This window comes from Cervus elaphus, chromosome 19, assembly GCF_910594005.1.
Source record: "Cervus elaphus chromosome 19, mCerEla1.1, whole genome shotgun sequence".
NCBI classification, from domain to species: Eukaryota; Metazoa; Chordata; class Mammalia; order Artiodactyla; family Cervidae; genus Cervus; species Cervus elaphus.
The window spans coordinates 9,139,484-9,283,662 of NC_057833.1; the positions used below are offsets into that span (position 1 = coordinate 9,139,484).

The 144,179-nt window shown below is 38.9% G+C and overlaps 1 protein-coding gene across 5 annotated transcripts; it reads left to right on the plus strand.

Annotated features, from left to right (window-relative positions):
* Positions 1-9,136: 9,136 nt before the first annotated feature.
* Positions 9,137-117,420, plus strand: MME (membrane metalloendopeptidase). 5 transcript variants are annotated; one of them, XM_043874934.1, is made up of 24 exons: positions 9,631-10,020; positions 13,468-13,567; positions 13,927-14,096; positions 14,803-14,838; positions 48,074-48,235; positions 49,417-49,497; positions 49,584-49,679; positions 49,799-49,917; positions 52,657-52,722; positions 66,328-66,462; positions 70,687-70,788; positions 72,556-72,692; positions 72,802-72,895; positions 74,045-74,173; positions 74,930-75,028; positions 78,009-78,089; positions 79,356-79,459; positions 93,578-93,636; positions 99,360-99,479; positions 101,085-101,218; positions 101,337-101,402; positions 104,336-104,431; positions 104,776-104,852; positions 116,224-117,420. In XM_043874934.1, exons 3-24 carry the CDS (start codon positions 13,937-13,939, stop codon positions 116,321-116,323), a joined length of 2,253 nt encoding a protein of 750 aa, XP_043730869.1. In that variant the 5' UTR covers positions 9,631-10,020; positions 13,468-13,567; positions 13,927-13,936; the 3' UTR covers positions 116,324-117,420. The 5 variants fall into 5 exon arrangements, with proteins under 5 accessions (XP_043730868.1, XP_043730870.1, XP_043730869.1 ...); XM_043874933.1 differs by lacking the exons at positions 9,631-10,020; positions 13,468-13,567 and adding an exon at positions 9,137-9,291; XM_043874935.1 differs by lacking the exons at positions 9,631-10,020; positions 13,468-13,567 and adding an exon at positions 9,433-9,559.
* Positions 117,421-144,179: the final 26,759 nt, after the last annotated feature.

Here is a 144,179-nt window from a genome sequence, read left to right on the forward strand (position 1 = left end):
ATTTTCCACTTTTATGTGTTGGAGATATCTTTCCCTAGTGCATTACTTGTCTTTTTATTTTTTTTACAGGTTTTTTTTTTTTTCTGGTAAGCAAATAGAATTCAATTTGTAATTATATTTATCAGTCTCTTTAGGTTTTGAACTTTGGGGGCTTTGAAATAATTCCATTTCATAAGATATTCTTTTATATTTATTTCTAACACTTTTAACACTTTGAAAATTTTTGCTTACCACATTTAAATTTCTAATTCACATATAGCTAATTTTTTGTACTGTATAGAAATGCAGTATATTTTCCATCTGAGGTTTTATCACTATTTAAATAATTTTAAATTCTTTCTCTATCTATAAGCCAACTCTATGGATATATCAAGTTTTCTTAAAAAAATGAGTCCACACTTTCTATCCCTATTTCATTTGATACATTTTCTTTGAACCATAAACTATTGCTAATTAGTAAATTACTATTAAAATTAATTTGTAAGTTATCTTCTAGAAGGTTAAATTCCTTCTACCTTGCCCATTTTCAGGATTGTCTCAGTTATAATTTTCTGTTTCTTTTGTGATTATTTTACAATCAGCTTATCATATTTCAAAAAAATATTTTGGGCATTTGATTGACATCTAATTTAATCTATAGATTAAGAATTGATATTCTTATAATATTAAATATTCAACTCTGAGTTCTTGATTTGTCCCTCAATTTACCTGGTTTTCTTCATAACTTTTGGGAAGATTTATAGCTTGTATGTTTTTTATGAGATTTACTTCTAGGAAAAACATCTTTCTATGTCCATAATTATATTATATCATTATCTATCTATACATATATCAACCTAAAAAATAGTCACAACCTAAAAGTTGAGAGTTGTGTTTTATTTGGTGTGGATTTTTAGGACTTCAAGCCCTGGAGACAGCAGCTCAAGTAACCCTGTAGGAACCTTCTCCAAGCAGATGAGGGGAAGAGGCAGGTTATATAGAAGTTTTGCAACAAAGGGCAGATAGTCTGAACATCAAAAGACTATCTTTAACTAAAGAAAGCCAGATAGCCTAAACTCAGGAATTCAGTGCTTTTCTATGCATGGGAAGATGCAAGAGTCTGGGTTCACTGAAATCATTCCTCTCATGTGCATCTCAGCTATCCAGGGTCAGTATCCTGTGCTATTTCACATTCTGAGCTTCCTTGCGGCTCACCATAGGGAGTGACTGCAGTCCTGATGGCTGCTGGTTCACGATATTCTTCTTCCAGAGTTTCCCTTAGGGCTTACCTTAAAGGGCTGCAGTCACCGATGACTGGGACATCCGTGTTTACTGATGTGGCAAGGAATATTTCATTCCTCCCATAAATAAACTATATCTTTGTTACTGTAGACAGGTCTTTTAAAGGTTACACTTTCTAAAATTTTATTTCTGCTGTATAAAGATACAATTAGCTTTTTAATACTGACTTTATATTCAATGATGTTATTACACTTTTACAAATGCTAACAATTTTTTATTGATTGCATTCATTTTCCTATATTGATGATCGTGTAGCAGGGAAGGGCCAATTTTGACTCCATGTTGGATCTGTTGTTTTGATTTTAACCATAGCTTTTGTTATGTAATCTTACATAATGACCTGCTTCAGAGAACCCTGCCCACCTGTGGATGGCTAGTGAAAAGAAGAAATTAATACAGCCTCTCCTATTTTGTGAGGTAAATAGCCTTTTTACCTTACTTCCTCACCTCCTACCCCTCCCTGATTTTAAAAAAGAAACTGACATCTAGACCCTGATGAGATGATTATTTCGTAGCACTAATTGCTATCTTCTCTGGCTGCCGGCTTTCTGAATAAAGTCATTATTCCTTGCCTCAACACTTCGTTTGTAATCTTCTTGGCCTGTTGTCCAGTGAGTGAGCAGAGCAAGCTTGGACTTGGTAACAACCATACTATTTTCAAACAATGACAGTTTGCCATTATCTTCTTCATTCTTTCCTTCTTTTTTCTTTTCTCCTTTTTCCTGCCATCTTTTCCCTGCCTCCTCACTTTCTCTTTCTTTCTTTGTTTAATTTCTAACTGTATTGTTTTAGTTCTCTAAATACAACACTTATTGTACAAACTTGTATTTCTAGTTTTTGGATCATTTTTATATACTGCCTGCATTCAGTTTACTATTATTTTGGTTTTGTTTCAAAACTCATGAATGACTTTGATCTTAATTTTCCCTTCAGATTCTCTTCTATTATTAGTGTCAAGGTTATATTAATCTCATAAAATGAGTTAGGAGATATTGTTCCTTATTTTATTTGCTAGGAAAGTTTGTATGAGAATGGAATTGCCCATTAATAAGGCAGAATTTGCCTTAAAAAATGTCTATGCCTATTTCTTTTTTCTTTATGGGAGGATTCCTAACTGTTAAACTAATTTAATGATTATAAGATTATTTAGGTTCTCTATTTATTCTTGAAACAGTTTTTGTAATTTGTATTGTCCTAGGAATCTGTTCATTTTACCTAATTTCTTAAAAATATTGGATATAACAGCATATAACGTTTTCATTATCTTTTAATTTCTGTTTTATTTTTTGTTTTTTTCTTTTATTCAAGCCATGCAAGGTTCAACCGTAACCTTGACTCATCCATCTTTTTTAATGAAGGAAAGTTACATGGCTCAAAATAGCCTGGAGTTAAAACTCCCCTTCAGGTCCTCCCCACCATTCTGTGCAAAACAAAGAACTCTCTCATCCAGAGTAAAAAATGGACATTAAGGTTAATTACACCCAGTTCCCAGCCGGTCCAGCCTCTGGTCTATCTCCAAAATTCCTTGCCCCAGCCGTTTAAGAGATAACTACTCCGAACAACCTTGGAGAAGAATAGGTCCCCTTAAGACAGTAACTTTCCACATACATGCCTATATATACTTACTCTTTTCTTGGGTAAGTGCAGCAGCTCGCTAATCTGACTGCTGCCCCTTCTCACCTCATTAAAGGTGATCTGTTCCTGGAAAGTGCCAGTCTCCTTCTTTTTCTGAACCTCACCTTCTCTAACTCTCTTACCTTACATTTAGCCTTGCCAGTTTTATTTGTCTTTTCAAAGATCCTACTTTGGATTTGTTGCTCTTGGTGACTCAGATGGTAAAGTGTCTGCCTACAATGTGGGAGACCCGGGGTTCAATCCTTGGGTTAGGAAGATCTCCTGGAGAAGGAAATGGCAACCTACTCCAGTACTCTCGCCTGGAAAATCCCATGGATGGAGAAGCCTGGTAGGCTACAGTCCATGGGGTCGCAAAGAGTCGAACAAGGACTAAGCGACTTCACTTTCACTTTCTATTATATTTCATGAATTTATTATTCTAAGGTAATTATTTCTTTCCTTTCATTTTGTTAGAATGTTTCCTGTTGTTCTTTTCTTAACTTTTTCAGTTGAATGCTCACCTCATGAAGTTTCAACATTTTTCTTTTTAAATTAAAAACATTTAAGACTGTAAGTCTCCCTCTAGATAAGTCAATTGATAGGCAGTATTTTCATTGTCACCCAGTTTTGTTTTTTTTTAACTTTCATGTTTGATTCATGTGTTATTTATTTAAAAACAATTCAACTGAGTAAGATATAAAAACCAACAATTCTTAAAAGCAGAAACATTCACCCTAGCAGGTAGATAAGAGCTCTGAAGATTTATATAGGGTAAGAGATTTTATAGATTTGGAAGGAGGAACACGGAAGTTGTACTAGACAAAAAAAAAGAAGACAGATTAGTTATTGCGAGATTATTTTCCTTTGGCAGGTGTCCACCAGGCAGATTAGCTAACCAGTGCTGATCAGGCAATCCTGATTGACTAGTTTAAAATTCCATTTCTGGAATAACCTAAACTGTAATTAAGTTCAGTTGCAGTTTAAAGTGTTGTGGGGATTAACATATGCTACACTCCATTTGGGGCCTGTATTCTTGTCTTTAACATATGTAAAAGTGTTTGTGTGCATCATTAAACAATTTTTATGTGTACATGTGGTTTTGATTTAGCTTTCTTTAGTTGTGTTACATTCCAAGAATATGTTATTTATAATGAAAAGTCTTTGAAATTCATTGGCACTTGTTTAACGGTTTGATATGTAATCAATGTTTATAAATATTCAGTGGATGCTTTAAAAATGTATTTTCTCCAGTTCTTGGGTAAAATATTCAATATATTTCCATTAGGCATGCTTTTAATATTGTTTTTAGATCTTTTGTATCATTACTGCTATGTATACATGATTGGTCAAATATCATGAACAATGTATTCAAATCACCCATTATCATGGTGAATTATCATTTTCCTCTTTCAATTCTGCTGTTATTTTTTTTTTTATAGTACATGTTTAAACTTTATAGTACTGGATCTAATCAAGTTTAGAATTGTATCACCCAGCTGAACTGATTGCTATCTTTCTTTGGTAAGTTTTAAGTTTATTTTGTCTGTTTACAATATAGCTACACCAGCTCTCTTTTGGTTAACATTTGTTTGAAGTATCTTTTTTTAACATTATTTTGCTTTCAACCATTCTATATTATTAGGTTATATGTGTGTCTCTTGGGCTTCCCGGAGACAGCAAAGAATTTGCCTGCAATGTGGGAGACCCCAGGTTCAATCCCTGCATCGGGAAGACCCCCTGGAGAAGGGAATGGCAACCCACTCCAGTATTCTTGCCTGGAGAACCCCACAGACAGAGGCGCATGCAGGCTACAGTCCATAGGGTCACAAAGAGTCGGACACGACTGAAACGACTCAGCACGCATGTGTCTCTTAAACAGAAGATAGCTGGCTTTTATTTGTTGTATTACAGTCATTGTCCTATAATTGGAAAATTGGATCCAATTATCTTTATTATAATTAATGTATTCTTTTCCATCTGAGCCAACTGGGAAGCCCATAATTAACATATTTGGATTAATTTTTATAATTTTATTTCTAGAATTTCATTTTTTCCTCTTTCCTTATCATTAGATTGCCTTTAATTTAATTCTAGTTATTTTCTTTATGTAAAACTTGACCTTATACACTTTATTTTTTTTTATGGTTAACTAGTACTTTTTACATGTATAATTAATTTAATAAGGTCTAAAATTAGTATCATTATCCTCCTTTCCAACAACCTAAGTAAGCGCTTTAGAGTGTTTGAACTCTATTTAATACTTTCCTGAATTACACATCACCATTGCCTAGTATTTTAGTTGATCTTTTTTATTCCCATACATTTTTCTCATCAGTGTTTCCTTAGATTTACCTATATTGTTACTATTTTCTTTGCTTACTATTTCTTCTTGCATATAAGATCTCATATCTAGTATTATTTTGTTTCATAAATTCATTCTCAACAAGTTTCTTTAGTGAGAGTTAGGTAGTGATAATTCTCTCAATTTTTGTTTGACATAGTCTTAGCTGGGACCACTTTACTATGAATTTTTAACTTGGGAATTTTCAGGCTGCCTAATTAGTATAAATCTCAGCCCTATATCCATCTGCGGTCTGGTCTGATCATGAATTTTCACTGGAAGCTTTTTGGTATAAATTTACTTACCTGAAGTGGAGGCTTAAAAAACAAATATATTTATGTATTTATGTTTAGGGAGTAGGAAAGAGTGAAAGTGGGATTTGAGTTTTTTTCTTTTTTACTAGTTCACCTTTTCACTGCAGATGTTCCTTTTTAGTCACCTCGACTTTATGTAGGAATCTGACCTGGCTCTCACCTTGTTCTGGACTAGGTTTTGTAAGGAGTCACAGATTTTGTTAAAACTGAAGCTCTAGATCACCTAGGCTTGATAAGACCTCCTGAGATAGGTAAATGTCACCAGGGCAGCACCACTTTCATCACCCAAATGCCTTTCTGGATTCTTAGCTTTTGGCTTTTCAGATTTTCCCTTCCATTTCTTGCTAGCTTAGTGGTGCACTTAAAGGGCCTTTAAAAAATACTTTATCAAGAATTTGTAAGTGTTGCATACAAGGACAGCTTTGAAGGATCTACTCTGGATCCTTCTAGAACGTGCGCCCCACTCTTGATTACTTATGCATAGCAGCCGGGAGGACTCCTTTTGTTACCAAATGGGTATCCCTTCCAGGGCCCGAGAGCGGGCTCTTGTCTACCACTCAGAAATGAATTGTCTGAGGAGAAACACATGCTAACAGAGCAAAAGAATTTACTGGGAATAGGCACTAGGTGGAGAGCAGGAGAGTTAGGGGACTCAGGAGAACTGTGCTGTCATGAGGCTTGCAGTCTTAGGTTTTATGGGGATGGGGTTTTCTTTCTGGATTGTCTCTGGCCAATCATTTCCCTGCAAAATGATTCAAGACCCTTCCTGGCAGTGCACACATCTGTTAATTAAAGTGGTTTCCAGCACAGGGGTTTCTGGAAGGTTGGCAGAACATATTATGGGCTGGCATCCCCTGCCTCCTTTTGTCTCCTCCCAAATTCTCCCAGTTAGTCTTACAAGACGTATCAGGGGATGGTATCTCCCACCTCTTTTTGACCCCTCCTAAATTCTCCGTTAGTTTTCAGCAGCAGCACTGTGTTCCTTATCACGACCTCCTGTTGTGTAGCAACTCATGCCTGGCCAACAGTTCCCTAACATTTTCTCCTCCATCTCTGTAACTCACCAAACTACCTAACTTTGAAAAACCTCTACAAACCTCAGTTTTCTGAGTTTCCTTATCTAGTGACTCTTTATTAGATCTGTTATAAAAGAAATCTCCCCAATTTACATAACCACTTTCTAGGAAGAGCTTTGGCATTTTTGATAAAACCCTTAAATTTCTGGGGAACTTTAATGAGATTAAGATTGCTTGTAGGAAACACACACTTGACCAACAGCCAGAAGTCTCATTCTAAAAATAACTTTGCTTTTTTTTTGCTGTTGTTGTTAACTGTATACTCTATATCCTTGGAGAAGGAAATGGCAACCCACTCCAGTACACTTGCCTGGAAAATTCCATGGACAGAGGAGCCTGATAGGCTACAGTCCATAGGGTTGCAAAGAATCGGACACAACTGAGCAACTTCACTCATACTCTATATCCAGTCTTTTTCTCTATGAAACAACCTTATCAAAAGTGAATCTTTGAATTGGATTCCTGCAAAGTTGTTTTTTTAATTGCAATTGAATAGACCTAAATCTATGACATATGCTCTGTTAAGAATAGTTTGAAAATTTTTCATTAACAAATCTTAATTTTTAAGAAAATTTAAATGAATTACCTTTGTTTTTGTGTTTCAACTCTAAGTTTAGAGGCATTCTAAACAAATCAGACCATCTTTGTTTCTACCAGAAATAAGATATTCCTGAACTGCAAGGATAAATATTACATTCCAAAGGAAAATTTTCTTTTTAAAAATTTTGTGCAAATTTGAAAACAGAATCTAGCTTTAAAACATTCAAATAAAAATGTTAGGACCAGGACTGAGTTTTACTTACATTTCCTGTTGATATGCAAACTTAGTGATTATTCTGGCCAAGGTATTCCCCCTCCACCACCAACTTTCATCACATATAAATCAGAAGAAATGTATTAAACTTTTAACGTACATGGCTCCTTATGAAGAAACTGAGGACTGACTACATTAAAAAAAGAAAAAGACTTTTCTAGCTCATTTTAATTTATTGTTAATTATATAAGGTTGAAATAACATTCTAATGATTTAGCTGGAAAGTAATAAAAATTAAGTTTAGAGTGTTAGAAAATCTAGATTTCTCACAGATCGAGTAAATCACCATTCTATGCTTCAATCTTGCCTGTAAAGTGAGGGTAAGAGTAACTCTTATTTGAGTCAAAATGAACTGGGTTCAAATTCCTGAGCTGAGCTCCTTATGCTTATTTGTGGGATAATTACATTCAAATTGTAATATTGTGAGGATTAAGTACTGTCTGCACCATGCATCAAGAAAGAGTAGAGAATAGAGGTTTGAGGAGAGTACTTCTGATTTTGCTATATAATCTAATTTTATAATGATTGTTCTTTTTCTTAATGTCTCTCCATTGTATCCCATTTACCCTTTCATTAGCAAGTATCACTTTTTCTCTTAGCTTTTCAGCTTTCTTTGTTATGAAAAAGATTCAAAATTTGTCAATGCAAAGGGACTTCTCTCAAGCACTGAGTCATTGTGATGTTAAAAACAGTAACGGCAAATTCAGGAAAACTCAGCCTGTATTCCAGTATGAATACCCCAAGATGTGTCCTGTGTGTATATATGTGTATATATGTGTGTATATATGTATATGTATATGTATATATATGTGTATACATGTTGACAAACATAAGGAAAAAGAGATCGATGTTAAAGATAGATGTTAAACCTATATACTTGGCGTTGATTAACTGAACCAAAAATTATTGAAGAAAAAAAAATTAGAAGAGGTTTAGTTCTTCGAAACTTTTTTTGTGCCCTTGAAAAGGTATCGTATGTCTTACATGAAAATGGTATGTTGCGTGACCACATTAATGAGGTCCAACAATGATGAGGGTCCAACAGACACATTATAGCTCATTTTAATAGGTAGAGCAGACACACTTGAGTTTCTTTTTCTCACTCCCCATTCCAGCCCCCCCAGGTATGCACATTCCAAGATTCCCTAGAGTCAGAAGATGGAAGTGAAGAGTTTCAGTACAGAATGTAGCTCTGGCCATCCCCAAGAAAAAGAAAGGAAGGGAAGAAAGAGACTAGAGGGTAAGCAAAGAGGAAGTGGGGGGGAAGGAACAGAAGGAGAGAAGGAATAAAGGGAGCTAGGGGTTGCAAGAAAAGAATAAAAGAAAACACATAAATGAAGGAGAGAAAGAAAATAAAGAAAAAAATGAGAAAGGAAGGAAGCTTCGCTGATGGGAGCGAGAAAAAGGGAAAGAGTGTGAGGAAGAGAATTGTTTTTGTCTCAGGTCCATTAGGAAGAGAAATAGAACCTTTATCAGCACAGCAGAATCTCGAAGAGGCAATGTATTGTTTTCTTGAAAGCCCAGAAGCTAAGCAATTCCAAGAATGTTTGGCAAAGACCTTTAGAGAAGGGTGAGGTGGGGGGCGGGTGGGGAGGACTTTCTCAAACCCCTAGCCCCCAGCCCTGGCCCCCCCACAGGATGTGACAGGATTTGGGAGACCTAGAGGAAACCTTCAGGTCACTCAGGGAACTGCTCCTCTAGCTGGTCCTGCAGTAGCGAGGCGGGGTGGGGGGTGGGGGGCGAGAGCGCCCAGACGCGCGGGGCGCGGAGATGTGCAAGTGGCGAAGCTGGACCCAGCGCAGGCGGGAGCAGCCGCCCAACTCCCGGCGCGGGATCTGCTGAGAGGCCACGGTGAGTCTCTCTGGATGCGGGTCAAGAGATGCTCTGGTTCCCCGTCGCCCCCGGGGCCCCGGCCGAGGCGGGCCCGGAACCTCTCCGGAGTCCGGCCTGGGCTCCGCGCTGCCACCCGCTGCCGGGAGCCCGCGCTGCTCCGGGCGCGCCTGGGCGGACGCACCGACCCACCCGCGCTGCTGGGCTCCCCGCCGCCCGCCAGCCCCGTGCGCTCATTGGTTGGGGATGTGTCTGCTCAGCAGCCGCCAACTTCCCCCGAATCCCACGGGTGAGTCCCGGGAGAGCGAGCTGGCACCTGGGAGCTGAGGGAGATGGGTTCAAAGGGCGTGAGATCTCCCCGGGGGCGGTGGGAGCTGTTGGGACGGGAGCTGGAGGGCAGAGCTGGCCGCGGGGCGCGGCTGCCCAGGAGGTGCGCGGAACCGGGTCGACGACTCAGGTCCGGCGCGTTCAGAGCGCCCGCGACCCCGCGGGCGAGGGAGGCGTGCCCTGGGAAAAGCCGAAACTGAGACTTAAAGAGTGAGGGACCAGGGCAGAGAGGGTAACCTGGAGGAGGGCTCTTCAAGTGATGTGAGGTCGCCTCTTCAGGTTCATTTCCATAGCTTTCCCGCAGCCTCTTCCTCGGAGAGTTAGGTCTGGTTACTGAGGTCAGCGGTACCAGATTGCAGCGGGATTTGGGGACTGGGAATTTGCCATTCCGCTGGACAGACACAGTGTTTTTGTATATTTAAAGTAAGGTTTGTTTTCATTTTGGCTTCTATCAGATTTTCTTCCCTTTTGTAGCTCACTTTTCTATTTTTACTTTCCCTAACCTGAAGATCTTTTTATGATCCCACCTCTTCATCTTGCTTTGAACCTTAGTTTCCTCTTACATAATTTATGCTGATAGAGTGCTTAAATCTCTCGAGGGTTGGTTGGTGGGAGTGGGGTGGGTAGTTCTTTAGCAGATGAAAGTTTCCTTAATCGGTCTCAACCAGTTTGTATTATTCGAACAAAAGGGTAATTGCAACCGAACTGTTCTCTTTAGCCACTTGATCAAGCCTACCCCTCCCCGATATACGATGCAAATAGTAATTTTATTAAACTGAAAAGTGGTACCTTGATTTGCATTGTCAGCATTTGGAAGTTGCTAATCCGCAAACCGGCTATGAAGGCATCTACCTTGCATTATTGCTGGGTTTCAGTCCTTACAGAAATACTGCCCCGCAGTTTCTTGCGCTCCATGCTGTGTCTTTTGTTGTATAGCTGCTACACTGCATATGGGAGTAATGTAGTGGGATTTTGTGTTCAGAACTCCGTGTGTTATTAACAGACCCTGGAAACACCTTCAAGTTAATGTCTGGGGAAACAAGGAGGTGATTTCTCTAGCTTATGCGCCTCCTCATATCTGCAGCTACCGTCTAGTATATGCGCTGCCATCGACATATGGGACCTGTTACCATCTTTTTTGAATATAAGTATAGTTGATTTATAATATGTATCAGTTTCAGGTGTATAGCATAGTGGTTCACTATTTTTGTAGATTATACTCCCCTATAGGTGGAACCTGTTTCTCTTGCTTTCTATGCCTCAGTTTCCATAATACAAACTGTAATTGCATAGACTAACCTCAGGGACTAGTAGAAATGTTAATGTACTGTGAAGATGAACATTGCTTGGATTTATAGACTTCTTTTTAACAACCAGTTATCCTCTGGATTCTTTGATTTGATGATGTGATAAAAGTAATGTGTATGCTCAACTGGTATAAAAAAATGCTGCTTTATATTGCTTGGAAACTCAGTTTCTACCTAGGCAAAATAATCATTTTTTCTTTTGGAGATGTTGTCTGAAGTCTGCAGTTTGTTAGGTTAGATGTTCTATTTCTCTTCTCGTGGAAGTGTCTACTTTTTTTGCTTGAACTTGCCAACACATCTCCAAGTGAGGTGAAATACTTTAAGGATGTAGGTATGTTTTGGCATATCCTGCTTTATAGGGGACTACAAGTATCAGCTGTATAATTTTTATATTCTTTTGTATAATTTCCTCCTTTACCCCTCTCCAAAATGGGTTGGGTGTGGTTGCATTGGGCGTCTAAGTATCTGAGAGATGGTGGTAAGTTTCTTCCTGAAATTCAAGATACTGACACTTATTTTCATATAAGAAAATAGTGAATCCACTGGAATTGACTGGAAATGAATGACAAAGTTAATTAGGCGGTTAAACATGCCTGCCTCATTTTTGCTTTGGTAAATGCTGTTGAAAAATGTGTCTTAGGAGCAAAGATTGCAAATTACCAGGCATTTACAAGAGGGGCAGATGGAGAGTTAGCATGTAGTTAAAAAATGATATTCATCTGATGCAGGTAGAAGGACTAAGCCTCAGTCACTGCCTTCATTTACCCCTGTAATAATTTCTGCTGCCTTAGGTGCAGAACCATTCATTAAGAGCTCAACTCTTCGGTACCCCAGTCTCATGGGTAAGGAGGAGAAACCTGGGAAAAGTACCCTAGAAGGCAGAAAGATACACATGCCTACTAGTTCTCCTGTATACTGGAAGCCTGGTGGCGCCAAAGAGCACCTTTAATTTAACCCCATGGCTGCCCTGGTTCCTGGCCCTAAGTTTTGCTAGAGAAACTGACTGTTGTTTCTAATAAAGAACTAAAAAGAGAAGTGGGTCGTAATATATCAGGAGAATGTTTCTCTAGATTGTCTTCTGAACTATTATTAGAGAAGGGAGAGAAATACTCAGGAAAGGGAAATACTCAAATAGATGTGATTAATATTAAGATGTTTTTGAAGTCAGTCTTGAATTCATCTGGGAGAAGTGAAAAATTATTCTTTTTATTGTTTCCCTTTCTGTACAGCATACAAGCATTCACTTTGTTTCCACATTTTCTTTCCCCACCTACCTCCCCTGTTAAAACTCCAAGGACTACTATCAATGCAATTCCATATCATAACCCAAGAAAGAGGCTGTAAGATGAAGCCAACATGAGTTACATAACTATTAAGACATTTTAACATTCAGGTACATTACATTCCGTTTTTATTGAGTAGACACGGTTTTCATGGTCTAATAAAATATTTTTATTTGATAGTCTGTCCTTGGTTATAGCCTCATGTAATCAAAGGGACAGCATACTTAAAAATATGTATCCAGAAATTTAAAGTTCAGTTGTGGTTCACTTAGTAATAACTCAGTAGGCATATTAAATTCCTAGTTATCTGCTGGCTCACCCAGGCTGTCCTTTAAACATAGAATCCTTATCTACTTTATGCTGTGCCTCAGTTTCCACAAAACACATTCTCAGAAAATTACAAAGATTTCTAACAGTAAGAGCATCTCTGTGCAGTCATTTCATCTGGGAACTAAATTATATGCTTAATTTGCATCAGGCTATAAACAGCTAATCTGTTCGTTTATGATCCTTTTTACTACAGTCAACCAGGAAAATTGAAGTTGTCTGTTCTAAGCTTTGGTGAATGGCTGATAAAGAGTCACTAGGCCTCTAAAAGAAGCATAATGAAATTTAATACTTAGGCTTATATCCCCGTAATTTTACCCCCTAGACTTCTGCAATAAGGTTTAAAGTAGCTATCTTTCTATGATGATTCAATTTTATTTTCAAAATGTATTCTTTGTAATTGTGTTCTTTGAAATGTATTCATTGTAAATGTATTCTTAGTTGTGTAGCTCTGGGCAAGTTACCTGGCTTTTCTTTGCCCCACTTTCCTAAGGTATAGAATTGGAATATTAAAATCCACCTCACAAAGATTCAGAAAATTAGCATATACAAAGCACTAAGAACTATGAATGACACAGGGGAAGTACTCAATACATGTCAGCTATTATTAGTAGAAGTATTAATATTAGTAATTTAAAAACAAGTTAAATAAGTATCTTGTTATCTTGACCTGCAAGGTTGAATTTTTTTTTAATCATATTTTTTCCTTCTTTAGTTGCACAAGGAAGCTGTGATTGTGGTTAATATCTCTCATCCCAGGTTGTAAACCATGACTTTTGGTCCAGTGAATGACCATTTCCAAGACAGTCTAACCAGTTAATAGATACTCATGTTAGCAGCTGTAATTTTGAACTGTAAAAATAAAAGATTTTTTTAAGACTGAAAAAAAAGCTACCACAAATGTTTGTTCATTTTTGTTTTTATCTGTATTCATATTTCAAATTATTATCTAGTCAAAACCACAAAGTATTAGACATTGCTTCCCAAGCTTGTAAAGGAAGACAGTGGAACAGATATAAAATTCAGCTTTGATGTTGTCCAAAGTTCAGAAGGGTGAGTTTAAAAATTTCCTTAATGGTACAGAAGTTACCTGCTTATGAACCGCTAAAGAAATTCTATGTATTTAAGCAAGTTTCCTTGTCTAATTTTGCTTGGATCTTTAGTGATATGTCAAAAAACCCAAAAGATTGTGGCCAGGATCTGTCTAATTTATATGACTATATACCCTTTGCTTTCAGAATCAAAATTTTGACTTTCAGCAAAAAAATTTATATTTCTAATTTATACTGAGTTAGCCTTTCACTTTTATTCAGCTACGTTAGGCATTTAGAAAATTGTGTATAGATCTCTTCGTTTTATCTATCTATTTGTTATGACTAGTTTTTAAAAATTAAAAAATAAGTTTTTTGCAGATTTTAGGTAATGGGCAGATCAGAAAGTCAGATGGATATAACTGATATCAACACACCAAAGCCAAAGAAGAAACAGAGATGGACCCCACTGGAGATCAGCCTTTCTGTCCTCGTCCTGCTGCTCACCATCATTGCAGTGACGATGATAGCGCTCTATGCGACCTACGATGGTGAGTTATTCCCACACTCATGCCCACAAGCATGCAGAGGAGAGCGAAGTCTTTATCCTAGACTTTTCCCATCTATTAAACAATAGGTTAAGGAGAGAGACACTTAAAGACTGTGATATAAAGATTCATTTATAAAATATAATATCAATATGCCAAAACAATTAACTTTGACTAAAGTACAATGTTTTTTTATGCTTGAGCTAAGTTATTAATTGCCAAGTATAGTTAGTGCACTCATACTTATTTTATGAAGATTCTAATGTATAATTTTACTTGATGAAAATGTTCACAATTTTAAAACCAACTTCATTTGGTCAACTTTTGTTGTGTCATTGAAATTCTAAACAGCTTTATGAGAATTTAAGAGGTCTAATTTGACTCTTAAAAGTTTTTCACAAATGGGGAAAAAAAATGGTTATCAGACTAAAACAACTGATATTTCAATTTAATAGTACTAAGGGCTTAGGGGTCAGAGATGATATAGGAAATACATTCTCTTCATTTAAAAATTTTTAAATTTAGGATTTGCTTATTTCATTCCTCTTTATCTTCTTCTAACTTCTGTCAGTGGTATATAATACTCAGAGTTTAGTTCTTGCTCTAAGGAATTAATTATTTAATTGATAGCTTATAAAAGAAGAAAAGGTAGGGAGAAAATAGAAAACATGTATTGCAAATATTTATGCATATATCCTTCTTTTTCTAGACGGTATTTGCAAGTCATCAGAGTGCATAAAATCAGGTAAGGATATGGTTTTTAAATCAAATAGTTTTATAATTAATGTATAAACTTTAAAAATCAAATGCTAAAAAAAAAATAATAAAAAAAAAATAAAAATCAAATGCTAATATATCTCTATATTTGTGTATATTTTTATTTATTATAAATCATTAATTTACAGTCAAAGAAAATAAAAATACATTTAAGTAGTAGATAGTTAATTTATTCATTCTATAAAGGAATTCACTCATTTGAACTCCAGAGTATATGGTAGGGTAGAGATGGAGAACTGTATCTCTAGCTTTATGAAGCTTGCCTTATAATTGGAGAAAGAAAATCAGTACATTGAAATGGCACACACCATATCATTTAGTTTTAAATTTCTCAGTGCAGATCATTAGAGGGCTTAGAATGAAGAAGGAAGTAACATGTAATCCTCTAAAGCAAGGTAGAGAAACTGATATTTGGGAGAGGTCTTAAAGCAGGGCTAGGACGCGGAAGTGGATGCAGAAGAGAAATTTCCAAACTAGGAGAAAGGACAGGACTAAATCATGTGGAGAAGCAGTGAAAGTATAGACTTGATAGATAAAAGTTACAGAGAGCATTGAGAATTCATGTTTAGCCCTAATTTTGTAGTAGGAGTGGAAAGGATATTTTCCTAAACAGATCACTCAATAAGGCAAAAGTTGGAAGGTAATTCTGGGAATGCTAGGGTAGGGGGACCGAGTGAGAAGCTAGGGAGAGCAGGCAGGTAGGGGCTGCTTCTGTAACTCAGGTGTGAGCTGAGGAGGGCTACCTACAGTGGGATGGAAAAGCAATGAAACAATTGGCTGGCTCAATAGCACTGACTTGCTAAATGAAGGATATGAACAATTTGAACATGACACCGAGTGTGAAACCTCAAGGGCCTTGGGAGACCGGCAGCTCACACAGAAACGTCCAAGTTAGGTGAGTTTGTTTTCTGGGGGGATGTGATTAATGTGGATTTAGACCTGTTGGGTCCAAGTCAGGGGTAATATCGAAGTGAAGATTGACAGCAAGAAAGTAAAGATGGAGTGGATCTAGGGTCTGTCAGCCAAGAGGTGATGGTTGACGCCTTGGGAATATTTGAGTTCTTAAAAGGAGAAGTATAAGGTTGAAATTAAGAGGACATCAAGTATTAGAGTAGAAGGAAAAGAAAAATCAGCAAAGGGAACAGAGAAGTAGATGACGCTTTTAGAAGTCATATCAATTAGAGTGTGGTGAAAATAAGAACATTTTGACAAAGAGAAAAAAGATGGTGGCAGATATGTGAACACCTTGGATATGGACATAATATATATGCCCTTTAGCAAGAGGTTCTAAACTTCCTAGTGTCTACATCTCTTCTAAGAAATAACCTGTCACAAATAAGTTTTAAACACTTTCTGTTGGACTGTCTTATGTGGTTTTTTGTTATTTACTGATTTGTGCAGAATAATGATGGGAAAACTGTGGGATTATAGGTTATAGTCTAATGTCCTGAGTGTATATGTGCTCTTCTTGCCTACCCTCCCCCCACCACTGGATCTCAAGGGCACTAGCCATATAGACATTCTGGGACAAGATGTGGGTAGCTTAGGATACCAGCCATTTGCTCCTCAGCATAACAGCATGCACTTTCCCATCCAAGGGCCTTCCCAGAAACCAAGGCGTTTCCTTATTCCTCAGGGGAATGGCTACACAGGTCCCTTGGCTGGGTGGTGTCCAGGGTTTCTGCTAGAGTCGGTAGTGCTCAAGTTGTCTGAATTACTGCTTGCCCTCTCCCTGAGTCCCATCTCTCCTTCCTCTCCACCAGGTGCCCTATTATATGCTCATGCTATTCAGTTTTGAAAAGCCCCCACTTATGTGTTGACTTCTAATTATCTCTGTTTTTCAATACACTTGACAGACCTATTAAGTCTCTTAATCTATAGATTCTCTCAGGCACTCTTTTTTTCTTTCTTAATTTTTTTTTCTTGGATTTTATTTTTGAAGAAACTAGATCCTTTGATTCCGTAGGCGTAACTGTGTAAAATCCTACAGGTGATTGTACTCTAGAGATCTGAGTAGGTTTCTTCAGTGATACCCACCCAAAGAGCAATGTGACATTTGGAATCTGAAATCTTACACGTGACTTAATGTTTAGGGGTAAGGCTTTGACTTTTTTTGATGGTGGTTGCCAGGCTTAACTCATTAAAATGTGTTTAAACTGGATCCTTTAATTGTAGCTTAGAAATCATACCAAATGTAAAAAACACCTCACAGAACCGTATCTTGGCAGAGAAACGTATACAATAGAAATAACTTCAGTGATAAACAAGATTGCTGAATAGCTGTGTGTTTTTCTTCATTCTGCTTTGTTGATTCACAAGCTGTTAAGAATACTTTCATATTCCTAGTTACTATTCCTCCCTGGGGGGAGAATGGTGAAACTTACACTTATGGATAGAGTCTTCATGCTCTCCTTACACACACACACACACACACACACACAGAGTACTCTACTGGTTAGAAAATATTTTCTGTGTCAGAAAATACAACTGTCACTTTTGGAAGTTTCTATAGATTAAGAAAACTCTAGGGGAAATTTTAGAAAGAAAAAAAGTGAGAGAGTGAAAGAGGGAAATGGATGGAAAAGAAAAGAAAAGTGGAGAAAAGGATATTGAAAAAAATATAAAGTCTCCCACCAGCAATTCTATACATTACTTTAAAAGGTTGGGAGGATTCAAATCTGAGCACAGAAATTGTTGAACATTGGAAAGGTTAGGTATGGATACCCACAGTGCTTATTTTAAGTAAAAGTTGGCTTTAGCTTAAATCTTTCTCTCCGTGGAAGGGAAAGTCATGGCAACTGTACTTCTCTCTTTGATCCTATGAAGTCAAGGGATGGAGGTCAAGCCATACTAAGGTAAAAATAAAATATTGTAGAAGGCTGTGGATCATCTTGAAATTTAGTGTTTGTCCTTTAAACCTCTATAAATTTAAGTATTGGTTTGGTCAAAAGGTTAGTTCAGGGTTTCCATAAGCTGTTATGGAAAAATCTGAAAAAAATTTTCAGTTCAGTTCAGTTCAGTCGCTCAGTCGTGTCTGACTCTTTGCGACCCCATGAGTCCCAGCACGCCAGGCCTCCCTGTCCATCACCAATTCCCGGAGTCTACCCAAACCCATGCCCGTCGAGTCGGTGATGCCATCCAGCCATCTCATCCTCTGTCATCCCTTTCCCCTCCTGCCCCCAGCATCAGGGTCTTTTCCAGTGAGTCAACTCTTCGCCTGAGGTGGCCAAAGTATTGGAGTTTCAGCTTCAGCATCAGTCCTTCCAACAAACACCCACGACTGATCTCCTTTAGGATGGACTGGTTGGATCTCCTTGCAGTCCAAGGGACTCTCAAGAGTCTTCTCCAACACCATAGTTCAAAAGCATCAATTTTTCAGCGCTCAGCTTTCTGTATAATCCAACTCTCACATCTGTATATGACCACTGGAAAAACCATTAGCCTTGACCAGACGGACCTTTGTTGGCAAAGTAATGTCTCTGCTTTTTAATATGCTACCTAGGTTTGTCATAACTTTCCTTCCAAGGAGTAAGCGTCTTTTAATTTCATGGCTGCAGTCATAATCTGCAGTGACTTTGGAGCTCCAAAAAAAAAGTCTGACACTGATTCCACTGTTTCCCCATCTATCTGCCATGAAGTGATGGGACCAGATGCCATGATCTTAGTTTTCTGAATGTTGAGCTTTAAGCCAACTTTTTCACATTCCTCTTTCACTTTCATCAAGAGGCTTTTTAGTTCCTCTTCACTTTCTGCCATAAGGGTGGTATCATCTGCATATCTGAGGTTATTGATATTTCACCTGGCAATCTTGATTCCAGCTTGTTGCTTCCTCCAGCCCAGCGTTTCTCATGATGTACTCTGCATATAAGTTAAATAAGCAGGGTGACAATATACAGCCTTGATGTACTCCTTTTCCTATTTGGAACCAGTCTGTTGTTCCATGTCCAGTTCTAACTGTTGCTTCCTGACCTGCATATAGGTTTCTCAAGAGGTGGGTCAGGTGGTATGGTATGCCCATCTCTTTCAGAATTTTCCACAGTTTATTGTGATCCACACAAAGGCTTTGGCGTAGTCCATAAAGCAGAAATAGATGGTTTTCTGGAACTCTCTTGCTTTTTCGATGATCCAGCGGATATTGGCAATTTGATCTCTGGTTCCTCTGCCTTTTCTGAAACCAGCCTGAACATCTGGAAGTTCATGGTTCACGTATTGCTGAAGCCTGGCTTGGAGAATTTTGAGCATTGCTTTGCTGGCATCATGTGAGATGAGTGCAATTGTGCAGTGGTTTGAGCATTCTTTGGCATTGCCTTTCTTTGGGATTGAAGTGAAAACTGACCTTTTCCAGTCCTGTGGCCACTGCTGAGTTTTCCAAATTTGCTAGCATATTGAGTGCAGCACTTTCACAGCATCATCTTTTAGGATTTGAAATATCTCAACTGGAATTCCATCCATCACCTCCACTAGCTTTGTTCATAGTGATGCTTTCTAAGGCCCATTTGACTTCATATTCCAGGATGTCTGGCTCTAGGTGAGTGCTCACACATTGTGATTATCTGGGTCGTGAAGATCTTTTTTGTACAGTTCTTCTGTGTATTCTTGCCACCTCTTTTTAATAGACTTCCCTGGTGGCTCAGACGGTAAAACTTCTGCCTACAATTCTGGAGAGCCGGGTTCAATCGCTGGGTCGGGAAGATCTGCTGGAGAAGGGAACGGCAACTCACTCCAGTGTTCTTGCCCCCTCTCCCCCAAAAAAGGGGCTCAAAGAAAAACTTTTTAGCCAACCCAATATTTATAATATACACAAAATGATGTTTATAATACATACTTTAACTTGCTTGTGTAAGAAATGCATCACTATGAAAGAGTACACCAGACCTAAAATGAAGCACACACTACTTAACAAGTTATGGCCGTGTTCAAAACCCTATTATTAAAGTATGAGTAATATTATTCATCTCTTATTTACCATACAAGATTGTAAAAAAACGTGGAGTTATAGAGCCTGAGTGTGATTTCTCAAATGTCTGTAAATCTATATCCTGAAACTGGCTTCCATGGCACTGAAACCTTATTGAGATGTCGAAGAATCATGAACTTTAAGTCGAGGTTTCCCTGTTCCATCACTGTTGACCTTTTGGGCTGGATCATTCTTTGCTGTGGGGAGGGGACTGTTCTGTGGACGGTAGGACATTTAATAGCATCCCTGGCTTCTGGCACTAGGTGACTAGTAGCACTATTTCCCAATGGTGACAACCAGAAAATGCCTCCAGACATTGCCAGCTGTCTCCCTGGGGCAGCAGCATCGTCTCCAGTTGAGTGCCCCTGGCTTAAATAATCTCAGGAGATCATCTAATGCTATTTCTTTGTACTAGGCAGAATAATGCTTCCCTAGAGATGCCCACTTCCTGTCCTTGGATCCTGTGAATGCGTTACCTTATAAGTCAAGGGATACTTTGCAAATGTGATTATTAAGTTAAGGATAACCCAGGGAGATTATCCTGAGTTATCTGGATGGTTTTATGTGATCACAAGTGTTCTTATTGGGTTGGCTGAAAGGTCCATTCAGGTACCATTTATAGAAAACCCCAAATGAACCTTTTGGCTAACCCAGTATAAGGGGGAGGGAAGAGGAGGGTGAGAATCAGAGAAGAAGATCTAAGAAAGAAGCAGAGAAAGCCAGGATTGGAGTGATGCAGCCATGAGCCAGATGACGTGTGTCGCCTCTAGATGCTGAAAAGGGAAAGGCATGGTTCTTTCTCGAGTATCCAGAAGGAATGTTGACCTCCCTGTTGACCTCCAGAGCCATAAGATAATGCATTTCTGTTAAGTCACTGCTTTTGTGACAGTTTGTTGTAGCAGCAATAGGGAACAAGTAATATACCCTTCTATAGTTCCTTTATTTGAGGCCTGTCTTTGAAGAGTTAAACATGCATACCCAGTGTTTCTTGCTAAACTAGTCTTTTATTACTAAATTGTGTGTAACATATAAGGATAAGGAAGAAATGTTAAATAGATTAATAGAGGGGTATAATAATACAGGAGAATAATAATAGAATATAATAAAGTAAAAATAGGAGATAATAAAATAGAATAACAGTAGCTAACACTTATTGAATGTTTGTGTGTTTGACCCTGTTGCAGGCAGTTTACCTTTGATCCTCATAGTGACCTTGTGAATTAGGTACCATTATACATTCTTTTTACAGATGAACAAAACTTGAGCTAGCATTGCACTCCAGGCAGCCTGGCTCTAGAGCCTGTATTCATGACCACTTCTCCATGTTGCCTTAAAGATAATCAGGCATCTGTCAAACTTTTAATGCTCTATGCTTGTACATGCAGTATTTGAGAGCAAATTTCATCCTCTCGTGATAGAACTTGGAATTAAAGGACATAAATGACTCTCAGAGAACTGAAATAATTAAATCCAAACTGGGAATGAGAAGAATGAGTATCTCTTTGACCAAGAACCAAGCTACTTTACTGAGAACAGTAAGCAACTTTATCAGTGATTTTAGTACATCAAACTCAACTTGGAATTGAGGAGTTTAAAGAAGCAAACATTAGCAGTGTGGTCCTCACCTCTCCAGGGGATAGAGAAACCAAATTCAGATACATGATCAATAGAGTTCCCAAGAGAGCAGGACCACCTGTACAGTTGTGCAGGTTGTACACTGCACAATTGTGGCAGTCCTGAGGGAGAGATTTGTGTAGCACCAGGACCTGGCTGAACCTCTCAGAGCTATCCATTTTCTTTACTTTAATTCTCTACTCACCAAGCAAACTTTTGATGAGTATTTAAATATTAATATGGAAAAGGAGGCATTCTGTTCACTTGATGGATATATTCAGCTTGGTGAGATAATGTATTCCTATTCTGATATATAATCACTTTTGTGTGGCTGGAGCCATAACCTTTGAAGTAAATGAAGCTTCCAAATATCTGATCGTTTCTGCAAGGGCCAGATTCTGGTAATGCCCTCCGTGAAGCATCTTGTTAGCAACTGGCCTTTTCCTGGCAGCAGCAGGGAACATCTGCACTGCTATGGGCCATGGTCCCGCCTTCCTTGTCTGTTGACACCCGAGAAGCCTCCATGAAGAAGAAGGACACAACTGGATGAGTACGCTGAAGACTGCAGACTGGCTCAGGAGGGCTGCCAGCCAGGTAACAGCCTTTCAGAGTGGAAGATGAGGCGATTTCATTATGTAATTAAGCTCGAAAAAAATCCTTCAGGCAATAAGAACGCAGCAGGTATCTTAGTGGGAAGACTGCCGAAGCACAGCTTTGTTCATTTAAATGTGGCATGTGGCAATTTGCTTTGGGCTTCCCTGACACCATTCTCCTGACAATTGCACAGAAATACTTGCTCAAAAATTCTCCAGTCTAAATTAGCATCTGTCAATCAGATCCTTTCCAAGAAAGGGAGTCAATTATATGATAGATACACTCATATATCACATATTTTTCTTACCTTCTAGGTAGATTTTAAGCAGTCATGCACTATCTCTTTTTAGTACGTGGTCAAAGTATGGAAAACATAGATAAATTGGATTCAGTGGTTAAAGGGGAAAAAAATTGGCAATGTCTGATAAGTTCATTTGGTATCTTAAGGTTTATTTTACAGAAAAGGCAAAACTATAGGGGCAGAAAGTGGAATAGCTTTTGCCTGTGGGCTGGGATTGGAACAAGGATTCCCACAAATGGACATAAGGAAACATTCTGGGGTGATGGAATGTTTCTAGAGTTGGATTGTGGTGATCATTGTATAAATACGTAGATGTATTAAAAGTCACTGGGTGAATTTTATGGTATGTGGTTTAAAAACAACAAAATCACCCTTATCCCTTTTTTCCATTCTCCAGTGTCCATTTATAAGTAATTATCTTCTGTTTTGATCTTCTACTTGCTATTGTTAGTAAATGTTGAGTCCATTGATTCCCATTTCCACAATTCAAAGCAATTATGTGTCATTTTCTATGCCTACCAAATCACTAAATAATTTAAGCTTCTCAGTTTGAGTGAGTACCTATTATTTGATTACATTAGCATTATATTGATGAAAAGTCTATGGAAATAGTAAATCAACTAGGAAGTTAAAATTATTTCAGAATTGGACATGGGAAGCACAGTTTGCATATGCTGGAGTTGCATTTTCAGAGGAAGTTGGGGATATATGTGGTAGGGTAGGCCAGGTAGATCAACCACCTCTTAATCAGAGGCAGGATACTGGGTCTACCACAGAGTGGTTCTTGGGGATAATCGTGCTCCTGGGAAAAGGTGTTAGTTTTTCCCGAGAGTTCTGTGAATTGTTTCCCTTTCCACCCTGACTACCAATATGTCAAGAGATTTATCTTTAACCTTTAATTATAGGACCTCTTGTATACATTTGATTCATTAGCATTATCCCTGCCCTCCTTTTTCTTTCTCAGCTGATGTATATGATTTTGTTTTATATATCCCCCTGTAAGGCCACTTTGAATTCTTTTATGAGCCACATAGGTTAATAATTAGATGACTATAATATAGAGAAATTCCAGTAATAGATATGTGCATGAGAAAGACTGTTAAAGAGTAAACTTTATTTCAAAGAGATGTGTTATGAATAATTAAGGCAAAATCTTTTGAAAGATTGTGGCTTCTTTTTCCACAAAGCCAACAGCATGAAAGAACTGAGATGTAAGTTTGGGCCACATCCTGTGTTGCTAGTATGTGATCTTAATTAAGTCAGTTTAGCTCTCTGCATTTCATTTTCCTTATCTACAAAACTGAAATTAAAAGTGTCTCATTTTACAGAGAAACAGCAAAGATTAATGACAGCCTGTTTCATCTTATGCATTCTTCAAGGAGATGCACCACAGGTATAACGCACGGATATAACCCATTTAGTATGTTCTTTCATGAAACTTGCAGATGCACCATTTAAAGCTGTTTTTTGAAGGGTAGAAATCTATTTATTGAGAATCAAAGGGCAGTCAACGTATTTTTTAAGTGGAAGGTGTATCTAAAAAAGAGAGAGGGTAGGGGTTGGGGGGAGAGAGAGAGAAAGTAGTATATTTTAGATACTCTCGGGTAAAGATGTGTCATCTCTTATTAACATTTTCCTTGACTACTGTGCTCTATTTTAGCACAAGAAGTGACAGTTCAGCCTGCGAATCAGGTAAAATGAGCAAAGTTAGTGCCGGGCACTTGCATCCATGTTTCCTGTAAAGCAAAGCACATTTTTGGGTGTGTGTGAAATCAGTCGGGCACACTTTGATTTGAACACATAGCTCTCCTGTGCTCACCCTTGCAGACACTCACTGTTATCCCTTCCCTCCCCAGTGATTAAACCCTAAAAGTAAAGAAGCCAGAGGGCTACAGTAAGAGGAGAATAGCTAGATTCTTGTTATTAACAGTGTGGTCCAGATAGCAGCAGCAGCAGCAGCAGCTGGGAACTTGCAAAAATGCAAATTCTCAGATCCCAACTCAGACCTGTTGAGTCTGCAACTGGATTTTTAGTCAAATTGCCAGGGGAGGACACTGCACAGTAAGGACTGAGAAGCACTGGGCAACAGTGATTCTCGACTATGGCTGCTTATTACGATAATGGGGGAAACTTAAAATATATCCATGCCAGCCCATCTCTTGTCCCTCACACACAAAGTTCCCAGTCCTTTAGCAGAGTGGTTTCTGCTGAGTATTGGTAGAAAAGGAATTGAAGTAAATGAAGTGACGTTAAGGTATATAGAAATTCCCTAGGCATTTGCATTTTTACAAGAAGTTATATGTAACTGACTGATTGCTTTAAAAGGTGCAATTTTGGACAGTGCTACTCTGTGAAAACTAAGTCAGAGCTGAGGGACACTGGTCCAGTTTTTTCTTTTTTTTATAAACTAATTATAATGGAGAAGCTGAACCTAGACTGTTCCTTTGAATTTCCTAGTAGAATGTAGGCACGGATATTTCCATAGAGACTTCAGAACAATATCTTTCCTTATCTATTCCTCTCTTCATTCATTTATAATTCCCCAAAACATTAATTGAACACTTTCTAAATATTGAGCACTTTTCTAGACACTGGGAGCTTGACCTTAGATATACCCTGCCCTCAGGAAAGTGACAGTCTAGTCAGCAGGACAGACCAATAAACAAAGTCACCATGCGGTTTGGGTAAGCGCTAGGGCAGAGAGAAGCAGAGTGTTCCGCGGGCGCTCTGAGAACAGAGCTCCCAGGCCACATCAATCCTTATATAGCTTGGCCGCTAGTGATTGTAACAGGGCCAGGAAAGCATTTGCAAGAGGAAACATCGCCTGCTGGTTCAGAAGGCCAGCCTGGGGCTGGCAGGCCGGTGGAGCAGAGGGCAGCACGTGTACCGGCTGGGGGCAGTACGCCTGGGTGAGTGTAGGGTCTGCAAGGAGCTCACGATGACTGGAGTGTAATGTGGAATGCACTGGGTTGTAATTCCTCTTCAAGTCTAGAGAAAATGCATAAGTATCTTATAGGGAGCATCTAAAGGATTTTAAGCAGAGGTGGGACATTGTCAAGCTTGCCTGCTAGCTCACGCCAACCTGGTGAAGCGGAGACAGAGCTTTACCCATACAAGGGAATACTATTTCTGTGTCCTGGGTATGAGGGAGAGCTTAGCAAGATCAAAGAACTAGAATAATGACTTTAGGGCTTAGTCAGAGAGGACGTGTGTGTGGATGTGAGAGTAGGGGTGATAAGGGTATGTCAGCATTGGCACAGGATTCTGTAGTCCGTGGTAATTTCCATGGTAAAGTGTTTGAACCTTCTACTAATAGCAATGAAAAGTTATGGAATGAAGTTTCCAGTGAAGATCAGAATTGTTGAGAAGGTTCACTGACTGTAGCTGAAGAAGGGCCTTGGGCAGGGAATGAGTCTACTGTCCCTTAACCATAACCCTAATGGTTGCCTGGATTTGATGGTAACAGGGTAGAGAGAATAGATGGATTTGAGAGATCTTTAGGAATAAATATAAGGCATAAAGTAAATATGTGAGGTTGTGAAAAAGAAGTGAGTAAAATGTAACTGACGTTTCTGGCTTGGGAAACTAGATGGTAAGTGTTGCCAGTCACTCAGCCAGGGGACACAGGGGAAGAAATTAGAGAGTATGTTAAAAGCTAGAGTCTGATCATTGGAGTTAAATGCAGCTGAGAGGTTGATAAGACAGAAATGAAAGCAGAAAGGAAGAGGTTGGGATTTCCCTGGTGGTCCAGTGGTTAAGACTTTGCCTTGCAATGCAAGGGGTGTGGGTTTGATCCCTGGTACTAGACCTAAGATCCTACATACCTCACGGCCAAAAAGCCAAAACCTAAAGCAGAAGCAAAATGTAACAAATTCAATAAAGACTTTCAAGAATGGTCCACATTAAAAAAAAAACTTTAAAAAAATGAAGGAAGAGATTGAAGATTCCATTCAGTTCAGTTCAGTTCAGTTCAGGCGCTCAGTCGTGTCCAACTCTGCAATGCCATGAATCGCAGCACGTCAGGCCTCCCTGTCCATCACCAACTCCTGGAGTTTACTCAAATTCATGTCCATTGGAAGATGGGAAAAATGATGGATCTGTCCCTGGGGACATAAAAGAGGATACATCCAGAGAAAAGATAGCAGGGTTACTCTTAAACAGAGGAGGAACCCCTCTTCTTCTCTTACCAGGGGGACGGCGGCAATGATAGTGTGAATGCTAGTATGGTTAGAGGCTGGCAAGGATGGGAACCTGTGTGATACGTCACCCAGTTACTTTAGGTTTTCTCTTTGTAAGAGAAATTAAGAGTTTTGAAGGCTGGAAAGGGCCAGTGTGTGGAGTGAAAGGAAAGACTAACCAGGGCCGTGTAGAAAGGCTTTGCACAGAATTAATGGCCCTGTTAAAGTTTTATTATTTGAAATGGCATTAAGCTAAGCAGTTACAGGGCTTTCCCAGCATCACAGATAATGTCTTCCACAGATATTTACTGAACATTGTTCCAGTTGCTGCAGATGTAGAAGTAAACAACACAAAGTCCCTGCTCATAATGAGCATGCAGTAAAAAGGGAGACTGACAATAAACAAGTCAATCAGTAATTCTATAAAAATATTCTGAAATATCTTAACTTAAAGTTGGAAGGGAAAAGGTAGGTGGTGGGGAACATTCAGGGTGGGCTCATTTGCACGGGGAAGGGAATGAGATTCTCTGGTGAGATGACAGTTTAAATGATGGCACCATAGGATGTAACCTAATAGAAGGTAAAAGAAAAGCCAAGGAAAAGCAGAGCAGACCTGAAGTAAGAATTCTCAGGAGAGTGGAAGAGCCAGTGCAGAGGGACTAAAGAAGTGAAAAAGCTTCTGAGAATGGGAAGGCCGATGTGTAGATGACGCAAGTAAAAGATTTCAAAGGTAACTATTCCATATGATAACATCAGAACATCACCCTGAAAATGCAGATATGAATGTGGAATGGAGGTGAAGGTCATGAGACTTTGTAAGGTTAAGAAATTCTTAAGTCAGATAGTAGCAGAGATTGTCCACGTAGTCCCTGATGTTATCTGGGTACATGGTAGAACATTTGTGGTAGGGAAGACTGAGCGAGATGTTGAGTCTTTAATAAAGATGAATGTCTAGGAATTTAGTAGATGACAGAGATAAAGCAGATGAGATGGGGATGGTCAGCTAGCAGAAGCCTAAATAAACCCAGTGGATAGGAATGATCTGAAGCTGCGTAGAGTGACCGTAGGAGGCTGGTTTCGTTTTTCAGTGTGTGGAGTGCTGAGGGAGAGAGCTTCAGGGAAAGGGACCTCCCTTAAATCAGAGAACGGGGGTAGCGTCCTGTGAGTAGGCTGTGTGTGAGTTAGTCACTCAGTCATGTCCAGCCCTGTGACCCCATGGACTGTAGCCCACCAGGCTCCTCTGTCCATGGATTTCTTCAGGCAAGAATACTGGAATGGGTTGTCATTTCCTCCTCCAGAGGATCTTCCCGACTCAGGGATTGAATCCGGATCTCCTGCATTGTGGGCAGCTTAGTGAGTAAGCTTAGGGCTTAATAAATCATGCCTTCTTGTCCAAGATAATTCTAGAAAAATGTTCTTCTGATCCTGCTTCCTCACACAACCCAAAATGCTTTCTTTCCCTCTCTAAAGGCAGACTTGCAGGAGATACCCTTCTGAATGGAGATAAATGTTTGCTGATAGGAATCAGATTCTAGAATCATAGTATGGGCCACCCGATCTAGAAGTTAGTGCTGCCAGACACAGTGGCAATGATTATAATGTTTTATTAAAGTAAGTATGGGAAAATATTTCATGAAAGGTATCTTTCCAAACCCTTCTCTATACCCTGCCTTACTGTGAAGAAATTATTTATATACTATTTCCAGGTGAAGTTTGGAATAGTTGTTCAGTTTCTCATTAGATGTGGACATTTTTGTTTTTGTTTTCAGAGGTGAAATAAAATGTATCATTTGTACTTTGGAAATTAGCCCACTCTGGTTAGGGTTTTCGACTTACATGTGTCATCAGTTATTTTATTACCCCAGTGGGTTAGGGGCAGCGGGTAAGAGGAGGTGGTGAAGGGCCACCTGTCCAGCACGTTGTGTGGGAACTCCATTTGATGGAATTAGAATTAGTCATGTATTCATTTTTATTTTATTTTTTTATCAGCCTAGATGAAAACTCAAAGTGAACCAGTGAGTTCTTAAAGCAAAATGTTTGTTTAAACATTTTTCAGAGGCATAATCTTCCTTCAAAATTAAAAGGAAAAAAAAGCCCAAACAAAATTGTCACATTTTAGACACAACATGTCTTTAAAACTTTTCAAAGTAGTACCTTAGCCTGAAACTAATAAACAGGGGTTTGGTCCATAGCACAGACTAGGTGGATTGGGAAATCAAATTGAAATCGATTAGCAGGTAACCAATGACCAGCAGTACCTCTGTTTCTTTGGGCTTGATGCTTAAAGCAAAAATAAACAAGCCAACCATTAAGTGGTGAAGATGGCTTAGGCCATATCTCTTAAGTAGTTTCCCTTGTTAATTAAGACTTTATTGAACTTCAGAGAATTTCTTATTTAAAGAACTCGCAAATCATTAAAGACTTATAATAAAATGTGGTTGGGGATCTAGTAGTTCTTTAAAAATACTCCCAGAAAAGAAAGTTTTTGTTAAATATAGGGACTTAATTTTCTGCTTTAATGAAATTAATTGAGTGAAATTAAGATGTTTCTGATACCTCTTGCCAATCTGAAGCCAGAATGAATTCATTATCTCCAAACATAGGTATATAGCAATTAATGAATTCACTAACTTAGAAACCAAGAAGCAAAGTATTAAAATTATATTTGTTCAGAGAAATAAAAAGCAATATTTTTTAAAAAGTCATTAACTGAGCAGAATGTTTCTCTAGGCCCTGCGTATAATATTCTGTAGCAAGGAAGTGACAATGTGTTGAGAAAAAATGGTACAAGTGAAACCTTGATAGTCTCCTTAAACTCATATCCATGCAAATATGAATCTCGAAAAGAGAATATAAGGTAGTAGCTACAGATGCTATGAAACATGATATATTTCAACAACTATGGTAATAAACTTAAAGAAGTGGAAAGATTTGCAAAGCTGACAAACTGGCTGAGTTCCATGCAGGCCCTTGTTGCAGGATCAGCTCCATTCCAGCCCCAGGCACTTACTAAGCTAAGGTCATTGGCTCTGGCTCCCGTGTCTGGTCAGTCTCGCGCCTGGTGAACTGCCTCTGACCCCAGTCTAGTGACTGGGTTCCTACCTGTCCCTTGGGACCTCACTCCTGGCTCATCCCCCAGTTCTGGAAATTGAGTTTCTGCTCTTTCTCCCCTGTCTTCTGGGACTGGAACCTAGCTTAGCTCTTAACCTTGTTGCCTTTTGCACACAGTCTGCTGGGTACTGTGCCCTCATCACAGCTGCCTGCTGCTTCTTGTCCCTGGGTAGCTTCTTTCCATTGTTATTAGCCAGGAACTTCCTCTGCTGCTGATCACTCATAGTCTATCTAAACTGGGATTCAGTCTCCCTGGATTGGCTCAGACTACTTCTACCTGAGCCCACTTTAGTGGTGCATGACAACCATCTTATATGGAAGGAAAATGTTTCTTCATTTGCTGACGAAGAAACAGCTCAGTGATGTTGTATGCTGACACAGAAAGCGAAGGATCTGGCTTTTCTCTCAACTATCAGCCAATCACGCGTGTTAATTTAAAAAATTTAGAGAGGGAGGAATCAGTTTTTTGTCTTGTTTTATTTCAATACAAGAAAATCTATGTGTCAAAAGTTCAAAATGTTTCAGATAACTGCCTATCTGACTTTAAATGAACGATAAAAGCCATATTTAATTGTAATAACAGGAAAAAAGAAGCCAGTATCAAAATATCTTAAGATTCTGATACAAGTAAGTAAAAGTACAGCTTTAAAATAACAGGTAGTGATAATTCACTAACAGAAGGCGAGAAGGAAGGGTTCTTTGGGAGTGTCTGTTATGGACTAGTCATTGTGCAAGGTATTGGAATTAGGATCGTTCCTGTGGGTAAAGGGTGTACTTGTAATTATTATTGCTTTTATAGTCTGTGGATTACCTGGAAATATACTTTGAGGTAATTGTTAGAAACTGCACATCTCATACTGATAACTTAATGCATGATTGATAGTCTGAAGCTCCATCTCTAACCTAGCCATACAGTCATACAAATGATGCCTTTATGTATGAATCTTACAGAAGAAGTCAACCAGCAGCTTAATATCTGTAATCCATGAGAACTCTGTCTGAATTCATGAGGAGGCCTTGTCCAAGCAAGGGCTTCTGAGAGCCTAAGTTGACTGGCCAAGGGCATGTGCTGAAAGATAGTTTATAACTCTCTGACCAGACATACAGATAGATTGAGGATCAAAAGGCCAATTTCTACTAGATGCACATGATGAGGACTTCTAGGACAAGGCTGGCTATTTCCTGCAACCTCAGCAAGAGGAAATCCTTTCCTGTGATCAACTCCCTTCCCTAAACCGGACAGGGTGACAAAGGCCACGCCCCTGCTTATTGGTTCCCACAGATCTCTTTCCACCAGTTGAAGAGGCAGGGCTCCTCCTCAGGGATGCTCTGCCCTGGGGATGTTGAAGCCGTGGGGATCTAGCCCTTCATTCTTTATCCATCCCGTATCCTTCCTTCTGAGGATGACCTACCTTTCCATACTCACAGAGAGCCGCTCTACATGCCAGTCCTCTTTCAGTTGCTTCTTTCGTCGAGCCTGTCACTCACCTTCTCTGCCTGGACCACAACTCTGTTCCTGACTCCACTATCTGTTGAATGAATGAATGAATGAAATGTCTTCCCTCTTCCACCTTTGCCTAGCTAACTCCTTTGCTCCCAACATGTCCTATATGCTTACCCATAACTCACATCACACTTGTAGATAGTTGTCCAATGTCTAGATTTGCCCCACTATGATAGCTATTTCTATCTTACTCATCAGTCTGTTCCTGGCAGCTAACAAGGTACATCACAAATAGTTAAGTCACCAATAAATACTGATTGTGTATATGAATATTTTATGTTTTATATTTATATAGTTTATTTACATTTTATATTTGTTTATATTTTTTCTGTCAGGTTCCTTATCTTGGTTACAAAGCCACTGTTGTCCAGGCAAGGTGTTTTCCGGGTACCTGAAGCGGTCTCATTCTGACTGTTCCATATATGTAAATCAGATTTCTTAGTTTTGTATCTCCCCATCAAATTTCCCGAGTTTAACCCTTTTCTGTCTGATCTATCTCTTTTGCCAGCAGTAATTATTCTCTTCTTGGTGGTTTAATTTTCCTTGTTAATTTTACCCTCCTAAGCTAGAACTGGGCCAACAAGGAGACAGTTTCTGTATGTATTTCTCTTCCCACTGTTTTCCTGTTTTAGGGAGATTTTGTAACTAATTTCCTACTTACATAAGCATTTCCAGCTTCATATGGCCAAAATCTCCACTGATTTGGCCTTTCTTTTCCAACACCAGCTCTCTCAGAGCTTCTCCCTTCTCAGTAACTCATCTCTGCTCTCCTTTAATGAGACCCCATGCTCACCTTCTCTTGAATGTCTCTGTTTGGCTAAGTGTGGCTGGTTTTGGACCGTCATCCTTGATGATTCCTCTGTCCCAGGTTGTTTCACTCAGTGTGCTCATTCAGACTCCTGGTTAGTCCACACAATCACCCATCATAAGCTCATTTATTGAAGCACACTGCAAGTGTCTCCTTATCTCTGAGTTATAGAAAATAGGAGCTTTACCTGTCAGCTGGATGCTGGAGAAGCTCGGGAATTGGAAATGAGAGTAGGGCATAACAACCCTTCCTTTCTAGAAATAGTTACTTTATAGGAATTCATGTGCACCATGAAAGAAATAGTCTGTGTCAGAGGAAACCCTGCAGATTCTGTGGGGGCAGGGATTATATCTGTTTATGCACCATGACATATATTCAGATCCCAATAGTGTCAGACATGTAGGGGTACTCAAAAATAGTTGTTGAAAAGTTTCAGAGTCTTTTCATGGTCCACAAAGAAAAAAATCTTTTTTGAAGAAGGCAAATGATTTAACATAATCCTCTGGGTCTTCTGTAATAGAAGAGAAATAGGTTTAAAAAAGATAATCATATGGAGCCTTACACTACCTAAATGCCTAATTTGTTAATATTATGACTCAATGTCATAGTGCCCACTAGAGTTTTGTTTTGTTTTTATAATTTTGACTTCACTTTAGGCAGTATTCTAAAGCACCAGTGAGTGACCCAGTTTATCCTTCATTGTGATCTTGCACCACTCCCTACCCAAAATTGACACAAAGGCAGAATGTTTTGAATTATTCCAAGTAATTGTATATCATTGAAGTTGGACTGATCACTTGTGTTCAACAGCATGATCCAAAATAGCAAAATTTTTAAATGGGAGAAACATGGCTATGTAATCTCATTGCTTTCTCCTCAGAGATACCCACCAGTGTCCAGAGTTTGAGATCTACCTAATAAAGTTGCTAAGGGAACAGTGTAGCCTTTTCATAACCTTCTGTATCTTTCCTTAAATGAGGAACATTATTATTCATTAATATTATAATCAACATGCAGCCTTGATAACTTATTTTAAGTGATATATTGTATTTAAATTGCAGTATAATCTTTAATAGCTTTTTGCCAGCAGAGAATCTTTTAGGATTTAAAATGCAAATTGGACTTGAAAAAGAAAATTTATTTTTAGACTTAGGGCACTTTAACTTAATTGTAACACAGTTTCAGGGCTTCAATTTGTTAACAGAATGTTTTGGGTTGTGAATTTTGGAGGAATCCCTACTGGAAAATTATTGACTATCCTCTCTTGGCTATGAGCCATTCATTTAAATGGGCTGTAAGATAAGGCTGAAGAATTTCACTAATTTGGAAACGCCAACTAAGGATTATTACTGTAGGTCCATTAGACTTGAGATTCCTGTAATTATCTATACAAGTTCTAAAGTCTAGGGTCAAACGAGGTGAAAAACTTTATGTAGCTATACTCATGTTATGAAGTGATTAAAATCTTAATTGGGCATCAAAAAAACAGTGACTGCTATATAATTTAATTTGGATTCTCTCTCTCTGTGCAGCTTTCAAAATGTTTTTTAGTGTTATTTGGAGTTATGGAAGGATGATTCTGTAGAAAGACATAAGCTTAAAGTTAGACCTAAGCTCTCTCTGAAGTCATATTGATAACTTCAAGCATGTAATCACTCAGTGCCTAGGTTTCCTTAAAATAAAGGTAATATGTCCTGTTTATAGAGCAATGGGAAGATATTGTAAGAGAGAAAAATAATTAAAACCTTCAGCTTTGCTACTTACCAACAGTGTGACTTTGCATACAGATTCCTTATCCTCAATTACTATAGTTCTAAAGTGGGCTTCCCTGTTGGCTCAGACGGTAAAGAATCTGCCTGCAATGCAGGAGACCTGAGTTCGATCCCTGGATTAGGACGATCCCCTGGAGGAAGGCATGGCAACCCTCTCCAGTATTCTTGCCTGGAGAATCCCCACGGACAGAGGAACCTGGCGGGCTACAGTCCATGGGGTTGCAAAGAGTCGGACATGACTGGGCGACCAAGCACAAAAAGTGGGGACAAAAATATTGTTGCCATACTTCAGACCTAAAGTTTGAAGCAAATGCATGAGGTAAGCGCTTGGTGCCTAACACATGTCAAACACTGACTTTTTATTGTTATTATGACATACGCATCTTTGGCTGAACCTTAATTAAAATCCTATAGTTTATATTTTACCTATAAACTTGACAGTGAGTTTCTCTGTGAATCTGATAGCAAATGGATTCCAGGTTAACTGTGTATAGCTTGTGTCTGTGTATATGAGGGTATGGAGCCTATGGGGGTGTGGTTGTGCGTGTGTGTTTGTGCCTCTGCATTCAAGGTAAACTGGTCCCGTGGTACAGTGGTAAAGAATCTGCCTGCCAATGCAGGAGGTGTGCCATACGCAGAATTCAATCCCCGGGTTGGGAAGATCCCCTGAAGGAGGAAATGGCAACCCACTCCAGTATTCTTGCCTGGACAGAGGAGTCTGGCGGGCTACAGTGCATGGGGTCACAAAGAGTTAGACCTGGCTGAGCACACAGGCATCTTGTATATGAAATATAATTTTAAACTAATTACTCTTCAACACAAAAAGTAAATCTCCTTTCCTGGGAGTTTCAACTCTACAGAGAAAATTCACTATCTTGAAAGTTTCTTCAAATGTGCCTGTGTAAATCCACAATTTCTGAACAGTGGTATACATGTGGCTTTTGGCGCTGACCAGTTGGACTAGTGCAAGACTTGACTTTGGCTTAGCTTGAACCTACCCAGTGGTTGACAGGGAGTGTTTGACTAAACGATTAACTAGCAGTTCTTATTACATCCTGATTATATCTAGCGTCAGGTATACCCTCACCTGCTTCCCCCCAGCCTTTCTTTAACCAAGGTATCAGAAAAGCCATTTGAAACAGGGATTTCATTTAAAAGGGAGGGTTGAATTTTGCAAGAATCTGAACATTTATAATGAAAACTGTTTGGTTTTATTAGCATTAGTCTGTGTGCTTGCTAATGTTCAGTCATTTTCTCTTTACAAATGGTCCCCCAGATTCTAGTTTCTACATTGCTGCCTTCTGAATGGAGTCCTTTGTGACCCATTGTAATTACATTGCATTTTCCTTGTGTTCTTTCAAAACGTTCTGACTTCGCCTTAATTTTGGTTGGGAGATGGTGGGAGGAGGGTGGCAGCAGGGGAATGAGGTCAGCAGTACTTTCAGAATATTGTCAAAGGAGATTTTTAAATTGTCAAAAACTGCCTAGTAAGTAATAGCGAGCTTTGTGGTTTGTTGTTGTTTACTTGCTTAGTCGTGTCCGACTCTGCAACCCTTTGGACTGTAGCCCGCCAGGCTCCTCTGTCCATGGGATTTCCCAGGCAAGAATACTGCAGTGGGTTGCCATTTCCTTCTCCAGGGGATCTTCCCCACCCAGGGATGGGGCCCGCGTCTCTTGTGTCTCCTGCATTGACAGGTGGGTCTTTTACCACTGAGCCACCAGGGAAACCCGAGTACCAAGCTTCATATCTGTTAATGAAGCAGACAGGATAGGAGGTTGAGTCAGAAATGAATGTCCTCTGGTCTTCACAGGAGTGTTTGCTCCTAGATGCCCAGCATTTCTCTGATGTCTTCTGGACACTTCCAAAATGGTCATAGACCAGGCGGATGATTATAGTAATTTTGAATGTACCAAAATGAAATGTCGTGTGGTTGGGAGCAGAAAACCAAGGGCGTAGGCTGATTCAGAGAGAGAATAAGCTGAAAGCAGTTTTGGTCATAACAGCTTCCTTAAACCTGACTTAAGCAGGGAAAGAAGAGTCAATGAAGAAATTTTGCCACCAAGTCAGGAATGTTTCATTATGTTATAAATAAATAGATGCCTAGTCTATTTAAAATGTTCAACACTAAAACATATAGTGGTCAGGAGTTTTTAATAATACAATAGTAACTGAGAAAGAAACATTTGAATCCATTTCCACTTAATATTGTTGCTTGTTTTGCACATTTTCCTGGATATTTTTTAAAAGCCTGAAAGAAAAAAATGGACAAAAGTGTAGTTGACCCTAATCATTTACAAATTTTCTATTTGCTGATTTGCCTACTGGCTAAAATTTATTTGTAACCTCCAAATCAGTCTTCACACTTTCGAGATCATTTATAGACTGATGAAAGATTTCTGTCACCGGCATATGTGTACCCTGCTGATGTCCAATGGGATTGTAAATGAGGGTCCTTCTCTTGGTCTTTTTACTGCCACATGTTTCACATTTTTTATACTATCTGTTAATTATTTTATTGTTTAAAATGGTCCCCAGGCCTAGTGCTGAAGTGCTGTCTAGTGTTCCTAACTGCAAGAAGGCCGCGATGTGCCTTACAGAGAAAAGACATGTGATCCGTAAGCTTCATTCAGGTATGAGTTGCAGTGCTGTTGGCTCTGACTTCAGTGTTAACAAGTCAATGATATAGATATTAAATCAGAACTTAAACAGGAACACATAAAACGAGGTTATATATTGATCAGTTGATGAAAATGCTGTGTGATCAGAGGCTCATAGGAACCTAATATTGTATTTTCCAAGGGTCAATGCCTCAGAATTTTTTTAAATTCACTTTTATTGGAGTATAGTTGCTTTACAATTTGTGTTAGTTTCTACTGTACTGCAAAGTGAATCCGCTATACATATACATATATCCCCTTTTTTCAGTTTCCTTCCCATTAAGGTCACCACAGAGCACTGAGTTCCCTGAGCTATACAGTATCAGTATTTGTTAATTCAGTGTTACTGTTGACTTTAGAGCAAATCCATCAAATAATAGAAATTCACCCTAATAATCAGTTGAGTTCGGTCGCTCAGTCATGTCCGACGCTTTGTGACCCCATGGACTGCAGCACGCCAGGCCTCCCTATCCATCACCAGCTCCCAGGGTTTACCCAAACTCATGTCCATCAAGTCGGTGATGCTATCCAACCATCTCATCCTCTGTCATCCCCTTCTCCTCCCACTTTCAATCTTTCCCAGCATGAGGGTCTTTTCTAATGAGTCAGTTCTTCACATCAGGTGGCCAAAGTATTGGAGTTTCAGCTTCAGCATCAGTCCTTCCAATGAATATTCAGGGATGATTTCCTTTGTGATGAACTAATTGGATCCCCTTGCAGTCCAAGGGACTCTCAAAAGTCTTCTCAAACACCACAGGTCAAAATCATCAATTCTTCAGTGCTCAGCTTCCTTTATAGTCCAGCTCTCACAAAGCTATGGAAAAACAATAGCTTTGACTAAGGGGACCATTGTTGGCAAAGTAATGTCTCTGCTTTTTAATATGCTATCTAGGTTGGTCATAACTTTTCTTCCAAGAAGCAAGCGTCTTTTAATTTCATGGCCGCAGTCACCATCTGCAGTGATTTTGGAGCCCCAAAAATAAAGTCTGCCACTGTTTCCCCATCTATTTGCCATGAAGTGATGGGACCAGATGCCATGGTCTTAGTTTTCTGAATGTTGAGCTTTACGCCAACTTTTTCGCTCTCCTCTTGACTTTCATTAAGAGGCTCTTTAGTTTTTCTTCACTTTCTGCCATAAGGGTGATTACATCTGCATATCTGAGGTTATTGGTATTTCTCCTGGTAATCCTGATTCTGGCTTATGCTTCCTCCAGCCCAGCATTTCTCATGATGTACTCTGCATATAAGTTAAATAAGCAGGGTGACAATATACAGCCTTGACGTACTCCTTTCCCTATTTGGAACCAGTCTACTTGGAACACTATTTGGAACAGTACAGTTCATGTACTGTTGAAGCCTGGCTTGGAGAATTTTGAGCATTACTTTACTAGCACGTAGGAACTGTGAACTTCCAGATGTTCAAGCTGGTTTTAGAAAAGGCAGAGGAACCAGAGATCAAGTTGCCAACATCTGCTGGATCATCGAAAAAGCGTTCCAGAAAAACATCTATTTCTGCTTTATTGACTATGCCAAAGCCTTTGTGTGGATCACAACAAACTCTGGAAAATTCTGAAGGAGATGGAAATACCAGACCACCTGACCTGCCTCTTGAGAAACCTGTATGCAGGTCAGGAAGCAACAGTTAAAACTGGACATGGAACAACAGACTGGTTCCAAATAGGAAAAGGAGTACGTCAAAGCTCTATATTGTCACCCTGCTTATTTAACTTATATGCAGAGTACATCATGAGAAATGCTGGGCTGGAAGAAACACAAGTTGGAATCAAGGTTGCCAGGAGAAATATCAATAACCTCAGGTATGTAGATGACACCACCCTTATGGCAGAAAGTGAAGAAGAACTAAAGAGCCTCTTGATAAAAGGGAAGGAGGAGAGTGAAAAAGTTGGCTTAAAGCTGAACATTCAGAAAATTAAGATCATGGCATCTGGTCTCATCACTTCATGGCAAATAGATGGGGAAACAGTGGAAACAGTGGCAGGCTTTATTTTTGGGGGTTCCAAAATCACTGCAGATGGTGACTGCAGCCATGAAATTAAAAGATGCCTGCTCCTTTGAAGAAAAACTATGACCAACCTAGACAGCATATTAAAAAGCAGAGACATTACTTTGCCAACAAAGGTCCGTCTAGTCAAGGCTATTGTTTTTCCAGTGGTCATGTATGGATGTGAGAGTTGGACTATAACGAAAGCTGAGCACTGAAGAATTGATGCTTTTGACCTGTGGCATTGGAGGAGACTCTTGAGAGTCCCTTGGATTGCAAGGAGATCCTAAAGGATCCAGTCCATCCTAAAGGAGATCAGTCCTGGGTGTTCATTGGAAGGACTGATGCTGAAGCTGAAACTCCAGTACTTTGGCCACCTGATGCAAAGAACTGACTCATTTGAAAAGACCCTGATGCTGGGAAAGATTGAGGGTGGGAGGAGAAGGGAACGACAGAGGATGAGATGGTTGGTCGGCATCACCGACTCAATGGACTTGAGTTTGGGTAAACCCTGGGAGCTGGTGATGGACAGGGAGGCCTGGCGTGCTGCAGTCCATGGGGTCACAAAGAGCCGGACACAACTGAGCGACTGAACTGAAGTGACTGAGATGAGTGCAATTGTGCGGTAGTTTGAGCATTCTTTGGCATTGACTTTCTTTGGGATTGGAATGAAAACTGACCTTTTCTAGTCCTTTAGCCACTGTTGAGTTTTCCAAATTTGCTGGCATATTGAGTGCAGCACTTTCACAGCATCATCTTCCAGGATTTGAAATAGCTCAACTGGAATTCCATCACCTCCACTAGCTTTGTTTGTAGTGATGCTTCCTAAGGCCCACTTGACTTCACATTCCAGGATGTCTGGCTCTAGGTGAGTGATCACACCATTGTGATTATCTGGGTCATGAAGATCTTTTTTGTATAGTTCTTCTGTGTATTCTTGCCATCTCTTCTTAATATCTTCTGCTTCTGTTAGGTCTATACCATTTCTGTCCTTTATTGTGCCCATCTTTGCATGAAATATTCCCTTGGTATCTCTAATTTTCTTGAAGAGATCTCTAGTCTTTCCCATTCTATTATTTTCCTCTATTTCTTTGCACTGATCACTGAGGAAGGCTTTCTTATCTCTACTTGCTATTCTTTGGAACTCTGCATTCGATTGGGTATATCTTTCTTTTCCTCCTTTGCCTTTAGCTTCTCTCTTTTCACAGATATTTGTAAGTCCTCCTCAGACCACCATTTTGCCTTTTTACATTTGTTTTCTTGGGGATGATTTGATCACTGCCTCCTGTACAATGTCACGAACCTCCATCCATAGTTATCAGGCACTGTGTCCACCAGATCTAATCCCTTGAATCTACTTCTCGCTTCCACTGTATAATCATAAGGGATTTGATTTGAATGGTTTAGTGGTTTTCCCTACTTTCTTCAGTTTAAGTCTGAACCCTATTCATAATTCCTGTTCATTCATTTGCACGGGAATGTATCAGTGATCTAAGTAAAGATAAACATTAAAGAAAATTAAACCCATAACAAAATGCCACAGCACAAAGCTTCTTGCTATCCAGTGGCAATCATTTATTTCAGATTTACATTATTTTCCTGAGAGTCTTCCTAGGAGCACTTGACACATGCAGAAGTCTCTTTAAAATACACATACACATTCATACACACAGGACCAGACATCTGGCCTCTATGGAATGTACATGTATAAACTTAGAAATCTTTCTTTTGATAGTGCCCCAAATTCCATTTTCAGTCAGCAAACCATTGATGTTATTTGAAAGTGTGGTGTATAGATAAAAAAGGGGGATTCTAAGACATTGGAAGCCATTGGCATTCAAAGTCAGACCATGGATTGCCGCTTCTTGAGGTAGACCAGTAGCTGGTCTCCAGTGAAGCTAGAATTCCACAATGCCTAATCATGTCTGATAACTAGTGGAGTGGTTGTATCTTGGGTCTGTTTGCTGAAAGGGCCAGGGTCCTCCTGAGATAGAGAGCTTATCTCAGGAATAAAAAGTCAAGCTCAGCAAAAATGTCTGTTGAAGAAAGCCTTTCCCATCAGAGAAGTGATTCTGTATGCAGTCCAGTTTTTGCTATCGTGGCCCTCCTCCCAAACCAGGCCCACTGGTCCTTGTGGTTCTTGGGAGAGGAAGGCATGGAGAATAAAATCAAGAGAGCTTCTCACCTGGAGGGGCCCTGAGCCCTCTTGGGACTCGGTCGAAGACAGTGACTGATGGAAGAGGGCGTGTTCCCTGCACCAGAGGTTGTGGATGAGATCCAGGAAAAGAGGTTGTGGAGGTAAAGCCAGTATAGTGGGGGCCTAAGGAGAGTAGGCTTGTACAAAAGACACTTGTGTGACTCCCTGCCATACTGGGCCCAGGACTCGGAAAGGATCAGTGCACTTAGAAATATGGGTTGTCATGACACGAGCCCATTTCACACTTATAGGTTGGAAAGGCGAGAAGAAATAGGCCTGGTCCATGGAAAGGCCAACCCACTCCAGTATTCTTCCCTTGAAAGTTTCATTGATCGCAGAGCCTGACAGGCTAGAGTCCATGGGTCAGTCGGGTCGCAAAGAGTTGGACACAGCTGAGCGCACACACACACATATCTAAGCATGGGACTGTCTTTACTTGCTGACACTGAGTTCTCTTGTTTTCATTTTCCATGTTTCTCTATTGTCTAATCTGATAGTTCTTCCCTTGGATGGACATTAGAATCACTCAGGAAGCCTTAAAAGATGCTGGAACCACCTCAAAGGTTTTGATTGATCAGAGATCGATCCTTGGCATCTTTATATTTAAAAGGCTTCTAAGGTGATTCACATGGTTAACCAGAGTTGAAAGTTGTTGCTGTTAAATATATCACGGAAAATTTTCACTCTCCATCATCCTGCTCTATCTAGAGGAGGGTTAGGCAAGAACCCTGCTACGGGTCCACCTCAGGAAGGGCTCTGCTGGGTGTGCCTCTGTCTGCTCACTCCTCTGTGAAGAATTCATGTTTCTTTCCCTGTCCTTCTCCCTGGCCCCTACAGACTCCAAATTCTGATGCCTTCTCCTTTCTTGGACTCTGCACTAGTTTCTGGTGATAAGCTCAACATTGAGGGGAGGAGAGGAAGTGAAGAAGAGGGCAGGGCAAGGGGAGAATAAAGGGTAATTGGGAAGAAGTGGAGGGGGAGAGAGGGATGGAGCACGCTCACTTCATCTCACACACTCCGGCCATGGCCAGAGTGTGGAGGGGAGAGTGTGAGCGGGGAGCCACACACACCCAAGTGTAAGTTCTGGGTCTCCGTCACTTACTAGCTCCTGGATCTTGGGGAAGCTACCTTTTTGGCTTGTTTTCTGTTTGGCTGTCCTGGGTCTTCCTTGTGGTGCTCAGGCTTTCTCTAGTTGTGGACCACAGGTTCTGCAGTGTGTGGGCTTCAGTAGTTGCGGTGTCTGAGTGCAGGCTTAGTTGCTTTGCAGCATGTGGGATCTTACTTCCCTGACCGGAGATCAAACCTGTGTCCCCTGCATTGGAAGGCAGATTCATAACCACTGGACTACCAGGGAAGTCCAGGAACTACTTGTCTTTTACAACTAAAAAGTGGGGAAGTTCAGGGATTCAAAACAAGTCTGATTTAAGAACTCTAAACATTTTCTCAGCTTATGCAGCGTCTTCTAATCCATATGCATACCATAGACCCTGGTAATGAATACAGCAATTAATAACTTCCCAGATGGTAGTTGAGCTTGTTTTTAAATTCCTATGGTCAAATAAGTTGGGCAAATGTTACAAAAAGATTAGTTGGAGAAAAAAAAACGGTGTGCCATTTATTATCAGCCTAGAACACTCAAAATTGTCATTCGTGAGAAATAAGCTCATTATTAATAAAAGATTACTTTTCTTGTCTTTGTGTGACTATTTTCTTAAATTAAAAATAAACTCTTTTCTTATTGTAAAAGCAAAGCATGTGCATCTAATACAAATTGGAAAATAGAGATAAGCAAATAAAACAAAATTAAACACTCTCATAATCCCTCTACCCGGATATAATTGCTGTAAAGACCTTTTAGACTTTCTCTGTTTTTATACAGATTTTCAAAAAATCATAATATACACTTTCTTTCACCTTTATAAACATCTGGTCAACAGCATTTCGTGTCAATACATTGGCATTTACTACATCATTTTTATGTCTGCTTATGAAGGTAAAATAATTTTGTTTGTTTTTAAAGCACATTTGTTTACTCAGAAGTCAGAAACCCACAGATTAGGAAACATCTGAAGAGCCCCAGGTGTGGCTTTGTGGAGAGGTTGAGTAATTCAAAACAAAGTGCAAAATATAAAAACAATTACAATCAGTTTGACAGTGGTGCGTCTGTTTCCTATGGCCCTCCTACCCATGAGTCTACCGCTGACTTCAAAGGAAAGCCCGCAGAGAGGAGGTCCAGAGGATAAGGTGCAAAACGAGAATCAAAACCCACGATAAGAGATTAAAGGAAGGTTGATCAAAGCCCCAGCATGAAAGTGCGAGCCCATGACTTGCCTTGGCCCATGGCCCCGAAATATTCATCAGAACAGAGCTTTCTTTGATGTGATTGGAAGCGCCTGTGCTCCGATGAGCTCTCTGGTCAAAGGGAAACTTTAAAAGTGGCACAGAAGGGGTTGGCAGAGGTGTGCTCGCTCGCTCTCTCTCTCCTGCACATAACCTCACAGATTGCTTGAATGCTGCTTCTTTGGTTTGTTGTCCAGATGTAAGTGGTTTCACTGGGTATCAAGTGAGGAATTCAACCTAAGATGGGAAGGATCGTCTTTTTCGTTGTGGGAGGTGAGGCTGTGTGAACGTGGACTGTATCCGCACTCATGAATGTGGGACTTCAGCCACTGCTCCTCCTTTTCATTCAGGGTGGATCAGTATGTGTTCGATGCCCTCCTAACGAGGAGTCTGTGGCTCTTTGTGGTGTTAGGATAGAAGCCATCTGTTTCCTCAGAGAATAGAAGAAAGTAGAAGTGCCTTCAAAATGGTGGTCGCCTTTACAACATTCAGCTTACATTTTTTTAAAGTATGTTGAAAGACAAGAGTTGCATAAAATCACTAAAAAAATGTGTGCTGAGAATGTCTTTAGGTAGTAGTCATTTCAGGTTCCAGTTTTCTGGCTTTTCACTTTACATAATAATCTTCTACTATTTAGGGTCTTTATTTTTATTTCCCCTGTCATCATATCTTCATTTCCTTAAAAGTTTAAGAGATTTTCATTTTCTCTCTACCTTTTTAGGATCCATTTCTTAATCTTTACCTGAGGTTTCAAGTTAGAGTTTTTACTGACAAGTCTTGATCGAGCACAATGTCAGGCTCTGAGAGAAAACTGGAAATTGTATCTCTACCTTTACAGGAACCACAATCCAGGTGAAGAGGCAATGGGTTTTCCAACAGAAAAATGAATGTCAGCCAGTATGGGCTTTGTAGAGACAGTCCTTCATGAAGAAAAATGATTTGAACTGGGCCGTGAATGAGCCTGAAATTTCTGAATGTGAAAAAATAAAAAAGGATATTTTGACAAGGGTTGAGGCAACATAGTCAAAGTTACAGAAATGGAGAACCGTAAGATGTTTCATAGCATAAAATGAATACATTCATTTAATTGGGGCAGATGGCTCATGTAAGAAAGTGGTGAGAGAAGCTTCTCTAGGTATATTAAGGTTAGAATGTGCTATGAATCTGGATTTTATTATGAATGTGAGAGGATTGGAATACTTTGTAGTGGAATATTGAATACTTTGGAGTGGAAATATTGAATACTTTGGAGTGGAAAACGGCATGCTGAAATGCTAGGATGGTGTGAATCCAGTTGACACACAGGATGGATGGCATGGGGAGTGGCCTGGGGCCATACTTTGGTGAAAAGGCATGAATAGACCCTTAGAGAGGAAGGACCGAGAAAGAGTGGGAACAGTGGGAACTGCAAGTATTGACTTCAGTCCATTGACTCTGGAGGCTTTGAAATGAGAACTGGTCTGAGCTGCGGGAACTGGGGAAGGAGACGTGTAGGAGGAACAAGTAAAGGGACTCATTGATGACTCAGTAATGTCATCACACAAACAACGCATTTTACTGAACATTCCAGGTGACAGGGGTACAAAGAGGTTGAGTTCATCAACAGAATGGTTAGGAAGACTCAGCAGGTATTCATATAAGAACTTCAAAACAGCTTAATCTAGAGCATTTAAGACTGAGTGAGACAGTGACCTCCCAGGAGTTCAGAGAAAGAAATTTTCCCTATGGTTTGGAAGAGATGGGACAGAAGGTGAACCTTGAATAGTGGGTTTAGAATTTGGAAGGAATGGGAGGAGAAGTTAAAAGGGTCAAGTTTCTACTCAGCCATAAAAAAGGAACGAAATTGTGCCATTTGCAGAGACGTGGGTAAACTCTGAGTATGTCATACAGTGGGAAGTAAGTCAGAAGGACGAAAAAAAAATCGTATATTAACACATGTATGTGGAATCTAGGAAAATGGTACAGATGGCCCTATTTGCAAAGCAGAAATAAAGACACAAACGTATGGATACCAAGGTGAGGGAAGAGAAGGTGGGATGAACTGGGAGACTGGGATTGACATGTATATGCTACTATGTATAAAATAAATAACTGACAGGAACCTACTCTATGGCCCAGGGAACTCTACCCGCGGCTCTGTGGTGACAAAGGGGGAATATATATTTATGTGCAGCTGATTCACTCTGCTGTGCAGGGAAACTAACACAACAGTGCAAAGGAACTGTACCCCAATAAAACTGTTATTTAAAAGCGGGGAGTGAGGAGGAGAGAAACAAAGATGCAGGGTAGAGAAGCACAGGAGTTTGTGGTCCATGCGGCAAAACCCACCTGGCTGAAGTACAGTGTTTTTGTGAAAACCCAGAGAGGAGAAACGAGAGAAGGTAGAGACTTTTGATTAGCCAAGTTAAAGAGTTCGTAATTTAACCTGGGCAGTGTCAAGCCACTGACATTTTTGAGCAAGGGAGTAGCTAGAGCAAAAGGGTCTTTGGGGAAGTTTAACCTGTGAAAGATGTGCAACATGTGTATAGAAGTAGAGAGATAATACTATGAATAGCAAGAGGAGTAGTTGGGTGACATCTAGTCAAAAGGGATGAAGATGTAAACTAGGTTGACATTGATTGTCTAGAGTATAGGAAAGAGGCAGAAGAGTTACTGATAGCCCAAGAGAGAGCATGAAATACAGAATTCTACTCAAGATTTCAAACCTGGGAGGCTGTGATAACAATTGTACTGCATGCCAAAGTACAAACATCCAGAGAAGACTGGTTTGGAGGCAATACAAAGAATGCTCAAACTACCGCACAGTTGTACTCATCTCACATGCTAGTAAAGTAATGCTTAAAATTCTCCGAGCCAGGCTTCAGCAACACGTGAACTGTGAACTTCCAGCTGTTCAAGCTGGTTTTAGAAAAGGCAGAGGAACCAGAGATCAAATTGCCAACATCTGCTGGATCATCAAAAAAGCAAGAGAGTTCCAGAAAACCATCTATTTCTGCTTTATGGACTATGCCAAAGCCTTTGACTGTGTGGACCACAATAAACTGTGGAAAATTCTGAAAGAGATGGGAATACCAGACCACCTGACCTGCCTCTTGAGAAACCTGTACGTAGGTCAGGAAGCAACAGTTAGAACTGGACATGGAACAACAGACTGGTTCCAAATAGGAAAAGGAGTACATCAAGGCTGTATATTGTCACCCTGCTTATTTAACTTATATGCAGAGTACATCATGAGAAATGCTGGGCTGGAGGAAGCACGAGCTCGAATCCAGTTTGCCGGGAGAAATATCAGTAACCTCAGATATGCAGATGACACCACCCTTATGGCAGAAAGTGAAGAGGAACTAAAGAGCGTCTTGATGAAAGTGAAAGAGGAGAGTGAAAAAGTTGGCTTAAAGCTCAACATTCAGAAAACTAAGATCATGGCATCTGGTCCCATCACTTAATGGCAAATAGATGGGGAAACAGTGGAAACAGTGGCAGGCTTTATTTTTGGGGGCTCCAAAATCACTGCAGATGGTGATTGCAGCCATGAAATTAAAAGACGCTTACTCCTTGGAAGGAAAGTTATGGCCAACTTAGGCAGCAAATTAAAAGCAGAGACATTACTTTGCCAACAAAGGTCCATGTAGTCAAGGCTATGGCTTTTCCAGTGGTCATGTACGGATGTGAGAGTTGGACTGTGGAGAAAGCTGAGCACCAAAGAATTGATGTTTTTGAACTGTGGTGTTGGAGAAGACTCTTGAGAGTCCCTTGGACTGCAAGGAAATCCAAACAGTCCATCCTAAAGGAGATCATTCCTGGGTGTTCTTTGGAAGGATTGATGATGAAGCTGAAACTCCAGTACTTTGGCCACCTCATGTGAAGTGTTGACTCATTGGAAAAGACCCTGATGCTGGGAGGGATTGTAGGCAGGAGGAGAAGGGGATGACAGAGGATTAGATGGCTGGATGGCATCACCAACTTGATGGACATGAGTTAGGGTAAACTCCGGGAGTTGGTGATGGACAGGGAGGCCTGGCGTGCTGAGATTCATGGGGTTGCAAAGAGTCGGACATGACTGAGTGACTGAACTGAACTGAACAGAGGGTTTAGTCTTAAAGAGATGGAGACTAAGATGACAGCCAGGCAAATGTGTCCAGAAGTGGTCAGAAGTGGGGGCTCGAGGCTCAGCTGGCAGATAGATTTACCATTCCAAGCTGGAAAATCCACACAGCTCAGCAGTTCTTTAAAAGTGTTTAATTAATTAATTTATTCAAAAGGCAAAGGATTTTCAAAAGCTCACTTGAGAACTTATACTCTCTTGATGCAGATGAATTCTCAATTGCTCTTTTGTTTTCCCTGCAGAACAGTTCAACTTGTATGAGAAAGAATGTGGGGAGGGCAGTGGTAGGGTTTTCTCACTATTCCAGATGTAGAAATTGTGAGCATAGCAGTCCTGTAGATAATATAATATTTTTCTCTTTGTACATCTTCTCTTTATGTCCCTTTCTATTAACTGAGACACCTAGTATAGTCGTGTTTTGCACATTGTAAATAACAACAATCAACATTGGTTGATTTGTTTTTTCATCATAATTATCAAAGATAAAATCATGGATGAAAGAAAAACTAACAAGCTTACAGCTAATTTTATAATGACAGACTCTACATACACAAATGCAAATTGGATATCCAGTATGAATTGCAGTTTTGTAAGTAGAGGCCAAGAGGTATTAACTGTAGCTTCAGATCTTTACTGAAACACTAAAATCTATTAACAATCCCACATGCCTTAGAGCCTCAGACATGTTCAAAGGTCACAGCACCTTGAAGAACAAAGTCAGCAGCCAAAGTTATCAGAGTGAAGGGTGACTCCAGGCCCAGGCCCAGAAACGGCTAAGGCAGGCCTGCATTCTTTCTTTCATCTGAGGTAGAAACTAGTGAGATGCTTGGTTATTTAAAGAAAGAGGTAAGATGCAGGATAGGAGGACCCAGACCTCTCAAGAATAAAACCAGCCATAATATTCATCATTCAAACTAAGTCCACAGTTCCACAAGTGAAAAGAAGAGCATCGGTTCAGTTGACTTGATCATAAAGAAGTAACGTGTCTCTTTTTTTCTCCCCGTCCAAACTACTTATGAAACAAACCCTTCACTTTATCTCATCCTTTCTCTGGTCTTTCAGCCGCTCGACTGATCCAGAACATGGATGCCTCTGTTGAGCCTTGTACAAACTTTTTCAAATATGCTTGCGGAGGCTGGTTGAAACGCAACGTCATTCCTGAGACCAGCTCTCGTTACAGTAACTTTGACATTTTAAGAGATGAATTAGAAGTCGTTTTGAAAGGTTAGTGAAGTTTAAGTCTATGTATCAAAGATTTCTGTCTTCATATATCCATTTTAAGGCCTTCCCAGGTGGCTCAGTGGTAGAGAATCTGTCTGCCAGTGAAGGAGATGTGGGTTCGAGCCCCTGGGTCAGGAAGATTCCCCTGAAGAAGGAAATGGCAACCCACTCCATTATCCTTGCCTGGGAAATCCCATGGACAGAAGAGCCTGGTGGGCCATAGTCTATGGGGTCACAAAAGAGTCAGATACAACTTAGCAACTAAATAACATCCATTTTCAAGATTTTACTTGGGAGTGTAAAAGCCATTACGGGGAATGTCACACAAAATTAAAAGTTGATAATCCCTCCAAGTTTTGTGGACCATTGCTGAGTCACTCTAAGGATGGAAGACACCAAAATGAAATATGTTGGCATTTCAGCATTCCTGCTTTCATTTGCATGTAACATGATAAATGTTTTATTATCCATGAAAGTGGCATCTTTATGCATTTTACAGGAGAAATTAAATGATTGCCACTAAACAGGACATGCATGTCTTTCTACCCTGGCCCTGTGTTGAAGTTGCTGTAAGATATTACCAAGATTTGCCTTCCCAGACTAGGTAAATCTGTTCTAATCCAGATATAATCAAGACATCCTCCCTGGGAAGTTGAGGAAGTTGTGTCTAGTCCTTTGTTATCCTACATTCTGTGTTCTCGTTTAGAAGTTACTTTGTAAAAATAAAAAAAATTTTTTTTTTACTATTTTTTAATATCCAAGCAAGTAGAACATTTCATTTGGAGCATGAACAGTATGATCACACAAAAATAATTACCCTCCAACCATCAAGAAGACTATCATATTAAATTCCAAATTCCAAAAACAAATTTGTTTTCTTTTTAATCTCAATATCAGAAAAAGTAACTTCTGTACGGCAGAGCAGTATGTATTACTGTTCACCAGAAACTAATAATCTAGTCAAAAAGACTTTCATTTAAGTTGGCTAATCAAAGTAACTCCTCCTTCTACACCAGGAATAATGATCTGATAAGGAGTTTGGTTTTTCCCATAGGGTTTTGGAATGGGAGAGGTATGAACACATGTAAGCTTTTTTTTTTTTTAACCAAACTTGCATGGAAAATGTTATTTAGAGCTGCACATGAGCGATTATACTGATGCATTTTACCAACACTCCATTTCAGATGTCCTTCAGGAACCCAAAACTGAAGATATAATAGCGGTGCAGAAAGCAAAAATGTTATATAGATCTTGTATAAATGAAAGTAAGTGCTCTTTATTTTATTTTATTTGGAGTATGCCAAAATATGCATAGACTTCATAATATATTTATATTCATTATTTTTAAAAGCTGCTATTGAGAGCCGAGGCGGAGAACCTCTACTCAGACTGTTGCCAGATATTTACGACTGGCCGGTGGCGCTGGACAACTGGGAGCAAAAATATGGTGAGACGGTCTTCCCTTTAAAAAAATTACGTCTGTGTAAAATCTGTTATTACTGTACTATAGTATCATATTAATGCATTAAGCATCTAATGATACTACTTCACCTTTCATTTCTTCAGGTTCTTCTTGGACAGCTGAGAAATCTATTGCACAACTGAATTCTAAATACGGAAAAAAAGTCATTATTAATTTTTTTGTTGGCACTGATGATAAAAACTCTACGAATCATATAATTCATGTAAGTTTGTATGGCCAGCAGCCAGAGTTATCTTTAAATTGTGATAAAACATTCACACGCATTGGTGTTATTGATATTTAGAAATAAGGCTTGTTCTTATTTGAATTGTAGGAACAAAGTGGTAATAAATTCAAGGACAGATACCTGGATTTCCAATTTTGAAACTGTTTTCTTGATGCTGTGTGTTAGACATTCAACTGTCCTTTCTGCTATCTTTGTTTAGATAGCTCTCCCTTTATAAAAATAAATGATAAGAAATTAAAGACTTCAGGTCTCTCCTGTTTAGAAAAGGGGCTTCCAGTGGTAAAGAATTCACCTGCCAATACAGGAGACTTGACTTTGATCCCTGGGGCAGGAAGATCCCCTGGAGGAGGGCATGGCAGCCCACTCCAGTATTCTTGGCTTGGAGAATCCCAGGGACAGAGGAGCCTGGTGGGCTACAGTCCATGGGGTCACAAAGAGTTGGACACAACTTAGTGACTAAACAACAACAATTTAGAAAAAGCACTTGATTTCTCTGTATGTTCATGAAAGGAGCATGGTCTAGTTTATATAAGTAATACAGGTTGGAAATCAGAAATTCCTAATTGACTCCAAAAAGATCATAAAAATGGGATTTTGAACATAATTTGGTGCTTGCTACATCTGTACTTTTTTTTCCCAGTTAAAGTAAGCAAAATGTCTTTCTTCTTAAAGGGCCTTATTTGATTTTTTTTTAGAGTATAAACTATTCATTTCGTTTAACCTAAGACATCTCCTAAGATGAGATAAGTACTTAATAAGTATGTTCAGAATGGAGTAAAACATTTACAGAGCTTTTCTTTAGTCTCCTGTAAAAGAAACTACCAAAAGTTACAGGTCACAGAAGCTTATGTATGGCACAGTTATATAAATTGTTATGGTCATTTTTATTAAAACCATGAAGACAATTGAACCTGACTCTTGTCTGCAGTGGACCCTTTCTGTCTTCCTAGAGTCTCTCCCTTGGCTGTGGAATGCCAGCATCCTGCTTGATCACCCTATGAGGGCTGCTAAGGAGGCTCAGAAGGTTGGAGAAGGAACAGGGCCCTCCTGTGGGGATGCCTTCTGGCTCTCTCCCCGCCAGTCTTCTGGGTTCTGTATCTTTACCCTGCTAGGATCGCCACTTCCGCCCACAAATGCTCTAGTTTACTTTACCCACTTACCGTGCAGCACGTAGGAGGGAATCTCACTGTTGGTCCTTTAATGGACCGGAACCTGGTGGTCCGGAGTCGACGATAAGAAAGTAAGAGAGAGAAAGAGGCTGACATCCCCTGGTTTAGGCAGAAAGCCAATAGAGCCCTGTTCTTAGGGGTCGCGCTGCTGCACGTAGGCACCGGGCGCCCTCTTGAGTGGGTGAAGGCACGGGGCGCCTTCTCCAGAGGGTCTTAGAAGCCCGGGCAAGAAAGTGAGTTCAGCGGGCCTCCGAGCTCCAAGGAATTAGCCAGAAATAGAGAAATAGAGAGAGGAAGACAGAAAGAAAGAAAGACACGGGGACCCAAGTTCTGATGGAGCAAAGGTGTCTTAATCAACATGGCGTGGGCATATATATTGTAGTTATTCTCAGCAAAGATAAAGATTAAAATTCCAGACTTACAAAACATAAGATGATCCCTATCAAAGAGAGAGTTGCAAACTATCACCTTTTACCGTTTGGCTCGTAAAAAGGAAGAGGGTACTTATCACCTTAATGAGAAATGCCTGGATTCCTCAGCCCTGGGAAAGGCATGCCTCTCCTCTTAATTCCTGAATATTCAGGAATTAATAAGGGCCAGAGGGTTCCTGACACCTACAAAGTTTCGAGGATGTCTAGGAGCTTTCGTGGGGGATCCAGGGTGGAGTGGATGTGCTGGAGCAGAGATGGGTTATCTCTTTCATACGCTCAGTTGGCAGCTGGGTCTGCTGACATCCTCAGCAGGGCAGCTCCGAAGAGAACCGAAGAGGAATCTCCTCTGTCCTCTTAGGGCGTGTGTGTGTGTGTAAGTTGCTCAGTCATGTCCGGCTCTTTGTCACCTCATGGACTATAGCCCACAAGGCTCCTCTTCCATAGGGATTCTCCAGGCAAAAATACTAACACATTCCCTTCTCCGTGGAATCTTCCCGACCCAGGGACTGAACCCCCATCTCCTGCATTGCAGGCAGATTCTTTACCAACTGAGCTACCGAGGAAGCCCCCTCTTAGGGTAGAGAGTCTCAAAAAAATCTCTGGCAAGATTTCTACTAGCTTAGAATTTCTTGAGTCACCATAGAGGTTTTCTACCTTTTATTTGTTTTTTGGTTTTTTGGGTTTTTTTTTTTCCATTACAGTTAAGGGTAGGAGCAGAAGAAAACATCCAGCAAGGGAGTATATTAGAAGCTCAGGGACCTGAAATGTCCTATAAAAGTATAAAACTCCCCAGTCCTAGATTCTAATGTGTATTTGTTCATCTCTCCCATTGTTATACATTCAACTCCTTCCCCATATGGTTTTTGTGGGTTTAAGATTTCATTGGTTTCTCTCAAATATCTGTAGTATGATCTTCCAGATTGTCTCACCTACCCATCAGTTTAACACTGAGAAGTATTGTGGAAACCACTTCTTAATTGTATATTCACTCAGTGTTAGCTTGTTATATAGAGCAAGAACACTAAGATCGTGCTTACACATAGGTAGGCATGCTTATAATTTGTCAAACTGTTCTATATCAACTGAATATTTTCTTCTTTGTACGTTTTTTATAGATTGACCAGCCTCAACTTGGCCTGCCTTCCAGAGACTACTATGAATGCACTGCAGCATATAAAGAGGTAAAAACAGAAACAAAAAACCAACAAAACTAAGCTACAGAATTTAAACTAAACCCTCTATCTTCTTCACTCAGGCAGATACTGAAAATCATACATAATAGTGAGCTTCCTTTGACTGACTGAGTATTCTCAACAGAACAAATGAAGAGCTTTTAAGAAACAAAGAAACTTGAAATTCCTTGTTTGTGTCTTGATTCTCAGTATTTAAGTCGTGTGGCCCATTTTTAAAAGTCAATTTTATTTACTTATTTATTTTTAACTTTTTATTTTATGTTGGAGTATAACCCATTAACAATGTTGTAATAGTTTCAGGTGAACAATAAAGGGGCTCAGCATACGAATGTTGTTCAGTCACTAAGCTCTGTCCTACCCTTTGTGAAAGCCCTGTCCTACGCTTTGTGACCCATGAACTGCAACATACCCGGCTTCCCTGCCCCTATCTCCCACAATTTGCTTAAACTCATGTCCATTGAGTCGATGATGCATTCCAACTTTCTCATCCTCTGTCACACCCTTCTCGTGTCCTCAATCTTTCCCAGCATCAGGGTCTTTTCTAATGAGTCAGCTCTTCACATCAGGTAGCCGGAGTATTAGAGCTTCAACTTCAGCATCAGTCCGTCCAAGGAATATTCAGGGTTGATTTTCCTCAGGATTGACTGGTTTGATCTTGCTGTCCAAGGGACTCCTAAGAGTCTTCTCTAGTACCACAGTTGAAAAACATCAATTCTTTGGTGCTTAGCTTTCTTTATGGTCCAACTCTCACATCTGTACATGACTACTGGAAAAACCACAACTTTGACTATACGAACCTTTGTTGGCAAAATAATGTCTCTGCTTTTTAATACTCTGTCTAGGTTTGTCATAACTTTTCTTCCAAGGAGCAAGCGTCTTTTAATTTCATGGCTGCTGTCACAGTGATTTTGGAGCCCAAGAAAATAAAATCTGTTGTGTTTCCACTTTTTTCCCTTCTGTTTCCCATGAAGTAATGGGACCAGATTCTATAATCTTCGGTTTTCTAATGTTGAGTTTTAAGCCAGTTTTTTTAACTCTCCTCTTTCACCATCATTAAGAGGCTCTTTAGTTCTTCACTTTCTGCCGTTAAAGTGGTGTCATCTGCATATCTGAGGGTGTTATCAACAACCATATCATGGTGTATCCATTCTCCCTGAAAAGCCAATTTTAAATGTCTTATTTTCTCTATAAATTTGAATGATTTAAAAAATGAGCAGGTGAATCATGGTCTAGGTCAGTGCCAGTGAAGACTGGGGAATGGTCCAGTAAGTACATACATTGGACTCAGCACCATTCTTCTAGAGCCTTCCTATTTGACTTTCAGAGGGCTATCCGCATGGGGCACTGGGTTCAGACAAACCTTTGTGGCCACCTTCTGACTCTGTCCATCACACCCCACAACACCGCTTCTTATTGTCTCACAGCCTTGCCTTGCTCAAGCTGGTGTGGGTGTGCACTTGCTTGTTGATATAAAGGAACCACAGAAGATAAACTTAGCAGTGTAATGTATTAAGTATTTGGGGAAGGTTTTGGTTCCATAAATGTTTTCTTTCCTAATTTGAGGCTCAGAAGTAAGTTTAGTTACCTTTGATTCTAATGGGTCAGAGGTGGTGTGACTGGAATTACTTCTTAATTAAAATATTAGCTCTTTATGTTCATACTGAGTGTGCATTTTGCTGCATTATTAAGTTCAAAAGCCATGGAATAAATTCACTATAAAGTATCTTTATGAGTGGCTACACAGCATTGAAATGAAGAAAAAGATAAATATAAAAGTCCACAATTAATGTCATAGACAATCAAATGGGTGTGGGATATTTGAGTTCTTGATAATGCAGGTATCGTGTGGGTTGCAGTTGTTGGCTTTACAAGCTGTCTAGCTGCTTCCTATTGCAGAGTTGAGGGTGACTGAAGAATTTTGGCTCATTATGCTACATTTTCATTGGTATTAACTGGAATGTTTGTCAAATTTAGGATTTTGTCCTAAAAACATACTAAATTTATCCAACCTTATAAAGATGTGTGAGGACTTCCCTGGTGACTCTGTGGCAAAAAATTTGCCTGCCAATCCAGGAGATGTCGGTTCAGTCCCTGGTCCAGGATGATCCTCTGGAGGAGGAAATGGCTGCCCACTCCAGTACTCTTGCCTGGGAAATCTGTGGACAGAGGAGCCTGGCGGGCTCCAGTCCATGGGGACTCAAAAGAGTCAGACATGACTTGGCAACTAAACAACAACAAAAAGGATGCGTATTTTTTGTATTTTAACATTCCTGATATCAAGGTATACCTGGCAGTCAGTGTATACACGTAATGTGATAAAGTTTCCTTTTGGCATTTTTTCTTTTGGAAAGGATCCTGTTGTTAAGGGGATGGTGTATTTGTGCATTTTGTATTCAATATTGTCTCATAATTAATAGAATGTCATAATCTAGGTTATAGGTTTGAGTCATAGAGAGGCATTTTGTTTAACCTGTGGCTAATTTTTAAAAATTTTTATATTAGTTGCCAAGATTTTATAAAAATTGAAGATTTTACTTGAGAATCCAGATCTCCTGATAAATTAGCAGAATTGGAAACCCTAGACCTACATCCCCATGTGGTTGTGGGACAGAGTTTTTTTATGGTTGTTCCTTCAGATAGGGCCTTTGTTCTCCAGACTTGGGCAGTCCTCATCGAGATAATTCATTGATTTTTATTGACTTTGTGGTTCCTCTAGACATTTGAGTTTGTAAATTAGTTGGGGTCCTAACTAAATTGTGGTAAAAAAGAGACTGAAAAATACAAGCAAGCAAGCAAGCAAGAAGCTCATTTCTGTCTCCGGAGAGGTAGGAAGCTGTCTTCAAGGGAATGGCCAGGAGCACTGTTTTTTTTGACCTATTGCTCTAATATCGACCTCCTCAAGTGTTTTATTTGTAGTCTGTTTGGTCAAAGTTGGTTCACCAGTGCCCTGTTCACATTTCAGTTCATAGGAAAAAGAAAAGAGGTAGTGATAGACAAGCAATTTCTTGTTACGTAAGTGACACAGAAGTTGTATACCTTTCATTGCTTAGTATATTGTCATGTGGACACAGCTAAGTATCAGTGAGGCTGAGAAATGTAGTATTAAACAAATGGCCATGTGTATGCCTTCTTAAAATTTGGTTAATGGGAACAAGGTTCTATTACTGAAAAGAAGAGGAGCTCAGACCAAAGATATTTACATTTGGCAGTCTCTACTCATTGCATCCACTGGTTGGGAAAATACTTATAGTCAAACAATGGAGTGGAAATTAAATCTGGAATTAGTAACGTGATTAGAGTTCATGAGTGAGAAATCCAAGGCCCAGAGATTGTCAGTCTTTGTCAGAACCCTCAGTCAAACAATAGTAGAACCAGAGATAGAACTTTAGTCCCTATCCTCTGTTCCTTCCACACATCATTCCAACTTGCTAAGAGTAGTATTTCATAGTAGTAGAGTTCTTTAAGTGAACAAATGATTTAGAAAACTCAGTAGCACTAGCACTTTCAGCTAGGAAGTTATTATTAGCTCAAATTAGGTGCCCTCCCATGATCTGGATAAGAGAAGCAACACCCAGCATGCTTCCATAACTATGGCTATAAGGTCACTGCACTCCTTCCTCCTAACCTCCGACCTCAGAATACGTCTCAGCTTAGTGCTCCAAGCTCCAAGCAACGTCCTTCCAGTTGCAAGGAGTCTGCATATAATATGGAATTCTTTTTTTTTTATGAGATGAAATTCTGTCATCCTGAAAATGGGTAATTGCTAAAACATTTCTGTACTCTTCCCCATCTTAAAATCCATTCTTTTGGAGCGTTAGAGGGAGGGGGAAGAGTATATAACTATGGAGAAAATTCCAATTTTCTACCTATTTCCCTCATGATATTTGCTACTCTTTCCCAGTCATTACTACCTGTAATCCCTCACTTAGTTTCATCTGCATCCCCAGCCAGCTATCAAATAAAAGTTCATTCTAGTTTTTCCACTACTTTGCTATCTCTGAAAGAATTCAATCCCTTTAAGTACTTTTTTTTTTTAGGGTTTTATCATTCATGGATAAAAAATGGTGAAAAGGATAGGATAACAAAATAACACTACTGGAGGATTTATAAAGCTAGAATAAATCTCAACATTATTGTATCAGTATAACAATGGTTTTCATTGGTTTTCTCACTTATATACTTTATTAATTCTTTCTAAAATTTGTTTATTTTTAATTGGTGTATAATTGCTTACAGTCCTGTGTTGGTTTCTGACATAAATAACATGAAACAGCCATAGGTATCCTTATGTCCCCTTCCTCTTGAGCCTTCCTCCCACCCCTAGCCCATCCCACCCCTCTAGGTTGTTCACTTATATACTTTTATGTATGCTGTTTCCTTTGCCAGGACGACTACACACACACACACACACACACACACACACACACATGCACACGCCATCTGGCCAGCCCTCCTGTTTTTCTCCTAATCCCTATAGTCTAAGTTTGACTTTTACTTACTCGCGAAGGGCTTTCCTGGAGCTTTTGTCTAGATGAAGAACATATATGTTCTCACAGCATGCAGATTTCTATATACTCTTTTTATTTAATGTCTATTGCGGAATCTATGGATGCATGGTTGAGAGGGAAGGTATCAGGGAAGACAGGAAAGGTGCTTTATCTTTGACTAGAGAAGACTGGCTTCTTTGTCTGTCACTCTAGCCAGTGATTTTCACACTATGAAATGGCATCCGGTTTGCAGATATGTCTCAGGGGCTGGGGAAGAGGAAGCATCCCTTTCTGATCAAAGGGACCCTAATTATAGATTTCCTTGATCAAATCATTACCTAAGGCCATTTCCCGCAGGTCTTTTTTGATCCCTCTTTCTAGGGAATCATCTTACAATTCTACAACCAGACTTCTTATGAGCAATGAAAATAGCACCTGTAGTTACAAGGAAGTCCATTCCACTACACTGAAGTATTTGGGGGCTTCTGATATCCTAGGAATGGAATTTTTGTGTTCTAATATTTGTTTGGCATTCAAAATAGTAAAATGTGCCATTACACCACTAAGTGATGAAAATAGGTAATGCATTTTTTTCAAGAACTATGTCTAACCTCCTTCCTTAAAACAAAACCTATTTTTCTCTGGTTAAAACAAAAACAAAAAACTCGCTGCTTTTCAAACTCTTGTGCTTTTATTTAGAAATGTTGAATGTTATGTTTTGAGAAATGCATATTGTGTCCTCTGGTTATTGTTCTGAACTTAAATACCTCAGTCCCTTTTTGTTTTCTGTACTTTCCCTCCTAAAGAGGGAATAGGCCTTAAAGACAATAGCAACTCAAAGAAATATATTCTTGTATTTTTTACATGATAGTATCATATATTTTCTTATTATATTTACTTATGCACAGACTTTAAAAGCTAAATGGGACATTAAAGAGTTTAGTTCAACCCCTCATTTTATTTATTTATTTATTTATTTATTTTTTCAGTGGGTTTTGTCATACATTGATATGAATCAGCCATAGATTTACACGTATTCCCCATCCCGATCCCTCCTCCCCCCTCCCTCTCCACCCGATTCCTCTGGGTCTTCCCAGTGCACCAGGCCCGAGCACTTGTCTCATGCATCCCACCTGGGCTGGTGATCTGTTTCACCATAGATAGTATACATGCTGTTCTTTTGAAACATCCCACCCTCACCTTCTCCCACAGAGTTCAAAAGTCTGTTCTGTACATCTGTGTTTCTTTTGCTGTTTTGCATATAGGGTTGTCGTTACCATCTTTCTAAATTCCATATATATGTGTTAGTATGCTGTAATGTTCTTTATCTTTCTGGCTTACTTCACTCTGTATAATGGGCTCCAGTTTCATCCATCTCATTAGAACTGGTTCAAATGAATTCTTTTTAACGGCTGAGTAATATTCCATGGTGTATATGTACCACAGCTTCCTTATCCATTCATCTGCTGATGGGCATCTAGGTTGCTTCCATGTCCTGGCTATTATAAACAGTGCTGCGATGAACATTGGGGTGCACGTGTCTCTTTCAGATCTGGTTTCCTCAGTGTGTATGCCCAGAAGTGGGATTGCTGGGTCGTATGGCAGTTCTATTTCCAGTTTTTTAAGAAATCTCCACACTGTTCTCCATAGCGGCTGTACTAGTTTGCATTCCCACCAACAGTGTAAGAGGGTTCCCTTTTCTCCACACCCTCTCCAGCATTTATTGCTTGTAGACTTTTGGATAGCAGCCATCCTGACTGGCGTGTAATGGTACCTCATTGTGGTTTTGATTTGCATTTCTCTGATAATGAGTGATGTTGAGCATCTTTTCATGTGTTTGTTAGCCATCTGTATGTCTTCTTTGGAGAAATGTCTGTTTAGTTCTTTGGCCCATTTTGTGATTGGGTCATTTATTTTTCTGGAATTGAGCTTCAAGAGTTGCTTGTATATTTTTGAGATTAATCCTTTGTTTCTTCATTTGCTATTATTTTCTCCCAATCTGAGGGCTGTCTTTTCACCTTACTTATAGTTTCCTTTGTAGTGCAAAAGCTTTTAAGTTTCATTAGGTCCCATTTGTTTAGTTTTGCTTTTATTTCCAATATTCTGGGAGGTGGGTCATAGAGGATCTTGCTGTGGTTTATGTCGGAGAGTGTTTTGCCTATGTTCTCCTCTAGGAGTTTTATAGTTTCTGGTCTTACATTTAGATCTTTAATCCATTTTGAGTTTATTTTTGTGTATGGTGTTAGAAAGTGTTCTAGTTTCATTCTTTTACAAGTGGTTGACCAGTTTTCCCAGCACCACTTGTTAAAGAGGTTGTCTTTTTTCCATTGTATATCCTTGCCTCCTTTGTCAAAGATAAGGTGTCCATAAGTTCGTGGATTTATCTCTGGGCTTTCTATTCTGTTCCATTGATCTATATTTCTGTCTTTGTGCCAGTACCATACTGTCTTGATGACTGTGGCTTTGTAGTATAGTCTGAAGTCAGGCACAACCCCTCATTTTAGAAATAAGAGAATAGAGACCCAATTAAGTAAAATGATTTCCTCAAGTCGTGAATTAGAAGATCCATGTGTCAGGAACATTAATTATATGCAATAGAAACCTACTCTAACTTAAATTCTGTAAAAAACGTTTTCTTTTTGTTTGCCACACCTAACTGTAAAGTTCCAGGGATGAATCAAGCATGATTGGTTCCAGGGGTACAATTGAATCATCTTAACTCTTTTTCCCATTCTCAGGGCTCTACTTTCTGCTGTGTTGGAGTCCTTTTTTAGCAGACTATCTCTGTTGCAGCATCAACGATGATCCCTGGAAGCTTTGCAATCTAGAGAAAAGAAATCCCATCTCTGTTATGGTCTATCGATTTCTGAGGAAAGGGCTCTGATCCTGACTGGGCCACCTGCCCTTCTCTTGCCCAAGCACTGTGTCCAGGGAACCAGGCTCTCTGATTAGCTAGTTGGTACTGTCAGCCCATCTCAGTGACTCAGGAAAGTAGACCCCTTCTCCACCAAGAAGAAAGAGAACAGAGGGTTCTGTCGTGAGAAGTTGGCGAGAAATAGCTACTGTGTAGCTCCCCTGGTCATGATCCTGTCTTCTGATTCCCAACTAGTTTTACTTCTAGATGGTGCAATTCCTTAAAAAAACAAACAAACCTGGAGAGCAGTTCTCATTGAAAACAGTGAATTAAGCTGGCTCATGTGGATGACCCAAGGTGTCAAACCAGACAAGCACTGTCTTTTTCCAGGAGTTTATAGTGTAAAACTGATAACACAGTGTCCCTCTGGCCAAATATTAGGTGGAAGGCCACATCTACATTTGTATAGATACTGAACAAATATATACATTTATTTTAAAAATTGAGATTTAATTGTGCTCTCAAAATGGGTTCATCAAGGAGCCACCCTTGCTGGAGAGATAGAACTTTATTTCTGGGTATTCTGATTATCTGAAGATGTCGCTTAATGACACACCACTACGTTAGAGGACAGAAGTAATGAGATTTGAAACAACTCTACCCAGTACAAGAGTATATATTTTTCTATGCTAGGAAAACAATATGAGAGATACCCACTGCCCATAAAAAAAAAAATCATCCATTCACAGAATTTTAAAATGGAACCAACCAACTACTTCGTGTAAGAAAGTGCTTGCATACTGATTCACTGAAAGGAATAGCAACCTTAATTTTCTTGAAAAATCACACCTTCAGAAGAGTTTTTAAACTCTATTCAGGAGAATGGAATTGGTTTCAAACCTTCTCTTTCTCTACCTCCTTAGTGCTTCAAGGCTAATTGTTATCTTTTCCTCCTTCATAAGGAAATCTACAGGTTAGGTAACCAAATATTGGAGCATAATTGGATTGTAGCTATGTTTATGTTCTGTGTTGGTCTGAGAAGGTAGAATAAGCCACAGTAGTGGTTTCTGAATGTTCAGACCACTTTCATGTGCCAGAAACAGTGCTCTGTGTAGCCACACCTTCATGTATACATTCTTCAAGATTTATTTTACTTGTTTATACATTAACAGAACATTCATCTGAATAGAGCATTTCAGGGCTAAAGTAAAAGTGAGAAAATCTCTCATCTAGTTGATGAAAGCCTGAGGAGGTAGCAAAGGAGTTCGAGGTTAGAAGCTGTATAGTATATTGCTGTGCGGCATGGCAGGGTAGGAAGAGGGAGGTGAGAGTTATGAAGAAATTGAGAGCAATTAGAAAAAGTGATGTTCATTTAAAAAAAGAAAAGGAAAAAAGAAAACACTTTAGGGATGAAGACAGAGGACTTAGAATATGGCTGAGATGGTTAGAAGCCCAAAAGAGATGATCCAAGGCTTGTGTACTAAATAAGAGAAATCACAATCCAGGGAAATTCTCTAAGCTCTACCTACTCTGGAAATAGCACAAACTGAGATTTTCAGTCCTTTAGATGAGCAGGTTTTAGAACTTAGGGTAAACCAAGAGAGGATTCTGTTTGCCTGCTTACCCAAAATGCAAGCTCAGAGAAACTGCTCTGGACTTGGACTACGATTAGAAGGCTGATGACAGTGAGGGAAATTTACTCAGTATACTTACAATTTAACTATATTTTTATTGAGCTTCTACTATGTGACAGATACTCCTCTGGACAGGAAGGATATCAAGGAAACAAGGCAGAAATGGCCTTTAATTCACATAGAATTCTCATGGTTCGAATCAGAGGAGATAGACGATGAAAAATAATTTAAGGAAATAGGTGAACGGAGGCAGTGTTATAAAAGGTGAATGACTGGCGTTCTGGGTCAGTGGATAATTTAGATGTGATTTGATTTGGTTTTTAAAAGGATTGCTCTGACTGCTGCTTGGTTGACTTGGTAAAAACAGATCCTGCAAGGGAAACTGCTGACCTTGTTTTGTTCTTTCTGGGCACCAGGTGACTAATAGTCAGGAGGTTTCACCCAAGTATCTGTGTTTAACAAAACATAAAGGAGCTTTTGAACTTGGGACTTAGTGGGTATGACAAGGGAAATTTTTTAGATCAACTGAACTTTGTAAAAAGAAGTACATGCACCTTCCCAAACATAAGCAACAAACCTTAGAAGTTACACAATAAATTCTCATGTGAATCTGCAGGTGCTCTCATTAATAACCTGACCAAAGCCTCTGACCACCCCCATGTTCGTCTGCAGTGGATTCTCTCGTGTCCTATGTTTCTCCTGTTTCTGAACCCTGCTAGCATCTGGGGACTTTCTCACTTCCCGTCTCCAGGAATTGCTGTGTGTTTCTGTGTGTCTGTATCCGTCTTTGGGGAGCAAGTCTCTGTGTTGTGGCAGCTGCATGATCCCTGACATGCTTCGTCAAGTGGAACAAACTTCACAGTCTTCTGAGAGGAAACATCTCTCCTGGTGGGGGCCCTGTGTGTTCCCTCACGAAACATCCTGTGTAACACTATTAAACAACACCCCTGGCATCAGGGGTTAGGAATAAGACAGTTCTGTGACTTTTCAGTTGCTTAATGCTCCACATGATATCTGGGAAAGGGAAGGGCAGAAAATTGCTAAGGCTGAGGTGTCCCAGAAATGAAACCTCTGGTCCGTGGTTGTCGGCACACCAAGGTGCACAAATATCAGGCAGTGTTTCCAGAGCGCTCTCTGTTCCTCCCTGGGACTTGCTGTTACTTATTAACAGAGATATTAAGTGTGAAGGACAATAGTTGAATGGCATTGCTGTCTTGCTCTTTGGCAACTCCAACAAATAGCAGCTTTTTTTCTAAGCAGAAGGAATTCAATTTCTGAACAGAGCCAACATATAAATATTATTGCCTGGTCTTGCAAAATAAAGAATTAGAGTGACAGTTCCTGGTGTTGGGTACTGGTAAATACCTCACCAACAGTGTATAACTTAAAAGCTCACAAAACTGCTATTGTGGATTTTACCCAACCATTTAAAACCAGTTATCATCTTTGAACCTGCTATTACAAGCAATGGGATTTATAATGTTTTATTTTTAAAGGAAAGACTACGTAGATATTTAGGTTTTTTTTGTTTTCTGTGTTTTATTTTTTTTGTCACACAAAGAATTCACTGTATCAAAGCTTCAACTAGGCTACCTTACAACTGTCAAAGAAGATAGTTGGATCCCTGGGTCAGGAAGATCTCTTGGAGGGGAAATGGCAACCCACTCCAGTATTCTGACCTGGAAAATCCCATGGACAGAGAAGCCCGGCAGGCTATAGTCCATGGGGTCACAAAGACTGACCACTGAGTGGCCAAGCATGCAATATTCCATTGTACATATATGCCACAACTTCTTTATCCAATTATCTATCAATAGACATCTAGCTTGCTTCCATGTCCTGGCTGTTATAGGTACTGCTGTGATGAACACTTTGGGATACATGTGTCTTTTTGAATTATGGTTTCTCAGAATCTATGCCCAGTAGTGGGATTATTGGGTCATATGGCAGTTTTATTCCTAGTTTTTGAAGGAAATCTCCAAAGAGAAAAACAAATACCATATTAACACATACATATGGAGTCTAGAAAAAATGGTACTGATGAACTTATTTGCAGGGCAAGAATAGAGATGCAGATGTAGAGAACAGACTTGTGGACACAGTGGAAGAAGGAGAGAGTAGGATAAATTGAAAGTAGCATTGAAGTACATACATTACCATGTATAAAATAGCTGGCTAGTGGGAAGTTGCTATTTAACCCCGGGAGCTCAGCCTGGTGCTCTGTGATGACCTAGAGGGGTGGGATAGGGGTGGTGGTGGGTGGAAGGCTCAAGAGGGAAGGGATATATAAAAAAATATATATATATACTTACGGCTGATTCATGTTGTATGGCAAAAACTAATACAACATTGTAAAGCAATTGTCCTCCAATTAAAAAAAAAACAGATACTGAAACATGTTTTAGTCAGTCACACTGTAAAATTTTGCCAGGTAATGGAGCTCATTAAAGGAAAGAGTGTATTCTATGTTAATTGTATTTAATATTCAAACATCCCAGAAGTCCATGATATCATATACTTCTAGCTTTCTGGGAAGCTTTACCAGTTCAGCAGATGGGAAGCATTGTACAAAGTTCTTGTGCTTGCCAAGTTCTGTAGCTTTTAAATACATCTTTAGGGATGAAGACACTGCAGTAACACCATTGCAGAGTCAATGAAATGGAGGAGAGCACTCTTGCTATTGTTTTCTCACCTCATTAACAAAAAAGTGTACAAAAAAAATCTTAGAGATTGATATTGGAAAATTCAGATTACCATTTCTTTGCAGTCAGTAGTAATTTCCTGCTGAATGCAGATGAATTTATATGATTTGAAATACAGTTAATTCAAAACACCACGTACTTGTACTTTGGAATAATTGGTCCCATTAGGTATGAACTCAGACATGTTTGTTTTCTTCAAAGTGAAACAAGAATTCTGATTACTTTTTAACAGGAAAAGAATGGAGTTGGCAGGACTGTACATAAAAACATCCTTTTAACCCTGTTACCTTAGTGATTAAGTGTTTAATACAGAAACAGATGACATTTTATTGAGTAGCAGATCCAGGATAGAGATGCTAGTTAGACAGCCTCCTAATTGCAGGGTATCCTTGGAAGAGAGAGCCCTCTCCCCAGGAAATTGTTTACTTAGCATTTAATAATGGTCATGGAATACCAGTATCTAAACGTTACTTAAAGATGTCCTCTTGAATTTCAAATTAATAACAGCTTACATTTTGCTTAGGTTCTTGTTTGGTAAAATATTTTCATTTCCCTACAAATTTTTTGTGTGATCCTCTTAATGAGTCACTGTGAATTTAAATGTGCCTTTTCACTCAAAGTTGCAAGAAGGATGCCCCTTTCACTGATAATCAGTAGGGTTGTAAAACCCCCTGGAAACTGTGAAAGGGTTAAGTACTCTTCAGCTCTTCTTCATATTTATCCTGTGTGGACAAATATTTGAAGCTCAGAACCACCCATTGGTCCCAAACGTGTGGTGTGGCCTTCCTGATTGTAGTCTTCTAGTTGCTGTTGTGTCCGATTTTTTTGCTACCTCATGGACCAGCCCATCAGGCTCTTCCGCCCATGGGATGTCCCAAGCAAGGATATTAGAGTGGATTGCCATTTCCTGCTCAAGGAGATCTTCCTGACCCAGGGATTGAACCCTAGTCTCCTGCATTGGCAGGTGGATTCTTTACCACTGAGCCACCAGGGAAGCCCTTCCCAAACTGATGCTGGGACTTGAAATTTTGAGTAAATTTTAATGTGGTGGGATCATAAGTTATTTAAACTGCTGATAGATAATAACTAAATAGCAATGGGCTGAGATTTATGAAAGTGGTATTCAATTTCCTGGGTTCAGTGCCACTCAGGACTTGAATACAATGATTTATATATTCTGTAAAAGGTCAATAACATAACTAGGTTATAGCTTATCTTCATACAGTTAAATGTGTGTGAAGATAAAATGGAAGAATTTGAGTTCTTGGAAGAAAGCTGATAGTCAAAATGGCATATTAGAAATTTCATAGTAACGAGAACCAGCCTTGGAATTAATTAAAGCTCACAGATGTGTCTTGGAGGAGCTCATGGGAAAAGAGTCTTGTTAAAAGAAAATACTGCTTGGCTAGAGGAGACAATTAAAAGATGTCTTGATAATGTGATATGCTTGTGGCCATCTCTTCATGGATAGTTGAAAAAAAAATTTATATGAGCAGAGAAAACCTGATAAAAGGAAATTTGGCAAAAGAATGTATTTTTAAGAAAAATATACTAGTTTAATGCTTACCAAGTGTTTTGCAACTGCATTCTTATTAAAGCAATATAACTTGGTTAAAAGTTGAAGATTATAAAATCTCCATAACCAAATGGTTTTAAATGACGTAGTACTTTTAGAGTGATCCCTCATTGTCCTGTTCTAATTCAAAGGTACATTGAGAATCTGTTATGATTCAAACACACACTGAGTTTGAGAATCTGAGCAGGGCATTTCTTTTAAGATTCAGAAACGAATTTCTATTTTGTGCTTCATCTGTTACCAAAAATGAATATTGAATTGAAAATAAATTTTAATTTTAAGTGCCATGATGAATATTTAGAAGGTTCTTCAGTGATGTACTGTTATTTATTTCTTACAGGCTTGTACGGCATATGTGGATTTTATGATTTCTGTGGCCAAATTGATTCGTCAGGAAAGAGGACTGCCCATAGATGAAAACCAGCTTTCTTTGGAAATGAATAAAGTTATGGATTTGGAAAAAGAAATTGCCAATGTAAAACACATATTCTCTGATACAATGAATAATGTCAACTGCTTTTTATTTCTTTCTCCTCTCTATCGTATTTTAAGGGTAAAAGGTACAACTCCTCAACCAAGTGATAAAAATGTACAGCTCAGTAATGGATCATTGACTTCAAGAGGACCTTTGAAACTGGAGTTTTTCAGTAAACCAAGTTCCAGACATCCAGGAGACATACTAATTTTGACAAATATTAAACTAGATTTGTCTAATGACCTATTATAACTGGAGCACGTCAAGATCTTAACTATTTACAGTCACACTGTTTTTGAGATGCCCTTGAGATTCAGGACACATGTGATGACTATTCAGCAAAGCTGTTTTAATTTTAATGTACATAATTTTGCTTTATTTTAAAGTTTTAAAATTTAAGGTGACCACAGAAATTGTCTCTATCCCTTTGCTAAGAAGTATTAGCCTCTTAACATGGCCACACTGCAGTATGAAATTCACTGAGTTCAGACTGTTAGGCTGCTTATTAGCTCAGGGGAGATCTGACAGGAGGAGTTTATCAGCAAAGCCGAAGGGGTCTATTGCTGAGATTCCTCTGGTTCTGGGTCAGCCCTTAGAGGCTGAGTTGGCACATTCTGTTTGACGTTCCTCTGATAGAATCTGCAGTCTCAAGCAAGTGAACTCCGTCTAAACAGCATCCAGGTTATTGACTGATCTCATAGTCGGTTTCCATCTAGGATCCACAGAGCTGTGACATTGCCCCCAGCAACCTACAATCCTAAATCCCTATCTGCTTGGCAGCTTGCCATCAGAATCTTGAAAACGAAAGATCTTGGAGGGCAATTTTAGCTTTCCTGGGGCCACATGAAGCTAAAAGTCTAGAATCAGAACCAGACACTGGCTGGAGCTGCAGCTGGATGGCTGGCAGTTTGATGGGTTACATGTGGTTCTGGGTTGGAAACAGAATTCTTAGAGAAGCATAGTTTATTACCCTGGGTTTTTACCACTTGTACCTTATCAGACTGTGTGCTCCTTTGTTCAGCCTCAGCTCTGTAATAGTCGTATCTTACTTCAAAAGTCTTCGTGTCTATATTTTCTCTCCTCTCAGACACTGAGATTTAGTGGGGTCTTCATGCTCTCTGAATCACCTGTGTCTCTCACAATGTCCAGCCTACCATTGCAGGCAGATGTTACAAACATAATCTTTAAATCGTTGTTGTTCAGTTATTCAGTCTTATCCAACTCTTTGTGACCCAGAGGACTGCAGCACACCAGGCTTCTTCTCTATCATTCACCATCTCCAGGAGTTTGCTCAAACTCATGTCCATTGAGTCGGTGATGCCATCCAACCATCTGATCCTCTGTCGCCCGCTTCTCCTCCTGCCCTCAGTCTTTCCCAACGTCAGGGTCTTTCCCAATGAGTCAGCCCTTCACATCAGGTGGCCAAAGTATTGGAGTTTCAGCTTTAGCATCAGTTCTTCCAGTGAATATTCAGGGTTGATTCCTTTAGGATTGACCGGTTTGATCTCCTTGCTGTCGAAGGAACTCTCAAGAGTCTTCTCCAGCACCATAGTTTGAAAGTATCAATTCTTTGGCACTCAGCCTTCTTTATGGTCCAACTCTCACATCCGTACATGATTACTAGAAAAACCATAGCTTTGACTATATGGACCTTTGTCGGCAAAGTGATGTCTCTGCTTTTTAATACATACACTTTCTAGGCTTGTCATAGCTTTTCTTCCAAGGAGCAAGCGTCTTTTAATTTCATGGCTGCAGTCACAATCCGCAGTGATTTTGGAGCCCCAGAAAATAAAGTCTGTCACTGTTTCCATTGTTCCTCATCTATTTGCCATAAAGTGATGGGACTGGATGCCATTTTTTTTGAATGTTGAGTTTTAAGCCAGCTGTTTCGCTCTCTTTCACCTTCATCAAGGGGCTCTTAAGTTCCTCTTTACTTTCTGCCATTAGGGTAGTGTCATCTGCTATCTTAGGTTGCTGATATTTCTCCCGGCAATCTTGATTCCAGCTTGAGCTTCATCCAGCCTGGCATTTTGTATGACATACTCAGCATAGAAGTTAAATAAGCAGGGTAACAATATACAGCCTTGACATAATCCTTTCCCAATTTTGAACTGGTTGTTGTTCCATATCCAGTTCTAACTGTTGCTTCTTGACCTACATACAAGCTTCTCCGGAGGCAGGCATGGTGGTCTGGTATTCCCATCTCTTTAAGAATTTTCCACAACTTGTCGTGATTCATACAGTAAAAGGCTTTAGTGTAATCAATGAAGCAGAAGTAGACTTTTTTCTGGAATTCTCTTTCATTCTCTATGGTCCAACAGATGTTGGCAATTTGATCTCTGATTCCTCTACCTTTTCTAAATCCAGCTTGTATACCTGGAAGTTCTCAGTTTACCTTTTGTTGAAGACTAGCTTGAAGGATTTTGAGCATTACCTTGCCAGCAAGTAAAATGAGAGCAATTGTGAGGGTTTGAACATTCTTTGGCATTGCCCTTCTTTGGAATTAGAATGAAAACTGACCTTTTCCAGTCCTGTGGCTGCTGCTGAGTTTTCCAAATTTGCTGGCATCTTGAGCACAGCACTTTAGTAGCATCATTTTTTAGGATTTGAAATAGCTCAGCTGGACTTCCATCACCTCCACTAGCTTTGTTCATAGCAATGCTTCCTAAGGCCCATTTGACTTCACACTCCATGATGTCTGGCCCTCAGTGAGTGACCACACCACTGTGGTCACCCGTGTCATTAAGGCTTTTTGGTACAGTTCTTCTGTGTATTCTTGCCATCTCTCCTTAACATCTTCTGCTTCTGTTAGGTCCATACTGTTTCTGTCCTTATTGTGCCCATCTTTGCATGAAATGTTCCCTTGATATCTCTAATTTTCTTGAAGAGATCTCTAGTCTTTCACATTCTATTGTTTTCCTCTATTTCTTTGCTTTGTTCACTTAGGAAGGCTTTCTTATCTCTCCTTGTTATTCTTTGGAACTCTGCACTCAAGTGGGTATATCTTTCCTTTTCTCCTCTGCCTTTCACTTCTCTTCTTTTCTCAGCTCTTTGTAAGGCCTCCTCAGACAACCATTTTTGCCTTTTTGCATTCTTCTTGAAGTAAATAAATACATCAGTGAACTGAAGTCACGAGTCATTGTTAACTAGAGAAATAATTCCCATTTTTACCTTTTGTCTCTCTTCACTTAAAATTGCTTCTACTCCTGTCACCCACTAGTTGGGGAGTTGTTATTGAAATTTTCTCTTTTCAGTCAGTGAAAACAGTAATACTGGATGCTGATGATAGCACTAAACTCGTTAGGCCCCATGAGCGGACAGTCACAGAAGTAAGTGCTAGCGCTCTCCTCAGATCATTTGGCACCTACCTGCACTGTGTACTAGGGATTTTCTTGGTCTCACTTGCCTTCAGTTCTTGGCAGAAATCATTGTGTGTGTGTATGTGTGTCTTCCGGTCTGAATTTTAACTAGGACACTGAATGGTGGCGGGTAGCAGGCAGAGTGGGAGAAGGCAATGGCAGCCCGCTCCAGTGTTCTTGCCTGGAGAGTCCCAGGGCCGGGGGAGCCCGGTGGGCTGCCGTCTATGGGGTCGCACAGACTCGGACACGACGGAAGCGACTTGGCAGCGGCGGCAGCAGCAGACAGAGTATTTGAGGGATTAATTGGAAATGACTTTATCCAAGAAATTCATTATATGAAATAGCCACAGGCACAACTGAGCTGCCCATTAGCCATGGAAGGAAGGAGGGCTGTAAATATTGCCGATGTGGTTTGTTGTTATAAAAATATAAAAAGATTTTTGAAGACCCCATGGACTGTAGCCTGCCAGGCTCCTGTGTCCATGGGATTTCCTAGCCAAGAATACTGGAGTGGGTAGCTGTTGCCTTCTCCAGGGGAATCTTCCTGACCCAGGGATCAAACCCAGGTCTCTTGCATTGCAGGCAATCTCCTGCACTGCACGCAGATTCTTTACTGACTGACCCACCAAAGAAGCCCTCATACTTAACACTAACCAAGTCTTGATGATTGTTACTAAATATACTTAAAATCTCTTATATTTCTCTTTTCTTCTTGATGTGACAAGATAAATTATGAAACAAATACAGAATAGAATTTAAATATAATTATGTTGTACCAATGCCATATTTCTTTCCCCCTTGTATATAGTTATATTTTTCAAAAGAATTCTTGGTCTAAAATAATAATAAAACATTAAATCCATAGGCTACAACTAAATCTGAAGATCGAAATGATCCAATGCTTCTTTATAACAAAGTGACATTAGCTGAGATCCAAAATAAATTTTCACTGGAATTCAATGGGAAGGTAAGTGACAAAATTTAAGTACTTATTATGTCATTTTCAAAGTTAATATTAAAATGCAGTTAAAATTCAATGATTTTTTTAATTTATTGAGATAAATTGAACATCAAAATGAATTTAGATGATACCAACCATTTGACTTTATGAAAAGACTTGAAAAAACTATTCTAAATCATTGTATTCATATGTAATTAGAGCGAATTTCAAAGATAAAAAGCCCTTTCAAAGCAGCTATGGAATAGTATTAGAAATTATCGGGTGGAGAGGGAGATGGGAGGGGGGATCGGGATGGGGAATAAGTGTAAATCTATGGCTGATTCATATCAATGTATGACAAAACCCACTGAAATGTTGTGAAGCAATTAGCCTCCAACTAATAAAAAAATTTTAAAAAAAAAAAAAAAAGGGTTTGGAAACATTAAAAGTGAAAATCCTTCTGAAAGGTCATTATATAACTATGGGACTTGGACAGTCATATAATATGTACCAGACTTCTTACCTCCAAAAAAAGAGTAATTTTTTCATAGAACTTGCCATGTTCTCATTAGGGCCATCTATGGAGGTGTTCAAAGCAATAATGGAGAAATAGAACACAAGAAACAGAAAAATCTATAGGTACCATTTATAAACATCAACTGACATCTTTTTGCTTAGTTGTAATTCCTTAGCTAGTATCTAATAATCTCTTCTAAGATATGCGTGTATTCTGTGTGTGAGCTGATGCACACAATTGGATAATGAAGCAACATTCATAAAATCTACAAACTACCACATTCAGTGATGGAATTCTATTTGGAATCACAATAAACAATTGCAGTTGTTGTTTTGTTTATTGTCTGATTGCAATAAACAAGGAATTTCTTACATAAAGCTTTTTAATATAAGTGTTTAATAAGTGGTTTGAAAAAATAGTCCAAGCCACTAAAGGAAATCTAGAAAAGCCATAGCACCTCATACTGAGTAAGTGATCAGTTTATTTACGTACTCCCAGGTAGCCTAAAATATCAATAATCTTAATTGAAATGTGGTATTTCAGCAACATTTGCATAGTCTTCACTTTTGCTATCTTTCCTCATATCCATTGGTGGTTGAATAACCATAATTCCCACTTAAAGAATAATAGAGAAACAAGATTCTTTCTTTCATTAACTCCAAATCCAGCTTCTGAAGTGTGAAAACTGCATGTCTATATAGACCTGACATTGATAGCATAAAATGTGTTTTGTTCATCTTCACGAGACCATGTATGTTGTATCATTACTGTTACTTATACCTCTGCTAGAACAACAGTTTGCTTTCACTTTCACGTACAACACAGTCTCCACTGAAGTGTATTACTGTGTTCAAACGAATTGTCTACTAATATATACTTTTATGAAATATGCATATTATATGCATTTAAATTTTGGCTTAAACCTAGAAAACATTATAACTAAATTTCTTTTTCTCTCATATGGGCAAGACCAAGAATATGACATTTAGCCTGATTTCTACCATATGCCTACTACTCTTAGAAGCTTTGTTCTTGCTCTTAAATGGTTGGTTTAATTCTGCATTTAAATAATTATGCTGCAGAACTAATTTTTATTCAAAAACTGACAGAAGCAATTAAAGAAGAAGCCCAAACAAATATCACAATGACCATTGTGATAATTATATAGTGATACAATTGGCACTGTAACCATGTCTGACCCTGTAACCATAACTGATTCTTGGAACCAAGAAGAAAAGTCCATAATTACTGAATGTTTTGTACCTGATTTTTTCCAGCCATTCAGCTGGTCAAATTTCACAAATGAAATCATGTCAACCGTGAATATTAATATTCCACATGAGGAAGAAGTGATTGTTTATGCTCCAGAGTATTTAACCAATCTTAAGCTCATTCTTGCCAAATATTCTGCCAGGTAGGTATGTCAGCGTGCCCATGTCCCCAAAGTTTGCATTTAATATCATTCTTTAGAAGCTTTGCAGCCTCATCTTTTCTGTTGCTGGGTGGTGGGTTTTTTTATACAGAGATCTTCAAAATTTAATGTCCTGGCGGTTCATAATGGATCTTGTAAGCAGCCTCAGCCGAAACTACAAGGAGTCCAGAAATGCTTTCCGCAAGGTGAAGAAAAAATCTCTCTTTTCTTAAGACTTAAAGCATAAAAGATCCATGATTATGAAGGCTTGCCATGTCCATTGCTAGAATGTGGTAAACTTTGCAAAGAGACAGAAGGCCAAATGTTGGTTACTTTGCCTGTATTCAAGCCATGTTGCCCAGGAAAGCCAGTTTTCAGGTGCTCTGTTTTCCTCTGTCTACTTTGGCACCATGATTGAATTGCCCTGGAAGGAAGGGCATTTGGTTATTTGCACAATTCATGAAAGAGTACTGGCTTGGTTTGGTGTTGCGTTCCAAGTAATTTCAGGGCTATCTCAATTAATTTGATTTTTCTAGTACTCACAGCACAATAGACATACAAACAGATGGACTACATTGTGTGGACTTCCCACTGAGAATACACCTCCCCGGAGATACCCTTAAGACCTTTTGTTAGGCTGTACCCATATCATTTCAACAATCATCATTTTGGTCCTAATGTGAGGGGAGAGAGAAAGTCCTTATGTGAAAAAGGAGAAATTCTCACAAATGTGTTGGTTGGTGTCATGGGCAGGGAATAATTCTGACTGATTGAAATTTTTAATTTTTTACCCTTTAAAAGAAAATGTAGACATATTTTAAAAATGAAAGAAGATAAGAGCTGTGTTTTGTTAAATTTTCCTTCCATAAATGTATCCCTTTATTGGTACTTAAATGTGTACACATGCAGTTCTTCTAAGTACTGGAAGTTCAACAAAAGCGTTGAAAAACAGCAATGTGTTTTCTTGTATACCAGGTCTCTCCCCTGTTACATATATTAAATATTGCTTCATGTTTATGTTTATGCAGTGGCAACAGCATTATTTTGAGATTTTTTCCTAAAGTGGTCCAGGGCAGAGCTTTTTTCCTAAAGTGGTCCAGAAGGATATTAACTTGCAATAGCCAACAGTTCTTCTAGGACTTGCTACTGAAAATATACCTTATTTCCAGATCATATATAAGTAATAATTCTATTGGATTACATTTTTTCCTATGCAAGGACATCCTGACGTGTGAGGAGAAGCAATGAATATTCAAAGAATCTGAGACCCAAGAGTAGAGTCCTGTGAAATTTGTGCTCTCACAGAGCTCCGGCCGTCTACGCCTGCTCAATGCCATTTCCTTTCTCTCCCATAGGCTCTTTATGGCACAACATCAGAAACAGCAACTTGGAGACGCTGTGCAAACTATGTCAATGGGAATATGGAAAATGCCGTGGGAAGGCTCTATGTGGAAGCGGCATTTCCTGGAGATAGTAAACATGTGGTAATGTTTTCAGCACCGTACTCGATCAGTTTGCATCAATGGGCAGTCACAATAGTCCATCATTTTGCTAAAATTTTACTGATTGGCTAAGAACTTCTGATTTACCATTTGCCATTATTTCCCAATAAATCTTGTCCTCCCTCCCCCAAGGGTCTGCATATTTTTCTAATCCTAATATTGTTTAACCCAAAAGCAATTGTCCATTTTCCAGGAGCAATATATTCACATTACCTAGTCACATGTTCTTATAATATAGTCATTTGTAGTCTCTTCTATTAGCAAAATTGACTAAGAATTAGTATTTTTTCTTAAAAACCAGAAAGTAAATCAGAGTTCATTTGAAGTATAAGCCAAATACTATATTTTTTATTGTAACTGAAGTGAAAACAAAGGAACTTAAAGGCAAGGTGAAAAAATTTATTGAAATGCTACTTCATGCTTAACTAAACTATTAATAGTAATGACAGCTAGTATTTTATGTTAATTCTTCTTTCTTGATAATGGAAACCATACATTCTAAAGAAGAATTTTATTAATGTATACATTAAGATCTATTCAATCATTAGTGTTAATAGAAGTGCTGCTTTAAAAATATAATTATCCATATATATCCATTTGTTTAGATCATTTATAAATTTATATTTATTAATATATTATTGAATCACATCAACACAGCTTATAATTCTATTTTTCTTAATTTTTATTACAAAAAATTATCTCATGGCTCATATTTGCTTTCTGTTCTTTTGGTTTAAGGTTGAGGATTTAATTGCCCAGATCCGGGAGGTTTTTATTCAGACTTTAGATGACCTAACTTGGATGGATGCTGAAACAAAAAAGAAAGCTGAGGAAAAGGTAAAGAGCAAGGTGGAGCTAACTACCAAAGGAAAAGATGAACTTTTAAGATATTTGGGGAAAATATGGTAATCAAGAATTGTATAAAATAAAAACACACTCTTTCAAGATGTAACATTTCCAGGGACAATTTTTCATTGATGAAGTTTTTTTCTATGATTTTCATCTTTCATTATTTCTTTGCAACTAGCTTCTATTCTCCATGTTCAGCTCAAAACTTTGAAAGAAAAAACTCCTTTTCTTTAAAAAAGAAGTCTTCACAAACCAAGAAAAGAAGAGAAATATCTTGTGTGAATAAGAAAACATTAAAAGATATTATCAGTGGTTCATATTTTTCCTCCTTTTATGAAACATATTTAAAAGATGTCTACCAATATTCAATAATCTTTAATGCAAATTTCTAATGAAAACTTTGTAAACATGTGCTATTTAGTTTTTTTTTTAATATAACCTAGAGGAAATAATACCAAATTTCTATTAAGCCAATGTAAGGTCAGTGCATTATTTGAATACTATAGAGTGTCCCACAGTTACAGAGATGTTGATGGAGCTCTTTATAAACTTTTCTTATTTACCCCCACTATTCACCTTTTATTGAGATTTTTAACATCTTGCATAGAATAAGCAAAATAGAAATTCTAAGGAAATCTCAGGTTTAAATTTACTATGCCATTGTCTTGATAACTATATAAAACTGGAAGGAACATGTCCAGTGAAAATTGTATGTGCTTTATAAGCAGTATTCACATGCAACCTGATTATTCCTTTGTAGTTAGAGTAGCAGGAAGAACATACCATTCTTTGAACTTAACATAGAAAGAGTCCATAAATCTATTTATAATAAGAGAATCCGACTGAAGTCTAGTTTTCTTTCAGGATTAGATCACATGGAAGGGTCATCTTCAGTGACCACAGAACCCTGGATGACTCAGATCTAGAATTTGGCACCCCAGTATAGCTGTCTTTGCAGCACTCCGTCTAGCTCCTCAGAAGTTCAGGCTGGATTTGCTCCTTTCATGTTCTAGCTGTCATAGCATGGTCCTTTTTGATGTAACCAATTAAATTGTTCTAGATTTAATAATTTCCCAAAGTGATATAAAACTCTGGATCTGCAAGTTGCTTTGTGAAAGAGTCCCATACTCAAAAAGTTTAGGCAACACTTCCTGAAGGAAGGCTTCCCTGATCCTACCTTCAATTAGGTTACATGCCTCTAGGGTATGATTTTATGGCATCATACATCACACTTGAGAGTTAATATTCATTTTATTGCCTACCATTGACGTTTACAATAGACTCTCCATGAGCAGAAATTTTTGCATTGTATCCTCAGCCCCTTACAAAGTACCTGGTTTATTGTAGACTCTAGAACATAAATTGAATGAATAAATAGGCAAAATAATTCATTCTCTTGGATACTTGCAATTACTTAATTGTAGACTCTAAGACATCCTTCAGTGAAAGAGCCTACTTCGTGTTCCTGTCCTAGTGCGTGCGTGCTCAGCCTCTCAGAGTTGTCCAACTCTTTTGGACCCCGTGGACTGTAGCCTGCCAGGCTCCTCTGTCCATGGAATTTTCCAGGCAAGAATACTGGAGTGGGTTGCCATTTCCTTCTCCAGAGGATCTTTCCAACCCAAGGACTGAACCCATGTCTCCTGAGTCTTCTGCATCAGCAGGTGGATTCTTTACCTACTAAACCACCTGGGAAGCGGTCACAGTATTTACCCCAAATATTTTTACAGTATATCCTTTCTTATGTGGTACCTCCCATTTCTGTAGATTTTGTATCCCTTAGAATACCTTTTGGGGAAACATCTTCTAGAAAATAAAACACCACTGAGAGGGGAGTGATTTATTATGGGCTGACAGTATAGAAAGAAAATAGGCTGGGCCTATTAGATTAGCTGACACATCTGTCTGATCCACTGGAGAAATCCTAGACTCATGAAACAGATCTGTAAAAAAAACCACATCCATTTGATGGCAAAACAAATAACTCAGAGATGCAAGCTTAATACCTCATGAAAAATTTAAATTAATTAAATTATTTAAGAGCAATGTGGTATGATTGAATCAAATATCTTTGAGAAAAATGACAGAAGTAAAAAATAGAAATAGCAAATAGTAAGCAAGTGGGCTTCCCACTTGCTGGGCACTAGTGGTAAAGAGCTTGCCTGCCAGTGCAGGAGACATAGGAGACGCAGGTTCGATCCCTGGGTTGGAAAGATCCCCTGGAGGAGGGCTTGGCAACCCACTCCAATATTCTTGCCTAGAGAATCCCATGGACAGAGGAGCCTGGAAGGCTACAGTCCATAGGGTCTCAAAGAGTCAGACACAGCTGAAGCAACTTGGCATGCACATACACAAACAGTAGTAAGCAAGTGGTAAATACGAGATTGTGTAACAAGGGAAACCCTGTTTTCTACTCATTTAACTAATATCATTCATTTAACTGTGTAAAGTTGGGTACACTAGCTCTGGAGACTGAAACAACATAAAAACTCCAGGAACCAATATTCAAGAAGAATATTTAGCACCGAACCTGTAAGCCTATATCTGTTTTCTGAGCCAAATTGGTGAAGTGGAAAGATAAGCTACTAGAACAAAAGTTCTAAATGTTATTTCTCCTATAAGATTGAAGAAAAAAGCCTTGCAGAGAAAAAGTTCATAAGAGTAATACCTGTGTTTGTAATACCTTTGTTCCAATACCTGTGGAACAAAGACTTGTCAGTCTGTCATGTTAATTTTCTTAGGCAAGCTTCAGACTATGAGAATAGGGTATTAGAAGCTAAATTTCAAGACTCTTTTTTATGTTGAATTCCAGGAAGAAGCCATGGCAAAGATCTCTGTTTAAGTGTGGTCAAATACTCATTTTGTAAACAGTATGGATCAAGTTATTCAATTTCCAGTCAAGGGCACAATCATAACATTTGCATTTGAAAGTTCATAATCATGCTCACATTCAATATTCTAATTTTCATAGGCCTTAGCAATTAAAGAAAGAATTGGCTATCCTGATGACATTATTTCAAATGACGACAAACTGAATAATGAGTACCTTGAGGTAAGTCTTGAAAAGACTCTATACTGATGGTGCCTGAGGTTGGGGGCAATGTCTTTTCTTGCTATGGGAGGCCAGAACGTATGTGGGCCTACACCCAGAGCCCTTGTTATATTAAGCCTTTAACACTGAAGCCAGAACTATGTTTGTTTTAGTGTTAGCCTGTTGTTTCATTGGCCTGGTCTGTGTTTGGTTTTCTTATTTTGCTTTCCATATAGTCCATTTTAAGAGTAGTGATTAAAAACTTGGTGTTTTTTTTTAAGAGCATCAAGGCATAGATATTTAAGTGATGAACAGGCAGTACTCAGGCTTTTTACACATGCCTGAAAAGTCAAATCTTCAGGTTTCCTTCCAATTTCTAATTATTCCTCCACTGGATTAACCTGGTCGTGTCTTCTCTGGAAAAAAAGCATCTGTTATTTGAGAGTGAGAAACTGTTTTATTCCTCTTGTGTAATATAAATGATGAAAGCAGAATTGACTGAAGTATGGATTTCAGAGTCCGCTAAGAGCTTATTGCGAACCTTGCAGTCTCCACGACTACTTGCCGTCTTGGTGACAAGGTGGCCCTTGCCTAGAGATCCGGGGATGATGATTTCTAATCTGTTGATTACTAGCCTAACTTGAGAGTTTGCAAGGCACATTGTCCTCGTTTCTTTTTCCATTGCAGAAAAGCTTGGCTTTTTAAAAAATGAGCTCACTGTAGCTTGTGAGTCCTTGGGGCCCTTGTGGCCGGAGTCTAGTGGCTGAGCACACAGCCTCACAGCTGAACTACATGGGCTCAGATCTCAGCCATACCACACACTAACTGGCTAAGAGCATCAACTCAAAGTCAGATTCCTAGGGTTCAAATCTCAACTTCATCACAGATTAACTTGGACAACTGACTTGTCTGTGCCTCAGTTTCCTCAACTTTAAAATGATGATAACAGCCCATCTTCATAAAATTATTTTGAGGATTATAAGAATAAGTGTTCTTGTAATGCAGTAAATAAGAATGCTGTTATCTGTCATGTAAGGATTGATATCAACACAGAAAAGCTTGTTTGACACTTAGTTTCATTTGATTAATTAGAAAAGAATACACTGAAGGGATGATTCAGCCAGAGCAGCAGTGACTTGTATGGAATTAATTAGAACTTAATTTTTCTTTGGCAAATTTTAATGGTTTCTGCTAACTTTATTAAGTGATAATCTCTTAATGCTATTTAGCAAAACTTTGGAGACATGTTTTTAGTATTGCTCTCAAAATTCTTTTAAATTAATACAGTTGAGCTACCAGGAAGAAGAATACTTTGAGAACATAATTCAAAACCTGAAGTTTGGCCAAACTAGACAACTAAAGAAGCTTCGAGAAAAGGTGGACAAGGATGAGTATGTATATTTCAATTTTCTAATATGTTCATTCAGAAGAGGGCCTTTGCTGGATTAAGAACCTGACCTAGAATAATGTTAAAAGGTGGAATGTTCTCTTTCTATTGAGTACTTCTAAGAGCATCTAAGAATATAGGAGGATGTAATCAAAATATAAATTTTTTCCTTATGGTGTCAGACTACATTTGATTTCTTCTCATATTATTGTCTGTCCCTTCTACTTTGTTTGTGGACAGAGCACCCTAGAACACTTTGGTCTAAGCGGTCCTTAGCGCCTTCAAACCTTTGAGTCTATTACTAGCCTCAGAATTAATTATCATCTACCCTTAGTCCCACCTGCCTTTCTATTGTTCAGCCAGCCTTTAACTCCGTCCCCTACCTAACTTGTCCAGGCAACACTTCTCTCAGCCTTGTGAGAACCAAATCTGAGGTATCAGGATTCAGTCGCATTCCTAGCTTTCAAATGATCTTAATCTCTGCTTACTAGTGGTATTAGTACACCATAGAAATGATCAGCTTAGTGTTTATTTTTCGGTTAAATGGATGTGTTTAAAAATATTTATCAACATACGTGCTTATGTACTTAAATCCCTAGAACTATCTGTGTGGACTTTTTCCCACACAGCTCCAAGAGAATAGGAGATCGTTCAGCACTGGATCGTTCAGTGCTGGATACATAGGAGATTTTCAGTCAAAACTAAATTAATGAGTGAGCAAGTGCAAAGTAAATATACTAACTTGACCTTTGTGGTAACTGACACAATACCATGCTAGTGAAGTGTGTGGTTCACTCCTGCATTCCTTTATTCTTTCACTAACATTTATTAAGCGAATATTTTGTAATACGGACCAAGTCAAGGTGGGAACTGGAAAAATCAAGGGTGAACTTTGATTCAATTCCATTACATTACAATAGTAGAGTGTAGGAAAGACGTATTATAATAAACTACCTCCCGGAGGGAAATGTGCCAAGAAAGGGACAAAGTGCAGAAGGGCTGTTTGACGACAGAGTGTTCTATTCTCAGTAAACCAAGTACTGGTTGGACAAAATTCCCAGTATGAAAATGCCAATACATTCAATCCCTGTACAACATTTTGGACCCTTCAGGTATTCTGAAAAAGAGACCACTTTCTTTTACTGACCTCTCTGTTTACACTGGAGCAAATGTTATGTTATCTGGTACTTAAAACAGGGCAGCAAATGTCAGAGAATGTTTAGTGTCCCAGGTGGGAAAGAAAGAAATTGGGTACATATGGCTCCTGTCATACTCAGTTGTCAAATCCTAGCTCTAGAAATTGACAGAAAGTCATCAAAAAGAATACCTTGTGGAAAAATTTATAATCTGAGAAGCTCCTTATAACTGAATGTTTTTATTTCTTTACAAAATATAGTTACATACTATATAGTTACATTTAATAATTGTTAGCACTTTGTAAAATACCTGTATACAATTATCATCAAATATTCTTTCTGATGGAGAAGGCAATGGCACCCCACTCCAGTACTCTTGCCTGGAAAATCCCATGGACGGAGGAGCCTGGTGGGCTGCAGTCCATCGGGTCGCTACGAGTCGGACACGACTGAGCGACTTCACTTTCACACATTGGAGAAGGAAATGGCAACCCACTCCAGTGGTCTTGCCTTGAGAATCCCAGGGACGGGGGAGCCTGGTGGACTGCAGTCTATGGGGTCACACAGGGTCGGACACAACTGAAGTGACTTAGCAGCAGCAGCATTCTTTCTGAAGAGAGCTAATATAAGCTGCATCCACCTGACATCTGAATATTTCTTCATAATTTTAAAAATTGTTGTTGAATTATTGCTTGATGTTTTCTTTGGAAGTTAATATAGTCCCAGTTCCATAATAATTTTGTAGTGTGGTGTGCAATTTTCACTCCTTTTCATCATATGTGTTGATCTCTGAGTTCTTTTCTCTTTACCACAGATAATCAATAGCAAAGACTGTATCTAAGATTTAATGAATGTTTTCTCAATAGCATGCACAGCTCAGGAGTACTTTTTGGATCCTTTCCATGAGCCTCTGACAGTCAATCACAAGTGCAATATGCCTTTTAAGGTCTTCACTGCCATAAGAGGCTAGTTTTCCTTCCTTCCTCATCTTCTACCTGTATGCTGAGTACAAGGGTTCAACACTCTTGACTGCACTTTAGATTCACCTGGGGAGCATTTGAAATAGACTGATTCCCCAACTCTCCCACCTTAGATTGTGATACACATGCCTCTAGGTGGGGACTTGGGTACTGGTATTCTTTTTAAGTACTGCACCCCCTTCTCAAGTCAGAATCTTTGCATTAATGTTAATTCCTTTTTATATTGAATCATACTTGCTCATATTCAATATTGTGAAATATTTTTACAGGATGATACCTTTAATTTAGGAATTTTGATTTTTTTTTTTAAAAATTTAAATTTATATTGGACTATACATGATTTGCAATGCGGTGTTAGTTTCATCTGTATAGCAGAGTGATTCAGTTATACATATATCTATTCTTTCTCAAATTCTTTTCCCATTTAGGTTATTGCCAAATAGTGAATAAAGTTCCCTGCACTATACTCTAGGCCTTTGTTGGTTATCTACCTTAAATATGCTGCTGCTGCTAAGTCAAGTCAGTCATGTTCAACTCTGTGCGACCCCATAGATGGCAGCCCACCAGGTTCCCGTCCCTGAGATTCTCCAGGCAAGAATACTGGAGTGGGTTGCCATTTCCTTCTCCAATGCATAAAAGTGAAAAGTGAAAGTGAAGTCACTCAGTCATGTCCGACTCTTCGAGACCCTATGGACTACAGCCTACCAGGCTCCTCCATCCATGGGGTTTTCCAGGCAAGAGTACTGGAGTGGGTTGCCATTGCTTTCTCCAATCTACCTTAAATATAGCAGTATGTATATGTCAATCCTAAACTCCCAATTTATCCCCCTCCCCCTTTCCCTTTTGGTAACCATAAGTTTGCTTTCCTTTTTTTTTCTTTTAACATATTTATTTATTTATTTGGCTGCACTGGGTCTTGGCCATGGCGTGTGAGATCTAGTTCCCTGATCAGGGTTGGAACCCAGGCCCCCTGCATTGGGACCATAGTGTGTTAGAAACTAGACTGCCAGGGAAGTCCCGATACGAGTTTGTTTTCTATCCCTGGGTCAGAAAGATTCCCATGGAGAAGGGCATGGCAACCCACTCCAGTATTCTTGCCTGGAGAATCCCATGGACAGAGGAGCCTGGCAGGTTACAGTCCGTGGGTCACAAAGAGTCGGACACGACTGAATGACTAACACTCGCACACACACGGGTTCATCATTCCAGAGCAGTTCTTTTCTATTGTCTCTGGCAGTTGCGGTGATGTTTACTACAAATCCTATCTTAAAAATGCTTATATCCACCAGCTGCTAATTAACTCTTTTATTGGCATGAGGGGATGTGGATCCATCTTACATCTCCATTGTCATGGCTTATTCAGACATTTCTCATTGTTCACCAGAGTGATTACAATATTTGTCCTAATCTTACCAATCATCTCACAGTCAATCTTGAGCTAATTCTCCAGGCAACCACCTTAGAGAGCTTTTAAAAACACAGATTGAGTCATGTTGTGTTCTGATGGAAACCTTTCGGTGTGTTTTGCCCATCTCGTGAAGCTTGTACAAAGCTCTGCAATCTCTGACTCCACACTCCAGAACCCCTTGAGTCACCCTACCCCACAGCATTGTCCCAAATCTCCAGCCACAGGAATCACTTTAAAATCACCGCTCCATCTCTTCCTCCTCCTTATCCCTTACCTTGGACCACTCTTTCTACTCTTGTTCATTTAACAGAAACCTACACTTAGTATGATTCTTCTTGGGTGTTACCTCCTTACTCATGCATCCCTTACATTTTTCTCTTCACCTTGTCCTTGTATGATACCTTACACATATTTTACTCACAGCGCCAGTATATTATGTTATATTTAGCTGGAATAGCCCTTGTTGAAAGAAAGCAAAAGTCATGTATTTGTGTCACCAGAGATTGAACTTTGATGAATAGAATGTGGATCTTCCTTCAATGATGATAGAGTGAATGATTGATAAAATAGTCAATTTGTAACAGTGCTGATAAAGTGAACTCAGCCACTAAAATAAGTACTGATATATCCAAGCATTTCACCGTCATTGTTGGTGAATATGTCCAACATGATCTCTGTTTTCTCTGCTTAAGAATTCAAAAAATTGAGAACGTCAGGAAGTCTGAGTGTGATATGCCTAAGTTAATCATTTGGCTCAAAGGACCTCCTTCTGCCCATTCAGGCAGCTGGCAACTGCAAAGGACAAAGATTTAAAATTAAAAGGCTGTTGGTTCATGTGGTTTCTGAGTACTTAGCTGATGTTTCCAAAATTACCTCAAACATCATGTTCTCTGGGGACTTAATGACAGTTTGTAAATAACTTCAAGCACATCATGTTATCAAATAGTAATAATGTTAGATTGAAAATGTAATATCCATTGGCAAAATTACTTGGTGAAGTATCTGAAATAATTTACTTTCAGTAACATGATTATTCACTTAGAGTCTATGGAACAGACATAAACCTCTAAAAAGAAACAATATACTAGGACAAAATAAAGTGAATTCCTTTTCTTAATTTTAGACTTGACATTATTTTGTTAGTTTCTCAAGACAGAATTTTCTGTAATATCATTTGGACAGGTAGTGCCAGGCTTGGTAAATTATGACTGTTGAGCATGTGGAGTTGCATTTCATAAACTACAATGACTTATTTCGTTGCTGCATCTTTCTTGCCGTTATACATCAAAATAAAAATAAGCTGACAGTAATAGCAGCCAACCCAATAAACATTTTGCCAAATAGCTACAGTGTGCAAAGTACTGTGCTACGTTGCAGAGGATAAAGAGATGAGTAAGACTCAGAGCTAGCAATCTAGTGGAAGAGGAAAGGTATGTAACAACGAAAGCAGATGAAAGGCGGAGTTGGCTGTTGCGATTACAAGACAACAAGCTGCTAGGGTAGCACTTTTTTAAACCCACAATTAAACCTTTACCTATTAGTAAAACTTTTCTCTGGAAGGAACATGTCAGCATTTAAATTAATGTTGAGGTGAACTAGAGCAAAACAAGCAAAATAATTGATTCATTTTTTCTCCTTTATTGCTTCAAGTCCGCTGTTTTTTCTAATCTGGACTAACTGGTTGTTTGCTAGTCCCTGAGATAAGTGGTGCTATGGAGGTTGGCGGCCAACAGCTGTGGCTCTGTGTGGTTCTTCCTGAAAGACCAACAGCACCAAAAAGAGTGGCTAGTACCACTGTAGTTTTGCCACTGCAGTGAGCTGCTATCCCTTTTTCAGTGTCTCAGTTCTGCCAGTTACTATCTGTAGCCTTTTAAAAGCCTTGAAGTTTCACTATTTGTAAAATGAGCAGGTTGATTTAGACTGTATAACATCTTTAAGGTTCTTTCCAGCACTAAAATTTTAGGGCCCTTACTGTGAAGTTTTGATAAGAGATAGCATATTAAAAAGCAGAGACATTACTTTGCCAACAAAGGTCCGTCTGGTCAAGGCTATGGTTTTTCCAGTGGTCATGTATGGATATGACAGTTGGACTGTGAAGAAAGCTGAGCACCGAAGAATTGATGCTTTTGAACTGTGGTGTTGGAGAAGACTCTTGAGAGTCCCTTGGACTGCAAGGAGATCCAACCAGTCCATCCTAAAGGAGATCAGTCCTGGGTGTTCATTGGAAGGACTGATGCTGAAGCTGAAACTCCAATCTTTGGCCACCTGATGCAAAGAACTGACTCATTTGAAAAGACCCTTATGCTGGGAGGGATTGAGGGCAGGAGGAGAAGGGGACAACAGAGGATGAGATGGCTGAATGGCATCACCGACTCGATGGCCATGAGTTTGTGTGAACTCCGGGAGTCGGTGATGGACAGGGAGACCTGGTGTGCTGCAATTCATGGGGTCGCAAAGAGTCGGACACGACCTTGAGCGACTGAACTGAACTGAAGATGTTTTAGTCCTTGGCTTTTCCACAAGTGACCCAAGAGAGAAAGACCATATTCTTGTAAGGTAGGGATGTACCTCACTTCTTCCTAAAGTATCTCTTCTGCTATTTCCCCTTCAGTGATGTTTCTAGACTCAGTTTTCTAATTAAGTCTTGTATCATTGAACTTGAATTTCAAAGAATAGATATAGAGGATTTCTGTGGAGAAATGAGATGGCCCAGAGGTGGAAAATTGACAAGACTCATCCAGGGTGGGCATTTAGAGTGCTGGAGACTTGGGACACAAGTGACTCTCCATAGTGTAGATGTATGGGGAGATACGCAATGCAGATAGTCTGACTCAGCAAGTGCTACTTAGTCAGAAAGACTAACAGACTCAACCTGGACGAGCCGCTCTGGTTTCCTGTGGCAGTATCTGCCCTGCTATGCTCATTCTACACCTATGATCATAGATTAAAACATTAAGTTCCACCTATTTAGATTCCCATTAAGATAACAGACTGTGATTTTTCAACACATTTTTGGATTATAAGCAAAATATATCTTATTAGTTAAAAAAAAAAAATTTGCATTTTAATTAGCACCCAAGGAAGATTTGTTTCAGAGGGGAAAGAAGAGATAGAGAAGGAAGGCTAATAAGGTAAAGGTTTAAACTGAAGAGCTTTGCAAAAGAAGTCTAGAACTTGATACCAGTGTGCCCTCTTGAGAGGACAATGCCCAGAGAGCATGTGGCTTCTGGTTGGCATGAGTCTCCACAGTCTGCATGGAGCAGGGCCTCACCTAGGCTTACCACCCATCACCCTTCCAGGACGAGACGAGTCAGTGCTCTTGGGGCTTGAAGGACTCATTGGTATCCCAAGACCTAAATGAGTGTGCGTGCCTGTCGTGTTCTCAATAGAACATGTGTTCTCAATAGAAATGCTTTAAGAACAAAGCATGAAATAAATAAGTGGGAGTGGGACTCCTTGGAACTTAAAAGCTTCTGCCCAGCAAAATAAAATTTAAAGGCAACCTAAGGAATGGGAGAAAATATTTGCTAATCACATATCTGGTAAGGGATTAATCTCCAGTATATATAAGACACTCCTATAATTCAATAGCAGAGGAAAAAAACCCTAATAATCAATTTTAAGTGACCCATGAACAGAGGAGCCTGGTGGGCTACAGTCTGTTGGGTCACTAAGAGTCAGACATGACTTAGCAGCTGAGCATGCCCCCAAGGATTTGAATAGACATTTCTCCAAAGACATACAAATGGCCACCAGATAGATGGAAAGATGCTCAACATCACTAATCATCATGCATGTGTGCTAAGTCACGTCAGCCACGTCCTACTCTGCGACCCAATGGACCATAGCCTACCAGACTCCTCTGTCCGTGAAATTCTCCAGGCAAGAATACTGGAGTGGGTTGGTGTGCCCTCATCCAAGGGATCTTCCCAAGGGTCAGAGGGTCAAACCTGCATCTCTTGTGTCTACCTGCATTGGCAGGTGGTTTCTTTACCATTAGTGCTACTGGGGAAGCCCCACTAATCATCAAGGAAATGCAAATCAAAACCCTAGTGAGATATCACATCACTCCTGTCACAATGACATATTGTTAAAAAATAAATAAATGAAAAGACAACAAGTATCGGCAACAATGTGGAGAAATTGGAACACAATTGGTGGGAATGCAAAAGGGTGCAAAAGTTATGGAAAACAACATAGACATTCCTCAAGAAGTTAGAAAAAGAACTGCCATTAAGACTCAGTAATTCTGGGCCTATAGCCAAACTAATTGAACTCAGGATCTCAGAGAGACATTCACACTCCTGTGTTCATAGCAGTACCATTCACAATCGCTAAGATGTGGAGGCAACCTCTTTCCCTCAACAGATGAATGACTGGGAAAAAAATCTGTGTATACAATGGAATGCTACTCAGTATCTAAAAAGAAGGAAATTATGCAGTATGTGTTGATGAACTTAAGAAAATGTGCTAATTGAAATAAGCCCAGAAAGATAAGTACTGCCTGGTTCCACTTATATGAGGTTTCTAAAATAGTCAAATTTCAGAAAATCATTATGATTTTGGAATCATTATTACCAAAAGAAAATCATTATGATTCTGGAATCATTATTACCAAAAGCTGGGAGGAGAAGGAAATGAGGAGTTATTAATCAACAGGCAAAATATTTCCAGTTAAGCAAGATGAATAAGTTACAGCATTGTGCCTAGTGTCAACCATAATGTACTATTTACTTAAAATATATTAAATGGATAGATCTCATGGTAAGTGTTATTGCCATAATTTAGAAAAAGGACAAAACATGAAATGTTGCTGCCTTCACGGAGTCACTATTTCATGAGCTAGACAGACTATTGAATAGACTTGTAATGTCATGTTATGTCATTGCTAAGGGTTCTATAGGATGTAAGAGCTTTCAGTTCTTTCCTGAAAGATCACAAGATTATTCTCAGTCAGGAGAATAAACACCAAAATAAAATTCTAACAGAAAAAAATCTACCCACCCCTATATGTTCCAAATGGGGAATTTCTCTGAATTTGAGATATCGCTCACATGAGTACACACATCATGCATGTACACACATACAGAGTTACTGAAGACTAAAGCGATTGGGTCTTGTTGCCAACTTATAACCATATACAACCAACTGATGACTTCTAAGAAGAAAATCAATGATTTGGGGGGTTGGTTTGTTTTGTTTTTGGGGTTTTTTTTGGTTGAAAGAGAAGTCGATTCTCTTATTGTGCTGTTAAGAGTAGGAGCCTTGGCTCTCACTTCCAAGGATCAGGTGAATCACTCAGGGTGCTTGTTAACAACTCAAAGGACCAATTGATTGAGGCTCTTTGGTCCTACTGTGCTTTTGCCTTTGGATAAAATATTGTACTCTACGCAGCAGTGGGAAGAGCCTATACTCTGGAACCAGGGGGCTGAGGTGGAGGGTAGAGAGAGTGAGCAACCCTGAGTTAAGATTCCTGCTCTGCGGCTTATTAACTGTGTGAACTTAGGCAGCCACCATGATACCTCTGAGCCTCAGTGGTCCCTTTGTAAGCTGAGGATAAAGCATTTACTTTTACTTTGTGAGGTCATTGTTGTGTATCTTGTGTAGTGTGCTTGCCACGTAACTTAGGTGTTCATTAAACAGTAGCCATCGTTATGATTGGGTCATGATGAGACTTCAGGGTGGTGTATAAGCCAGCACCCTAAAGCCTGTTAGGGTAAGGGGCAGCCCTAAATATGAAGTTATGTAAAAATGAGCACTGGGACTTCCCAGTGATTAAGACTCTGCACTTCCAATGCAGGGGCCATAGGTTTGATCCCTGGTCGGGGAACTAAGATCCTAAGCACAGTATAGCCAAAAAATAAAATAAATCTTTAAAAAAGATTAAAAATGTGAGCACCTTCATTTTTAAAGAGGTTAGCAAGGAAATGGCATTGATTTTTGTAATGAAATTTTATGCTTGGTACCGATCGACATGTTAAAAGTAGGGGATTGATTGGAAGATGAGGATGTCATATTTCTCCATAGTTTATATATTCTTTTCCCAGTTGTATCACTAACTCTATAAATAATTAGGAAAAAGAGTTTGATCTATAATGTACCTTAGTTTCTATACATGAAAATTGAGGTATCATCTGTCTTATATGGGTAGTTTGAAAGATGAATGAAAATATATAGAAAATTTTGAAGTCTTGCTGAGGGGATATTAATAAATGTAAGGAATTACAGTGGTAATTACCATTACAAATGAGAATTCTCCTTTCCAGAAGTATTTGAGGAAGACAGAGAAAACCATTGTATTGTACTGCTGACTTCAAAGGAATTGCTTCAAAGGCACTAGATGCTGAGAAATGAAATGTTTTCAGGGAAAGGAACATTCATGATTTTGTTGTTTAAAGGTGTTTGTTTTAAAGTTACACATTAACGAGTGAAAGAAGTTTTATTCCATATGTCTTTGCATTCCAGTGGGTTTATTATATCCAAGAGGCTATAGGATCAGGCTGTAGACTTCCGTTTTCAGTTCCCCGGGTAAACAGTGTCCTGTGCTTTCATCTCATCACCACTTAGGTTCCTCAGGGTAGTTAAGAGGTGGGAGGGAGACACACCTGGCCAGCCTCTCCAGGAGATTGCAGTTGTATTTCCCAACTGCATTGTTAGTTCAGCTTTGAGGACCATGCTGCTTATAGTGGCCCTTTGTTCTGCTGTAAGTGCCCTCAAACCAGAAGAAGATTACCTGACAAAACCGTTTCTCAGAAATGGAAAGTAAAGTCTGCTTACCTCTTGCATCCCCACCCTTCACTTTACACGCACGTACCCATCCTTCTGCAGCCACGTAGTGGAGGCAGGAAGATAAGTCACAGAGCAGAGTGACATGCACTCTCTCTCAGGTCCAATACCTGCTGCAGGAGATGCTAGTGTCTGGCCTCCGTACTTTAAAGATATCTTCAGATAGCCTGCACTATCCATTTTGTTACTGGACACTTGGTTCTCTTGTTAGTTGTGCATTTTCTCTTTTCTGTGCTGCTGTTCAGGGTCGCATTTGTCTAGTTTCCATAAATGAAAGCCTCTCCTGAAACTCTGAGGCTGCATCCAAATCAGAAGATCTTACAGTTTTTGTTATATCACCATTTACTTTAAAAACAATATTCTTTGTCCTTTAATTTAGCTTTTTGTTGTAACATAGTGAGATATTTCATGATTGACCACAAATATTAGACACTGAGTCTGTAACTACTATCATCACTTTAAGATGAAATGATCCAATTACAGTACCTCAAGTTCTGGTCATTCCCAGGGACAAAGTGCCCTGTGCTTTTGGGTCTGGATAATTACCCAGGGGTAGTCTGAGGACGCACTGTGAAAGATCTCAAGGAATAAAAGGCAAACACTACACACTTGGGCTCTGTGAAACTAACTACCGTAATTCTAATTTTATGTGAGTGCTCTGTGGTCATAAATAGCTACCTATTTTCTTGAAGGTGTAATTCACAATGGACATTTTAATCTGTAAAGCTTTCCCTGCTAAGAAGTTACAAACATTGATCAAAGTGCAATTTTAAACAGAAGAGCAGGGAAAAAAATCATTAAAACAACAGGTGGGACATTTATTTTTACAAAAGCAATAAACATGAGATGGATAATATAAACTCCATTCATCTACGTCTGACTTTTGAGATCTGTTGCTATCTGCAACATCAGTTTCCTGTATCTAGTTCTGTTCCTCTCTAATATACTAATTTAAAAAAGAAAGCATTTTGAATTGGCACCTTTTGTGTTTCATTATTAGTACTGTGCCTGAGTACAAAATCAACAATTTGTATATTATCTGTGATTACCTACTGATGTCCATGCAGAGTATATTATCACTAAATCAGAAGTTCAGAACTGAACAACTGAGGCCTAGAAATATGTTAAAGTAATTTTTAAACAATTGAAATTCTAATAAGTACAAGCTATGTATGCATAAAATCTGTTATGTTGGGTATCATCAGGGAAGAAGAAATTTTCCTCTACCCTTCCAGGATCTTCTGCCTGGTCTATGAATTATTAACAGGAAAAAAAATCAAGATTTAATACCACGTATACACAAGAGAGACCCAGGAAAACTGAGTAACTTGCCAAGAAGGCTGAACCGCTCACCCTAAGTACCATCTTCAGCTAAAGACAAAAGAGGATGTTGGGAATAGTGGTTTGGGACCTCAAAGAGGAGGAAGGCAATTCACGTGAAGATGGAAAATCAGATGTTTGGGAAACGCTTGTTCAGTGGGTCATGCTGTCATAATGGGATACGGGGTGGACTCTGATCTCTTGGCTCTGTCTGGCTCCCCCACCACATCTGGCCCATATTCTCTGAAGATTCCTCTGGTGATGGCTCTATTTCAGGAACAGGCCTCCTCTACCTAAATTTTTTAGGCAGTTATGGGGCAGGTCAAAGTTTCTTCCTAAGTCCTTTGTGAGATTTGTTTTCATCTCAAAATTATCTTCATGCCAAAGAGACTTTTTGGGGGTGGCAAGTTTTGCTGTCTTACACGTTCAGAATGTTGATGACACATCAGAAATACCTCTAAAGGCACCACAAGGAACTGTTTCTCCTCAGGAGTAGGGTCAGCGTGTTTCCTGTTTTCTATTCCTGCCAGATAGCTTTAAACCGTACGCGAGTCATGTGGTTCTGTGTGAATTTATATAAACACAGTCCTAACACATCATTTTTCCTGATCATGAGTTTTATTTGTATTATTTTCTTTCATAATACTGTTTGGTCACACAAAATCAACTTTTCTTCTGTAGCTTCTGATCTGAAGATTTTAGTCTAACATCCCTGGGTTTGCAAATACGTGTTTTTGTTGTGAGTCACTACAAAGCATGTGGGAAGCAAGTCAAGTTTAATTAAAATAAATAAAATTGTGTGCTTATAATCATCAACCTGCAAGAATTAAAATATTGATGACTCAGCTGTGGTGAAATTAGGGAGGACTGAAATATTGGTCATGCCATCCTGTTTGAAAATGTTTTTCTCTATTTGAAACAACAAAATCAAACTAAAGAAGAAACACATTGATTGAGCATCCCCCCACCCAAACCCTCCCTCTTCAAACTTATTTCCTTCCTAAAGAAAAATTCCCAGAAATTCTATCTGAATTATTTTTATCTACAGACACTCTTATCTGGATTTTTTTAAGTCATAAATCCTTCATATGAATGTCTTAGTCTTATTATTGGAGGTAAAACTCATGCTTAATTAGAATTTATCCAACAGTTGTTATATGTGGCCCTGTCTGAGTTACTTTTAATAGATCAAAATAGGCCTTACATCTGACATCCCAGAGTAGTTACTGAAATTTTAACTAAAATGCTGATTTGGACAGCTGACTTTGGACTGCTTACCTTGCAAAGCAGGGTCTGGAAACAGTTCTGATTTAACCTCGTTGTGCTAATTACTGTAAACTCCTTTCATGAGTAGGATAATAATTGTCACTAGAATTGTTGCCCTAAGAGTAGAATAACTATGCAGCCATTAGATAACAATTTATGGTTGTCTTGAGTGTATGTGTGTATGTGTGCTGACATTTAAGAAGGTATCAGAATTCAAGTAGTGTCAGTTTTTCAATTGACACTTTCAATATAAGGATATGTGTCTATTAATGAGTATATAAGCATACAGCCTATCAAGACAATATTACTTCTGTTGCACAAAAGTGCTTAACAGTGATTGTTGATATGCAGTCTTCATAACATCTTAGCAGAAAGACATGGGAACACTGGCTCCATCCTTTAGCTTACCGCTGCTCTCAGACTGTTGTTTGGAGAACTGGATTGTTGGTTTTTTTTCTCACTCACTCTTGTATAAGTTATTTACGCTTCTTTATCATCTCAACTAGGGTCTTCTGAAGTCAAGAATTGTGTTTTGTAAAATCTCTAGGTCCAATATAGAACCTAATTCATGGCATATACAGACAGACAGATTTATTTAGGAATCACCTGGATTTCATTTTGCAGTCATTATACAAAAATATACCTTTGTTCACTTACCTGTCATATTTTTTAAAAAAAATTTTAAGCAATAATCAGAGTAGGCACACTACCCAAAGCTAAATACCTGTCAAGGGGATCTCTTAGTCCCCAAAAAGGCTCTTTGTAAACTATTAATTTAAAAAGTTTAAATATACCTTTAGCAACCTGAAATTTGCTGAATTGAAATTTTAGCAACCTGTATTTCTATATTCTGTCAACTGTTCCAGAATTGTTGGCATAGTCACCTAGTATCAGCAACACAGAACTAAATAAATTTCAATATAATTTTAATTAATTGCCGTTTCCAAAGAGATGTGTTAGAATGGGTTTTGCACTGTGAGATGCCATCATTAAAAGTTTATGCAAATTAAATAACAGATTGCAGACCTGTGTATAGTCTCATTTTTCAAGAAGTGGAAATATTTTTAAATGAATTCTCTCATCTAGTGAATTAATTTTAATTTGTTGATCATATTTCAAACAGAAAATTAAAATTCATCTTGGAATAGTGATAATGCTTTTATGGTGGTGAACAGATTGAATCAGATAACAGTATCTTTTGTAACAAGTTCTTATGTTTTCTATAGGTGGATAAGCGGAGCAGCTGTAGTCAATGCATTTTACTCTTCAGGCAGAAATCAGATAGGTAAGGTCTATTCTTAAATAATCGTATAATATTTCTCTGTTGGTCCCACGCTTTAATGCTTTGCATGGCCAATTTATTATATTCCCTACAAAAGCACTGTTGAGGCTGAGTTACTGATTTATTGAATATCCTCCTTGGAAGTAAATGTATCCATGTACCTCTTTTCACTATAATAGCAAAATTTAAATCAGTATAAGTCACATTAAGTGGTTTTGGTTTTTTTTAAAACATTCTCATTTATAGCTAAATGGTTTATCTTATTGCTAAGTACTTTTATTTCAAACTGCTTTTTTAAAAAAAATTCCCTTAAAACCCCATAAAGTTATATTAACTTTAGGGCTTTCTAAGCATCAGCATCTTAAGTGGTTTAAGTTTCAAGAACCAAAGTTTCCGAAATCTGATTTTTTTCTCAGTTCTCTATGCAGGCATTGGTAGAGATGATCCTGCTCTGTATCATTGTTTTTTTCCTAGAAGGTTCTAAGAGAGATGCTCAGGAAGTTGCAAAGTCAGTTTTACGAGGTTGAACCATGTGGAATTTACTTAACCACTTTTGATCCAAAAAAAAAATTTATGTTCACTAGTAGTAAGATCACATAAATAAGCATGGAAATTAATACTTCAGTGAATAATACTATGAATAATGAAATGGCTTAATAAAACAAAGATATATTTTTTTCTCTTCCTGGGAATACCTTGACATCTTGCAGCTCTCTTTTAAGTATCTTACAAATAGATATATTCCCCACCCCCAAGGGTTTTAGTATGAAGAAAGACAACCAACTGATTTAGTACTTCAGTGGAAGTATTCTAAACAGTATAGCCAGCTTCTCCAGGTTTGTTCAGTCCAGCCCTTCATTTCTAAGTGTAGTTAAAAATCAAGTGGGAAACTAAAGTTTGATGATACTCCTTCCCATTGCTTTTAAAACTAGTCTGATACATCACCCAGCTAGTAAAATGATTACCTGAACCTAGGTCAGAGCCTGTTTAACGATCAACTCAGAACCCGTGCAGTCTATCCCTTGTAAAGTATTCCTAGAAACCATTCAGACCTTTTCCTGGAAGTTGCTCTGTCGTGTCCAACTCTTTGTGACCACGTGGACTGTAGCCCTCCAGGCTCCTCTGTCCATGGAATTCTCTAGGCAAGAATACTGGAGTAGGTAGCTATACCCTTCTCTAGGGGATTTTCCTGGAGACCCAGAGATTGAACCCAGTTCTTCTGCCTTACAGGCAGATTCTTTACCATCTGAGCCACCAGGGGAACTGTTTATTATTAAAGACCTCTGCTTTTTCTGTGGAGAGTTTCACTTTGAAGACCTCTTTGATATTCAGTAGTTCTGTCAGGCGTAAAGTCTAGCTCATTCTGCTGCTGCTGCCGTTTAATCACTAAGTCGTGTCCAACTCTTTGCAACCCCATGGACTATAACCTGCCAGGCCCCTCTGTCCATGGGAGTCTCCAGGCAAGAATACTGGAGTGGGTTGCCGTTTCCTTCTCCAGGGGATCTTCCCAACCCAGGGATCGAACCCACATCTCCTGCTTGGCAGGTGGATTCTTTATTACTGAGCCATCTGGGAAGCCCCTCGTTCATTCAAGACTTAGAATAAATAGGATAATTGACTTTTTAAAGGATTCCCAAGGCAAAGTGAGGCAGCCTCAACTCCATTAGGGCAGACTAAAGGATACTGCTTTATATTAACCCAGCTCAGGATCCTATCAGACCTAGTGCTGAATCATCCCCAAGAGACCGCTCTGGCATGTTCATCCTCAGTCCTCTAGAGCAGGTCAAGACAGACTTCGTTTGTCTCTAAATTACCCCTTGTTCCTGAAGTTGGCTCAAAATTGGTCTGTCTCAGAGATTACTGAGCAGAGGAGACCTGGGTATGTTCTCATTTTGAATTTAACACCCTCAAACCAAACAAGCTACAGCAAAAGGAAAAAGAAGTTAAAAGTGGCCTGAGGTCTCACAAAGCGGACAATTATCATCTGAATAATCAAGAATTGGCTGTAATAAACATTCTTAATGTATAAGAAAGACCTCTTAAAGATGCTTAATATAAATTCCTCTGATGGAAATAAGAAATCTGAAAAATTGCTAACCTCTTTTCATATGCTTATCTGCTAATAACAGCAGTTCAGAGAAAGGGAAAGTGTCATGCATGAGAACGCTTTGACGTGTACATTTTCTCCTTTACAATTCATTTAAATCTCCAAAATGGGGATGGTCTTAACTAAAAACAATTGAAAATCCTGATTTCTCACTTTCTTCTTCATAAAAGCATCTTTTAATGGATAAATGCATTCATAGATTCATAAATGCATCTTTTAATGCAACACTCTTTTAATGGATTTGATATCATGTGCATCACAGAATTAGAATTGGTATAGAATAACATGTCTCATAAATGACCCTCCCACCTTCACACAAATCCCCTAAAGTAGATCACATGCAATTTCTTGCAGGATTGAATTTTTTATGTTATGGTAAAAAAAGAACTTGTTTTATTATTATATAGGGAGTTACTTTAATAATAATATTATTATTATTTATTATTATATTATTGTTATAATAATTATAATTATTCTAATAATATATTATTATATTAATAATTTCTACTTTTAAATTCATTTCCCACCACTTTTTGTCATAACTCACACATGTAGGCTACATTCCAATTTTTATGCATCCTTGCCCCTTCTCAAAAGCAAAAAGTCAACTTTCAGGACAGGACGGCATGCTGAAAGTGTTAAATTCACTTGTTCCTCTTCCTTGTGTAAATGCACCATAGAGCTTTAGGGACCTTACATGTCATTAGAAAAGCTGCACTTGAATGTTTTGTCAAGTGTTTCTCTGCAAGTTTCAGGCACTATCCAATCATCTTATTAAACTTTCAAGTCTTATCCAAGGAAATGACAAGTCATTTGAGAAGTCTTACTACTGCTGCATTCTCCTTTTTCAGTAACAACAAAATTCTTTTCCAATTTTAGGTGATTTATAAGTAATTTATAGTATATTCAGCCTGGGTGATCTATGACTACCTTGACATAATTAAACTTTCTAAAATTGTCTTACTCATTCTTAGGACTCTTATTTTCATACTTGAGAATTAAGAGTAAATTTTTCCAAACATGTTGCTATTTCATTTAATATAAAAACAATGTTTAATTTTTCCACCAAAATTGATTTTATCTGATTGCACTCTTGAGCTTTACATCAAAGATTCTAAAATTGAGCTGCTTGCAGCCTTAAAAAAATAAACCAGGGAAGTGAGGGGATAGGCATGGGGAGAAACACTGTCTTTTGTTTCATGGACCAATGGTGTATTTAATTAACTAACTTGTTGACAATCATGAACATAAAAAATGCACAACTAAGCAGTTGGTTATTATCAACAGTTGTGATGTCTACTAGTAACAATGATAAGACTAATCAGTAAAATCCTCATAAATATTTAGCTGACAGAGTAAAAGGAGAAATCATGATTTGCAAAGTTGAACTTGAAGACTAGTATTGAATATGAGCCATAAAAATCTTATCACTTGCCTGAAAAATGTGTATCAGGGTATAATTAAAACAGCAGGATCTTTATAGTTAATGTTTAGTCTTAACAGTGTGTTTCATAAGAGCATTTTATATAATGGATGGATTTTAATCAAAGTACATAGTGTGGGAGATAGTCCTCACTTTAAGTTAATAAAGTACTGCACATAATTTTTATACTTCAAGCTAAAAATAATTTCTTGGCACCGTTGATAGCTCAGGCAGCTACATGTGACGTATAATGTTCATCAGAATTCTCCAAGGACAAAAATTTTGTGTGTTTTTTTTTAACTTAGTCATCTTGATTGTTAAGACAACTTTCCAGATATTTTTTAAAGATCTAAAGAGCACTTAAATTGCTCAGTGTATATTTTAAAGTCTCTTCTGTAAATAGCTCATATTTATCCCTGAAACACTTACAAGTTAAGGTCATACTCACCCCAGCTGAATGACAAAAAACAACGTTTGCTACTCTATATTAACTAGGTCTTATGTTTCTTAAAATAAGGGCCTTTCTTTCGTGCTCTTAATGTTCCATGCAGTAATAGCCCAGGCCTTTGCATGTAGTAGACGTTGATACTAATGATTTTTTTATTTTTGCTTACAGAACATAATGCTTCAGTGGATACTAAAATTTTACAATGTGAAAAATAAAATCTCAAAACTATGAATGTTATGAGGGAAGAGGGGCGCATAGAGGAGGTGGAGAAGAACACCATAGAGACAAAGGCCAGGAAGAATATGCTGTCTTTCATTAGGGAACAATGATAAGCCATCCATTGGCTTACCATCCACCTTAACAATGATGAGGTGTCTTAGCAGGATAGTGATAATGACAGTGGCGCATTAATTGGCAGGCAGGATGCAGTAGATTTAGGATAGATTGCAGCTGGGGGAGACTGGAAGTAAGAAGACCTAAGAAAACCAATTAGGAAATTAAGTAATTCTTCAGGTAAGAAATGAGAACATAGAAGGTGGCAGTAGGACTGACAGGAGGAGACAAACAGAAGAAATGCTACTGGAAATCCTGACTTTTTCCTTACTAGATCATGTGAGGACTTTGTACAAAGAAAGGAGACAAGAAAGATAAATAGAAAAATGTTCACTGTGGGTGATTGAGACTCTTCACATGCTATTAGCAGAAATAATAAAGTCAGATGGCTTAGAAGGGAAATGAGTTTGATGTGTGACACATGAAATTTAAACAGTGTGAAATGTCTTAAGTATAGAAAATTAGCTAGTTAAGACAGGTGTCAGTGTAGATATAAAAATTACAATTCATTTATTTACAAGTCTTTAGGACACTGTAGGAAATTCACTGATTCATTCAGTTATTGATTTATTCAGCACATTTCCTGAGTACCTGTTATATTCCAGGCACTATCCAATTTAAGGTGCTAGAGATAATTAAAAATTCAAATGGACTCAAAAACAAATAAATACATGTACGTGCAAACAAATCTATGCTCTCAAAGAGCTAATACTTGAGTTGCTTTGAGGAAGACATTAAAAATGAAGGACTAAACAACCATAAAAAAATAAATAGTCACATGCCTTGATGAAAATTTAAAGAGGTTATGTGATTAGGGGGTACTTTTGATTGTCTCTTTATTTACTAAGCTATTATAGATGGATACATTGTTAGTCACATTAAAAACAATACTTCTGTTATTAACTATTTCTCACAAATATTTGCAGTGGAGAAAAGACCTTCTGAATGAGATGGTAATTTTCCCTTGCTCTAAATTCCTTATAGCATAAAAACAATTTTAACAGATGTTATACAGTCAGTTGTGATTATAAATCACAGATATGGTGCACTCCAGGATAAACTCTTTACTGTCATCAACAATAAATGGCCTGGGGACTTCCCTGGTGGCCCAGTGGTTAGGAATCTGCTCTTTCACTACAGGGAGCATGGGTTCGATCCCTGGTTGGGGAACTAAGATCCTGCTTGCCTTGGCGGTACGCCCAAAATAAATAAAATATAAAGAAATAACAGCATCTTAATATCCTTTTTTAAAAAAGCAATAGGTGACCTGCATTTGTTTCTGTCACAGAAGATTTTTGTATACATTTAAGTGAAACTGACATCCTGGAACGCAGCTTCGCAGGCAAATAGCCAATCCAGTGCTGTCGTTACAGAAAAACCTACACGCAATCTTTAACCGTCTTCTTTGCTCTTAGTCTTCCCAGCTGGCATTCTGCAGCCGCCCTTCTTCAGTGCCCAGCAGCCTAAGTCACTGAACTACGGGGGCATCGGCATGGTCATAGGACACGAAATCACCCATGGCTTCGATGACAATGGTAAAGTACTGCTGATGCTTTTATTTGCCTGAGATACACCCTAGCAAACCTAATTAAGAGTTATAATAATGTATCAATATAAAACACATTTATTCATCAGCGTATCATTAGCCTAACAATCACTGCACTTTTAATGTTCCTTTTAAATTGTTGCTTTTGAAGATCAGAATTTTCTAATAGTGAGGTTTAGCAATGTGTGCTTTTTACTCTGACAGAATACAACAATGCCCACATTGAGAAGACATTGATATTTATCAACACCAATGATACTGTTTGTTCTTATTTCATGATTATGTCTTATCTCTCCAGAATTTTAGAGGGCAGAGTCCATGTCTTAAAATTAGATGTGAACTCAGAAAGTAAGGTGCCCCCAGGATTTTTAAACTTCCTGTGGTCAGAGACTTTTTATTTTGACTGCATCTCACACCTACCACCTAGTTCACAGCCTTGCAGACCATAGGAAATTAAATGTTTACATGCTGCCCCAGATAGCAAAATAGATTTCGAGTTTCAGTGAAATTTGAGAGGAATAGAAGTAAAGACATAAGATACGTAGAGAGGTAGAAGTTGAAGCTGTAACAAAGATCAGTTCACAATTGGAAAGAAAATAAGAACAGTAGAGAGAAAATAATTAAGCCTTAATCTAACTTCAGAGAGTCAGAGGAAGAAAAGGAGACAGGAGGGATATACTGCTGCTGCTAAGTCGCTTCAGTCGTGTCTGACTCTGTGTGACCCCGTAGACGGCAGCCCACCAGGCTCCGCCATCCCTGGGATTCTCCAGGCAAGAACACTGGAGTGGGTTGCCATTTCCTTCTCCGAGGGATACACTAAGGGTCTGTTAACTCAATTAAACTATGTAGCAATCTTCACGGGTAGGTATTAATACTATTTCCGTTTTTCAAACAGAAAAATATAGAGACGCATAAGACTTGGTCAAAGTTACAAAACTGGGAATTGGTGGAACCAGGATATGGGTTCAGGTAGTCTGTCTTGATAGCCCTTACCTTATTCACTACATCATAGATAACTTTAAAAGATGACAAAATCAAGTGTCAAACATATAATGTATATAGATGCTGCTGAAGATCAAGAAGGGGAAAGATCAATGTAGTTAGGATCAGCAAGAAAGCTCCAAGAGTAAAGGTGACTTTTTGTTCGTGCTTGAAGTAGGACAAAACTATGAGTCTGCGATTACTAATGAAGGGTTTGAGATAGGAAATGAATGCCATAGTGAAATACTGACCTCTTTAAAAACCTCAGAATATCAAAGTAAACAGACTTGGTTCAGGCAAAAATCATCCACCAGAAACAAGTCATGATTTCAGGAGTATTTATCTGGTGGCCTTGGCCAAGACATCAACAACCAAGTGGGTGAAGTTGGATTAATCTGGATTAATACCAGGGCGTATCAGCAAAGAGAGCCCCAGTGGCCTGGTTTTTATCAACCCTAGATGAGAAAGCAGAACAGTTTATCTACTTATCTGTCCAGTTTAATATTCTCTTGCGTACTTGGTATTTCAGTCCTTGCACTTTGAATTAAAGATATCTTATTGAAACTCTTAATGTAATGAGTTCTCATTTTACTTAGATAAATATATATTCCAGGCAGAAATTTTAACAAAGATGGAGACCTCGTTGACTGGTGGACTCAACAGTCTGCAAATAATTTTAAAGACCTATCCCAGTGCATGGTGTACCAGTACGGGAACTTCTCCTGGGACCTAGCAAATGGACAGCATGTATGTCGTCAGCCTTCTCTTGAAAAGTTGTATTCAATCTTAAGTGAACTACTGATGCTTTCTTAACAATCCAAACATAGTTAAGGATCTTTAAGTGTCGTCTTTTTTTTTTTAACAGCTCAATGGAATTAATACCCTGGGAGAAAACATTGCTGATAATGGTGGTATTGGCCAAGCATACAGAGTGAGTAATAATATTTTCTTTCCATTTTAGTGGTTAGAGTGCATATTGATCACATTTGATCATTCATTTTAAAGCCTTTTGCAAAAGGTACTTGTAACAATAGAAAATTGAAAATACACAGGGAGAAAGGGGATTGTAAATATGCTAATAAGAAGGGGCAATACAGTTGATAGGATTGAGCTGAATACCATTCTCTAAGCTTCAAAGAAACTAAGGAGAAAAGGAAACAGAATATTATAATGACAGAATTGAGGAGGTATGCAAGTTCCATAGAGGAAGCAACATTTTTCTAAGAAATAATCTCTGAGATAGTTTTTTAGAAAAGATAGTCTACAAAAAGATTTATTATAGAATCATTCATTGACGTACTGAGCAGGACCCTCAGTTTCTTGGCAGGTGAAGCAGTATTTGGGAAGATTGATCAACATAAACCCAGTCCAATTACAGTGATAGTGAAGGACTGAAGTGATATGGTTCCTGCATGTGGCCTTGTAATGGTCCATACCATAAATGCAGAGGAGTATATTGTTGGAATATCCCTTAGAATCTCATTTAGGCTTGCATTCAACAATACTTTCTGAGGCCTTCACTCTGTGTTTGGCACTATTCTTGGTGCTAGAGATCCAGCTTCAAACCCTTTATAAAAGATGCCATTATTTGATGACTTGAACCAGGATTAAAGGTGGCCTAGCAGATACTATGTGCACAAGAAAAAGTAGAGTTTTTCACAAAAGAGTGGGGGAATAATGGTCTTGGAAGTAAATATGGAGTATGATTTTGAGCAGTTTTCCCAACCCTGAGATAGCCCACATGTGGGAGAAAGAGGCAGAGGCTACTTGAGAGGACACAGGGGATAAGGTGTCCACAGGATAGAATCAGGCTACTGACATATGATGGATGGAATATTCATTGTAGTGGAGGAAGATGTAGTGTTATTTGTTCGCCACAGAGATGTTTGGGTTGGAGGGGAGAAGAGACTTAGTGGTTGGGTCAGGAAGAAGGAATTATCAGAACAATGTGGACGAGGTGACTGGTGAGGCCTGTGAATTGGCAGTGATCCAGGATGATCAAAGTGTGAGGCTTGGGAGATAAATCTGACTGAAAATTTTCCAAAAGAATGAATCCCAGCCAAGTCCTGGGGGATGGTAGATTACTGCTTCTTTGAATATTTGATTTTTTTTTTTTTAAACTGGATGCCAGACATTGTACATTTTACATCTTTGGGTGGAGAAAATTTTTGTTCTCCTGTTAATATTCTTGAGCTTTATTTTGCGGTGCAGTTAAATCCCTCAGAAACGGCTAGATCCTTTTAGATCTTGCTTTTACATCGTGTTAGGTACGTCTGGGGTAGTGCTCAGTCTAGGGATAGTTCTTCACTGCTGAGCAACACCCTACTGTGTGAACCTAGCGGTCTTCCATTCTTGTGTCGTGTGAGTACCAGACATTTCATCTCTAATCCTTTCCTGCAGTTCCTTCCCTAGCCTTGGATAGTTTGCCCACATGTATACTCAGGTACTCAGCTGAATATTGAGTGGATATTTGATTTCTTAGAGTCTCTTTCTCTGCATTTTCTCCTCTTCACCCTGTCCTTGGTGTCCTTGAATTCTCAATGCCTTTCCCTCATCCATTCAAGAAGTCCACCAGGCTCCTGGGGTTTCCTGCTCTATTTTGTGGTCCGGAGTGCTCAAGTTATAAGCTGGAGCAGTCACAGGACTCCTCTTGTTTACCATCTCCTAGAGAGCAGTTTTTGCCTGATGTCTAGTGTCATGCAAACCATTGCTTAATATATTTTGTCTATCATTTGGTTGTTTCAGTGGAAGGATAAATTCAGTCTCAGCCACTCCATCTTGCCTGGAAGTGGAAGGCACTGACCCTTTTAATACTCCATGGTGATTCTAATACACAACCAGATTGAGAATCACCGCTGTAAAAATTCGGCCAAAGTCTGAGTTAAGGGTACTTCCATGGAGCTCCTCATGTAGAACAAGTACAGGTTTATAATAATGAAGCAAATTACAATTGTGCAAATATATTATTATATATGAAGTCTTGCCATGTAATACTCCCTGGTAGATTGTGAACTCCCTCAGAGGAGTAGGTTCATGTCTTTCCTATATCCCCACCATCTTTGCACATTAGAGATGTAGAAGATCTGGGTTGATGGCAAGCAAGAAGAAATGAAACATATCTTCTGTGTATCTGATTATCACCTTTCTTTGTATTCAATTAAAGCTAACACATCTCAGAAATTTGTTGTCAATCCCATTCTTAAGTATATTTTGTAGTGGAAAACTATATTTTCCAATAGTGTCTATAAATCCTTAATAATTAAGGACATTTCCTGACATTCCAGTAATCTAAATTCCTTCTTCGTAGGGTGACTGAGGTTCACTTTATGGCCCTGTCTTCAGGGGCCATAATTGCTCATCCTTATTCTTAGAGTCATATGGTGGTAAACCTCTAAGGAATCTCAGGAGACTCCCTTAACTTTCTGCAAGAATCTCTCAAATGAAATCTGTTGTGAGTCTCTTTACTGAGAGTGATAACCCAGCCCAGTATAGCAATTACAGATTCTCCTGGCTACTCTTTCTTCCAACTGGCTAGACTTACTCATCTATAGAACAACATTTAGGTAAGTTTTTCATCACTTATGTAAATCCATCCTTTCATTCAGTTAACATTTGTTGATTTTCTGACATTAGCTAGGCTTTTATCATCTGTTAATCATTAATCTTATTCTTTTCAGAGTATTTGTAAGTAAATTCTAGTTTTCTTTCTAATCCATTAAATACTTGAAGGTTGCCATAACTAAATGTATTATTATGGTGATTCTGATATAAAAAGTTAATTACTCAGTCACATGATCTTCAAATAGGTTTATGTATAAATTTAGAAATTATAAACATCATGTTTCTATTTCGTTAACTGCCTAGGCCTATCAAAACTATGTTAAAAAGAATGGTGAAGAAAAATTACTTCCTGGACTTGACCTAAATCACAGACAACTGTTCTTCCTGAATTTTGCCCAGGTATTGTTATCTTTCTTGATTGATAGATATGAAAACCATTTTGAGTTATAATTTCATACTAAGTTAGATATTGCATACTGAGTTTTCTTGTTTTAATCAGTTGTGGCAGAGCATTTGACTGACTGACTTTCATTGTGTGTAACAGTCTATCAGACCATATTAATGATAATTATGTTTCTGGTTGCCTATTATTAAATGTTATTTGAAGAGTAATTGGTTGTGGAATGCAGAATTTCTATTTAGTTTTTGCAATAGGAAGTTTGCTTTTCTTCCATACTGCCCAAACAAATAATCCTTGATGCAACCTGAGTACACTGCTTTCCTTTGTCTATTTCTATCCCTAGGTGTGGTGTGGAACCTACAGGACGGAGTATGCACTCAACTCCATTAAAACAGATGTGCACAGTCCAGGCAATTTCAGGTGTGTGGGTATCAGTGGTGTCAAAGTGCTCCAGTATTGGCTCCATGATTTCAGGTTTGGAGGCTTGTTTTTGACTGTGCTTCTGTACAATTTGGAAATCCAGTGCTTCTCTTTTTCCTTTCTTTTTTTTCTGAGGGTCTCAGAAAGAATTAACCGAACACATCAAGATAAATGTCATGTTTACACAAGCATAGCCTTGACTGCTCTTATCCTCAGATTGTGTATGACCTAGGCCCAGTTGTTGATGAATTCCAACAAAGATGTCACCTCAGAACAGCGGCTCTATTTAAAGCTAGCAGAGACATTTCTAAGAGGCTACAAAAGGCAAAGCCCTAGAACCAGTGAGTAGCTGTTCCAAAAAGATTTCCATTCAATACAGAGGAAAATTTTCTAGTAATGAAAAGGTCCCAACGTGGAGTAAAGTTGTTCCCAAAACTCCAGGAAAGAGTATGATGAAGCAGAGTTCAGAGAACAACCTGGCAGGGATGCTGGAGGAAAATTCTGTGCAGAGGAGAAGGTTGAATTATAAGGTATCTAAAGTCCTTCCCCATTCCGAAGACCTAAGAGAACACCAGATTGAAAGAAGATCAACCAACTATCATTTGAATGTTAAATGTAAATCCTTGTGTGTCTGTTTTAGGGCCGAGTTCCTAATTCCTAGCCCTTCCTCAGGTACTGCACTCTTCATCACCGATTTGCTGATCAGCAGCAGCATCTCTCAGGCATGAATGTGTGAGAAACAAATGAAAAATTCTGTAGGCTTATTGGGAAACAGTTTGAGAACAAAAGAAAGCTAATGGGCTAATTTTAAAAGCTTCTCCTGAAACAAACACAAACATACTACCCAGATCATTCACTCCTGAATAAAATACACATTCAATTGTGAAATAATAAAAAAGCATATTTAAAATTAAAGAATTTACTCATCTTATTCTTGCATCATCATCACCATTGACTATTTGCCTTAACAGTTCTTTCAAATTCATTCATTCAACAATTGATTATTGTATGCCTATTATATGTATGGTGCAAACTAAATTTATCCTTGCTAGGATGTACAAATTATGTCCTTTTTTAGATAAAAAAGTGAAGTGTTAGTCACTTAGTCATGTCCATCTCCTTGCAACCCCACAGACTGCTGCCCACCAGGCTCCCCTGTTCATAGAATTCTCCAGGCAAAAATACTGGAGTGAGTAGCCATTCTCATCTCCAGAGGATCTTCCCAACCCAGGGATTGAACCCCGGTCTCTTGCATTGCAGGCAGATCCTTTACTGTGTGAGCCATGAGCAGCATAATCCCTGGACCAATTCTCATTATGGTTTTGTAATTTTTAGGTTTTTCTTTTTTTTAAATTTTACTTCCGGTTTTATTGAGATATAATTAACATGCAGCACAGTATAAGTTTCAGATGTATAGCATAATGGTTCAAATTGCATACATCATGAAGGGATTACCATAACATTAATAACTTTATTGAACTTCTGTCATCTCAAATAGATACAAAATTAAGTGAAAAAATACTTTTTCCTTGTAATGAGAACTCTTCCGTCTTACTCTCTTAACTGTCATGTGTGACATACAGTAGTGTTAATTTTATGTCATGTTATGCATCGCATCCCTAGTACTTATTTATTTTATAACCGAAAGTTTGTACCTTTCAACTACCTTCATCCAATTGCCCTCCCCCTGATAACCACAAATCTGATAGGTTTTCCTCTGAGTGCATTTCTTTATTTTTGAGTATAATTGACTTACAATACCATGTTAACTCCTGCTGTGCAACAGTGATTCAATAGCTTTACTTTTTTAAAGTTGTCTTTTTCCTTACTGAAGTCTTTAGAAGTTAAGATCTAACAATCTGGGGATGACAGAGTATTTATAACCTCACACAAATCACCGTAACAATCTAATCTGTCAAAGCTTTATATACCCTATATATATATCCTATATATCCTCATGAACCAAGGCATATATCCATAAAAAGCCCAGGTTAATTTAAGTAATTTTAATACAGTACTTTGTATGTACAGCATCCTCAAAGAGTAAGGGGTAGCATATTAATTTTTTTGACAGCTAATGTATGTCTCTCTAGTATTACCATTTTTATTTTAACCAGTGGATTAAAATTTCGGTGTTTAAAATAAATTTTCCAACTTCCTGCCTTATTAACACAGTATCCTGAAGAAAAGCCAAGTTTTCTTTTTTGATGATGCAGATTTTTGTTATGAGTAATACTTATGGTTTCACTGTTTATTAGGTTAGCGAAGGCCTCGAGGCTGTAACATGTGGAGTTATTCCTACACTACAGAGCCATTACGGTGATTTTTTTGACTTTTCAGTTAAGATTTTTTGTTAGGGTTATTCTACCTGTTGTCTCTTCCCTAGTTTTTTTTTTTCTTATCATGAAATTGCCTGCCTTCAGCCATCCCGTTTCTTCATTCTTGTTGGCTCAAAAAGCATATTCTACAGTTTATGGTAGAAAATGAATGCAAGCCTTGAATTAAGAAAAACGCTGAGTTCCATTCAGGGCTCTGCCATTTATGAGCTTTTCCTTAACCTCTGGGTCTCAATTTCTTGATATATAAAATGAGAAGTAAATTATAATGAGAGTTGCTTGGAGGGTTAATGTTAATGTATATGAAATCTCTATTATATGTATGTGCTTGAAATTAGTACCTGAACTATTATGTAGGAGAAATATGACCAGAATAAGAGTTCCTATGAATAAAGCATAGGGATTTTGCAGTCATTCCCTATTAGCTGACAGTCAAGGGTTTTGATGTTTTTTTTTTCTCATTTCTTATGTCTGCATAGTTCAAAATGTCAGTAACTGATCACCAGAAAGTGATCATATAGGTAAACAAGGAATTTTTTTCTACCCTCAATTTTAAACTGAAAACAGTGTTTTGTTATAAATATGTAAAATTATTTGTAACTTTTATTTTATTTGTTCTGGCCCAAAAGATGCCTCTTTGACTATTTTTCATTCATAATAAGAGAAGTATGTGTTGATTTTTTTATAAAAGGGTAAGTGGAATGCCAACCTTTTTTCCAGGAAAATTATTATTTGCTCTGGAGATAAAGGGATTTCCTTGGCAAAAGGTTGAGGTCACGTTTAGTTTTGGAAACAGGCTGCTTCCTGGCTGTACAAAGTCAAATACATTTTTTTTTAAAGAACCTTAAAAACTAATAGACACTGAGTTGCTATTGAAAAATTGTGCATAGTGGTTTCTGTAGAAATATTCCTGAAATGGAGGGAGATTTTGTAACTTTATGCTTAAATAACCACACTATCAAAGTATAAGGCCAGGTATAGTTGCTATAAAGTTGAATCTATAGAACCATATTTTGTGTGTGTGTTTGTGTGTGTGTGTGCTCAATTGGTTTGTCCTGTCTGACTCTTTGCAACCCCATGGACTGTAGCCCGCTAGAATCCTATGTCCGTGGGATTTTCCAGACAAGAATACTGGAGCCAGTTGCCATTTCCTACTCTAGGGGCTCTTCCCTACCCAGGGATCGAACCTGCATCTCTTGCATTAAAGGTGAATTTTTTTTACCACTGAGCCACCTGGGAAGCTCCCAAACAACACTAGGTCTAGGCTATAATTATTTTATTCCTCCTAATTAAAGTCTTATGTACTTTAAACTTTAGTATTTAAAGTAAAAACCTGATATTCTAGAATTTTAAATGACTTCATTTGGAAATCTAGTTTTTGTTAGTTGTCTACAGTCACTTCAAAGAATGGTTGCTGTGATACTACTTATTATACAATCTATAAATGTGTTTCTAAGGTTATTCAGATATAATATTTCTGTATAAGATAAAAGGGTCTGGTCATTTTTTAAAGTAAATCGAAATAGACAAAAATGATACCCATGTCTGCTTCCTAAATAGTAAGGGTGCTAATCTAGATACTTAGATTGCTTGAGATCATCCTCCAGTCAGAATAAAGTGTATTTTATAGATCCCAGTAGTAGTAGTTCAGTTGCTCAGTCCTGTCCAACTCTTTGCGACCCCATGGACTGCAGCATGCCAGGCCTCCCTGTCCATCACCAACTCCCAGAGTTTATCCAAACTCATGTCCATTGAGTCAGTGATGCCATCCAGACTTCTCATCTTCTGTCGTCCCCTTCTCCTCCTGCTCTCAATCTTTCCCAGCAACGGGGTCTTTTCAAATGAGTCAGCTCTTTGCATCAGGTGGCCAAAATATTGGAGTTTCAGCTTCAACATCTGTCCTTCTAATGAATATTCAGGACTGATCTCCTTTAGGATGGACTGGTTGGATCTCCTTGCAGTCCAAGGGACTCTCAAGAGTCTTCTCCAACACCACAGTTCAAAAGCATCAATTCTTCAGCACTCAGCTTTCTTTCTTCAGTCCAACTATCATATCCATACATGACCACTGGAAAAACCATAGCCTTGATTAGATGGACCTTTGTTGGCAAAGTAATGTCTCTGCTTTTTAATAATGCTGTCTAGGTTGGTCATAACTTTCCTTCCAAGGAGTAAGCGTCTTTTAATTTCATGGCTGCAATCACCATCTGCAGTGATTTTGGAGCCCAGAAAAATAAAGTCAGCCACTGTTTCCATTGTTTCTCCATCGATTTGCCATGAAGTGATGGGACCAGATGTCATGGTCTTAGTTTTCTGAATGTTGAGCTTTAAGCCAACTTTTTCAGTCTCCTCTTTCACTTTCATTAAGAGGCTCTTTAGTTCTTCACTTTCTGCTATAAGGGTGATGTCATCTGCATATCTGAGGTTATTGATATTTCTCCCGGCAATCTTGATTCCAGCTTGTGCTTCATCTAGCCCAGCGTTTCTCATGATGTACTCTGCATATAAGTTAAATAAGCAGAGTGACAATATACAGCCTTGACGTACTCCTTTTCCTATTTGGAACCAGTCTGTTGTTCCATGTCCAATTCTAACTGTTGCTTCCTGACCTGCATACAGGTTTCTCAAGAGGTAGGTCAGGTGGTCTGGTATTCCCATCTCTTTCAGAATTTTCCACAGTTTATTGTGATCCACACGGTCAAAGGCTTTGACATAGTCAATAAAGTAGAAATAGATGTTTTTCTGGAACTCTCTTGATTTTTTGATGATACAACAGATGTTGGCAATTTGATCTCTGGTTCCTCTGCCTTCTCTAAAACCCACTTGAACATCTGGAAGTTCACAGTTCGCGTATTTTTGAAGCCTGGCTTGGGGAATTTTGAGCATTACTTTGCTAGCGTGTGAGATGAGTGCAATTGTGTGGTAGTTTGAGCATTCTTTGGCATTGCCTTTCTTTGGGATTGGAATGAAAACTGACCTTTTCCAGTCCCGTGGCCACTGCTGAGTTTTCCAAATTTGCTGGCATATTGAGTGCAGCACTTTCCCAGCATCATCTTTTAGGATTTGAAACAGCTCAACTGGAATTCCATCACCTCCACTAGCTTTGTTCTTAGTGATGCTTCCTAAGGCCCACCTGACTTCACATTCCAGGATGTCTGACTCTAGCTGAGTGATCACACCATCGTGATTATCTGGGTCGTGAAGATCTTTTTTGTACAGTTCTTCTGTGTATTGTTTCCACCTCTTCTTAATATCTTCTGCTTCTGTTAGGTCCATGCCATTTCTGTCCTTTATTGAGCCCATCTTTGCATGAAATGTTCCCTTGGTATCTCTAATTTCCTGAAGAGATCTCTAGTCTTTCCCATACTATTATTTTCCTCTGTATCTTTGCACTGATCACTGAGGAAGGCTTTCTTATCTCTCCTTGCTATTCCTTGGAACTCTGCATTCAGATAGGCATATCTTTCCTTTTCTCCTTTGCTTTTCACTTCTCTTCTTTTCACAGCTACTTGTAAGGCCTCCTCAGACAACCATTTTTCTCTTTTACATTTCTTTTTCTTGGATAGATCCTATACCACTATTAATGCTAGTAATGTTTTCCACAGCTTAATATCTAATATTTTTAAAGGAATATTCTTTCTAATGATTTCTTTAGGCATTTTAAAGTAATGTGGCCCTTTTGTTCCTTATTATTCTATGATTGGGGCTTCCCTGGTGGCTCAATTGGTAAAGAATCCACCTGCAATGCAGGAGACCCCAGATATATTTCCTGGGTCGGGAAGATCCCCTGCAGAAGGGCCAGGCTATCCACTCCAGGATTCTTGGGCTTCCCTGGAGGCTCAGCTGGAAAAGAATCTGCCTGAAATGTGGGAGACCTGGGTTCGATCCCTGGGTTAGGAAGATCCCCTGGAGGAGGGCATGGCAACCCACTCCAGTGTTCTTGCCTGGAGAATCTCTATGGACAGAGGAGCCTGGTGGACTACAGTCCAAGGGGTCACAGAGTTGGACACAACTGAGTGACCAAGCACAGAACAGCACATTCAATGATTCAACATGCCTAAGAATACGGATGTTTCCTCCATTTACCTTAAATGTTAGCATTTTTTTATTTCTGGTATTTTATACATGATGTGGATTTTAGTGGCCCTTGTAGAATTTCTTTTAGCACTTACTAATCTTTAGCCCATGCCTGGAAATCTATTCACACATTTATTTCTTGATGAATTTATAGTGAAACACATGTGGACTAATGTGACCTTACCTTAAAAGAATCATGAACGTTAGTTAATGATAAATTTTGAACAGTTTATTCATGAATGAAGCTAGTTAACCTTGTAACCCTGTTGTCTGTTTTAAAAAATTGGAAAAGATTTTCAGAGAACTCATAAATTGTTAGAAGCTCATTCAGTAATTAAAAAAACAGTTAATTTCAAGCAGGAGTAGTCAGATATGTAGATATGTAGATAAAGTTCATTCTTGATTACATGTTCAACTCCACATCTCTTAGATATTTTCAGTACAAGTGTTTATTTGCCAAGGTAGTAAACAGTAGGAATTTGATAAAATAGCAGTAGTATATATTTTATATAATAAACTAAAATTTTCAAGAAAATTACTGTAGGAAATAATAAAAGATGTTATTGTCTCCTGTTATTATAAACACAAACAGTGCATAGTTTTCATATAGCATTAAAAAAAATTGATGAAATATGATCCTATTCTTAGAGAAGAAATGTACGTTAACTGATAATGTATCCACTTTTTGAAATAGATTATTTATGTCATCCATCCAAAGAGTTGATGTTATAAACAACCAAGCACTAATTAGAGTCCTAGGAAAAAGTAAGTGAAGCCCTGGTACATCGTTGACCTAATGTTTCAGAATCAGATTATCTAAACTGAAGTTTTTGGCTGGAAAGAAAGGACCTGGAATGGAAATGGAGGGCTGAGTGTTCCTTATTTTGGGTGTCATTGTATGGCCAACTCCCAGTGGTGTATTGTGGGCTTTCTTGTTTTGAGGTATATTCCTTTAAATTTCTTTAATATTTTTAAGAGAGAAGTAGAATTAAGTCTTGGGTTTGGACATTTTTACTCAAGTACTTGTCCCCATGTGGTGATATCTAAGATAATGATCCCTTGAAAAAATTTTAATAAAATAAGAGCAAAGAGAGCAGTTCTTCCAGCCAGTGATGCTCAGATGCTCATGACCCCATCCATCAGGAGCTTGCTCCTCAGTTAGAGGAACAGTCAGACCACCAGCATACTGTCCCTCAGCGAGCACTTAGGGCTTCTAATGAAGGAAGGGGATCAGATTAAATGAACCAAAGCCCTTCGCTAACTCCGAGTCTGTGAGCCTAGAACCTTAAAGACTAAGTACTACTATAAATCCCTGATTTCTGAAATCTTCCTATTGTTATATGTATGATCACTTTGACCAGGTTATCAAGTAAATTTGTTCATGAAATTTCAAGTGTAAGAAATGACACATGGGCTTTATTCTTATTATTAATCAAATTAATTCAAACTCTACCCTAAGCCAGGAGGTGAGAAATTCAGTTTCAGTCATTTTCAGTGTATTCCTTCTTAGGGTCATACAGGAATCCAAAGGCATCTCATGAGCCTAGAAATCAAGGAATTACCTCCTTCTCTGGCCTGCCATGGGTGCTGGCATCCTTGCAGTCCTCTCGTCCTATCTGAAGTTAAGTGGTTCCATTTCCTCCCTTTGGTCATGGTCAAGCTAGGCAGCAACCACTGCTCTTGACGTTAAGTCTCACTGACAGCCACGGACCATCCTATCCAGGGTCCTCTCTGGACCCTGCTCAGAGAGGCAGACATGTCCTTGTCATTCACACAACCTGCCTTTACTGGCCCTCTCTTCAGGCTTGAGGAGACCTCCCTCTTCAGCCAGTGAACAGATAGATGTAAATTCTTCTGCTCTACCCCTCTCCCCTACCCCGCTTCATGCCGGGAAGATTCCTTTTGATCTTTAATACTGCTCTGAGTGCATGCATGAGAGATCGCTCAGTCGTGTCCAACTCGTTGCAGCCCCATGGGCTGTAGCCCACCAGGTTCCTCTGTCCATGGGATTCTCCAGGCAAGAATACTGGAGTGGGTTGCCATGCCTTCCTACAGGGGATCTTCCCAACCCAGAGATCAAACCTGTGTCTCCTGCATCTCTGGAATTGCAGGTGGGTTCTTTACTGTCTGAGCCTCCAGGGTAGTCCCAAGATTGCTCTAGGAGTCCTCAAAAACATACAACCAAAAAAGTTTACATCCTCCCTGAATGGGAAATTTGAGAAATAACTGATGTGGTGATGGGTTACACATTAGGAAGTAGGACTTTTCCAAATTCGATGTGGAATGAAATAGGGGGAGGAAATGCTTTCTTTTCCTCCTGTTGGTTCATTGTAACAAATAAACCAAAAACACTGAGCTTTGCTTTTCTTCATAATGTCCTGTTACTCTCTACATGTAATCACCGTGACCAGGTGACAGGCTCATTCATTATTTCTGGAGTTCTGCAATAAAAGAGGACTGTGCTAAGCTGTGGGGGAGCAGCAGGGAGCAAAGTATACTCCATATGTTGTCCTCATTGAGATTACAGTGTCGAGAGTATGTCAGGAAGGAGAGAAGGAGAAAAAAACCATCACATTTCATGACAAGTGCTGTGATGGGGCTGGTACAGTGAGAGGGGCTCACATGGACAGTATTCCAAGAAGGCTTCTAAGATGATGTGTTGAAGCAGGGGCTGAGGAGTTAGCCGCATGGTCAATGGGGAGTTAGCCACATAGTCAATGTGGAGTTAACCGCATGGTCACTGGGGAGTAACTTTGCAGGGAGTGGGGTCGGCAGGCACAGTAGGGCCAGACAAGGGCAAGAGCTTAGCCAGTTTGCATAATGTAAGGTGGATCCATGTAGTTTGAGCCTAATGGGGAATAGGGGAAACAGACCATGAGGAGGCTGGCAGGTAGGCTGGGGCCATCAGGACATTGGAGATGATGGAGAGGAGTTTGGATTTTCTTCAAGTCCCTAGAAGGTTATAAGTAAAAGAATTACTGATTTAAATACTTCTAAAATTTTTATTGGGGCATAGTTGTTTTACAATGTTGTGCTATTTTCTGCTGTACAGCAAAGTGAATCTGTGATACATATATCCCCTCTTTTTTGGATTTCCTCCCCATTTAGGTCACCACAGAGCATTAAGTAGAGCTCCCTGTGTTATACGCTAGGTTTTCATTAGTCGTCTATTTTATACATAGTCGTGTATACATGTCAATCCTAGTCTCCCCATTCATTTGACCCCTCCTTTTCCTGCTTGGTGTCCATAGGTTTGTTCTCTACATCTGTGTCCCTATTTCTGCTTTGCAAATAGATTCATCTGTACCATTTTTCTAGATTCCCCATATATGCATTAATCTACCATATTTGTTTTTCTCTTTCTGACTTACAGCGTCACTCTGACTGCTGTGTGGAGAATGGGATAGAGGGGGAGAGAAATGCTGGGATGTATACAGTTCAAAAAGGAAATGGCAGCCCACTCCAGTATTCTTGCCTGAGAAATCTCATGGACAGAGGATCCTGATGAGCCACAATCCACGGGTCTCAAAGAGTCGGACACAACTTAGGAACTTAACAGCAACAGTAATGCTATTCATATATCTGCCGTTTAGGGAGATCTCAGCAAGTTAGGACATGTTCATAGTCTTCTGACCACTCCAGTCTGCTTGCCTCCTAACCCCACGCCCCCAACCCAAGGTGGCTGAGGTGGGATGGTCCCAGTGGAAAAAGAAGGGAAGGAACTGGTTCATGGTTGATGGGAAAACATCACCTCTCCATCACTGTACTGACCCGTGCTCTTCAAATACTGCTTGGTGCCAATAGTGGGTTGGACAGTGTTGTTTTTACCCATTGGGGTTCACAGATAAGAGGAAATTGGCATTTTGCCAACCCTTCCCAGTTACTCAGGCTAAATCCAGTTTCTGATATCTGTGGTGTTCTTTGAGGGGGAAAGGAAAATAACTGTTATCTTCCTTATTAAATCAACAGATACCTATTTAAAGTCTATCATAAAGTTACACTGTGATACCTTTCAAGATATGTTCAGTTCAGTTCAGTCACTCAGTCGTGTCCAACTCTGTGACCCCATGGACTGCAGCACGCCAGGCCTCCCTGTCCATCGCCAACTCCCAGAGTTTACTCAAACTCATGTCCATTGAGTCAGTGATGCCATCCAACCATCTCATCCTCTGTCGTCCCCTTCCCCTCCTGCATTCAATCTTTCCCAACATCAGAGTCTTTTCCAATGGGTCAGTTCTTCACATCAGATGTCCAAAGTACTGGAGTTTCAGCTTCAGCATCAGTCCTTCCAATGAACACCCAGGACTGATCTCCTTTAGGTTGGACTGGTTGGATCTCCTTGCAGTCCAAGGGACTCTCAAGAGTCTTCTCCAACACCACAGTTCAAAAGCATCAATTCTTCAGCAATTAGCTTTCTTTATGGTCCAACTCTCACATTCAAACACGGCTACTGGAAAAACCATAGCCTTGACTAGACGGACGTTTGTTGACAAAGTAATGTCTCTGCTTTTTAAGACATCATAATTTTATTCTTTGACCAGATTCTTCTTAAAATAACTGCACTTCCAAGTTTGAATTATTCATTTATCCTACCACCACATATATAGAGTATTTATAAATTAACTCCTCAAGCCAAGCTTAAGATGCAGGTAATATTACACGCATTTTATAGAAAAGGAAACTGAGGCACAGACAGGCTAAATAAAAACAGCTCATTACTGGGATTTAGAGCATGTGGTCTGTCTTCAAAATCTGTGCACTTAACCCCTGTAGTTTACCATCTCTCTGTTTAAACATTCTGTTAATGAAAAGGAGTGGGCTCATTCTACCAGTTTTTTTGTTTTGTTTTAAACTGAAAGTTCCAAACTCACTCACTTGATATACATAAATTCTGTAGAGCTCTTACATGGTGTGGACATGAGTATCAGATGCTGATGGTGATTTCTGTTTGTTTCCAGGATTATTGGGACTTTGCAGAACTCTCCTCAGTTTTCAGAAGCCTTCCATTGTCGCAAGAATTCATACATGAATCCAGAAAAGAAATGCCGTGTTTGGTAATCTTCAGAAGAAGTGGTGCAACCCTTGGCTAAACTTGCCCAAATCACAGAAATGGGGAACTCTATCCGAGAGAGAAGGGGTCAGAGAGGTCACTGATTACATGGACGTAGTTCACAGGGGTGAGAACATGGCAATAAAAATGAAGTTAGGTTATTCTGGAAAAGGCATGGAGGGAGGAGGGGTCTAATGTCTATCAAATCACTCATTCTCACTGTGTAAATTATGCTTAATCTCTAGACAGAATATTACCGTTCATTTCAGTTTCCCATATGATCTGCCAATTTGATGTTGTCTCTTGAGGTGGACTGGAATTTCTAATCTAAGGGAGAAAGAAGAGGTAGAATAGTTCACTTGGCCCCAAAAGTACAGCAGTAGCTAAGAGTTAAGAACATGAAGCCTGTGTACCTATTTTTACCTTTTTTTGCAACATTTACACTCCTTCAGAACTCTTCCAAAGAATTCTTATACATATTGGGGCCTTGGGACTCAACATAGTTCTAATCTAATTTTACCAGTCATCAGTTATTCATTCTGAGAGTATTCTAAGCACTCTTAGGGCTAAAATGAATGTCTAAAACTGTTTTTTGCTGTACCTGCTTTCACTGATAATGAGATTCTTGAGGCTCCCTGCAATTTTCTAAGCAGTTTCTTGTTCTCTCTCAAAACTTGGTCTTTTTAAGAGATTTGTAGTAATGTATAAATAATAATTTTTATATTTAATTATAACTACATTTATGACTAAATAATTGTTATTATAAGTATCCATTGAATATTGAAGCTTCAGACCAAGATAAATAGTTAATGAACCAACAAGGTCTGTAAAGTGATGTACAGATAAAGATTTGAGACTTTTTAAACTTATAAATCATATTGATGAAAAGCTTTAAGCACAAACTTTGGGTTAAAAACTGCCCCTGGACAGTTGGCTAGAGGTACATAAGAGTTGTAGTGTATAAGCAGGATTTTCAAAATGAAATCTTCTCTGAGGGTGTCTATGATAAAAGGGCACAACTGCATTTATGTAGCTCTGCATCTCCTGTCTTTTCAGATTTGTCATGATGGAAATATTTTGATAATAAATTGAAATTGTGAACCCATTATTCACTAAGCTTATTGTGCCAGCCGTCCAGCTTTGGAAGTGCATTTCTGAATAGAAATAAGAGGCTTCTGCATATCCCGTGGGCTTGTTTCTAAAATTCTAACTCACCTAGAGTTCTGGGAGCAGGGATCTCGTCCCTGAGAGCAGTTGAGTTCTTGAGGCTTTTCTGTTCTCTTTTCCTATCCTGTTGGCTAGTTCAGCTCATTACTTGAGTAATATTTTACAGAAGAGGTCCAAAATCCTTATTTTTCCTAGTGAAACATGAAAATGGAATATCCAAAATACCAGTGTTGGTTTTCCTACCTCTTGAAAAATGCCTGTTTACATTTTTTAATGGTATTGAAATATATATACCAAAATTTCATAAAGCATAAGCATACAACTCAGTGAACTTTCTTCAGCTGAACACGTCCTGTAGCCTAGGACTCTGAGAAACTCAACATTACTAGTGCCTGAGAAGCCCCTTCTCCAAACTGTCAACTTCACTCTTCCAAGGACAACTACCTCATCTTTTCCTCCTTTATCACTTCCACTTTTATTGTGAATAAAATACTTATGTGTATATTTCCTTTTAAAAAATGTGAAACATTCCCAAGGAATATCAATAGTTGGAGTATCCTGCTCTGAAGAGAAAAGCTATCTCTGAATTATTTAATTTTCATCCTGTCAGAACAGCTGAAGAACCAGAACTGAAGAGCAGCTAGTACAGATTATAATAAAGCACTGGACTCTCCCCACTGCCAGCTCTTAAAAACATCAGGCTCCCATCCTTATGAAATCTCTAGTGCCTGGATCTTTTTATCTCTAGAAATAGAAGACTGCCAGATAGACCAAAGTCAGAACACCAGTACCTCCCCACCCGTCACACATGTGGACATCATTCATTGTACGTGGCTCTGTGTTGAGTTGTATGGGATCATATGGTCTCTCTTAACTATGCCCAATCACTTGGTATTACCCCATCAGATAAAAGCTGTCTGTAATGATCTCACATATAAGTCTAACCATGCTTGAATCCTGGTCAAGAAAAGAGTTCATAAGCTGAGACACTGAGTTGGGGGCTGATGTTACTCAGGAATGACGATAGGAAAGAGTTCTTGGCAACAACTTTGGTGAGGTGCCTGCTCCGTGCTGCACTGTCTGCATAAATTCTAGGAGCAAAGTGGAAAGGATGCTCTCCTGGGAGAGGAGTCCTTTGTTTTCAGGTTCCAGTCCCAAAAATATATAGTGAAAACACATATATTTCATACTATTGCTCTTATCTCTAGCCTCTGTTCCAGCCTCCCCACCACCTCTCATGTAAACCCTCACAGCATTTATGCCTGGAAAACCATTAAGGCTAAACGGAGCATTTGTCACTGTAATCTTATACTTCCTGCTAGCTTCAAATTGAATCTTTTAAAAATGAATGGCAGATGCTATTTGACTTGTATTTTCTTGTTTTCACCACACCTATCTCGCAAAGATACCATAGTTTTCTGATCTGATTTGTTTTCAGAAGTTAAGAAAAAAGGTTGCCAAATGCTATAGAGAATTACAGGTATAATCAGATGACTTAGGCAGAAACCAAAGTGTTTTTGTGCAGTGTAACAGAACTGAGACTTGACTTTTGGTAGATCAGGTGAAGAGAGAAGCCGCATGTGACTGGTGTCCAAGGGGCACATGTTTATTGCATTCTAGTCTTTAACACTGCTGTCTTAATTTCAACTCCTTTGTTTATTTGTTTGGGGGAGGGGGATTGTTTGTTTTTGCATTTCCTCTAAAACAGTGAGAAATAACTACTAGCATTTTCAACCTCATGGCCAAACTGCTTCTATTTTGTTTGACAAAGCAGATCCTCTAGGTTGTACAAGCGAAGTCTAGCAGAAGAATGGACATTGGCTCTTGCTGGAAACAAGGATGGACTCTCAGCTTGGGGAGTGAAGAAAGATGACATCTAGCCGTTATGACTAATTTTTATACTTCTGGCCAAAACTAACAATCATTTTTTCAGGTCACATCTGATTCGACTTTGGTAAATGCACTTGCTGTCATTTCTGACCTGATCATCTCAAATTCTAATGCATTCTGAAAATCTACTCTACATCCAAGAAGACAAAAATGGATTATTGATTTTGTCAAGTACCTGGATTATTGGTTGAAAGTGAAGTCACTCAGTCTTGTCCGACTCTTTGCGACCCCGTGGGCTGCCAGGCTCCTCTGTCCGTGGGATCTTTCAGGCAAGAATATTGATTACCTTGGTGTTAATCCTTCAACACATATGCTTGCCAAGCTCTCTGTTCCCTACAATATGTTGTCAAAGATGCAGTGAATGCTAAAATGGTCACCACATCTTTATCCATGATACCAAAGGAAAAAATGAACAGCAGAAAATGTTTAGATTTGTTCAAAGAAAATATGAAAAGGACACAGTGCTGAGTATGCATTATGATTCAATCATGTTTAAAAGCAGTTGCATAGGAAAAGAGTTGGAAGAATATATGCCAGAAATTAGCAGGGAATATCTCCAGTTGATGATACTGCAGGTGGTTCTTATTTCCTTTTTTTCTTGCATTTTAAATATTTCTATAATGTGAAAATGGTACATTTTGCCATTTGGAAGAAAGGAGGAAGTACGGGAGCAAAGATGAAAGGAAAAGAATGATGTGGGGGGGGGGGGGGGGAATGACCAAAAAAGAGAAATATAATTCCCCTGGATTTAAGCTATGTTGATTTATTTAAGAAGCTAGTCAGTTTGGTATCTCAGTCTACTTAGATCCAAGGAATTCAGTGCAGAAAATCTGAATCAGGAGCTTCCTTCCCTCATCTTCACCTGCCTTGCCACACAAGCACACACAAAACAGGCTAGATCTCAGATTTACGAAGTAGCTTCTACACACATTGCCTAACATAGGGCAGGAGATTTTGATGGACTTCCCACTGACTGCTTGAAGTGGTTCTGTGAGAACAGAGATGTGCTCTAGGAAGGTCTGCTTGGGTTTTTTTTCCCCCTGAAAATGCTAAAGGACCGATCTGGCCACACTCTCCCGTTGATTTCCCTCCATACAGAATGCTATCATTTGCCAGACACTGACCAAAGTTAACGGTGCAGTCTAGGACTGAAACAGAAGGCAGTAAACTACAGTGATCAGACTTCAATGCTTTACCAGGCCTCAGATGCTAATGTGCAGAGATTGAGCAGGAGGAGACACCAGCATACAGCTAATTCTAGGTCAGCCACTGCTTATATTTGACTTTAGTTATAAATGTGAAGTTCAAACTCTAGTTTAGCCCAAACTGGAGATTGTGTTGATCCCATAATCAAATTTGGGATAGTAGGAGTACCAGGTGACTCAAAGTTAAAGAATCTGCCTGTCAGTATAGGAGATGTGGGTTTGATCCCTGGGTCAGGAAGATCCCCTGGAGTAGGAAACGGCAACCCACTCCAGTATTCTTACCTGGGAAATCCCATTGATGGAGAGGCCCCGTTGGCTACAGTGAATGGGGTCGCAAAAGAGTTGGACTTGACTAAGCAACTAAAGAACAAGAGCAACTGGGGCTTCTTTCCATGTGGCTTACTTTAGGATTGCCAGTCAGCTTTGCCAAAAGGAAACCTTGCTGGCCAACCATGACCGGCTCAGAGTCTCTGCTTCCTTCCTAGGGGAACTACAGCCTCTAGCTACAATGCACGTGACAAATCCTGGAGAAAACCAGTTGGTCCATTTTGGAAACATGCCTACCCATGTGAATAGGTCATGGGGAAGTGAGGAGGTTGTAGAAGTTATGATCATTGATTCCCTATGGAGTAGGAGAAGGGCAGTTTCCCAAAAGAAGAAAAGCACTGTCCCTAGAAGAGAAAGCAAGACACAGATGTCCCAAATGCCAGCTATACTAGACATTTCTTTAAAACTTTGCAAAATGCCTCAGTTTGGATTATACTGTGCATATTAAATTCTGAATGTGTCAAATGAAGACATGCATTTTACTTAGATTCAATATTTAAGAAACACATTTTCAATAAGAAGGTGGGAAGGAAGAGAATATATTTTATTATGAGTAAGGCCCATGATTTAGGTTGTTTGTATGAAGTTTCCATTTACTGTAACTTCCCTGTGAGTTAATGTTAATATTCCTATTTTATAGATGGTGAATTTGAGTTTGAGAGTTTAACTTGCCCAAATTCACAAAGATAGTAAATGACAAGGCCAGGGACCAAATCAAGATATGTTGAAGTCCAAAGTCTATATAAATTTACTATCAGTTTTCTATATCACTATAAAATGGATTTTAGTCTATCAATATCAACTCACTTATAGCTAAAATTCCCAAAACATCTTTTTTTTTTTTGAAGCTTAAGTAATTTTATTCATTAGTTTTCATCAGGATTCTATCTTTTGCCATGTCTTAGCAAAACAATTATCTTTTATAGGAAACAATATAGTTTCCAATTTATTACTTTATATAACCTTTGTTATATAACTTTGTTATTTTTAAAAGAATATTTAGTGCTTTAAACAATTATAGCAGTAAACACTTATTGAACATATGCTATATTTGAGGTACTCTATTAGAAACAAAAATAGGAAAAAAGCAAGACAAAGTGATACTCTTTGGTGGGCACTGCAGTTGTCCATTACACACATTCACTTATTCATTGACCAAATGTTGACCACCCCTATGTGTGATGCAGTATATTGCATGTAAAAAAGTCTTTAGAAGATTACCTTCTAGTAGGATCATTAGAAGATAAAAATAAATGAAAATAGCTGGACTTTTAGTACAGACATTAAAATGTACACAAAGACTTATACAGCTGAATGTGTGATGTGCCAAGAAATAGAGAGAAAACACAACTTGAGAATTCAGGGGATTTTCCTAGTATGGCAAAGACATTCTGATAGAAGCAATATGTTGTACTTGACAGGATGAATGGGGTTTTGACAATTGGAAAATGAGATAAAGAATATTGCTGTGTGACCCTGGAGTAGGAAATGTCAACCCATTTAAGTATTCTTGCCTGGAAAATTCCATGGACAGAGAGCCTAGTGGGCTACAGTCCACGGGGTCACAGAGTTCGACATGACTGAGCAACTCGGCACACAGCAACCTCATACAAAATAAGGCAACTAAAGTACGTAAGAACCCGATTACTCTAGGTAGCAGTGCTAATTCTGGAAGCACACAGCCAAGGGGAGTATGCACTCTGACACAATCGTTCATTATTCACAGCTCCTGACATGTCCTGTACCAAGAAAAGGGCTTCCCCCTCCCACAACTATCTTCAACTATTCTCAAAGTTTATTCACTATCATTTTACTTTGAAAGAAGTTCTGTGCATTTCTTGCATTTGCCAGAATTTGTGTGATAGAGATAACATTTGTTTCTATTACTGGGAATTTAGAATACTCTTCATTCCAGTTCTGTTGCTAAATCACGGAATTAAGCAAATAATTTCTCTGCATTTCCTCATCTCAGAATTAAAATCAGTAAAGATCAAGGCCTTTTCTAAACCAGAAGTCAGGCAGATTGAATGTTTTGCAAATCGAACCTTTTGGAGATGGCTAAAGATATTACAGTGCAGAAGAACTAGGTCACAGTGTTGTGGAAAAATTTGAATCCAGAGTGCTCCATATAGACCCAGGGACACACAGGGCAAGGACTAGCCAAATGCTGACACAGTAAGCAAGTTTCCATTCTTCAAAATGGTCATAATTACACATACCTCTATGGAAAGGTTACTGTACCAGTTGCCAGAAAATTGTATTTTCAACTACACTGAAATTTAATATCTTGATTAAACCTGTAGGTCTTTAAAAACATGAGGGCTTTTGGCTTAAAGACTAGAATTTTGTTTTTATTTTTACCATATTGTTTGTTCTGTTGCTCTAGGTGAGTCGCTTACTTAATCCCTGTCGAATCATTTTTCTCTCTAGACTCTCTTGAAACAGAAAAGGCAAAAAACGTGCAATCCTTTAAATAGCAAAAGATTTCTTCAACGGTAAAAAAAAAGCAAAAGCAGCACACTCAAAACAAAATTGAAGTTTTGAGTGAAATGATAATCTGGGGGAAAACAGTTATGCAAGTACCTTTACTTTGCTCGGAAAATGGCATTGGCACAGAAATCTTGGGAAAGCTATTTAACTCCTTTGAAACTTAATTTGCTCAGAAGTAGAGTGTAAAAATGTAAATGTATTTTTGTCCTGTGATTCTGTGGTAGGCAGAACAACGCCCCTCTCCCCACTCAAAGAGATCCACATCCTAATTTCCAGAACCTGTAAAGATGCGAGGGCATGGGGTAAAGGTGAATTAAAGTTTGCAGATGGAATTAAGTTTGCTGATCAGCTGATCTTAAGGTGAGAGTATCCTGGGTTGTACGGGTAGGTCCAGTGTAATCACCTGGGTTCTTAAAAGGGAAGCTAGAGGTAGAACTCAGAGCCAGGCAATATGAGAAAATGACCAGCTGTAGATGATTGAAGATAAACAAAGAGGGTCATGAGGTAAGGGGTGAAGGCAGCTTCTAGAAGCTGGAAAAGGTAAGGGAGTGGATTCTTTCCTAGCACTTTCAGGAGGGACCGGACAAGCAGGGACCATTTTGGCCCAGGGAGACCACTTTCCGATTTCTGATCTACAGAACTGTAATGTAACGAATTTATGTTGTTTTAAGTCATAACTTTGTGTTAATTTGTTGCAGCAGCTACAGAAAATGCATGATATAAATATTCGCTATTATCTTCTAATAACAAGATATATACAACTGTAAAAGGTTGGACAAAGGATATTTATTATTCTTCACTTATCTGTTATTAGATAGTGAAATATATGGATACAACACCAGTTTGAGATAACTAGATATGAGTTGCCATTATTCTCAACTAATGTGCGTAGTCATAATTGATTCACTCATGCAAAGAGTCCAACACTGGCCTTTATAAAATAAACATAATCTATCTTATAGAAGTTAGGTGTTTGACACTTAATGAGCCTTGCCTATCACCCACCTGTCATCTCAGCATGCAAACTAATTAACCGTGAAGAGGACCTTCCTTGTATAAGCACTAATATGTCAGGAAAATATTTATAGCTTTATCTACTAAAGTAGCTAAAATGTAAATTGTTTAGGCAAAGCTTTGAGAAAATAGAAACCCAGGACTGAAGAAATACTTAGACATAAGACAGCCTTGAAATTTTACTGCACTTGGCACATTGCGTTTTCCTGAAAGTTTATTTATAGGTATTATTTTTACCTTAGGCAAGCTAATGAATTGCTATGTTCTCAGAAACCTCTGTACTTCAGCCTCAGAAGTGTGTCGTAAAAAAGATATATTACCCCAGTGCTCAAACATTAAAGAGATAGTTACACTGGCAAATGCTGTTGTCCTTGATAGCAATGCCAAGCATATTCTTGATTTTTTTCAGGTGCAGTACCTGTAAGTTTCGTATTTGCATTGCTTAAGGCTTCTTCATTTTAATTTTTTTTTAATTTTTTTCCCTGAGGCTACTTAAGTGCTGGCTGATGACAGACAGCTCTAGGAAGGTAGGCACTGTCTGCTTTTTTGGCGGGTGTACTCAGCCAGTTGCATTTAGGTACTCATTCAGAGACTCTGAAATGCAATTTAAGAGCTTAACTTCTACTAGTCAAAGGTTTTGTTTTGTTTTTTCAATTGTGGTAAAATATCTATAACATAAAATTTACCATCTTAACTATTTTTAAGTGTCGCAATTTTGTGGTGTTAGGGACATTCACGTTGTCACCACCACCCAACTCCATAACCTTATTATTTTACCAAACTGAAACTACAAAACCATTGAACAATAACTCTCTATTCGTCCCTTCCCTCAGCTCCTGGCCACATCCATTCTACTTTGTGTCTGTATGGTTGTGACTTCTCTAGGTACCTCATATAAATGAAATATGTTTGTTCTAGTTTTCTGGCTGATTTCACATAGTATAATGTCCTTAAGGTTCATGTTGCAGCAAGCATTAGAATTTCCTTTCTAAGATTGAGTAATTCATTCTCTCTCTCTCTCTCTCTCTATATATATATATATATATATATATATGCCATATATATATATGCATATATATATAGATATGCATATGCATATATATGCCACATTTTATTAATCCCTTCACATTTCAATGAAAACCTAAGTTGATTCTGCTTTGGCTATTGTATAATGCTGCTAATGAACATGAGTGTGCAAATATCTCTTTGAGACCTTGCTTTCAATTCTTTTGGGTGTACACCCAGTAGCGAAATTGCAGGATGTGTAATTCTGTTTAATTTTCTGATGAACTGCCGTACTGTTTTCCTTAGTGGTTACACCATTTTACATTTCTACCAGCTGCACAAGGGTTCCAATTTCTCCACATCCTTGCCAACACTTGTTACTTTCTTCTGTTTTATTTTGGTTTTCACAGTAGCCATCCTTATGGGTGTGAAATAGTATCTCATTGTGGTTTGCATTTGCATTTTAGAAAAATTATTACTGATGTTGAGCATCCTTTCACTTACTTAATGGTTATTTGTATATCTTCTTTGATGAAATGTCTATTCAAATCTCTTGCCCATTTTTTAATCAGGCTGATTTCTTGTTGAGTATCTGATACATGGTTTGCAAATATTTTCTCCCATTCCATGAGTTGCCTTTTTACTTTGTTGACACTATAATTTTTGATGCACAAAAGTTTTTAGTTTTTATATGGCTTACTTTATCTATTTTCTTTCATTGCCTGTGCTTTTGGTGTTAAAGAAATCATTGTCAAATCCAACGTCATGAAGCATTTCCCAAATGTGTTTTTCTGAGAGTTTTATTTTTTTATGTTTTTTGTTGGGGTATAGCTGCTTTACAGTGCTGTGTTGGTTTCTGCTGTACCACAAAATGAATCGGCGGGATGTATGTAGATGTCTCCTCCCCCTTGGACCACCCTCTCATACGCACCCTCACCCCACTCTTACAGGTCATCCCTGTGCTATTAGCAGCTTCCCACTGGCGATCTATTTTACACATGGGAGTGTATATGTTCATGTGTCCAAATTATGTCTCTCTTCCTACCCTGCACATAGGTTCATCAGTGCCATTTTTCTAGATCCCACATGTATGGTTAATATATGATATTTGATTTGTTTTCTCTGTTAGAATTACTTCACTCTGTATGACAGACTCCGGGTCCGTCCACGTCTCTACAAATGACCCGATTTCATTCCTTTTTATGACTAATATTCCATTGTATGTATAGACCACCTCTTCTTTTTCCATCATCTGTTGATGGACATTTAGATTGCTTCTGTGTACTCTCTATTGTAAATAGTGCTTCACTGAACATTGGCGTGCATGCGTCTTTTTGACAAAATCGTTTTCTTGGTATATAGGCCCAGGAGTGGGACTGCTAGGTCAATATTTATTGAGTTCTGTAGATATCAAAAGTGAATTAGCAAAGCCAAGCCCATTATGTACTGGAGTCAGCACTATCTCATGAGAGCCAATTTTTAAAGTTTCACGGATTTTGCAAGCCAGTTGATGTCATCTTGGTAATTTGATATCAGCTAACACTATAAATCTGGAGAAGGAAATGGCAACCCACTCCAGTGTTCTTGCCTAGAGAATCCCAGGGACTGGGGAGCCTGGTGGGCTGCCGTCTATGGGGTCGCACAGAGTCGGACACGACTGAAGCGACTTAGCAGCAGCAGCACTATAAATCAGGATTGGCTGGTTGGTTCATTGGTTGATTTTCCCGGGGAGCCAGGTATTCAGAACTCACTAGCACACCACTGACCATGAACAATGGCAAATCACAACCTAGTAAGTAAAACCTGGGTGACCATCTAAGGGCCAACAGAATCTAGCGGACTTCTTATATGTCTTAGATACAGTAGATTTGTATGGTTGTAACTTTTTTTTACAAATGACTATAATTATTTTGTTGTATCATATTACAGCAATTTTCCAATAGATGAAAGTAAAGTATCTTGAAGAAGTACTTTTTTCTAATTCACCTAATTGCAATGTGTAAGCTAATGGTAATTTAATTAAGTCAGAGTAACTGTGATGTTGGATTTAACCATGATACAAATGAGACTACATCTATTTGCAAAGGTTTTAGGAAGATGCATCATTGAACTAGGTTTTAAAGATGGAGAGACTTGCCTCAGGACAAGTAGCAGGCCAGGAATTCCAAGAGAAGAGAACAACCTGGGACCAGGTTGGTAATTGTGACAGTTTTTCAAAGAGTCAATTGGTTTGTCTCAAACTAACCAGAAGAAAATTCACTTCTCAAGATATTTTGTGGCCTAATTGTTGGGATCTAGAATTCCAAACTAAGAAATTTAAATTTTGGAAGTCCATTTGACTTTTTAAAGCCTGATTTTTCTGCCCAAAATGAAATTATACTAACATGAAACTAGAGACCTAGGGAACAATGTGAAAATTCATGTCTGTTTTATTCTCCATTGTACCTTCAGGGCTTGGTATAGCACCCAGTTCATCACAGCACTCTTTTCTTTCTTTCTTTTTTTTCTTTCTATTTAGGGATCATGATCTGAGTTTATGCCATTGTCCTTAATCTTTCTACCATGAAATGCACTTGTTAAAACATCTTTAATACACCACAACTAAGCCAATCTCAAATCATTTCATAAGCCAGTTTATAAAGTGACTTTTACATTCTTCCCTCTGGTGAGATGTTTTGCCAAATAAAATTAAGAGGTTAAAGTTAAGAGGCAAGACTAATGATAGGCAGACATCATTAGGGTAGAAAATTCTATTCTACAAAGATTAGAAGAAATTGCTTAATAGTGTGGTTTCCATTTTGTCATTAGAGCCTTGAATCAGAAGCAGCAAATGCCCAGAGTGGCCAAGGTAACAGAAGAAACAATGAAATTAAATGAAATGGGGGATACTTTAGTGGAGAGGATCATTAATTTTAGCCTCAGGATGCTTATTCCTTGAATGAAAAGCGTGCCAGGCTGGAGCCCTTCCCCCCTCTGAGAGGCTAGACAAATCAGTGACAAAGGCCAAGGGGGACAGGCAGCAAGGCTTGGAGCTCTACCAGATGAGGCCTCAAGTCCTAGATCAAATAGATCCAGAACTCTAGCTGTGAGTCCTTATTAAGAAAACAGGGAGAGAGGGTAGAGAAAGTGTCACAGTAAATTTCACTTAACAGCCTGTCCCTGTCTTCACTCCCATCCATCTTGTAGGAACAAATTCCTGATTTTCTCAACTTCCTCTCAAATATTTCTGAGAGTCCAATGGGAACCACACACACATTCCATATCAAACCACCTTCAGGATTCTTGACCACTCAAGAATTCCCTCCTCTCTTGCTCCACTTTTCTGCAAAATCTTCTGTTAATGCCAGTTCTTATGCAGCAGCTCTGCTCCTGTGATCACGGAGGGGTCTCCTGCTTCTGACCCCCACCCAAGGCACAGCCACATCCCCATTGCTGCAGCTCTCAGCATGCTGATGCCAGACGCTGCGGACATTGTTGTCTGATTGAAGGGCGCTGTCTCTTGATACTGCCAAAGATCCCAGCATGGAATCTTTCCATTGCATCACTACCATGTTACTGACATCTTTGTTCCCATAGCCTATAAAGACTTTTATTTTTATTGGGAAGGAGGGAAATATATATATATTGAGTGACAGACAATGCACAGTCTCCCTTCTTCCAAGCCAAACTTTTGAATTTCTGCTTTCACTTCCCTGAGGATAAATTATTTCCATGAGACTCTTCATTTCACTCTAAACAAATTCCTGCTGAGTTTTCCCCACCCTAGACAGGACTGACTCTCAGCTGGTAGGTGCCTGTATGGGCATCCCTTCTGTTTACCCCTGGCACCCATTCTGATTGGTCAGTGACAAGTCTTTTGACTAGTCTCCTGCCTTCAGAAATTCCTAAATTCAAGAGAAAATACATGAAGGCTCATAGAGCAACACATTAAAAAAGTATTGTAGGAAAGTACATGTTCCATGCCTTCATTTCTTGGAAATTGGAAGAAATAAAAGATTGCCATATGATAATAAAGGTATTATTTATTATTTCAGGGGATGTCAATGATTTTCATTTGCAAGGGTATTTACTGTAGAATAGTACAAAATGGGGGCAGGAGGAGAAGGAGATGACAGAGTATGAGATGGCTGGATGGCATCACCGACTCCATGGACATGAGTCTGAGTAAACTCCAGGAGTTGGTGCTGGACAGGGAGGCCTGGCGTGCTGCAGTCCATGGGGTCGCAAAGAGTCGGACACGACTGAGCGACTGAACTGAACTGAACTGAGTACAAAATATGACAGATTCCTTCTGATAGTCAAATGTGGCTGAAAGTCCCAATGTGGTTCAGTTCAGTTCAGTCGCTCAGTCGTGTCCGACTCTTTGCAACCCCATGAATCTCAGCACGCCAGGCCTCCCTGTCTATCATCAATTCCTGGAGTTTACTCAAACTCATGTCCATCGAGTCGGTGATGCCATCCAACCATCTCATCCTCTGTCGTCCCCTTCTGCCCCCAATCCCTCCCAGCATCAGGGTCTTTTCCAATGAGTCAACTCTTCGCATCAGGTGGCCAAAGTATTGGAGTTTCAGCTTCAACATCAGTCCTTCCAATGAACACCCAGGACTGATCTCCTTCAGGATGGACTGGTTGGATCTCTTTATAGTCCAAGGGACTCTCAAGAGTCTTCTCCAACACCCCAGTTCAAAAGCATCAATTCTTCAGCGCTCGGCTTTCTTCACAGTCCAACTCTCACATCCATGCATGAGCACTGGAAAAACCATAGCCTTGACTAGATGGACCTTTGTCGGCAAAGTAATGTCTCTGCATTTTAATATGCTATCTAGGTTTGTCATAACTTTCCTTCCAAGGAGTAAGCGTCTTTTAATTTTATGGCTGCAGGCACCATCTGCAGTGATTTTAGAGCCCCCCAAAATAAAATCTGAGGTGGCTTCCACTGTTTTCCCCATCTATTTGCCATGAAGTGATGGGACCAGATGCCATAACCTTAGTTTTCTGAATGTTGAGCTTTAAGCCAACTTTTTCACTCTCCTCTTTCACTTTCATCAAGAGGCTTTTTAGTTCCTCTTCACTTTCTGCCATAAGGGTGGTGTCATCTGTGTATCTGAGGTTATTGATATTTCTCCCAGCAATTTTGATTCCAGCTTGTGCTTCCTCCAGCCCAGCGTTTCTCATGATGTACTCTGCATATAAGTTAAATAAGCAGAGTGACAGTATACAGCCTTGATGTACTCCTTTTCCTATTTGGAACCAGTCTGTTGGTCCATGTCCAGTTCTAACTGTTGTTTCCTGACCTGCATACAGGTTTCTCAAGAGGCAGGTCAGGTGGTCTGGTATTTCCATCTCCTTCAGAATTTTCCACGGTTTATTGTGATCCACACACTCAAAGGCTTTGGCATAGTCAATAAAGCAGAAATAGATGTTTTTCTGGAACTCTCTTGCTTTTTCAATGATACAGCAGATGTTGGCAATTTGATCTCTGGTTCCTCTGCCTTTTCTAAAACCAGCTTGAACATGTGGAAGTTTATGGTTCACGTATTGCTGAAGCCTGACTTGGAGAATTTTGAGCATTACTTTACTAGCGTGTGCGATGAGTGCAATTGTGAGGTAGTTTGAGCATTCTTTGGGATTGCCTTTCTTAGCGATTGGAATGAAAACTGACCTTTTCCAGTCCTGTGGCCACTGCTGAGTTTTCCAAATTTGCTGGCATATTGAGTGCAGCACTTTCACAGCATCATCTTTCAGGATTTGAAATAGTTCAACTGGAATTCCATCACCTCCACTAGCTTTGTTCATAGTGATGCTTTCTAAGGCCCATCTGACTTCACATTCCAGGATGTTTGGCTCTAAGTGAGTGATCACACCATCGTGATTATCTAGGTTGTGAAGATCTTTTTTCTACAGTTCTTCTGTGTATTCTTGCCACCTCTTCTTAGTATCTTCTGCTTCTGTTAGATCCATACCATTTCTGTCCTTTTACCAACGTGGTTAGTCAGGTAAAAACTGCTACATCCCTATGTCCCTTCTTCTCCTTCCTTTTTATAGCAGAATACATGTGTTTTGTCTGGACACACAGCTACTGAGATTAAAACCACATTTTCCAGCCAGGGGTGGACGTGTGACTGTTTCAGCAAATAGAGTATGAACAGAAGTGATACAATTCAACTTTTGCACCATGTAGTTTAGGAAGGAGATTGCTTGCACTCCATGCAGACTCAAACATACAGATGTGGTGCTGATGAGCTTACTTCCACCTGGGTTGGAAAAGTAGCAAGATTGATAGGGTCTGGGCCCTGGGCAGCCTCACTCTGGGCCTATTCTAGACTAATAACAGAAAAATCAACCCCTGCTTGTTTGAATCAGTGTTTTGGGGTGAAGGAGGGGACTCTTCATTACAGCAGTTTAGTCTATGTGCAGTCACATGCAAAGAGTCATTATAAAGTCATCTGTCTCTGGAAGGAAACACATATAGGTTCGAATATCTATATCTTAATGACCAGAGAAACTATATGATACAAACTCAGGGACTGTGTAATCAATGTGAAAATAATATCTATTGAGAAAAAAAAGATTGTGGGCTTAAACTTTAGATAAATTATGTTACATACTGCACAACAGTCTGGAAGTCTGCATTTGATATGATGAAATAATTATTCAATATATTAGAGAAATTGTCTGATTTCATCTAAAGCTACTGCTTTATGTTAATTCCCAGGCCATCAGAGTCAAATTAACATTTAAACAGACAAACATTTAAAAGACAGTTAAAAAATCTATGGCTGATTCATATCAATGTATGACAAAACCCACTGAAAAAATAAATAAATAAATAAAGGAAAAAAAAAGTTGGCTGTGTTTAGGCAATTAATATAAGTTATTGTAATAAACAGTCACAAACCTGGAGAGCACAAAGTTCTTCACATGAAATCCTCCAGAGTGGGGCAGTTTTACTGGTGACCGTTGTCTTACCCACGACCGTTACCTGGCTCCTTTCAGAGTTTTTACCATCATCTTGGAATTCTTTGCCTCTTATCCCCATGTGGATAGTGGGTTGGAGGTTGGGGATGTAAGAGAGGGACTGAGCAGGACACAAAAAACACACTATCACACAGACCTAGAAGTGACAGCCAAAATTTTCACTCATATTTTATTGCAGAGCTAGTCAAATGCAAGACAGGGAAATGTAGGGAGCTCATCAGTATTTGGACTTCACCGTCGGCACAGTGATAAAGAATCCGCCTGCAATTCAGGAGGTGCAAGAGATGCAGGTCTGATCCCTGGGTTGGGAAGATTGCCTGGAGAAGGAAATGGCCACCAGCTCCAGTATTCTTGCCTGGAAAATCCCATGGACAGGGGGACCTTGTGGGCCACAGTGCATGAGGCTGCAAAGAGTCGGACACGACTGAGCACGATGCATACAAGAATATTCGTGACTGTTTTCGTTCTCTTCCGCAGTGGCCATTCTAACTGCTCTGGAAAGCAGCAACTCTAAACATTCTGGATATCATCTCTTGTCCCCTTAAACACTCCAGCTCCTGAAGCTCTGGGAAGTATGCCCTGAGATGCAGTCTATAACAGTCTATAACAGCCTTAGGAAGGATTCGGAATAGCCCCCATTCTACAACACTGGTCCTAATCTTATAGGAGCTGGGAGACTGAAATTTATTTTCACAGTCTTTCTTTTGAAAACCTTGATGAAATGGTGAATTACATCTTATTGTTTCCATTAAGCCACCTAGTTATGTCCGACTGTGAAACCCCATGGACAGCAGCATGCCAGGCTTCCCTGTCCCTCACCATCTCCTGGAGTTTGCCCACATTCATGCCCATTGAATCAGTGATGCCATCCAACCATCTCATCCTCTGTTGCCCTCTTCTTCTGCCTTCAGTCTTTCCCAGCATCAGGGTCTTTTCCAATGAGTTGGCTCTTCACATCAGGTGGCCAAAGTACTGGAGCTTCAGCCTCATCATCAGTCCTTCCAATGAGTATTCAGAGTTGATATCCTTTATGATTGATTGATTTGATCTCCTTACTATCCAAGGGGTTCTCAAGAGTCTTCTCCAGCACCACAGTTTGAAAGCATCAATGCTTTTTTCTTTTTATTTTGAGGATTACTTTTATTTTTTTTAATTTTTACTTGATGATTGGTTTACAATATTGGTTTGATTTCTGTCATACATCAATGTGAATTAACCATAGGTGTACATACGTCCCCTCCCAAAAGCATAAATTCTTAACTTAGTTCCAACTTAAATTTTTTTTTGTGGTGGGGGGGAGTGCTGCACAAGGTCTTAGTTGCTGAACACAGGATCATTGATCTTCGTGGCAGGACATGGCACTTTAGTTGTAGCAAATGTTTGCCCTTAGTTACAGCATGAAGGATCTAGTTCTCTGATCAGAGATGGAACCTGGACCCCCACATTGGGAGCGCAGTCTTAGCCCCTGGACCACCAGGGAAGTCTTCCAATTCAGAATATAGTTGACCTTTTCATGTTATACCCATAAACTTGTGGACAATGATGCACCACTTTTAAAAACAAGCAAAAATAAAATGCTGTGTCAGGAGACAAAAGACTCGCAGAGTCAACCAAGCTGTGTCCCTAACTGGTTCTGTGGATTTGGGAGAATCCCAGAATCCTATCTGGGTTTTTTCTTCACCTATGAGAAAATAAGCAAGTAAACCATTAAAGGCGGGAGAGAAAGGAATTGAAATAAATGATGTCTGTGGCATCTGTCACATCTAGTATCCCATGGATAGCCAACTTTGTTTTTCATTTTTATACAATTTTTAAAGATTTCTTTCCATTTACAGTAATTACAAAATATAGGTTATGTTCCTCATTGACGATACATCCTTGAACCTATCCTACACCCAGCAGTATCCACCTCCCACCCCACCACCCCTGTGTTGCCCCCTCCAGCCCTTCCCCCACTGAAAGTGAAAGTGAAGTTACTCGGTCGCGTCCAGCTCTTTGCGACCCCATGGACTATAGCCCACCAGGCTCCTCCGTCCATGGGATTTTCCAGGCAAGAGCACTGGAGTGGGCTGCCATTGCCTTCTCCAGGGCCTCCCTGACTGGTAACCACTATTTTGTTCTCTGTATCTGTGAGTCTGCTTCTTTGTGTTATGTTCACTAGTTTGTTGTATTTTTTAGATTACACATATAAGTGATATCATAAGTATTTATCTTTCTCTGATTTATTTCACTGAGCGTAATGCCCTCCAAGTCCATCCGCATTCCTGTAAATGGCAAAACTGTATTCTTTTCTGTGGCTGGATAGCATTTATTGTATATAAATACCACATCTTTATCTGTTCATCTGTTGATGGGTATTTTGGTTGCTTTCATGTCTTGGTTCTTGTAAATAGTGCTACCATGAACACTAGTGTGCATATATCTATTCAAATTATGGTTTTCTCCAGATATATGTCCAGGAGTGGGACTATGGATAATAGGGCAACTATTTTTACTTTTTGAAGGACCCTCCTTACTGTTCTCCACAGTAGCTATACCAATTTACATTCCCACTAACAGTGTAGGAAGATTCCCTTTTCTCCACACTCTTTTCAGCATTTATTGTTTGTAAACTTTTTGATGATGGCCATTCTGACCAATATGAAGTGATACCTCACTGAAGCTTTGATTTGCATTTCTCTAATACTGAACGATGTTGAACATCTTTTTATGTGTTTTTTGGCCATTGGTATGTCTTTTTGGAGAAATGTCTATTTAGATCTTCTGCCTGCTTTCTGATTGGGTTGTTTTTTTTATTTTGAGCTGCATGAGCAGTTTGTATATTTTGAAGATTTATCCCTTGTTGGCCACTTTATTTGCAAATATATTCTCCCATTCTGTGGGTTGTCTTTTTGTTTTGTTTATGATTTCCCTTAATGTGCAAAAGTTTTTAATTAGGTCCCATTTGTTTATTTTTGTTTTTATTTTTGTTACTATAGGAGGTGTATCCAAAAAGATATTAGTGTGATTTAAGTCAAAGAGTGTTCTGCCTATGTTTTCCTCTAGGAGTTTTATAGTAGTTGGCTTTAAATTTTGAGTTTATGTTTGTATGTGGTATTTGAGAATGTTCTAATTTCATTCTTTTACAGGTAGCTGTCAGTTTTTCCAGCACCACTTATTGAAGAGATTGTCTTTTCTCCATTGAATTTTCTTGCCTCCTCTGTTGCAGATTAATTGACCATAGGTGTTTGGGTTTATTTCCAGGCTTTCTATCCTGTTCTCCTGATCTGTAAATCTGTCTCCGTGCCAGTATCGTACTGTATACTGTAGAGTACAGTATCGTACTCTATATTCTGAAGTCAAGGAGCATGATTCCTCAGGCTCTCTTCTTCTTTCCTGGGATTGTTTTGACTATTCAGGGTCTTTTATGTTTCCATGCAAAATTTAAAATTATTTGTTCCAGTTCTGTGAAAAATTGGTTATTTGATATGAAATTGTATTAAATCTTGACATGGAACAACAGACTGATTCCAAATCGGGAAAGGAGTACATCAAGGCTGTATATTGTCACCCTGCTTATTTAACTTATATGCAGAGTACATCATGAGAAATGCTGGGTTGGAGGAAGCACAAGCTGGAATCAAGATTGCTGGGAGAAATATCAATAACCTCAGATACACAGATGACACCACCCTTATGGCAGAAAGCAAAGAACTAAAGAGCCTCTTGATGAAAGTGAAAGAGGAGAGTAAAAAGGTTGGCTTAAAACTAAACATTCAGAAAACTAAGATCATGGCATCTGGTCCCATCACTTCATGGCAAATAAATGGGGAACCAGTGGAAACAGTTAGAGACTTTATTTTGGGGGACTCCTAAATCACTGCAGATAGTGACTCCAGCCATGAAATTAAAAGATGCTTGCTCCTTGGAAGAAAAGCTATAACCAATCTAGACAGCATGTTAAAAAGCAGAGACATCACTTTACCATCAAAGGTCTCTCTAGTCAATCTGTGATTCTTCCAGTAGTCATGTATGGATGTGAGAGTTGGACTCTAAAGAAAGCTGATCACAGAAGCATTGATGCTTTTGAACTGTGGTGTTGGAGAAGACTCTTGAGAGTCCCTTGGACTGCAAGGAGATCAAACCAGTCAATCCTAAAGGAAATCAGTCCTGAATATTCGTTGGCAGGACTGATGCTGAAGCTGAAGCTCCAATACTTTGGCCACCTGATGCGAAGAACTGACTCATTTGAAAAGACCCTGATGCTGGGATAGATTGAAGCCAGGAGGAGAAGGGGATTACAGAGGATGAGATGGTTGGATGGCATCACTGACTCAATGGTCATGAGTTTGAGGAAGCTCCAGGAGATGATGATGGACAGGAAACCCTGGCGTGCTGCAGTCCATGGGGTCACAAAGAGTCAGACACGACTGAGCGACTGAACTGTATTAAATCTGTAGCTTGCCTTCGGTAGTATAGTCATTTTGACAATAGTTATTCTTCCAATCCAAGTACCCCGGGTAGATTTCCATCTGTTTGTGTCATCTTTGATTTCTTTCATCAGCATCTTACAGTTGGAGTACACATCCTATGCTCCTTAGGCAGGTTTATTCCTAGCTTTTTAATTCTTTTTAGTGTAGTGGTAAGTGGGATTGTTTTACTTAATTTCCCTTTCTGATCTTGTATTAGTATATAAAAATGCAACAGTTTTCTGTATATTAATTTTATATCCTATGGCTTTAATGAATCCTTTGATGAGCTCTAGTAATTTTCTGGTAGCATCTTTAGGATTTTCTATGCATAGTATTGTGTCATCTGCAAATAGTTACAGTGTTACTTCTTTTTTTTTCCAATTTGAAACTCTTTTATATCTTTTTCTTCTCTAATTTTGTGGATAGGACTTCCAAAACTATTTTGAATAAAAATGGTGAGAGTGGACATCCTTGTCTTGTTCCTGATCTTAGAGGAAATGCTTTTAGTTTCTCACCATTGAATATGATGTTAGCTGTGGGTTTGGCATATATGACCTTATTATGTTAAGGTAGATTCTCTCTATGTGCACTTTCTAGAGGTTTTTTTTTTTTTTATCATAAATGGATGTTGAATTTTATCAAAAGCTTTTTCTACAACTACTGATATGATCATATGGTTTTTATTCTTCAATTTATTAACATGGTATATCACACTGATTGATCTGCAGATATTGAAAAATCCTTGCATCCCTGGGAGAAATACCACTTGATCATGGTATATGATTTTTTAATGTATTGTTGGATTTGGCTTGCTACTATTCTATTGAGAATTATTGTGTCTATGCTCATCAGTAATACTGACCTGAATTTTCTTATATTGTGGTATCTTTGGTTCTGGTATCAAGGTGATGGTGGCCTCATAGAATGATTTTGGAAGTGTTCCTTTCCTCTTCAATTTTTTGGAATAGTTTCAGAAAGATTGATGTTAACTCTTCTCTAAGTGTGTGATAGAATTCTCCTATGAGGCCATCTGTCCTGGACTTTTGTTTTTAATCATAGTTTCAATTTTAGTACTTGTAATTGGTCTGCTCATATTTTCTGTTTCTTCCTGGTTCAATCTTGGGAGATTGTACCTTTCTAGGAATTTGTCCATTTCTACTAGGTTGTCCATTTTATTGCCATATAGTTATCTATAGTAGTCTCTTATGGTCCTTTGTGTTTCTGTGGAGGAGTTGCTTGTAACTTCTCCTTTTTCATTTCTAATTTTTTGACTTGGGCTCTCTCCCTTTTTTACTTGATGAGTCTAGCTAAAGGTTTATCACTTTTGTTTATCTTTTCAAAGAACCCGCTTTTAGTTTCATTCATCTTTTCTACTGTTTTCTTAATCTCTAATACATTTATTTCTGCTCAGATCTTTATGATTTTTTCCTTATACTAACTTTGGGTTTTGTTTGTTCTTATTTCCCTTGTTGCTTTAAGTGTAAGGTTAGGTTGTTTGAGATTTTTCTTGTTTCCTGAGATAAGCTTGTATCATTATAAACTTTCTCCTTTGAACTGCTTTTGCTGCATCCCAGAGATTTTGGAATATTGTGTTTTCATTTGTCTGCAGATATTTTTTTATTTCCTCTTTCATTTCTTCAGTGATCTATTGCTTGTTTTGTTGTGTGTTGTTCAGCCTCCATGTGTTTATGAGTTTTGTATTTTTTTCCCTTAAAGTTGATTTCTAATCTCACAGCATTGTGGCTAGAAAAGATGCTTGATATAACTTTAATTTTCTAAAACTTACTGAGGCTTGCTTTGTGGCCTATTATGTAATGTATTAGACTTCTCTGGTGGCTCAGCAGTAAAGAATCTGCCTGCAATGAAGGAGTTGCAGGCAGCGTGATTTCAATCCCTGGATTGGGAAGATTCCCTGGAGGAGAGCATGGCAACTCACTCCAGCATTCTTGCCCAGAGAATCCCTTGGACAAAGGAGCCTGGCAGGCTACAGTCCATAGGTTTGCAAAGAGTCGGATACTACTGAAGCAACTTAGCACACACACATGTAGTGTATCCTAGAGAATGTCCCATGTGCACTTGAAAACAATGTGTATTATGCTGCTTTCAGACATGGATCACTAATTTTAAATTTAATGCCTGCCCTAGAAACTAAGGCGTTTAACAGCTTTCTAGACCTTGGGTATTTTAACTTTTTGCTTCATCCTACTTCATACCAAACGTATTGAAATGTACTCAGATTTTACATGAAATATAAATTATATGTATCTGTACATGTGCTTCATAGTTTTGAGTCAATAACATTTTTAGTTTTAAAATATTTCTTTTCCCTTAATACTACAGGCATGTAGGTCTTAACGATACATAGAGCCTCCAAAGAACTATTCTTCAGATTCTCACAAAATGCATTTCAGTTTGACTTGATGGGTCCCAGCATGGAGAGCTGCTCCAAAATGGAACATATATTAAAATACTCTATTCTTAAGAAATAATAGCCACACAAGTCACTACATTCACTAGGAAAATCAAAGGAACTGGAATAAGTAAGGATTGGCAGAAAAGGTAGCCCACCAAAGTGAAAAGACTCAGAGCTAGTCAAGCAATGTGGGTCAGCAGTTTGATGGCTCCTACATGGTCTCAGAATATGACTGTGGGAAGAAGTTAGCTGTATTTTAAATGTCTAAGATTTGAAAGGGAATTTTTTGTGAAACATTACAGCAGTTGAGGTACAAAAAAATGAGAAGGAGTCACCTTAAAAATTGCAAGGGTTATCAGACTAATTGGGCTATAATCCAAAGAACTTCAGTGGGTTGAACCCTTCCTACAAAAGTTTAGGCAGTTAGCTCAATCAGTATTTTGTGCAACTTCCATGAGTCCGAAGAATTATTGCTAAAGGCTAGATCTGCTCTTTAACCTAGAAGGGCAATCCAGCTAGAGATGCTACATAGGGATTTTTTGGAAAGAACAAGACCTTTTCAAAAGGACTTTCTGCCCAGGGATCTTCAGTCCCTGAACAGAGGTCAGGAAATTGCATGGCCTATAAACCCAGACTCAGCTCAGCCAGAAGAGTACCCCATTATACTGCTCATTTACTGGGATTCCAGCTCTTCCTTGATAAAGTCATCGAGTCAATGAGACAATCTGAGCTGGTGAAGACTTTGTCAACCCAAGAAATTCTTAATAACACCGAGTCAAAATAAAACATTTTGATCACACAGACTTTCAAAATGTTTGTTACCACAGGTTGACCTGGTGACCAATAAGCTTATTTGTCACTTGAGTCTGCAGAAGGAAGACAGGAAATGCTTCTTTCTTGAAAACTAATAAAACTGAATATTTATGCAATAAATGTCTGCAAGATACCAACTTTAATAAGAAAGATAGAACTAACATAATAATCCCTTTGTTGGAATGCCTGTGGCTTATGTATCATGTAGAACAAATTAAGAATTACTTTGCATTCCTAGACTTTATCATTATGAAATAACTATTTTTTAATCCAAAATTGCAAATAAAATTATGTAAAACCAGTAGTAAAAAATTAGTGAAAGATATTTTAAAATTATGGTTCATTTTGAAATCAACTAGATTTGGCAGGTATCTAACTAATTACAAATCTATTTTGTAACTTGAAATTAGGCCAAGCCATTAAGATAGCCTGTTCAAAACAGGCCAGGCTAGTAAAAGTGGAACACAAAAATTAGGATGAACCCAAAATGAGCAGAGCAGCTGCCTAACACCTGGCAGTTAATGAAAATCAAAGTTAAATTGTAAGAATAGCTAATGAAATAGTTGAAATATACATAGTAATAGACCTTGTCAAGACAAGCATCTATAAAAAAAAGAAGGAATACTGCAATGAGGAGGAAAGAATTCAAGTTTTCCAAGGTAATGGGTTCTAGTTGAAACAATCCAAGCTCAAATCACAAAGGATCTCAGACCAACCAATAATTTAATTTTGATCAAAATAAGGAAAATATAGAAGCATGTCTCATGTAGAAATACATAGAAATTGACAGTTATAAAATTAAAATGATCTCATTGCTGTCTCTTAACAACTCCAAAAGGAAAGAGAATAGGGCTAGAAGTAAGAAAAACTGTTATGAAGGAGGCTGTGACCTTGAGCAAATGACTTAATGTCTGCGTGCTTAAATTTCACTTTCAAGCTGGGGCACTTAGACTAAGTGATATCTTAAGTCTGTTCCAGCTTTAATACTGTATTTCATCAAAGCACTTATTGAAGTGTTTAAACAGGATTACAATAAGAATAAGGACGTGATAGGAATCCCATGCTCTCTTCATTTCTTATCATTGAATTAGGCCCATAGTGCCTAGATTCAAGGTTCTCTCCTAACTTCCTTAATAAGACATTGTTTCCAGTGTTTAATGGATAACATTCATGATATCATGCAAAGTAACCTATAAAGTTTTCAGTGTGCTGTTTTGAAGTTTATTGTTTCTTAATTTATTTTATTTATTTTTGCCTGCCCAGGGTCTTCATTGCTGCATGTGGGCTTTCTCTTATTGTGGTGCACAGGTTTCTCACTGCAATGGTATCTCTTATTCCTGAGCATGGGTTCTAGAGTACAAGGGCTCAGTAGTTGTGGCAAAGGGGCTTAGTCACTCTGAGGCATAAGGGATTCTCCCAGACCAGGGTTCACCCTCATGTTCTCTGCATTGGCAAGCAGATTCCCAACCACTGGACCACGAGGAAAGTCCCTAAAGTATATTTTTAATAGTACAGTCATAAGAAAACTATTGAGCCTTACCTTTCCACGATAAGGAGCAGTGTCTATGGTTTTTCCTCTTCCATCAGTACTAGTTCTAAGATATAAGTGAAGTGAGTCCTTAGAGCCTTACCCTTATCACCCATAACTTTGTTGTTGTTCAGTCGCTCAGTCGTGTCCGACTTTTTGCAATCCCGTGGGACTGCAGCATACCAGGCTTCCCTATCCTTTACTATCTCCCAGAGTTTACTCAAACTCATGTCCATTGAGTCAGTAATGCCATCCAATCATCTCATCCTCTGTTGCCCCCTTCTCCTCCTACCCTCAGTCTTTTCCAGCATCAGGGTCTTTTCCAATGAGTCAGATGTTTGCATCAGGTGGCCAAAGTGTTGGAGCTTCAGCTTCAGCACTAGTCCTTCCAATGAATATTCAGGGTTGATTCCTTTAGGATTGACCAGTTTGATCTCCTTGCAGTCCAAGGGATTCTCAACAGTCTTCTCCAGCACCAAGATTTGAAAGCATCAATTCTTCAGCACTCTGCCTTCTTTATGGTACAGTGGCTCAGCTGGTAAAGAATCTGCCGGCAATGCAGGAGACCTGGGTTCAATTCCCTGGGTTGGAAAAATTCCCTGGAGAAGGAAAAGGCTACCCACTCCAATATTCTGGCCTGGAGAATTCCATGGTCTGTATAATCCATGGGGGTGCAAAGAGTTGGACACCACTGAGTGACTTTTCACTTTTACTTTTCACATCCATGCATGACTACTGGAAAAACCATACTTTGAGTACACTTTGAGTAACTGTCTGACCGAATAGGATGTGCACTCATCTTCTCCTGCAAGAACTCCAAAATTACAACTCACTGCTGAACAAGCATTGAAAAGAGAATGTTGGATTCCACCAAAAAATATTCCGCACATCCAAGAGCAAAGGAGAAGCCCCAGCAAGAAGGTAGGAGGGGTGAAATCATGTTTAAAATCAAACCCCATATCCACCAGAAATGCTCAGAGGGCTCAAACAAAACCTTGTGCACACCAGGAGACTCCACAAAGACGGAGCCAGACCTGCCTTTGAGGGTTTGAGTGTCTCCTGCAGAGGTATGGGTCAGGAGTGGCCTGCTGCAAGGGAAAGGGCTCTGGGTACAGCAGACCTGGGTATGGCATAAGCCCTCTTGGAGGAGGTTGCCATTAACCCCACCATAGATTCACCAGAATTTACAAAGAACTGGTGAAACAGACTCTTGGAGGGCACAAACAAAACCTTGTGTGCACCAGGACCCAGGAGAAAGGAGCAGTGACCCCACAAGAGACTGACCCAGACTTGCCCGTGAAAGTCCAGGAGTCTCCAGCGGAGGCCTGGGCCGGTGGTGGCCTGGTGTAGTGTCCGTAGCACTGAGGCAGTGCATGCACGGGACCTTTTGAAGGAGGCCCCATTATCTTCATTACCTCCAACATTGTTTGACCTGAGGTCAAACAACAGGAAGGGAACACAGTTCCACCCATCCCCATCAACAGAAAATTGGATAAAAGATTAACGGAGCAAGGCCCCACCTAATAGAGCAAGACCCAGTTCCCCCTCAGTCAGTCTCTCCCATCAGAAAACTTCCATAAGGCTTCTATCTCTAGCCATCGAAAGGAAGACAGAATGAAAACCACAATCCCAGAAAACTAATCAAACTGATCACATGGACCACAGCCTTGTCTAATTCAATGAAACCATGAGCCATCCTGTATAGAACCACCCAAGATGGACAGGTCATGGTGGAGAGTTCTGATGAAACATGGTCCACTGGAGGAGGGAATGGCAAACCACTCCAGTATTCTTGCTTTGAGAACCCCATGAACAGTATGAAAAAGGCAAAAAGATAGGACACTGAAATATGAACTCCCCAGGTCAGTAGGTGCCCAATGTGCTACTGGAGAACAGTTGAGAAATAACTCCAGAAAGAATGAAGAGATGGAGCAAAAGCAAAAACAGCACCCAGGATGACTGGTGATGGAAATAAAGTCTGATGCTGTGAAGAACAATATTGCATAGGAACCTAGAATGTTAGGTCCATTAATCAAGATAAATTGAAAGTGGTCTAATTGGAAATGGCAAGAGTAAACATGGACATTTTAGAAATCAGTGAACTAAAATGGACTGGAATGGCTGAATTTAACTCAGATGACCATTATATATACTACTGTGGTCAAGAATCCCTTAGAAGAAATGGATTAACCCTCATAGTCAATAAAAGAGTCCTAAATGCAGTACTTGGGTGCAATATCAAAAACAACAGGATGAATTCTGTTCATTTCCAAGGCAAACCATTCAGTATCACAGTAATCCAAGTCTATGCCCCAACCAGTAATGCCAAAAAAGCTGAAGTTGAACAGTTCTATGAAGACCTACAACACCTTCTAGAACTAACAGCCAAAAAAGATGTCCTTTTCATTATAGGGGACTGGAATGCAAAAGTAGAAAGTCAAAAAATACATGGAGTAACAGGCAAATTTGACCTTGGAGTACAGAATGAAGCAGGTCAAAGGCTAATATAGTTTTGCCAAGAGAATGCACTGATCATAGCAAACACCAGCTTCCAAAACACAAGAGAACTCTACACATGGACAT

Bases quoted from the DNA above. Each gene is read 5' to 3' on its own strand.
- MME (XM_043874933.1), top strand. From the start codon at position 13,937: ATGGGCAGATCAGAAAGTCAGATGGATATAACTGATATCAACACACCA. The intron at 52,723-66,327 runs GTAAAAACAGAA...TATTTCTTACAG, and splicing joins GCACTGCAGCATATAAAGAG to GCTTGTACGGCATATGTGGA. The intron at 70,789-72,555 runs GTAAGTGACAAA...GATTTTTTCCAG, and splicing joins CACTGGAATTCAATGGGAAG to CCATTCAGCTGGTCAAATTT.